General features: G+C 38.8%; 1 long non-coding RNA gene across 1 annotated transcript in view; it reads left to right on the forward strand.

The window, feature by feature from the left end:
- Positions 1-138,410: 138,410 nt before the first annotated feature.
- LOC149238425 (uncharacterized) overlaps positions 138,411-144,179 on the forward strand; it is a 23,345-nt gene continuing 17,576 nt past the window's right edge. The window contains exon 1 of the long non-coding RNA XR_016245379.1: positions 138,411-138,734. This is a non-coding gene — a long non-coding RNA (uncharacterized LOC149238425). The remainder of the gene's footprint in view (positions 138,735-144,179) is intronic.

Raw genomic sequence — 144,179 nt, forward strand, 5'->3', positions numbered from 1 at the left:
TCACTGCCTGTAGCACACCTAAAGGTGTCCTTAGAACACTAATTTCTTCATCACTGTCAGATGCTCCTAACAAAGGATTGTATTCAGCACTTGAATCTAGGTCTCTTTTGAATGCTTTTCCACTTCATGTAGCTCCTATTAGATCGCTTCTAAACATTAATTTAATGGCATAACCCTTTTCTCGCACAATAGAATTTTAATCCAAGTCTTCAGGGATTTCAAATACTTACCTCTAGGCCCTTTGAATAATCGTCATTCATCTTCACTATAACTTACAGATGTATCAATCGTGAACTCGGTGATGAATCCACCCAAAATGCTATCGATCCAGTAATCAACAACCCTTGAGATCTTGTTTTCTGAAGCTTCCAGGTGCCTTCCTAACTCTGCAGTCCACACGATAGGGTTGTCTATCTTCCACATACCATGGCTATCCGCTAATTTAGATAACCACTGGTGTAATTTTCATGGAAAGGAGCAAAAGAAAATTTCATGCTCGTATGTATACAAATATCTATTCAACCACTCTTCCTTTGACAGACGTGGATTCCTATTTTCCTCAGTTACGAATTCATGCAGCTTCTGATCTATCCACTTCTTGATTTCTTTCTTAGTTTGGAACCATTTATTTGACATCACACATTCCTTAAATAGATCCTGGTCTCGGTAATGGAACCATTCGTTGGCTTGAGGGGTCCTAACCCAGGTTCAAAGTTAGTTGCACCAACCAAAAAAACCTTAAATTGTTGGCCCTTTTGGTAATAGCCCATGTAGTGCAGGCTGCAGTCTCACCCAAAGTAGTATTGGAGGATTACAGAACTAGGTTTTTGCATCCAGAGGTCTGTGTGATGGGTTTTTGTTACTTCTAGGGCTTTATCCCGACCTTCATGAACACTAACCCTATAAAAGCGAGAATCGTAGTAACTCACAGAAACAATATATAATCCTTTGCAGAACACTTAAAACATTCATAACATCATATAAACCATTAGATCTACTACTTTTGTGTGCCAATTAAGTATTTCTTCAGATAATTGCTGAAAAAACAGAGTGAATACACATAAAATTGCATAAGTAAAGATAAAAGCACAGATACTCAAGTATGGCTTCAAAAACAGTCTTTATTGATATAATCTTTCTGTTACAGACTCTTCTTTCCTGTGCACACAACTGAAAAGGCCTGTGCACACAACTGAAAAGGCCTATGCACTCATCTTGCGAACTTACCAAGGTCTTTGCGCACACAGCAGCAGCATCCTTCCCCTTCACCTAAGTACAGGAAACAGACTTTCTGGCCTCAGCATATTTTCCATACAATGATCTTTAATTACTCACTGACTTCCTATAACTTGCTAAGACTTCTTTATATAGCTCCTTCTTTTACAATACCATGGTTCGCGAACCATGGGCGGGTCACAAAACATCCTATCTTCTAACAAACTAAGGGACTAAAGTCCCTTTGACTCCTATGACCTTCGCACTTCACTCCCTCAGAATGCGGAGACTTTACATATTTAGGAAAATTGATTACAAAATTTACCGTAGGGGACCCTATCCCAATAGAAACATCATTGTTAGTGATAATATTATGTGGACATCCAAACCTAGACAAAATGTTACCTTCTAAAAATTGAATGATTACAGTTTCTATGGCCTGTCTTATTAGAATAGCCTCAATCCACTTAGTAAAGTAGTCAGTGGATGTCAAGATCCATCTATGTTGACCTAAGGAGCTTGGATGGATTTCACCAATGAAATCTACACCCCACTGTTGAAAAGGAACTTGAACTAAAATGGGTTTCAATGGTAAAGGAAAAATCTTTCTCTTGCCTTCAAAAATTTGGCATTGGTGGCAAGTGGTAATCTTCTTATGCACATCTACAAACAAGATAGGCTAATAAAAACCAACCGTCGGGATTTTGTTGGTTGTGTTCTTCCAATAGAAATGGCCCCCACAGTCCCCTTGATGAAACCCTTCCATGACCCTGTCTGCTTCATCTTTCAACAAACAATTTAGAAAAATACCTCCAACATTTTTCTAATATACAATCTGATTTAAAATATAGAATTTCATAGCTTTCATTTTTAGAAACCTAGATTTTGTCTTTATTAAACCAAGAGGAGCTTGTAAATTTTATAACACAAAGATAATGTATGCACACCATGGAGAGGTAGCAACGGCCTATGATACCTGTGGAGTCACCAACTCTTTTTGTTCATCAAGTGCAACTATAAAATTAATATCTAGTGCATGAATATTGTTCTTAGCCATTAGCTTAACCAATCCCTGACCTTTGATGAGCTTGGTAGGTCTGCTCCCAATGTCATATTATAGGATGACTACAATCCATTTTCCTCTCCTTCCATCTGGGTTAGTTTGTGTCAGAATATCCTTTACCACAACACTTGGGACAAATGCAATGATATGAGAATGTAGGATGTAAACTATAAACTCTTTCAATTCCTTCGCCAAATAAAAGGCTTCTTTCCCCATGATGTTATAGTTTAATGAGGAGTCCCTTAAAGCTCCACTAAAAAAATCTATGGGTTGTTCATATCCTTCACTATTTTTGTGCGACAAAACAACTGCAATAGTATGCTCAGATGCAAAAGAAGAAATCATAAAATCCTTTGTAAAGTCAGGGCTTATCAAAATAGGAGCAATGGTTAAAGCTAATTTCACTTCACTAAAATATTTCTTGGCTTCAGTATTCCATTTTATTCCAATATCTTTCTTTAACATGTCTGTAATGGATCTTAAGATTTCAACAAAGTTAGGAATAAATCTTCTGAGTAAATTTATCCTACCAATGAAGGATTGAACTTCTTTCTTGTTTCTGGGAGGGTCAAATTTTAGTATGGCTTTGACTTTGCTGGGGTCTATTCTAATACCTTATTTTTAAATGATATGACCTAGAAGTTTTTCCCTCCCCTAAACCAAAAAGAGTTTTCTTAGGGTTTAAGGAAATACCATATTTTCTGCATTTTCAAAAACCTTTATTAAATGCAATAGGTGTTCTTCATCTGTTTTTGAAAATACAGTTATATCATCTACGTAAATCACAATGAATCTATCTATTTCATAGGTAAATTCTATGTCCATTGCTCTTTAGAAAGTTCCCCCAGCATTCATAAGGCCAAATGGAATTTTTACATAAATAAAAGTCCCCCAAGGTGTAAATGTTGTTTTGTATTGATCATCAAGATGAACCAGAACCTAGTTGTATCCTGAGAAACCATCCAACAAAGAGATTCTACTGGAACCAACTACCTTTTGTAGGATATGATCCATTTTGGGCAGAGGGTAGTTGTCCTTAAGAGAAACCTTGTCTAGATTCCTAAAATCCACACAGAGCCTGATTTCACTTGTTTTCTTTCTAGTAGGTACTAGATTAGAGACCCATTTTGAAAATATAAGGGGTACAACCATCATTATATCAAAAAAAATTGACTTCATTTTATATCAAAGGTAATAAGACTGGATTCACTCTCCTCAATTTTTGTTTGAAGGTATTTTTATCTTCTATGATGGGAATGGTGTGTTGTATAATACTAGTATCATATGATTTTAAATATTCGTAGCTCCAAGCAAACACATCAGAGAATTCCATAAGTAGCTCAATGTATTTTTGTTTTTCTTTAGGATGTAAGGATTTGGATAGTTTCACAATTTTAGGATTCTCTATAGTTCCTATGTTACAATCCTCTACCTTGGCTCCTACTAGTTCCTTTTTTGGATTTTTGGCTACATCATTGAAGTTAAAATTCTCTTCCAATGGTACCAATCCTCTTGGAAAAATATTGTATTTTAGTTGCAGAACCTCAAGTTCTTCTTGATTGTCATCAGTTTCATTTAACACTTTATTTTTTATTTTCATCTACATCATTATCTGTATCAATATTTACAGACTCAAAATCATCTTTTAATTGTAAAAAATTCTCTACTTGTTTATCACTTCCAAAAACTTGCCAATATCTTACATTATCTGGGGTAGTTGGTCTATGTTTTATCTCATCCCTGTATTTTCTGTTAGGATGGAATGGCACCTTACAAGTACTGGCTGAAGTAGCTAAAGCATCTGCAAAAATATTCCGGCCTCTAGGAATAAGAGACAATTGATATTTAGGGAAACATTAAAGAAAATATGAAATTTAATTTCTATAGGTTTTTAATATAGGGTGCTTGGTTGAATACTCACCTTTAATCTAGTTAATGATGAGTTCTGAATCTCCGTACACATAAATTATTTTTTCCCCTAACCTCTTTAAAAGTTGCAATCCTAAGATTAATGCTTCATATTCAGCTATATTGTTTGTACATTGAAAGTTTATTATGTAAGAGTTTCCTTTAACTATCCATATTTGTGAGCTTATAATACAGACACTTGCCCTTGCTCCTTCCTTGCTTACAGCCCCATCAAATTCCATGTTCCATAGGGCTGTACTCTCTTCCTCTAATTTCCTAGGTTCAAATTTCATTTCCTCTGTTTTTCTTAGCTCAACTTCTAAATGTGAAACTTCCTCCTCTACAGAATCATCATTGTATAAAATAAAGGAATCTAAATTTGAATGCATAGAGTACAAGACTAATTGTTTGGTTTTTCTTGGCTACTAACCATGTATTTCATGAGAGTCTCCCTATATAGTCTTCTTTGCTAACTAAAAATGAGAATGGTAACATAGGTCATATCCGTTTGCAAAGTACCTTGTAACTTTTCTCCCCAAGACCTTGATAGTAACATCCCATACTTAGGGGATATGTCTGCTACTACAATGTCGAAGACTACACATTTGACTGGGATTTGGGCTAAAGTGACACACAGGTCTTTGATGAGACCTAGGCATCTGACCTTGTTGGAATCAAAGGAATACAAATCTTTGTAAGGTCTTCTGATGTCTAAACCCAGTTTTTCCATGATGGCTTTGGGCATTAGATTGTGAGAAGCACCAGAGTCAAGCATTGTGTTATGCAGAATCATGAAATGAATATTCAAACTAATATAGAAAGGAGCCGTAGTTCCATCCTGAGATTTTCCTTCAACTTCAGGTCTAAATAATAACTCAGGTTGGTCATCAGTGAGGTTTACTATGTTTGTGTCTTCCCCTATTTTCAGGGCTTTCATAACTTTGGACATATATACATTTTTATTGATTAATTCTGTTAAGGGAATCAAAATTTAACTTTGGCCAACTCAGTCTCAATGTTGAAAGAGGTTTGAGGTTTTTCTATCTTTGGTATTCTGATCTTGTTTTTTAGGAACCTCTTTTTGAGAGTCATCCTTTATTTGGCTAGTGGAAGGGACATCATTCTGAGTTTTTTTGGGAGGATTTCCAGCTGTCTTTTTTCTTCTTAGATTATATTCCTTATTCACTTCCATTATATCATTTTGGTATCTTTGTTTATACTTATCTGATTCTGAAATGGGGGCTTCTGGTTGGTTAAAAAAATATAATCTATCTCACTTGTTTCCAATAAATTTATCTTGTTTACTTCAGGATCTTATGTCAACTCAACTTCTTCATCGGCATAGTTTTCTTGGAAGGGAGGCATGATCTGTTGTTGATCATTTGGGTCTCTTTGGTCTCTTTGCTTGATTAGGGGTGGATTCCTCCTAAGATTTTGGTTTATGCTTTGAGGGCCACCCTGATTATCTCTTGGAGGAGCTCTACCAGTTAAGCTTATTCTCTCTACCGTTCTTTCCATAGACCTAACTAAGCTATCCAATTGTTGTAGTGGCTACAACAACCCTCCAAAATTTTGGCTCGCATGCAAATTTTGGAGCCTACTTTGGATCCTGTGATGATAATCCTTGGTCATTTGTTGGTAAGTTGATGATTTCAAGCTCCCCTCCTTTATCCTAATGATTTTTCCACGTTCACATATTTTTGTAGCATATGTCATTTTTGAGCATAGCAGTTGTTGTCCATCATGCAAAGGAAATGTTGTCTTGCATCAAGGGAATTGTGTGCATATGAGGGCTTGTCATCACATAGACATGTTTCAAACTCACCTCACACACTCACATCACAAAGGTTTTTGCATCAAGAAAAGGATGTATTACATATTCTATATGGTCTACGTGTCCGTGTGCGATCACATTCGAGTCCTATCAATGTTTGCATATGTTTCAATGATCTCACACTTAGCCATTTTCCCAAGAAACCTAGCCTCATCCAACTTCCTAAAACTATGCGCTTTGTTTTTGCAACCATCTAGCTTCCTCCCTCACCTACTGAAACCCCATAGTGTGTAGAGACACCAACCTCCCCTGCTTGCTGAAACCCTGCAGTGCGCAGAGGCCCCAGCCAGCACTACTCTCTAAAAATGTGCAAAGCAGTCCAGCAACACTGCACTCAGAAATTGAGTAGAGGTGACCTCCGGGGACCCCTGTCTCGCAGCAGCGCTTTGAGCCTCAAAACTACGCAGTGTTTTCCAAGTTGTCTTGTAAGCATTGAATGTATAAATTACGCAGATAGACCTCCCAGGGCCTCATCTCGACAACAGCCATTATCTGCTAAAATTGCACAGACCTACCTCTCAATGGCTACGCGAAAAGGTGACATGATAAAATCGCTTCCAAGGAGTTTAGGAGAAGGACCAAGGAACCAAATGATGCAAAAGATCAACATCACATGAAAACTTCAACGAATGCATGATCATCTTGAGGGTAAGTATGGTAAGTATGGAACATCTATCGATGTACACCTCTTAGTTGAGTTTGCAAGACTGCTTGTCATTATCATATCATCATGTCCTTAGAAACATGCATGTGCGCAAACGTGAAAAGTAATTTTATGTGTTACTTCTACATGTCGTGCTTCTTTTTCACTTGTTCGACCAACTATCGTCTTCTGCATGTTGATTTCTATGTCATGCTTGCAACCATGTTTTGGTCGTGCACAAGGTCTTCACTTCATGTGTACATGTTCTGTTCAATATCAAAGCATCTGTTGTGCTCACACACAAAGTTGTATGCACTATCGTGCAAGCATCATCACAGTCATCCAATGATCAATCACAAGCATCGCACTTGTCGACTCGCACCGTCGATTAGTCATGTTGATCATGTATGTTTGGATGGTTTGAGTCATCTCATCATCAAGTCATGTAAGTGTGTGTTTGTAAGATCGCGTATGCACCTTTTCACTCACTCACACACTTAGTCATTTTATTGAAGTTCTAACAACTGGATCTCCCTTTGACAGCTAGACCTTCACCCCACCATCAACTTGATTGACTGTCACCTAGAACAGCGCAGAAGCACCAAGCAATCCATTTCAAGTTGCACTGCCCGTAGGTTGATCAATCAACCTTCCTGCTAGTCAATTGGAGAATCTGACTCGGTAGTCACCCCAGGACTAACTCCCCACAAAAATTGTGTAGAGGCTGCAAACCTTGCCCGCTTCGCCGACTGAGAAAATTACATATAAAGGTTAGACAGACACCAGTTCCCGTCCCCATCTCCCTCAGAAAATTCCGCAGTTTTTCCAGCCAGCCCACTAGTCATTTGGTTGGCTACTCACCTGTAAAACTGTGCAGATTTCATGAGCAAGCCCTTTGCTTCCCAGCAGTTTGCTCAGCTTAGAAACTACGTAGAGGTGATCAACAGTGCAACCTCCCAACATTAGCACATTTTTTCTTACCAACAACTCCCAGCAGCCCACTGCCAGTGCCCTCTAGGAATTGTGTAGTTTTGGCTACCAAGGTCCTAGCAACCAACTGCCAGTTCCCTCCAAGAATTGCGTAATTTTGGCTTCGAGGCTCCCGCTGCCCACTCCTTCCAAAAATTGTACATATTTTGTCTGCCCAGCCTTCCCACAGCCCGAATTGTTCCTCCCAAAAATTGTGCAGTTTTGTCCTCCAACTGAGCTAGACCTCGAGGACAGTCACTGTCGATCTGGATTGACCATCACCATCTCCCAGTGACTTCTACGTAGTTTTCACCAGCAGTTCCTAGAGCCTCCATCCGAACTCGAAGCTCAGAACCTTGTCTTCTCTCCCAGTGACCTGCATCTGAAAAAATCATGCATCATGGTAGACTAATATGTTTATGGATTTGATGTCATCTCATCATGAGTGACTATAGATACAGGTACACAAACAAACATGGCGCGATGATAGATGGGATGAACAAAGGGAGTACATGCAGAAGGACATGTTCACCAACAAATGAACAAATGATGCATGCAAAGAGATGTGCTCATGAATGGACGATCATGAAAAGATGTGTTCGCGGATGGACGGACGAGAAAACATGCAAGGATGTGTTCGCACATGGATGGACAGACGAACATCTACTTTTCGCGAACAGACAAACCTGTCAAACATGTCAACATACAAAAAAGGAGCAACATGTGAATGCAACATCAATCGAACCCAACGACCATTGAAGACTTCATGCACTTTTCCATGCTGAGGTGAAGTTGTGACACACTATGAGGACATCCATCACCCAACAACACTGCAGCTCAACATGCACACCAGCAGTAACACGAATGTACCAGCATTGTCATGTCGATTCTTGTCATGAGTCATGTCGTCCACATCTCCATTGTGGGCCATATTGTCAATCAATGTAATGTAACATGGAAGTCCAAGAGACCCACTTGTTATATGAAGAGTCATGTAAAGTTGAAAGGTCATGGAATTCAAATAGTCATGAGGGAAGTCGAACAACCACAAGTGTCAGTTTCACCCTTGGCTATAAATACCCCTAATTTGTACATGTAAAGGACTTTTCACCTCATTTCCTCCCACATAGACATGAGAGTCTATAATATTTTCTTTAAGGAGTAAGTAGTGGCTCCAATGCCCCGCCCATGGGGTTAGTGATGTATGGTGTAATGATGTGTCTTAGAACTTTTTCTTAATTCAAAAGCTTGCTAACAGGCCAGTACATTTTCACACATGTTGTAATTGTTGTAAGACTAATCTTGAATACTTGTAATGCATGTTACTTTAACCTGTGTTTAACACTTGAAATCATTCAATTGTTGTAATAAATATATATTAATGAAAATGTGTTGTATGAGTTGTTAACATTGTCCTACCCATGTCAGTTACCTCCCCGGAAATCAGACAAATCTTTCACATAAGCTTTTTATAACGGTCGTCACACTTGCGCGAACTCCTCCGCTATGTGTTGTACGTGTTATCTTTCCTTGTGTGTTGTGACTATCACATCCATGTGGAATACTCCTCCAGAATCTATGCACATCCTGTTGTGTTGTGTGTTCCTAACATAGGACTTCCTCCCATCGAACTTGGGACTCACTCTAACCCTCTCCCTCTGTAGTGAAATAACCATTGACTCAAGTAACAATAGCAATCACCAGGCACGCGAACCTCACTACTCGAAGACAAAGAAAACCACTCTCTTGTGCTGACAAGCAAGAGTTGAGGCAAACATTTAAGATAATAGGAACCAGGCCATCGTACCGGATGGGATTCCTACACCAAACGGTGTGAGTCGAGGTCTAGTTAGGACTCATACCTGGGAGATCCCCTAATGTTGGCGGGTCTAACACCGTCAAAATTTTGGCGCTAGAAGGAGGGCCAGATGATAGGCTTAGCCCATACATCTGGGTTGAATCTCTTGCCCAATGAATCATACACAATTCATGCTCCCAGGGTGTTCCTCTCATTTCTCCCTTAATCATATATCAATCCCTGATGAGCTTCTGGATCACTTGTCCTTGTTAAATTTTGACGATGAGGACAGAACATCCCTAACCGAGCACATTTCTGATTTTCTTTATTTCTGAAAATCTCATGAAATTGTTAGTGATGAGCTTGTTTGTGTACTCTTCTTCCTCACCCTTGAAGTTCATTCTAATTAGTGGTGTCATACCCTGCCACCTGCTTCTATCCATTCCCTTCTCACTTTCCTCAAGGAGCTCCATCAAGCCTTTGATGAGTGTGACCACCAAGATGTCTATGAAAGAATCTCTCATTTAAGAATGAAGCCTGGTGAAATATTTGAGGACTTTGCTACCCACTTCCTTCACCTATGTCATGAAATTCCTAAATGGTTTATGGACCTTGACTTCATGATCCAAGAGCTGAAATGCTTGGTTCATGTCTCCCGAAATGGTGAACCTCCTGATTTCCCTTCTTCCTCGACTCTTTCAGATCATGAGACACCTCATGTCTCGAAGAGGGTGCCCCCTCATAGCAACCGCAAATCTAAGAAATCTGCGCAGTAGGTACCCCTTCACAATGGTTACAAAGCTAAGAAATCTATGCAGCATGTTCCCAACCCATCTGCTTGGTTGTCTCCCACCCCAACAGAGGAAATTACAGAATGGTTCAAAAAGCCTATGGCGAAAAATCATCCCTCCATTCCGCAACAGGACATCACCGTTCATAACCCAAGTCTTAAGTCTAATTTGTATCTCTGCCATCCTCCATCATATACAAGACATGACTCACTTGAGTGATTTTCTTCACAAGCTAGATGCACGCACTCTCTTGATTCTCGATTTGCTGGCTCAAGTTGTAGTCATGTGAAAGGAAATCTCATCATGCAAATAGAGGAGCAGGACGGTGAAGATATAATCAATTCCTCTCAAAACATTGAGTTTCCATTCTTGATCGATTCTCGATCTATGAATCTTGGTGAAACATCATGCATAATCAATTCTTTCAATCAACCTCCAGTCTTGGGCTATCATCACTCCCACACTTCTGTATGTTGTGATTAACTCCCAAACACATCATATGATCTACTGTCATCTCATGTAAACTCTAACTCATATATGGAATGTGCACTGATCAAAGCAGACATCCATATTGAAGCTTCCTATGGACCTCACTTGCCCGTGTGTCCTATCATTCATAGTGCATCAACATGCATCGAATATATTCCACGTTCTCTTGCTCCTTCACCTTATGAGTTATCTCCTTGATCAACACAAGGCGATGAGATTTTCCATGATGAAAATAGTCTCAACACATAGGTCTATTCCCACTCGTCATCATCTTGTGTGTTGCATGAAGACAACTTGTCAAGTTAGCTTGTTGAAAATTTTGATGAAGCATGTGTCAAAGATGCATGTCATCCTAAGAGCAGTTTTGAAATTAGTAATAATAGCCATCCTCAAGCCATGCATGATCTGGTTCACATCTCAAAATGAAATTTTTCAATTCTAAAAAGTTTCGAGACGTGTTAGGGAGTTGAGGAACTTCAACGTCTGTTGATGGTTATGTTAGGACCTCGCGACTCTGGTAAGCCCACCAAACCAAATCAGATCTCGTTTCTCATGCACAATCTGTCTATTTGCATGGTTTCACTCGACGTGGATCCTCGTGTAAAGAATATTTACTATTTTGGGTGTGATATTTCAAAATTTCAGATTTTTGCTAATGATCGAATCCATGAGTCCATTACAACATGTCCATCTTCATGCACCTCTCTTACATCCAATTCGGGTTGGGAGTGTCCGTCCCTCATTCAATCATGGGACAACGAAGTTGATCATCTCAAAGACTATCTTTATCTGGAATCATACTTATCAGATGTTCTCTCTCGTAATCAGCTCCTTGGTCTTTTTGCAAATTTCGCATGTCAAATTTTCCCACTCATCACACCAGCAATCTCCCTGTGTGATGATGAGTGCACAACCTATCACGTGAATCAAGTTACTCTCATTTCACCACACCCCAAATGATTTCATACAGTCACAGTGCTGGCATCATTTCTACATTTATGTGATGATCATGATGCCTGCGAACTTTTTCACCAGTTACAGGTGGGTGTTCTATCATGTTTAGCAAACAACGAACTTGGTTCCCTCATTCAGAGTGATCGCATGATTCTTCAAAAAAATTCTCTGTTCATGTCAAACATGGAATCTAGCATCTCGACTGACTGGTCTGATTTTCTTCTACCTTGGATGGTTGTCATGCAGTTTATCATTTTCCTAAAATTATATCCAATGACAGTAGCTTCACACACTATGATATTCACCGTGTAACATATTTATTCTTAGACTTCTATCAAGCAAGTGAGTCACTTTGGCCTATGCTAATGGCTATGGAAAGCCCTCACTGTCTTGACATGACCAACGAGAATGACCATATCTATCTATCCATATCATATTCCCATCATGATCCCCTCTCTCGAATTAGGAATCCATCTTCTCAAATATCATGAATCTTTCAAAACAACCATCATGAATTTTATGATCCAATCGTTGAATGGCTCGAACAATCTTACTTAGAGATTCGTTTTGTAGGAAACAAGCTTCAGCCCTTCCTCACACTCGCTAAGAAACTTGGTGCAGAAAAACACACACTCACAAGAGCCCTCCAAGGTTTGTTGAAAAATGGTACTCACATAAGAGGTAAACATCTATGTTGGGTGCTTGTGACACATTCTTCCACCCACAGGTGAGACCTTCTCTCTCGTGTGCAAGTTTGTCAAGTTTTTTCATTTTTTGTTGCACACTATTTTTTATCTATTTTAATCACTTGTATCTTTGTGATTGTAGGTCGGGTACGCCTATGATGGCTTCACTGGAAATTTCATTTAACATAACCTCAACTATTTAGCATAGAAGTAAGAGTAGTGTTTGCTTTCTTGCTTGTCTTTTCTTTCGGTTTCATGGTTGTTTTCTTGCTGACTTGGTTTAGTTTGTTTGCTTGTTTGATTTACTTTCTTTTGTTGTGTTGCCTTTGCTTACTACTTTTGTTTTGTTTTATTTTGTTTGATTGATACCTCTCTATTTTTGTTTTCCGGAAATAAGTGCTGGCATCTACTGAGTTATGGCTTTTGAATGAGTATGTATCTGAAATCTAAGAGACTTGTGACATTGCAGCACTTGGCCAGTATTGCATCCGTCTTCTCTGTGCTTGGTTGTAACCTTCGACCAATGAAGTCTTGATAGAAAATAAAAGCTTTCTGCAAGGGGAACTTTGTTCCAACCATGAAATTTTGTCCACACTAGGAAACCCCATGCCTGTACTTATCCTTCTACTCTGTGTGTTAAAGCTCATCCAACTAGTAGAAATGGAGAAGGGGAAAATCTAAACAAGCAAACCTATGTCAGAGGTCTTACATGCTTCTCTGAAGGAACAACCTCTTATGCTCTCAATAAGTCAGGATCCCTCTTTCCCCCTGAAAAAAATAAGTTCCAATGCACAGTCCTCTTAAAACAAAATACAACATTGAAAGAAGAGAAAGGCTTCCTGTGCAAAGAGGTGAAGCATGCAACTCCACCGGGGCACTGACCAGGCTCGTTGCCAGTGAAACAATGGACGTGTTCCTGCGGGACTCTGTCGGGGTACTTTCCAGGCCTGCTGGCAGCAGAGAAACATTAGATATGAAAACTTATACTCTGAAAATCTTCAACTTGTGATCCAAACTACCCTTCCTGATTTCGAAACACTATGATCAAGCTAAACTTTTGTTGTGTTTTGATTGAGTTGGTAAAAGGTGAGCCGTTCTATCCATGGGGTAAGTGGGGAAGCCAAAGTAACCTGCACAGTGATGCAATACTCCTCGAAATATCAATGCCATGTTCTATCACTGAACCAAAACAGAGAAGTTGGAGTTCTACCAGTGTGTCGCCAAGTGTTGTAGCAACTACAACCACCCTCCAAAATTTTGGCACATGCAAATTTCGGAGACCACTTTGGATCCTGCGATCGACCATCCTTGGTCATTTGTTGGTAATTTGATGATTTCAAGCTACCATCCTTGATCCTAAAGAGTTGTTCACGTTCTCATATTTTTGTAGCATATGTCATTTTCGGGCATAGCAGTTGTTTTCTGTCATGCAAAGGGAATATTGTCTTGTCTCAAGGGAACTATGTGTGAATGAGTGGTTGTCATCACATAAACATGTTTCACACTCACCTCGCACTCATGTCACGAAGGTTGTTGCATCAAGAAAATTATGTATTACGTATTCTGGAGGGTCTACATGTCCATGTGCAATCACAGTCGAGTCCTATCAATGTTTTCATATGTTTCACTAAACTCACAATTAGCCATTTTCCCAAGCAACCTAGCCTCACCCAGCTTCCTGGAACTATGCGTTTTGTTTTTTCAACCATCAAGCTTCCTCCCTTGCCTACTAAAATCATTCAGTGAGCAAAGACCCAAGCCTGCACTTCTCTCCAGAAATGCGCAGAACATTCCAGCAGCACTGCACTCAAAAATTGCACAGAGGTGTCCTCCTGGGACCCCTGTCCCGCAACAGTGATTTGAGCCTCAAAACTGCGTAGTGTTGTCCAAGTTTTCTTGTTGGCCTTGCATGCAGAAATTGCGTAGATGGACCTCCTAGGGCCTCATCCTAGAAGCATCCATTGTTTGTTGAAATTTCACAGACCTACCTCCTAGTGGCTACACAAAAAGGTGACATGCTAAAATCACTTCCAAGGAGTTGAGGAGAAGGACCAAGGAACCAAGTAATGGAAAATATCAGGACCACATGAAAGCTCTGTTGGATGCATGATCATCTTGAGGGTAAGTATGGTAAGTATGAAACATCTTTTGAAGTACACCTCTTAGTTGAGTTTGCGAGACTGCTTGTCATTATCATATCATCGTATCCTCAGTAACATGCGTGTGCTCAAATGTGAAAATTCACTTTATGTGTTGCTTCTACATGTCGTGCTTCATGTTCACTCATTCAACCAATTTTTTTCTTCTGCATGTGGATTTCTATGTCATGCTTGCAACCATGTTCTGGCCATGCACAAGGTCTTCGCTTCATGTGTACATATTCTGTTCACTATGAAATCATCCATTGTGCTCACACATGAAGTCATATGCACTGTCGTGCAAGCGTCGTCGTGGTCATCCAAAAATCGATCACAAGCGTCGCGCTTGTCAACTCGCATAGTTGGTCAGTCATGTTTATCATGTATGTTTGGATGGTTTGGGTCATCCTGTCGTCAAGTCATGTAAGTGTGTGTTTGCAAGATCATGTATGCACCTTTTCACTTGCTCACAAACTTAGTCATTTTGCTAAAGTTCTGATGACGGAATATCCCTCTAACATTCGGATCTTCACCCGCCATCGACTCGATCGACTATCACCTAGAACAACGCAAAAGCACCAAGCAAGCCATTTCAAGTTGCGTTGCCCGCAGGCTGATCAATCAACCTTCATACTAGTCAATCAGAGAATTTGACCCAATAATCACCCCGGCATTGGCTCCCCTCAAAATTTATGCATAGGCTGTAGAACTTGCCCGCTTCTCTGCCTAAGAAAATTACGCAGAAAGGCTAGACAGAAACTAGTGCCCTTCCCTGTCTCCCTCAGAAAATTGTGCAGTTTTTCTAGCCATCTCACTAGTCAGTTGGCGGCTGCTCACCTGGAAAACTGCGCAAATTTCATGAGCAAGCCCTTTACTACCCAACAGTCCACTCAACTCAGAAACTTCACAGAGGTGATCAAAAGTGCAGCCTCCCAACATCAGTGTAGTTTTTCCCACTAGTAACCCGCTGCCAGTTACCTCCAAGAATTGCGCAGTTTTGGCTACCAAGGTCCCAGCAACCAACTGCTAGTTCCCTCCAGGAATTGTGCAGTTTTGGCTGTCAGGCTCCCACTGCCCACTCCTTCCAAAAATTGCATAGATTTTTTCTACCCAGCCTTCTCGCAGCTCAGACTGCTCCTCCCAAAAATTGCACAATTTTTTCCTCCAGTTGCGCTAGACCTCAGGGACAATTAATGTCGATCCGGATTTCCCATTACCATCTCTAAGTAACTTTTGCATAGTTTTCACCAGCAGTGCCCGGAGCCTCCATCCCAACTCAAAGATCACAACCTTGTCTTCTCTCCCAGTCACCTACATTTGAAACGATCATGCATCATGGTAGACTAGGAGGTTTATGGATTTGATGTCATCTTGTCATGAGTGACTGCAGATATAGGTACACAAACAAACATGGTGCAACGATGGATGGGATGAACAAAGGGTGTACATGCATAAGGACATGTTCACCAGAAAATGAACAAACGATGCATGCAAAGAGATGTGCTCATGAACAAAATGATCATGTAAATATGTTTTTGCAGATGGACGGACGGATGAGCGAACATGCGAGGATGTGTTTGCACACGGACGGACAGACAAACATGCACTTTTCGCGAACGGATGAACCTGTCAAACATGACAACATGCAAGAAAGGAGAAATGTGTGAATGCAACATCAAGTGAACTCAACAACCATCGAAGACTCCACACACTTTTCCATGTGGAGGTGAAGCTGTGACACACCATGAGGGCATCTATCACCCAACAACATTGCAGCTCGACATGCACACCAACAGCAGCACAAATGTACTAGCACTGTCACGTCGAGTCTTGTCATGAGTCATGTTGTCCAAATCTCCATTGTAGGCCATATTGTCAATCAATGTAATGTAACATGGAAGTCTAAGAGACCCACTTTTCATATGAAGAGTCATGTAAAGTTGAAAGGTCATGCAATTCAAATAGTCATGAGGGAAGTCAAACAGCCACAAGGGTCAGTTTCACCCTTGCCTAAAAATACCCCCTCATTTGTACATGCAAAGGAGATTTCACCTCAAGTCCTCCCACATAGCCTTGAGAGCATGTAATATTTTCTTTGAGGAGTAACTAGTGGCTCCAACGCCCCGCCCACAGGGTTAGTGATGTATGGTGTAACGATGTGTCTTGGAACTTTCGCTTAATTCAGAAACCTGCTAACAAGCCAGCATGTTTTCACATGTGTTGTAATTGTTGTAATACTAATCTTGAACACTTGTAATGCATGTTGCTTTAACCTGTGTTTAACACTTGAACTCATTCAATTGTTGTAATACATATATATTAATGAAAATGTGTTGTATGAGTTGTGAACATTGTCTTGCCCGTGTTGGTTACCTCCCTGGACATCAGATAAACTTTTCATGTAAACTTTCTATAATGACCATCACACTTGTGCGGACTCCTCCGCTGTGTGTTGTACATTTTATCTTTCCTTGTGTGTTGTGACTGCTGCATCCGTGTGGACTACTCCTCCAGAAGTTGTGCATGTCATGTTGTATTGTGTATTCCTAATAGAAGTTGGGACTTCCTCCCATCCGACTTGGGACTCACTCTGACCCTCTCCCTATGTGGTGAAAGAACCATTGACACAAGTAACACTAGAAATCACCAGGCACGTAAACCTCACTAGTCAAAGACAAAGTAGAGCACTCACATGTGCTAAAAAGCAAGAGCTGAGGCAAACATTTAAGGTAATGGCAGTCGGCCCATCGTACCAGATGTGACTCCTACACCAAACGATGTGAGGTCTAGTTGGGACTTCATACTGGGGAGATCCCCTGATGTTGGCGGGTCCAGTACCGTCAACACCAACTTAGCATTGGATGAGGAAAAAGCATGTTCCTCTTTAATAGATACTCTCCTTTCAGCTTTTAGCCTAGCTCTTTTGTCTAATAGATTAACTTCTACACTAACTGCATTTCTCTCATTTCCTCAAAGGTAGCAGTATTTATTTCTCTAAGTTGGTAAGACATGTCTGGATCAAATCCATCAGGGAATTTGATGAGGGCCAGTCCCGATGGGGTTTGTATGGAAGTTGGGATAGAGTTGTAAATTTTGTTAAATCTAGCACAATAGTCTTGTATTGTTTCACCAGGGGCTCTTTTTATACTTTCATACTTTCAAAAATATCTTGACTGAAATTATCAAAGATTAATAGTCTTGTAAAATTATCTTGATATTATATTTTTAGTCAAAAATGATCAAAAATATCTTGATTGAAAATATCAAGACTTTTTACAAAATATCCTAAATCGAATACAGAAATAGTACAAAAAAGTAGGCAGTTCAAAATGTTGTAGTGTTATGGCACCATCTTCGAGGATTGCTAGTGATGACTCGTCCTGAAGAAGTGTTTCCTTGTTGTTGAAGGTGAAAAAGTGTTTTACCCAAGTAACTCACACAATTTGTCCCATCTATCTTCACTTGGAGTAGAGAATTTGACTAGTTTCTTGTAGGTTTCATCCACCTTAGTATACTTTTGAAACGTAGGCTTGATAATGAACAAGTGCTTTATCTCATGTTTGATAAGCAAATCAAAATGCAAATCTTCCATGAAGGTGTTCCCTATGATACTTCCTTTGATGGTAGAAACTTTGACTTATCCCTGGCTATGGTATATAATTTTTGGTGATAATCTTCTAAATTGATCAACTTATCTCCAATCCCTATCAAACCTAGCAATCCCTTCTAATTTAGCATATTAAATTTTCTCTGGAAATTCTAATTGTTGGATTCCATATAGTGACATTTCTTCTCCAATTGCAACATAAGGTTCCTTTTTGTAAGAACCCTCCTCACCTCCATAATTATCTTTTTCCTATCTGCAATTTCCAATTCTTCCTTGGTCTTCGAATTTAAAACTCTAATCAAAGAAATGGCTTCACCTGGCTTCTACCCTAAATCTACTTTTACCTCTTCAATTACATCTTTAGACCTTTGTATTAACTCCTCTTGTTAAAAACCAATCTGAATTGAGGGCCATATTTCAATCATGGCCTCATTTATTTCTACCCATATACTTTCTTTTGTCGGTGCCAATGTTTGTGCCATTGTTGATTCATTTTGCAATTGTTCAATCTTCTGTGTTAATTTATGAGTTTTTTGCAGCTCAGCTAAGTATACATTTTCAATCTTCAACTTCTTCTCCTGAAGGTTATTCAACTGAGTTTTCAGCTTCTCAATTTCCTGTCCTCTAATTGACAAGTCATCCATTTCTCTAATTAGTTCCTCTAAAGAATATGTAGATTGCCCCTCAGTGATAGTTGTTGAAGTGGATGCCCCTGTTGCTAATGTAGATGAAATGAGAACTGCTTTCAGTGGAATGGTTTCCAATTGTGTGGATTGTTCTCTTTCCTTGAACAATTTCTCCATTTCAACCTCCATTGCTTTGATCTGTCCACTTTGTTCAATAATTATTCTGAACATGTTTTCTTTTTTCTTCTCTAATTCTCCAACTTCCCTAGTCTGTGGATCTTATGTGGAGGGAAGCTTGAGTTTCTTCTAGAGGGCTGTAATGTTAGCATTTTTCCTTATGATAATCTCTTCTATTGCTTTCACATTGTTGGGATCATATCCCAGTTTAATTACAAGGACTTCTAATGATTTGATTTTTGTATCTTTGGCTAGAGAAGAGACTTTCTCAAATTTAAGCTAAGACTAGATGTTATTTACAGAGGCTTGTAGCCTAGAAGCTGCCATTGCTGAAGTTGTCAAAGTGGAGTACAACATCTCCCCTGTTTGCTTATGCAGGTCTATTTGATCAATTGGATGAATTTTATCAGTATTGAAGGAAAAAATGGATTTTTTATAATCTTCGGGATTCTTTGGGAAAGGGATCTCAACATGTAGGAAGGTTATTTTAATTTTCACTTTCTCTGTGTCAAAGGCCGAAAGTAGCCTATGTTGTGAAAAGGTTGTCTGCTTCCAAAACTATGTATATGTTGTAGCTTTTAGTTGTTCATTTTTCTTCTTGATCTCTCTGTACTTAGAAGATATGTTTGGTTTAGCTTGTTCATGAACCAATTCCCCTGACTGAGAGGTGTCTAATGGCTCCTAGGAGGATGAAAGGATGGAGACCCTACAAAAATATCTTCAATTCCCCTTGAATCATGAGGGTATGTCAAAATAATAGTGGACTATGTATTTTCCTCTTGAAAATATTGCTCTATTGGATTGGCTCTTTGCCTCTTCTTGTATATCTTAAATTATTTTTTCTGTAATTTTTGTGACTATGGGAGAAACCTCTCCCCTTGGCCTCTTATCCTGCTTCTCTTGTGGTGTAGGAGTCTATGTTGTTGTATTTTATATTACCTGCTCCTTTGTCTCCTTCGAAGTGTTATCTAGCCATTGGTCCTGGTTCATGTATTTCTCAATCTCTGACCTGGGAGTGTGAATGTATGGAGTAGTCTTCTATTCTACTCTTAGCTTTGAAATCACTCCCAAGGGGTCATATGACTAGGTAAAGCTGAGTTAGAAATTCATTTGTTGTAGGAGGATGTCTGCTTCTTTAGCTACTGCTCTTTTGTTGCAGATGAAAGGGTCGACCTGTGCTTTAATTTTAAACTATGATTTTCTCTTTGCTGTTACAAAATGGAGATCATCCATATGAATCATCTGCCTAATGTATTCTAATGAGAAAATTCTTATTGGGACAAACTTTGGAAACGTGTAAGGTGGAAATTCACACACATATACCCTAATTTCTATGTAATTTTGGTACGAGTACCATTCACCTGTTTTGGTCTGATCACTAAGGTGTAAAATCCCTCTTATTTCAGGTCCTATCCTAGGTTCAATTTCATTGTTCAATAGGCAAGAGATTGTATATAAAAATTGGTCAACAAAGTCACTGAAAGTAAACTCATTTGGATGCTTCCTCACTAAGGGATTCCAATGAATTATAGATTGGGCATTGTCTTTTTCATCCATTCTCTGCAATGGAAACTGAAATATGTCTAATTGATGATATAAAAATAAATAAATCAGAACTAATGCATATTTGAAGGTTCCTTATATAGGAAATTTTAGGAAATTCTCATGGATGGCATCTGCTAGAAATTCACTATAGTCGAAGACAATTGGGGGCTTTTCATATGTTGATAATATTGACAAAAACCCTATGATGACCTCATCAACCCATTGATCTAATTGTTAGTACAGTAAACAAGAAACAATGGAGATGGTTTGTTTAGTCATCTCAAGGAACATGGAGGATGAATTGGGGGGATTCTTCTTTGGTAATTGGGCATCCTCACGGAGAAATGTTTCAAAAATCTTTGCTATGTAAGGAAAGGTTAGGTTCTTGTAGAGTTCCATGATGGAATCTACTGTAAAATTTTTCAAAGGTGCAGAGTTTTGAATTTCGAGCATCTGGGAGATGGATTCAGAGGTGATGGTGAAAAGGATGTCATTATTTTGGGCCACAATTTCCCTCTGACTAGGGAAAATATCGAAATTGGCACCGTGAGATAAATTTAGGGTAGGGGTAGGTCTAAGGGAAAATGAATTGCGGTAGGGAGGAATCCCACAGGCCCAATTCATCACTAAGGTCTATGAATTTATGCTTTAACCATTTGTGGAGTTCATAAAGGTCGAACTCACAACTCGTTTCACTGATTTTGTACTCTTGGTCTACTAGAGGTTGATGGTCCAGATCCATGACAAGGGGTGGGAGAGGGTTCTCTTATGTAATATTAAATTTTCCTTAGGAGACATAGTAGACAAAAAAGAACTATGAATTTAGATTTTACCTGGGAAAATCAGACGAAAATAGGTGGTTCGGCATGCAAAGGTTCTTTGATTGTTGACTAGTCACAATGGTGGGTCGCTTCGGTGACTGGACGCTATGTATATAGACTTTGTATGCTGACTAGGTGCTGGAGAAAATTTTGGTTACAAATGCTTTGGAACAACGAAAGGAGGGTGAATGAATGGGTTTTGGTTTGTTTTATTAGTGAAAGTATGATTAGTGTTGTAATTTAGTTGTTTAACGGAGCGAGTTTGTTATCACAAGAGTGGTTACGTAACAGCTCTAGAATAGTGTCATGTGTTAGAACGGTTGTGGAGTGAGGGAGGGAGGTGACCATGATGGGATGGTAATGAAGTGGAAAGTGCCATGTGGCAGAATTGCATTAAGGCGAAGTGGGGACCAGGATGTGTCACATGGTAGAATAACAGTTGAGCAGGAGTGTGGGGTGAGTCAATGGCCATAAAGGCGGGAGTCGAAAGGTGGATTTCGGAGGGGGATGATGGTATATGGTTTTAGGTAGGTGGGTGGTCCACAATTAGCCTAGAGGTGAAACGTTGCACGAGCGGTAAATGGGGACACCGCTTTTCGTACCCCCTCCCCTTAGTTAACCGTTGGAGGTGTAGGGGGGGGTGTTCCAAAATCCTCACCTACTGTTGATCCAGCTGGGTGAGATCTCTGCCGTTCAGATCTATGCTGTCATTACTTACAAAATGACAACATGTCGTATTGAATCACACTTTATTCCATAACTATAGTCATGTTTATACAATGTGATAACACTATTGTACTAATTTCATTTTAATCTAATTTAACAACGTTTAAACAATGTGGTTAATTAATCAAACCTTAACTAACCTAATTAAACCAAATTTTACCACAATTAAACTGTGTGGTCAAACAATTTTTATTCTGACTAATCTAATTTTATTCAACAAGTTTAATCACGCTTAAACAATGTGATTAAACTAACTAATCCTACTTATCTAACTCTAATGTGGCATTTTAACTAGTTGCACATTATTCAAACTTTCTAAAGGCATTTCTCATGCTTTTTTTTTTTTGAAATGCAGTGGCATTTAGACTTGCTCACTTATTTTGGGGTATTTTCATTTTTTCTTTTTTTTTATTTCTTTTTTTTTTCACATATATATTTTTTCTTTCTTTTGTATCCCCTTTCTTTTCTTTTTCTTTTGTTTTTTCTATTTTTTCTTTGGAAATCATTTGCAGAATGAAACATTATTTACAGTAATCACAATCTTGAAAATCCACAGATAATCAACTTATGATCCTATAATTTATAGGAACCTAACACACTAACAGTTATGTGTTGATGGCAGTATGATGCAAGTGATGGCATGGCAAAGAAGCTACCATGAAAGCTCGAAGAAGGCTCGGGTTGAGATTTCTCTTGGAAGCACTAAGAACCATGGAGATTGAGTCATGGTGTTTGTTGTTGTATTGTGATTTTGGTCTTTTGGTGATTTGTTATGCTTGATTTCAGTTTTGCTTGCATCTTGTGCATGACCATGCCACTTTTTTATGGTGTCGTATTATTATTAGTTTTCGTGGTTTTCTTCTTGTTTGCTTCTCAGTTTTTCCTTTATTGTTTTGAGAGCCTTGGGAAATCGTTGGGGAAGGAGGAATTTAGTAGAGCTCGAGGAGAGCTGTGTGGTACCCAGCATGTAAGGTAAGACCTAGATGAAGCTCAATGCATGTATAAGAGTAATTGAAGGTAGGAGTATGACAGCCAGTTGAACTAGTTGAGTCCATTCGTGTAAATGGACGATGGAAAGATAGTCATGGGAAAGGTAATAGGAAAGGTGAGGTAAATGGATCTGGGGAACCAAATGCCTTGGTTATGATGGAAACGATTGTTCCCAATGTTGTGCATGATGTGCACAGATAAAGGGAGTTCTCTTAACCTTGACCTTATGTTATCTGGTAATTATGTTATGATCACGATTATGTTGATATTTATATATGTCTACATGTATGTATGTATGTATGTCATTTCTAATAGGGTTGTCATGGATCATGGTTGTTTAATGCTAATATTTTTATGTATATATATATATATATATATATATATATATATATATATATATATATATATATATATAGATATGTATGTATGTATGTATGTATGTATGTATGTATGTATGTATGTCATTGTGTGACAGGATCATGATTGTTTAATGCTAATATTTATATGCATATATATGTATGTATGTATGTATGTTGTTATCTGACAGGGTCATTAGGAATCATCCTTGTGAAGGAATGATTGCTTACACAGGTGAATGGCATGAAGAAGTTCATGGTTTATGAGGATTCAAGTGGGAAGAGTAGTCATGACAAATATATGAGGTAAGTATCATGTGGATAGGAATTGATATTGTATAATTGTATTATGTTTATGTTATGACAGGTAATGTTGAAGGATACATCAGCGGAATGAAAACAATGTGCTTTATGACATGCTAGGATAAGCATGGATGGCAGAAAGACACTAGAAGCAAGGTTGCTTGGTAGAGACAGTGTGGTTTTGGATGCGTGGTACTATTGTTGTGGGTATTTTGTATATGTTGTACATGTTGCATCTATGATTTTGTGCACATGCGGTGTTGTGCATATATAGTGTGTGTACATGTTGTTTATGTAATGTTATGTACTGGGTGGTATAGATAGTGTTGTGTGAATTTTGTATACGCAGTGCTATGTACATATGGTGTTGTGTGCATGTTGTACATATGGTTCTATGTACATATGGCATTGTGAGCATGATTGTAAAGTGGTGTTGTGGCAATGTGGTGCCATGTACATGTTGTACATATGGTGTTATGTGTAGGTGGTGTTATGTGCAGGTGGTGTTGTGTGCATGTCATGTATATGGTATTGTGTACATGTGGTGTCATGTACGTGTCATGCATGTGGTGTTGTGTATGTCTAACATTGTGTAGATGTTGCACAGGTGGTACAATGTACATGTGGTGTCATGTAGATGTGATGATGTGTACACGTTATACAGGTGGTGTTGTGTATAGGTGGTACTTTGTACATGTTGTACATTGGGTGTAGGTGTATGTGTTGTGTGTCATGTGTAGATGCATGTATTGCATGGTGTTGTATGTCGTGTGTGGTTGTATGTGTGTGATGCACACTTTGTGTATGTGCACATGGTTGAGGAGAAGGCATTGGGTGTTTGTCGGGTGTAGCAACAGATCTAGTGTGCATGCAGAATAAGGAAAAAGGTAGAAGCTAAGGATTGATCAAAGGATAAGTATCATTATTTTATTTCAGTTTTATTATGCATGTGATTTATGATTCTAGTCTATGATGATTACATGTGATCTATGATTATGGTGTATGATGGTTACATGTGATTTATGATTTTGATCTATGATGGTTGTGTTTTGAGCTAACCTCATTTGATATGTCTATTCATGATGATTTAGCCAAGGATGCTATTTTGACTTATTATGACAGGAAATTAACAAAATTGCAAGTGTACCTTGTTGACGGACCACCAACGAGGTATGATTTGAAGTTATTTCAATTTATTTTGAATCTAATGGAAATTATGTGCTCAGTACAGGAAAGCATGAAATGCTCGGTTGGGTTGTTGAAATTGGCTGCAAGAATTTACAACAGTAAAAATGAATTGGAAAATGCAACAGTATGTTGGTAAAGTATTCAAGAGTAGGGCCATTATGGGACACTGGTACCCAGTAGTGTCCATTGATTTCCATGAGCATGATATGACCGGTATGATGGTTTTGAGGTAGGGATATGCCTTAGTTTTTGTATCTTTCGATGCGAGGAAGCCTTGTGAAGGGATGGACTGCCTGGGATGGGGGTGTTAGTGGAACTTGGAAGGTGTGTGACTGCACGAAAGGGGGTGAACGGATTTCCTGAGGGACTATGTAGAAGTGAAAGAAAGGACGAGGATATATTTGTTTTGGTTATTAGCATTTCCAAATGGAATCAGAGGGACATAGGAAGTGCGCCCTGGAATAATGAGCCAGTAACTGTTCACTGAGAAGATAAGTGGCGCTAGATTGTAGCGTTGGAAATTAGACACAGTTTGATTTTGCAATGGATTTTGGACTTCCTAGAAAGGAGGTGAATCCTGGTAGTACTTTGAGGATGGATGTGTGAGCCTCTATATTCCCTTGTTGTGGATGCAAGCATCGTATCCTTTTATTTGTTGGTTGAGAAAATGTGCATATGTGTATTATTGTAAATATTGTATCAAGATGGATTTATAAAGCTCAATAGGAAGTATGATTATTTGTTGGGTCAAGAAAATGTGTATGTGTGGATATTTTGTTGTTATTGTAAATACCGTAATGAGTTGTGTTATAAAGCTCTAGTAAATGGTATGTTTGTCATGTTTTAGCATATGGTCATTGTAAATATTGCAACAGGTTGTGTTATAAGGCTCCATGGACAATATGTTTTGTTTTCAAAAATCTTGTTAGTTATAGGTGTCATTGAACACTGAGGATGGTGTTTCCCCAAGGGGGAGGGTTCTGTAACAACCCTGGTTAAAAATCCATGTAAAAATATATAAGACCACGGTCATGGGACACGTATTCCAAGATTAATTGTTATGAAACCAGCTCACAAAAAGATAGAAAAGATAGATCAACGCCTTAAAATTCAACCTCTTCGAGGGGGAAACCTCCTTTACATTACACAAATGAAGAATTCTTGGATGATACAAATGACAAAACCTCCTTTCTATATATAGGAGTCTAAGGGGTCACAATATAACCAAGCCAAACTAACAATAATAATATAAAGGCACAAAAATAACAATAGTGGGATTCTATGGGGCACAATAATAATAAGGGATACAATGACAATAGTAATGGGGGAATCACTAGTATTATAGGGACCTAACATGCCCCTCTCTTTCAAAAAAGTGTTGTCCTCAGCTCTTGAGTAGTTCTGGATGCTTCTGTATAAAATTCTCATCCTCCCATGTGGAATCTTCAATGGGTAAGTTCTTCCACTTGATGAAATACTCTAAAATTGATCGATTTTGTAGCTATCGAGTTCTTGTTTCCTTGACTGCTTCAGGTTCCAATATGATTTTTCCTTCCTCATCAAGTTTTGGCAATATTGTTTGAATTGGAATCTTGTCACCTATAACCTTCTTTAAGCATGAAACATAGAAAACTGGGTGCACTCAGGAAGTTGCAGGAAGCTCCAATTTGTATTCCATAGTACCTACCTTTTGCAACACCTTGTATGGACCATAATACTTTGGTGATAATTTACTATCCTTCTTAGCTTGCTTGAGGGACATTTATTTATATGGTTTTAGCCGTAGGAATACCCAATCACCTACATCAAAACTTCTTTCGCTACGATGTTGATCTGCCTACTGTTTCATTCTATTCTGTGTCAAGGTGAGGTTATCCTTTAAGAGTTGGAGAACTTGTCGTTAATGCTCAATTTGATCTTCCACTGCTTGAACCTTAGAATTTTCTATTAAATATGATGTGATGGATGGTCGATGATATCCATAAAGTGCCATAAATGGGGTCATTTTTGTTGTAGTATGGAAGGAAGTGTTATACCACCATTCAGCCAGAGGCAACCATTTGACCCATTGTGTCTGTTTATCAGATACAAAGTAACAAAGATATCCTTCCAAACATTTTTTTACTATTTCAGTTTTCCCATCAGATTGAGGATGATAAGATGAGTTATGAGCTAACTGAGTACCAAGACAAGAAAATAATTTTGTCCAAAAATTTCCAGTGAAAATTGGATCTTTTTTGCTTACAATAATCTTTGGGTTTCCATGTAGCTTTTGAATTATTTCCATAAATGCAGTAGAAACTATACTCGCTTTAAATGGATGAGATAATGCACAAAAGTGTGCATACTTGGTAAGTTTGTCAACTACCACCATGATAACACTCTTTCCTTCGGACTTGGGTACACCTGTGATAAAATCCATTGAAACCTCCTCCCAACATTGGCTTGGAATTGATAAAGGTTGTAATAGTCATTGGGTCTTAATTGTTTCAACTTTATTTTTTTGGAAAACCAAACATTCAGCCACAAACTTTTGAATATCTGATTTAAGGAAATCCCAAAAAAAATCCTTCTTAACCCTATGGTAGGCTTTTATAAATCTTGAGTTCCCTCCTAAGGGAGAGGTGTGCAATTCCCTAGGAATGTTTTGTTTGAGTTGGGAATTCTTACATAGGTACAACTGATCCTTGTACCATAACGAATCATTTTTCCAGCTACTTGTATCAGATGTACTGGGATCTTGTTGTATATTTTGAATGAGTGCCCACACTTCCTCTTCATTCTTCAATTCATTCTTTCCTTCATTTATCCAATCTGGTTGGATAATAGAAATGGCACAAAGAAATACTTCCACATCCTCATCCTTTCTTGAGAGTGAATGTGCCACAACATTTTTCTTCCCTTTTTTGTAGATGATTTCAAAGTCATAGCCCGACATCTTTGTGACCCATTTTTGCTACTCTTCTGAAGATAATCTTTGTTCTAAAAAGTATTTAAGACTATCATGATCTATTTTTACCTTGAAGTGTCTTCCCATTAGGTAGGGTCGCCATTTCTTAAGTGCATGTAGTATTGCCAACATTTCCATCTCATAAATAGCTTTGTGTAAATACTTTCCTTTTCTTGGATGACTTTCGAAAGAAATGGGTCTTTCTTCTTGCATTAAAACAACACCAATTCCATTTCCTGAGGCATCACATTCCATAATAAAGGTTTTTATGAATTCCAGTGTAGCTAAGACTGGTGCATGAAACATTGCCTCTTTAAGATGTTCAAAGGCCTTTGTTGCTTCTAGAGTCCATGAGAATGCATCTTTCTTCATTAATATTGTTAGAGGTGCTGCTATTCTCCCATAATTCTTAACAAAGTTGCGATAATACCTTGTCAACCCAATAAATCCTCGTAGATGCTTTATGGATGTGGGAATTTTCATTCCTTAATGGTTTTAACTTTGCTAGGGTCTGCTTTAACACCTTCATGAGATACAATATGACCCAAATATTCTACCTCTTGTACTCCAAAGAAACATTTGGAGATTTTTGCATATAATTGTTTCTCCTCCAATAGTTTAAGCACCATGTCATCATGTTGGGCATGATCCTTCCAAGACTTGTTGTAGATTAGTATATCATCAAAAAATACTAACACAAATTTTCTAAGGAAGGGTTTGAAAATGGAATTCATCAAACCTTGAAATGTAGAAGGTGCATTAGTAAGGCGAAAAGGCATGACCAAAAATTCATAATGACCCTCATGAGTTCTAAATGTTGTTTTTGTAATGTCTTCAGTCTTCATTCTGATTTGATGATATCCTAAATGAAGATCCAAATTGGTGAAGTAAATTGATCCATGCAGTTCATCCAATAATTCATCAATGACAGGAATGGGAAATTTATCTTTAATAGTGAGCTTGTTGAGCTCCCTATAATCTGGACACATGCGCCATGATCCATCCTTTTTGTGAACCAATACTATTGGAGTAGAGAAAGAACTTTGACTAGGTTGAATTATACTAGCCTCTAGCATTTCTACAACCATACATTCAATTTCACTCTTTTGGACATAGGGATATCTGTAAGGCTTGATGTTTGGAGGAACACTTCCTAGAATCAAATTGATAGCATGATCATGATCACGAATAGGTGGGAGGCCTTTGGGAGTCTCAAATACCTTGGAATGATTGTCGAAGACTTTTTGGATATCTGGAGAAATGGATGATTTCGATGTGGGAACCTCTAGTGAACATAATTGTGCAATTATGCCTCGTTGTTATTTCTTTAGAAGCATTGTCATTCCACTCGAGCTGATTATCTTTCCCGATTTCCCAGCGGTACCCCTTAATTCAACTTCCTTTCCTTCTGCAGAGAATTTCATGAAAAGCTCTTGCAAATTAAAAGTTATTGTACCAAAGGATTGTAGCCATTAGACTCCTAGTACAACATCAGCACCGCCCATTGGAATGGAAAGCATTGGGATATTCAATACATATTCTCCCATGGATAGCTTGATATTATGGCACTTTCCTGAGAAATTTATGGTTCCTCCACTTGCAACCATCACTTGACACTTTGGTTTTGGATATAAGAAGCAATTCAATTCCTTGGCTATCTTACAATGAATAAAATTATGGGTACTTTCTGAATCAATCAACACTATTACCTTTTTCTTCTTGATATGCCCTTTTATCTTGATAGTTTAAGGAGTGGTAATTCCAGCCAATGCATTACAAGATATGGTCGAATTCATTTCTTCTTTTTCTATGGTTTGTTCCTGGTTTATATCCTCTTCTTTTGACATTTCTTATTCCTTTTCTTCATCCTATTCACAATCTATGTAAAATAATTTCTTCTCGACACACTTATGACCTTTCGTGTATTTGCTATTACAACTGTAACAAAGCCGTTTTGCTCCTTTTTCTTCCAATTTTTGTGGTGTTAACCTTGTAGGTTGTGGATAGCTAGGGGCAACAACACTTCCATATTTATGATTTTGAGTGGTAGGCTTCCTTGTTGCCATAATTTTTCTTTCCATTTTTCTTGCCAACCTTAATCCATTCTCCAATGAATTTGGTTCCCAAAGGTGAACCTCATGTTGGACGTTATCTTTTAAAGTCCCTATGAACACATCAATCCTATGCTCCTCTGGAATATCTTTTACCCTTATATTCAATTTTTGGAATTCCTCAATGTGCTCCATCATTGAACCCTTTTGTTTGAGATTTATCAATTGGCTAAAAAAAGTGTTGCTTTTTGTATCATCATAATGCGCTATCATTTCATCTGTAAAAATAACCCAAGTGACAATTTGTTTAGGAGAGCAAAGCCATCGATACCATACAAACTCATTTGGTTCCAAATATAAAGTTACAATGCGTACCTTTTGTGTGTTTTGCACATTATGGAGATAATTAAATGACAAACATGTATATAACCCTAATGCATGTAACAATCCATTAACTAACATAACTGCATGCAAAAAATACAATAGATGTATGACTATATTCTCTTACCCCAAAGTCTAGTGCTACAACCTCACTCTGATGGTCTGCATCTCCTACTCTATCTCAACCAACACATTAGCATCATAACAACCAATAGCATTATGATGATGCAAGACCACAAAAATGACCATCACAATGCATATCTGACCTACTATACATGCATAACCATAACCATGAAAATACATGCACAACAACCTATAAACACTGTCATTCATAGAAAAATCATATACAACCGACATGCATTCATGTTCTTCCATCCAACTTTAGAGTCTATGAAATCATGATTAACATTTATTTTGTTCTCATCATGAGTTTCCTTTCTACCCTTTCTCCATTATTTAGCATTTCTTGTAGAAACTTTGTCAAATATGTCTTCAAATCTTCCATGCTTGTCTTCAAATCTGTCTTCAAATCATCCAACTTAGCTTCCATGTCATCCATCTTAGCTTCCACGTCGTCCATCTTAGCTTCCACGTCAATCATATTAGCTTCTACGCCTTTCTTTAAACCATCCATCTTAGCTTCCATGCATTTCTTTAAACCATCCATCTTAGCTTCTACGTCTTTATTTAAACCATCCATCTTATTTTATGTTACTTTTTGTGCGAGTGAAATTTTTTTCACTTGGTCTCATAATTTTAATATATCATGTTGCATTTCTTCCTCTTCTTCATGAGTCATGCTAGATCTTTCAGGTTTCTTACTAGGTGTTTCCATTTTCTTTCTTCGGGGCATCAATTACCGATAATAATGCTTCACTATGCCCTTTGAATTCCTTCAAACTAATTTTTAAAACCAAGTTTATGAAAAAATTTAAAAATCCTACACACTTTTTTTCACTTTGTGAGCTTGATATTGAATATGATGTATCTCTATCATTTTGCATCTCCCAGGTCTGACATTGCTTCCTGCGGTAACCCTCTGAGTAATCTTTCTAACCCCGCAAGTCTGATCAAGATTAGATTCTCCAATGAAGAGTTATGCCAAATCGTCCAAGATGACCTGAGTATAGACTTGTTCAGTAGAGAAAACTTGTATGACTTGCCGCGGGTCACTGTTTCAACCTTAGGTTCTGAAAATGGTACCCAAAAAACCTACAGTCTCTCCTCTTTCGATAACTTTTTACAAAAATTCAATCTGATGCTCAGAGAGAAAGGTATGACGATTTTCCCAAGGTGGCCTGTTTGGAATGAAATTTGGGGGTCTGCAAAAACCCTAACTTCCTCGACTTATATCTCTGAAAATATAGTGAGACGGGATCTGAAATTCGAAGCCAAGGTTCAGACCAATTTCTTCACAAATGTGTTTTTTTTTAGCTTATGAAACTTCATAGAGAAAGTTTTATAGTGAACATTCCACGATGGTTTGTTTTAGATGATATTGTGGAGCTTGCAAAAAACCTAAATTCCACAGATCATATCTCCGAAAGTATAGCGAGAAAAGATATGAAATTCAAACCCAAGGTTCATCAAGATTTCATCTCAAATGGGTTTTTTTTTCGCTTCTGAAACGTCGCAGAAAAAAAGTTATAGCGAAAATTCCACGATGACCTATTTGGAGCAGCGAAACCCTAGAATCCGAAGCTCTGATACCAAATGTTATGAAACCAGCTCACAAAAAGATAGAAAAGATAGATCAACGCCTTAGAATTTAGCCTCTTCGAGGGGGAAACCTCATTTACATTACACAAATGAGAAATTCTTGGATGATACAAATGAGAAAACCTCCTTTCTATATATAGGAGTCTAAGGGGTCACAATATAACCAAGTCGACCTAACAATAATAATATAAAGGCACAAAAATAACAATAGTGGGATTCTATGGGGCACAATAATAGCAATAGGGGATACAATGACAATAGTAATGGGGGAATCACTAGTATTATAGGGACCTAACATTAATGGTGGGGAAAACATCCTACTGGGTGTTCATTGGGTTTATTATGGCTAAGGAAATTGGCAAAGGCGATGGCAAAGACTTTGGAAAGGCATGAGGCATTTATTGGCATTTTATTTATGACAATAATGGAAATTAGGAGAAAATGGAGGTGAAAGGTCAAAAGTTTCATGTGATGAGGAAAATGAAGGAAAATAATGGAAAATGAAGAAAATAGAGGCCTCATTAATAAAAGGCTTTCAAGGATCAGTGGGTAAGCTTTTGACAGGTATTGGTGGAGCTCTCTTCTATTCTCTCTCTCTCTCTCTCATACTCTTGGACACTTAGAGTTTTCTTGGAACACTCTTGGACATTGTGGCATACTTGAAGTTTTGGAGCAATAAGGCAAAGGAAGAGCAGGAAAACACAAGATGACATCGGGATCAACAACTACAATGGGTTTTGCTTCCTGGTACCGAGTTGCATGTATGTTTTCCTCACTAGTTTCAGCATGCATGGCACATGCATGTGGTTTCTTTGTTATGATATGTCATTGGCATGGAGTATTGCCTGGATTGACAGTGGATTTGTCCAACCTTGCCATTTCTTGCATAGTCATGGTGTTGTGGGTTCATTTCTTTTTTTTTCTGGTTGGTTCTCATGTTTCCTTTAGCTTGGGTTGAGTTATTATTTCTTGGAGCCTTGATTGGACAAACACTCGAGAGCCCTGTAATAGCTTAGGTTGAGTTACAAGTCCTAGAGCCTTGGTTGGAAAAATGCTTTGGAGCCCTAGGTGGGTTGAGTTACTAGTCCTGGAGCCTTGGTTGGAAAAATGCTCTAGAGCCTGGTATAAGTTATGGGTTGAGTTACTAGTCCTGGAGCCTTGGTTGGACAAACGCTCTAGAGCCTAGTATAAGTTGTGGGTTGAGTTACTAGTCTTGGAGCTCTGGTTGTAACAAATGCTCTAGAGCCTTGGAAGGCTTGGATAGAGACCAATCTGATGATGGTGTTGTGATGTCCGACCGTGAGGTGGCATCACTGTTTGATGGGTTGAGGTCTTTGGCCTCTGGAAGCCCTTGATGGTTTTGGATTGATATGTTTTATGAGATCCCACATTCATGCTTGGAATATGACATGAGGGTGAATGGATGAAGAGATAATTAGCTCAGCCATTCTACAGTCGAGTGGAAAGTGGTATTCCCATACCTGGTTGGCTTTTGCATCATCAATATGAGGTTATTTCTCCTTGTGTTTCTATGAGTATTATATTGGCTTATATGTGGATTATATGGCTGTGATTTCCTTGGCATTTATGTTTCTATTATGTTGGTTATGTATATGTTTTATGACGTTATTGGTGTATGGCTCTCATCATGTTTTTACTAGTAAATAAATGAACATTGTATCCATGAATTGATGTATGAAATGGCAGTTGATGTGTTGAGGCATCAATGCTTCTTAGTGATTCTCATCTAAGTATGAGACCCCTATGCTCATATATGTTATTTACACCTATAGACTACATATTCATTATATATTTGACAAAATGCCTGGCATGGCTAGTAGGGGTCTAGTCAAGGTCGTATTCAAGTAATTGCATGTGTACTATCATTTCCCTATTATCTTACTGTTTTGAAGGTGGAATTCAATTATGGGCAGTGACCTGGGCTTTGGGCCTGAAAAAGTGGCTCAAACCTTAAGGATGCTAACACAACATTAAGCAAAATAGTTCCTGGACGCTAGCATGCCAATAGCATGGGAGCGTCCAAAGCCTCTTAGATGTTGGCATGCCTATAGCATGGGAGTGTCTGGGGCTCAACTGGTCCAAAATATTAGTGGGAACTAGGGGTTGGTTAGAAGAAAGATTTGGATGGTTCCTAGGGGTCTTATTTTTTATGTTGAAGGTTTGTATGGTGTGTTTCCATTGATTTCGCTTCCTTAATGTGATTTAGGAGGTCAAATCATATCATAATAATTTCTCATCACATGTTTACCCTGGTTGGTCGGTTGCTTGGGTAGATGTGGGAGGAGGTCGTTAAAACCATGGGGATGATTCACCATTTTTGGCTTGAAAAGGTAAAAAGATAAAATAAAAAATTCCACATCAAACAAGTGTTCCTGCTCGAAATTTGAGTAAAATCATAGGGAGATAAGTTGAAAATGTGAGTTGAAAAAGTAGTTTTTCATTTTTCACTCCAAAACTTAATGAGCTAATCAAATATTATTTTATTATTTCCACTTTTGTTTTATAAATTCCTTAGGAGGCCCATTTTAGACCTGAAAATGTCTCCTATAACCGAAATAACCGAAATACATCATGTTTTGTTGTTCCTAATGATGAGTCTTTCAGACCACTTGAGAGAGAGAGAGAAACGTGTTGTGGAGATGATTAGGGGAAAATACCTTGCTTGAGAAGTGAAAGGAATCCATGCTTGGAAGAAATAATCATACAAAATTGTTTATACGAGGTGTGCATGTCCCATGATTGTTATAATGACTTCCACTGAAATATTACAAATACATAGGAAAATATTCTCAAATCAGCAGTGAAGTGACTAATGTGTTATTAAATGAAGAAGATAACTACTTTCACCCTCAGGGGCATCTTCAACAAATAGATTGAGGTGAGTGCTCCCATGCATCAGATACAAAGCACTGTTGAAGGAAGTGTGATCTGAACACACAGGTCTTCGATGAAATTATAGAACTACATTGGTAATAGAGTAGGGTACACCACTGATGTGAAAACTTAGGTTGGTGTTGAACATAAAGGGATTGATGAAATCAGTGGGAAATGAGGGCTCCCAATGTTTCACTCGAAATTATCCCAAAATAAGAGGGGAGCAACCAAGGTACTATTTCAATTCTAGAAGATGAGTGTTGAAGTTGAAAAAATAAGAAGAATTAACTTTCCAGAAATGGTTTTGAGAAATCCATATGAAGGCGAGGTATGTATTGCAACATGGCATGTCAAAGGCGTGATAATGGAGGTTGATAGTATAGGAGGGATACAAAAAATTGCCCAAGGTTAATGGAGCTATAATACGAGTGGCGATAATGAAAACAAAAACTTTAAGGGATAGGCCACTAGGGTTAGGAGTACGTCCAAGGGAGGTACATGCATGTTCTAACTATCATCGTGGTGATTAATAATGTAGGTGTGAAGTGAGAAAAAAGAAAGCTCCAACCAAAGGTGACTAGGGACTGTTGTCAGGTAAAAGACACAAAAAGATAAGTGAGAAACCTTTTCCAAAAGAATATTTGTACACTTTCCAAAATATTTGCAAAAGTGGTTTAGGATATACAAACACAACTATGGGTGCCCCAAGAGTACGAAGGCCTACTAAATTAGGCAGGTTGGTTCTGCAGAGGGTGGGGGCCCCATTGGTTGGTCTCGGTGTTAGGTGGATAAAATAGATGTGGTAGCGTAGATGGTCTAATGTGATGTGGGTGGATGGTAGGCCAAGTGAGGTATGTGGTGGTGCATTCATGATGATCTAAAAGGAATGGTGACCCGGGAGGGGGTGGTAAGCAAGAAGTTGAAGAAGAAAGATGAGGCTTATCTTCACAATTATGCAGATGAAAGATTGCTGGATTGGAGAAAATTAGCATGGATACTAATAGTGTAATGGGAACTATGAAATGAGTTAATTCATTTAGTTGATAGTTCTATCAATCAATGTGAACATTTACCAAGTGCAAGTGGAAAGCGAAAATAAACGTGGCCGAAATGGTGGACCCTATGGTTTATTTTAGAGAAACGATGTCAATATACGAAAAGTTTCTAAGGAAACCTATCATGTCAGTGAAGAATGATACCTTGACTGTTAGTTGGTGCACTAGGGGTTTGAGTACAACATGAAAGCTACCAATGAATTACAACATAGAAACCAATTCCCTAGATGAAAGCATCTTAATAAAATAAAATGTATGCTAGAAAAAACTAAAGAGGATGTATCGAAAAATATAGGAAGGCGCACTTCAGCACTCTGAGTGTGAAATGGGCCCAAAATGAAAACTTTTGATGAATTGAAAGGAGGATGTCATGATGTGGAGAATAATGCATTGATCCCAATGCGAATGACATTTTGGTGAATGGAGCTTGTGGTCTCCCATATGGGCCTCCAGAAAAATGGTAAAAAGGGTGCATATAAGAGCGGTGGGGCCCACATTGCCATCTCATTTATACCTACTAATATGGCAATTCATGTGAAGCCTAGTTGTTGTCTATGAGTTTACAGTCAGTCAGAGTAACTTTTCTTTGTGTGAGGAGATCCAGGTTAACCAACATTAAACCCCCTTTTTCAATTCAATAGTTTTAGGCTAGATAGTTCGTACAAGATGGCCTATACAGACCTTTTAGGAGATATGGCCCTAACCCTCACATGATATTATCTCACAGTGGTGCAAGTTATCATGGGTTAGGGTGACTTAGTCGCAATGGTATCATGACTGCAAAAGATACATCTACAATTGTATCATGACTGCATGAGATATAGGCATGTGTTACAGATCCATTAGGGCACATCAAATCCCAAAATTCAGATCAGTGTTTTAGGGCTCATAAAACCCTAAATTTATTTGTTTCATGCCCTAAACAAGTCAACCATTTGAATGCTTCCTTCCCAGACAGTTTCATGGCTTGAAGACATCCATAAATTGCCTAGAGGGACCAGCACATGTAAGCCCTTATGAAGGTGCGCTGCAGAGTAGTTAAGTCCACTGCCAGGGTGCTTTGTAGAGCACTTAGGCTTCCTTTCACCTACGTTGGGTGATAATGAGTGAAATTCACATAGGGTTTGGGGAATATCCTTATCTTTTGGAGTCATATAGAAGTTTCCATGTCTTATCAACTCCTATGAGCTCGAAAATGGATGAGGAATGAGTTAAGGATCATCGTATCCTCTCATCCCTTCCTCCATGGAACTAATTCTAAGTATGGGAGGCCATTCAATGTCACAATTAATGACAAAACCTCCTTCATCTTCCTATAAATTGACCACTCATCTAAGTGATCAGGGGTTGGATTATGTTGAATTGTAATGAGATAATGCTGCTATGAGACTTGACTTTGGAGCAAACGATGTGATGCCACAAGCTTGTCTTGCTTTTGATGTGATGTGGATGGGATCCAAGCTGGAGGAATGACTTTGAATCAAACACTAATGGTTGTAATTCCTTCTTCTATCTAATAAAGTGTTTGAATATTTTTCCATATGATGTGTTATTTCATAATGCTTATATGTATGAATTGCTTCTGATTCCTTTCATTTATATTCAATGGGTCGTAAGCTTTGATTGGTTTCCATCTTCCATTGTGTTGACAGGGTACTTTTCAAGCGGTTTAAGTATGGGAAGGAGAAACGGAATCAATACAAGGGAGACAAGAGGAAAGCAAAACTATAGGTAGGCCTTCTATCCTCTTTTCTTATATATTGCTTATAGGGAAAGTCTAAAATACTTTAAACTATTGTTCTAGGCACAACTACTAGCCTAGTGAATTAGTATTTATCTGTAGATGCTAAATTATCCAAAGCAAATTGGCGACTCTGCTAGGGAATAATCCTCTTTCCTAGTAGCTTGTCCACCTCCTAAGACATCCTTGTAGACTCTATTTGTGTTCATAGATTGTATTTCAACTGTTTACATTGAAAAGTTGGTCAAAAATGTGTCAAATTGCCTTTTGAAATGGCTTACTGTCACCAACGTAGGCTTTTGAGGGACACAGTGCACTGCAGAGCACCCCTGGCTTAGGGACAGTGCTTTGAAGCACATTGTCTCCCACTCTGGGCTGCGTTGATCCTCCTAGGATCAGTTTCCCACTTTTGGAAAGAGTTTTTGCCAAGTTTTCTCTGTTTGATTGTTTGTTGATTAATTAATTAATGTTATGTCTTAGAGAAAGAGTGTTTATCTCCTGGTGTAGCCCAGATTTGATTGGATTGATTAATGTTTCTTCATGTTTTCTTTGTCATTATCAATCAATAGTCAAAGTTAGGATATAATTGATTAATCTTCATTCGAAAGAAAGTGTCATAAAGTCTTCTCTTCCTTCGAATTTGAACTGTCGTAAAAGTCTTCGTTCATATGAAAGATTGATTGATTGTATGTGCATATTTCCTTTTTGTTCATATTCACATTAAGGGAATCGAAAATAAATACATGCATGTTGCATTGAAAAATTTTGTGTGTGTTGATAGGAATAGTGTAGGGAAATTGCATTTAGATTGTGCTCTTTGCTCTTTGATCAAAAGAAATCTGATTGCTCTATCCCTAAGTAGCTAGGATTTTCATCGTTAAATTGAATGGAAAGAATGCTTATCATGATAGTTGCATTCCTAGGAATTTCAGAATACATCACGTGGTGAAATTGAAAGGCAAATTCGTAAGCAATATCAACTTAAAATAAACATCAATTTACCTAATGGAGCATTATTATTAATGAGAACATTTAGTGGTTCTAGGCTAGACACGTATTATGGCGTCATAAAACAAAGCACGTGTTGCTAACTTGTCTACAATACATCCCGAGTGTGATACCTACTTCCACATACGTGAGTGTATCATAGCTCGTCCATGTACCTTTGGGTATATAGGGTGGTGTTACAGTACGTAAATTATATGGGAATTCTCTCACTATGCGGTTTTGCATTAGACAACACTTATACAGACTAGGCCTCCACGTACCTTCGGGTATATATGGGGGGACAACTCTAGGTTGCTATCCATCCTTAGGTAACCGAGTTGTCTTCCTTGTAAACTATGATACATTGAACACAACATTTGGGGAGATTGCCTGCCCGTACTTCTTGGTTCGCCAGGAGGTATTTTGCAGTTCATAGTTGCTTGGTAAACCTTTTGCCTAGTATACCCCTTTTTGTTATTTCTTTTTGATAATAAAATTAATCAGCAATCATGGAGGAACATCAACCCATACCCTATTGTTCGCGGAGAACATCGAACAAACTGCCTTTGCCTCTCGAAGCGACACCAATTCAGGAAAAGCGATCTCACTTAACTGAGTCTAGTACATCAAGAACTCCTAGTTCTTCATCTGAATTACCTGAATCATCTATTTCAGTAAGTACTGAGACTCCAGTTACTCCAACTATTTCTAGCCCATCTGTTTCTAAAGAAGAAGTTTCACAATTACCTGAGGACATTAGCACTAATCCTAGTGAAACAGTAACTGAGGTTTTTCAACAAGTTGATCCTCAACTTGAAATTGCTCAACAAGAAAGTACTTCTGAACTTGAATCAGTTCAACCAGAAGTTAATCCAGAATCTATCCCAGTTCAAATAGAAGTTACATCTGAACCTGAAGTTGTTCAGGAACCTCTTTCTGAAACTGTTGTTCATTTACCTGAACATCTGGACTTCGAGTTTGAACATTTAGAAGTTGTTACTTTATCAGAAGACAATCAACTGGCTACCCCTCAGACATCAGTAACTATTGAAACTTCAACTTCATCAACACCAGAAATCTTTTACAGACCTAACGGTGAAGTTCTTCCACCAAGTTTAATTACTATAGAGGAGGAATTAGAAGAAGATTACACACCTAGAACCTTGTTTCACTTTGGAACTAGGCTTTATATTTACCCTAATACTCTTGATTTTTTCCCTCCATTTGATCCTACTTCTTTTCAAGTACCCATTGATTCTTTAGGACAACCTTTGGGTCAGTTAAATATGGCTGAACAACCATCAAAATATCAAATTGTATCATCTCATGTAGTTGCAGCAAAATCTTCTGTTGTAACTTTTTCGATGTTTTCTACCACACCGGAGTCGCACCTGTATGGTGAATCGTCCATCCCGGTTGGTTACCAATCATTTTTAGGAACCCACTCAGGGGTTTCTTCTACACAATGGTCATCACCCATGTCCTCAACTGGAATTTTACCTAGTTCTTCTCTAATGGGAACTCAACAGTTTGATCCTGCATATCAGTACAAGCTGGGCAATCTGGTCAACAAAGGCCTATGTATCCATTAAATACCATATTGCCACCATATGGAGATAAATATGCTTATTCACCGTATCCTCCTTATTCTGGAGGACTACCATATGGTAATATCTCGCAGTATTCAGGTCAATCTAGAATTAGAGTTTGTCAATGGCAACCAACAATGCCTGTTCAACCGAGCCTTGTGTATCCAACACAACCAATGCAAACTATGTCATCTATTCCTACTACACCTGTTGTTACTAATGTACCACAGTCACAAGTTCAAACTATTGTATCTCAACCGGTACAAACTGATCCTTATACCTTGCAACCACAAGTTTCAGGTCTAGAAGTTCAAATTCCTCGAGTTGTTGTACAACAACCACTTGTTCTAAAGTTCAGCAACAACCTCATGTTAGTATAACATTATCTGGATTGACCCAAGCTTACACTGGTAAAGTTTATTCACGACCTGGCCAACCTTTCATTACTGGACAACAACAACCGTTAAATCAACAACAGATGTACCAACAACAACAATAGTTGATTCAACAACTGTGGCAGCCTCAATTTCAACAACCCCAATTCCAACCCCAATTTGGACTTGTTCCACAGGGTCAACCTGGTTTTGGTCAATCTCAAGCTTACCAAGGTCCTGGTTAACCAGGCTTTGCGGGTTATGGACAACCACACATTCAACCTGGTTATCAACAACCACCTTATATTGGTTTTGTTCAACAACCATACCAAGTTTAACAAATGCAAATGCCCTATGTTGGTATGCAAAGACCTATTTCTCAGGAAATTCCATCATATCCTAGGTATGCTCAAATTGGCTTGAATCAACAATTGCTGTTTGTAGCAACTTTAGAATTACCAGATTTAAATCGAATCACTAATGATCCAATCTTATATGCACCATGGTGGTCGATAATTCCCCATAAGTTACCATATGACATTCCGAAATTTAACATAAATCCTGGAGAAGACCTATCAAATCATGTCTTGACCTATCATTTGTGGTGTTCATCAAACTCTTTAAATGATGATTTGGTCAGACTTCGTCCTTTCTAAGAACACTTACTGTTCCAACTGCTAAATGGTACATTGAATTACTAAGAGCTTCTTTCGATAATTTCACCACTTTAGCCACTACATTTTTGACCCACTTCCAGTAACCCATCAGATACAAGACTGGAATAGAACTCCTAACCAACTTTAAATAGACTTCTATTACCCATATATCAGATCATATTCATGAGTGGCAGCGTCGTCATCGAATGGTTAAGACATATGTTCCCAATCAGCGTTTAGCTAAGTGGTTCATAAAAACCTTATTTCCATCAATCACCGAGGATGTGGCAAAAGGTGGAGTTGTCATAGAAGATCAAGTTATTTCTCATGCCTAATACTTGGATTTGATTTACACACAATCTGGCATGCTTTATGAAAAAATTCCCAATGCACCTCGACCAACTTTCACAGTTCCCCATCCCCCACAATCGAGTATGGACTCTCATACCGGAGATGGTGTGATCGGTTCTTCAAGCACGCAAACAGTAGGAAGACCATCTGGTCAAACTCTTTTTATTTCCAATCAAGCTACTAATGCATTAGAAAATACTCTTGCCTCCAAGGTTAATGCCATGTCATCTGACAAAGGAAAAAATCCAAAGTAACCAGGGAGCAAGAAAAAGGGGAAAATCAAAAAGAAATAATAAAATTCCCCTCCAAATAAATCATCTGATTCCTCTACTTCGGCAAGGAAATCTCGTTATCCATGTCTGATATGTAATAATGAGCATTTTACAAGAGTTTGTCCACACTGCTTTGAGGTCTCTAAACTTTTAAAGACTTCAAACACATCAGAAATGTTGACTGATCTGTTTCCAACCCTAGAGACACATTTGGTTGCAACAAACCATGCTTCCACATCCTAAGTACTCATGTTATCCATCACAAAGCCACAAAACGAAGTTTTGGTGTCAACAAGAAACAAAGATTATGGAAATCTGTCGTCATCGTTGAATAATCAAGCCACTAATCAACCTAATCCTTTGACTTCGACTTCATATGAAGTTATTCCACCCATTGCACCTAAATTGACAATAAAACCACCAAATGGAGTTGTGCACAAATCGACATTCAACCCTTGGGTTCGAGCAGCTCAAAATTATAACATAGTAGAAGATCTTGCTCAATCACCTTCTACTATGTCGACATTCGAGGTGTTGCAATACTGTCCCTCCTAGAAGCAGGCTTTAATGTCAGCAATAGGTGGAACAGATCCTACGGATTCAAATCTTGTGGTTTTTAACCATGTGGGATATACACCATAGTTACCGACACAATTAGCTTTCCTAATCCAAGTAAAAGCTCTCAATAAGAATGTTCACCGAACTATTATTGATGAGGGGGCATCTACTTGCATTATGTCCATGAGCTGCTGGAAAACACTTGGTTCACTGTCGTTGTCATGATCACCAACCACGTCGAAAGCTTTTGATGGAAGAACATATACTCCATGTGGGATTTTGAGTAACCTGCAAATCGAACTAGGGGGAAAAACAGTTACTGTTAAAGTTGAGGTATTTGACAAAACCCTTGATTACAACATTTTACTAGGAAGGCCTAGGGTATATGCTATGGCTGCTATGGTTTCCAAGTACTTCCATACTATTGCATTCCATTTTAAGGGTGGAATCATAGTCATTGATCAGCTAGCCTTCTTTGCCAATAGTTCACAGGCTACGAGAACCATTCCGTTGGTACAAAAAATCATGTTGTCACTTCAAAGTGTTGGAGTAGGTCTCTTTAAAGATCCTTCCCTAATGGGTACTTTTACCCTACTGTCACCATCTGATTTGACGGAAGTGGTAAGAGTAGAGACTTGCAATATGATTTCATCCACCTCATCTGATTTAAGGAGGATTACCAACAAAGTTGAAGTTGATAGTAATATTGAGGTGATGCCATTAAGCCCCATTGAATCATCATAGCAATCAATATTTTGAGCTTATGTGGAAAACCCAAATCCGCAGTCAACAATTGTATGGGTAGCTAGGTCATTAGAATATGGTACCTCTTTAGATCCTTTTTCATGTATACATTCTACAGATGAAGGAATCATCCAACCAATGATGATAGGAGAGGAACTATGGGAAGATTATCATCATCATTCCCATCTTCCAAATGGCACTGAATATTATTCAAATGAACTAAACCACCCATCAGTCATTGATTTCCTACTGAATTCAGCTTTCATAGACACAATCGAATCTGAGCGAAACCTGTCAAATATTGAAGAAATGATTTCTATTAATATTTCGACAGAACCTAATGTTGTAGAGAACAATCATGTCGGCAAATCATTTTCTCCATTGGAACTCGATAATTAGCGTGCTCTTTTTCATGAATTTAGAGATATTTTTGCATGGTTTTACAAGGAGATGCCAAGCATTGACTCTAGTATTGTTGAACATGAAATCAAAATGTACCCTGATGTCAAGCCATTTCGACAGCGGCTTCGACCTGTCCATCCGAAGAAAGCTACTACAATTAAAGCAGAAGTTGAAAAAATTGGTTGGTTTCATTTACCCTATTCCTCTTACTGACTGGGTTTCCAACATTGTTCCTGTCATGAAGAAACAAGGAACAATACGAGTGTGCATCGATTATAGGGATGTAAATCAAGCATGTCCAAAAGACAATTATCCTACTCCTTTTATCGACCAAATTATTGACGAATGTGCCGGATGCAAAATATTCTCATTTATGGATGGATTTTCCGGCTACAACCAAATCAATATACGCCCACAGGACCAATCGAAAACAGCTTTTATTTGTCCATGGGGCACATTCCATATAGGAAACTCCTATTCGGTTTGAAGAATGTTGGGGCCACATTTCAGAGGGTAATGAATTATGCCTTCCATGACATCAAGCACATTGTTCAACCTTACCTTGACAATTTACCTACTCATTCACGAAAGTGGACTGATCACCTGTAGCATTTTAGAGCAATATTTTTATGATGCTGAAACTACAAGATTCGATTCAATCCACACAAATGTGCGTTTTGCACTGTTACTAGTCGCTTGCTTGGATTTGTAGTGTCTCGAGAAGGGATTTGATTGGATCCATTAAAGGTTCAGGCAATTCTGGATTTGCCTCCACCTTCAAATCTTTTACAATTGTAGAGACTTCAAGGGAAAGCCAAATTTCTGAGGAGATTCATTCCTAATTACACTGAAATGGCTAAAGGTTTTACACATCTTTTGAAAAAGGAGATACCCTTTCATTGGGATTGGGTCACGCAAGCTTCCTTTGATGCTCTTAAAGATACCCTAATTAGAGCTTCATTAATGTATTCTCCAAATTACCAAAATGACTATTACTTGTATCTCGTCGCTGCAGATACAATCATTGGCATGGTTTTAGTCCAAGAAGAAAATGGGATTGAACATCCTATTTATTACTTGAGTCATAATATTAACGATACAAGAAGTAAGTACTCTTATGTCGAAAAGCTAGCTTTGGTCGTTGTGCAAGCTATTCAAAGATTTCATCACTATATCCTGTTATGAAAAACAACTGTCATTTCAGATTACAACCCTATGACATACATTTTGTCACGTCTATTGCTGGGGGGAAAATATTCAAAATGGATATTATTTTACAGGAATTTGATTTAGATTCATCAAGTCTAAATCAAAGAAATCTCTAGTTTTCACTGAGTTACTATGTGACGTTCCCTCGACCTCCATCAATTCAACATCCAAACCATCAATTTTAGATGAGTCTCTGTTTCTAATTTTGTCATCTAACGCTTGGTATGGAGATATACTGATCTATCTCCAGACCCAAACTTTCCAGCAAGATACCTCTCACTCGCAACAACGACGTATTCGTTACCAAGCTAAAGATTATCTAATCATTGATGACACACTTTACCATCGTGGTATCGATATGCTTTTACGATGGTGCCTCACGCATGAGGAGGCTGAGAAAGCATTGAATGACTGCCATTCAGGTGCTTGTGGTGGACACTTATCTGGATATGAAACCGCACAAAGGATTCTTCATGTTGGTTACTTCTGGCCAACTATATTTAAAGATTGTATTATTGTTGTCAAAAGTTGTCATGCATGCCAGATATATGACTGAAAAACCAGATTACCACCTGCACCATTGCATCCAGTCATTGTTGTTAGCCCATTCGCCAAATGGTCCATTGAATTTATGACATGTAACCCCACCTCGGCTAGGGGGCATGGGTATATTATAGTCGTTGTTGACTATTTTACCAAATGGGCCGAGGTGATGCCAACATTGAACAATAGTAGCGAAATGACTGCTCTTTTCTTTTTTAACCATGTGGTTTCCTGGTTTGGTGTACCACAAGCCATAGTTATAGATCATGGGTCACATTTTCGCAATCACATGATGGCTGAGTTGACTGCTATGTTAGGACTGTCACATGATAGTTCTACCCCGTATTACCCACAAGTGAATGGACAAGTTGAGGCCATCAACAAGGTCCTGAAGCGGATGTTACCAAGAATGATAGGGGTTCATAAAATAAACTCGAACTTAATCTTGTACTCTGCCTTGTGGGCATATCGAACCTTAGTGAGAAAAGCAACTGGATTTACACCCTTTCAGTTGGTGTATGGTTTGGAAGCAATCTTACTGATACAATGTGAAATTTCATCGCTCAAACTCGCGATTGACCTGTTACCCGACACTTCTGAAGAAGAAGCGCATTTCTTGGAATTAATCCATCTGGATGAAACCCATCATGATGCCGCATTGGTTAACGAAGCGCATAAGAAACGTTTTAAGGTGCAATATGATAGGAATGTCAAGCCTCGTATCTTCTCAGAAGAAGACCTGGTCTTGCTTTACGATCAGGAAGTTTATAAGCTTGGAGCAGGGAAATTCGAACCAATGTGGATGGGTCCTTATGTTGTCAAGAGTGTTCTGGAAAAAGGAGCCTACGAGTTAGTAGATTATGATGGGATTCCATTGTTGCAGCCCTGAAACAGGTTGTACCTCAAACATTACTATGCTTGATTAAGTGTAGTAAAACTCACTATATATATGATTTCATTGCATATGTGTGTGTGTGTGTGTGTCTGTGTCTTTTAGATATTTTTATCTGGTTAGTAATCCTCTCTGCATTTGTTGCAGATTTTGAAGTCTTCGGAACCTTTTTTTGGTTACGTCAATGGTTCTATTCGTAGTACGCAGAATTTGTCTTCTGCAACATGGGCCATTTTCACTCCAAGTGGCGAGTTAGTGAGTTTCAAAGGGATTTGTATTGGTCGATCAACAAACAATATTGTTGAGTATAGCGGGTTGATTGAACTACTCTCTGATGCCATTTCAATTAGCATTCGCCGAATCATCGTTAGGCTAGACTCGCAACTCATTATACTACAACTAACAAACATTTATACTGTTCGAAATCCAACAATTTTTCGTTTGTTCCTTAGAGTTCATATTTTGGAAAGACGTTTTGAACACATTCAATATCAACATATTTCCAGAAATCTTAACACATTAACTAATTCTCTAGTGAATTATGTGTTAAATAGACATTTGCAACATATGTAAAAGTAATATTTTCAATTCACATCATTAGTTGAATAGGATTGCATATAACCACAAAAAAAACTCTTAAATAAAATAGATAGGTGTTTTAAAAGTTTTTACAAAATGTGTGCCCAACATGGAAAATTTTAGGGGCGAATGTTCGCCCTTTGGCGAAATTAAGGGGTTTTAAATTTTTAGTGGGCACATATTTTGTATCATAGTACATTTTTACAAATAGCCTCAAATAGCCCACCTTATTTTAAGGGAGAGGGTAAAAAAGGTAAATTTAGCCCTTGAAATTAGGAGTTACAACCTTCCATTCGCCTAATTTTCAAGAATACATTTTATTTAAGTGAACCCTATGGGCTAAATACCATATTTATAAAAGAGGTATGGTAAATTAATAAAAATATAAATAAATGAGAAGTATGGTAAATAAATAAAACATTTTTTATATTTACTCCATAAGTCACCTTATATACATGCAAGGGTGTAAACAGATAAAAATATAAATAAAGTGGAGGTATGGTAAATAAATAAAACCTCTTTTTATACTTACTCAAAAGGTATGGTAAATAAATAAAAATATAAATAAACTACACATATGGTAAATAAATAAAACCTCTTTTTATATTTAGTCCATAATCCTCTTTTTATTTATGAAGGCTCAAAAAAGAGGTTTTATTTAAGTGAATCCTATGGGCCAAATACCATATTTGTAAAAGAGGTATGGTAAATTAATAAAAATATAAATAAACGAGAAGTATGGTAAACAAATAAAACATTTTTTTATATTTACTCCATAAGTCACCTTATATTTACGAACATTAAAAAAATGCATTATATTTAGGTGAAACCTATAGGCAAAATATTATGGGCCAAATACCATGGGCTAGATTATTATTAATACCATGCAAAAAAACATTATTAATCCTAATATTAGTATTAATAAAAATAAAAATGGCACATGGTATTGACCCATGGTATTCATGTGTAATGTAGCCTATTTAAATGGGGGAATTAAACCTGCATAGATCCATCTTTACTCTGGATCTACTAAGCCCCGAGAGGTATCAAATATCGTGATACGCAAACTAGCATAGAGTGAAAAAATATTTGATCCCTCTCGGGGCTTGGTGGATCAAGAGTAAAAATGGATGTTGTAATTTAATGTATGTTAAACATTTTAACTTGGTTAAAATAAAAAATAAAATATCAATTATTAATTTTATTATTGTAAATTACTAATAGTAATTTTTAAGCTCCAGTTTTATGATAACCTGTGGTATTGACCCATGGTAATACCATGGTATTCGCATAGAATATTTAAATGGGAAATTCTATCATCTTAGATCCATCTTAATTCTGGGTCTACCAAGTGCTGAGAGGGATAAATAGATTTCATCCCCCTAAGAGTGGTAGATGTGGAGTTAATATGGATATAGGTTGGTTTTTATGATAATGAAGATATTAAATAGACTTAGGAAATTATATTGTAAAAACATCTTAAGGTGAATGGTTAAAGCTACATTTAGTCACTTCACAAAATTTACTAAAAAAATACCAATATCTCCATTAATATTGGTCTTTAACTTTTTTGATTTAACAAAAAAAATTCAAAACAATCGAACCTTATCACTCTTTCCACATCACACTTGCAGAAGATTTCTCACCATTTTTCAAACATTCTCAATATGATATCTTCATGAAAAAGTTTAGGTACTGATGTTGGATTAGTTGTTTGAAAAATAAGTTGTTTTGTACAACCTTTCATCTTCTGAGATATTCTTAGTTTGTCCTAATGATCTGTAGGGGTTGGAGCCACTGCACCATATTTTCCTAAAAGTTGGAGATTGTTCACCAAAAAGGAAATTAATCTACATGTTACAACGTTGTTAAAAAATGCGAGACCTATGAGGGTAGTGAATTATGCTAATAAGCAATTTAGATTGAGAGAGACGTAATTAAATTTTATTATTTAATTGAAGATTTCCAATTAAAATAATAATAAATCTACATTTATATTTTCATGTATTGATTGGAAGGATTCTCACAATGGTCACTTCTTTCAATTAGATCCCCTTCAAACCCTTGGGATACCTAATACTTTCTTATATAATATAGTTGGGGCTTGCTACTTGTTGGCATGTTGGGGTAAACAAACTTGATTTGTTTTTGTTATCTCACAGTTGGAGTCCATGGAATAAGAAATAAATTTGACAACTTGAAAAAATTGGTAGCTTGACAAAAGTTGTAGAGAAAAGATTAATCTCTCCTACCTTGACAGAACTCGTTGTCAATAACAACACCTACAAGAACTTTGTTGTGGAATATTATCAAAACTAATAGAAGGATATGAAAGAGTATATTGTAAGAACCTTGACAAACATGCCCACTGAAACTTGCAACATTGTTTGTAGGAAGAGAAAATTATGTTTATTTTTCCAAACATGTATGTTAGTATATTACAGTTTATTGAATATGTTTTCTTATTATCATATATGGTTTCATACCTTAACAAAACATTTGCCAAGACTTCACAATGTTTTATTATTCAGTAAAAGATTTGCCAATATCTTACAAGATTTTATAATTCAGAGAAAGATTCTCCATCACTATACAAGATACTATAATCTGGTGAGAGATTCGCCAAAAAAATTATATACACATATTATATTATTGATAAAATCGCCTCCCATTTTTCCTATGTATCATGGGGATTAGCCCATTTGTTATACATATAAATTTAGGGTGGTTCTTAAAATTTTCCCTGTTTCCCAAGACACATTTGGTCATCTGACCCAAAAACTTAAAAATGCATAAAAATATCCTAAGTAGATCTAGTGGTGCTCATGGTAACAGGTCACACCCTGTTCTATCATGCGCAAAAGCCTAGCCCAATGGTTAGGAACACCAATAGTGTGGCGCTGCAGCCTCATAGGTAACTCCTCGATCTAGATATCTGGAATACCAAGGGTTAATCCCTCTATGTGATCCTGCAACTCTACTAAAGTCTTGGCCAAATCCAAGTCCAGGAGAACTGATGTCTCGATGTTTCTCTGTGCTGGCCCACCTGCAACCTATTGGCGTACCGCAGATCAAAAAGTACCCACATCTGTATGCATAAGAGTAATTTTATTTTAGTCTTGGAAACATTAAAAACACAAAAAACATGTAGAAACTTGAAAAATCAAAAAACACTTTGGTCAAACAACTTACCCATAGCACCCCATTATGCTCCAACTAGTAGAATCAAATCTAGATCTCCACAATAATTCATCCCTGAGTATGGATGCTTCTCGATAATGACATGTTTTCGCTCAAGGCAGCTAAAAAATGTAGGGGAAAAATGATTGTTGATTGACCAGCATGTCAGGCCATCAATTCAACCCACCTCTTCATACATGGTCTCTAGGGCCAGCCACACCTAGTGATACATGTTGTGGTTGCATCAATGGGATTTTCTCTAAGGCAAAAGAAATCAAGATCGAACCATAGCAAAAATTATTTGTCTTACTACTTTTTACCTTAGTCAGTTGTTCTTTCAGCAATGAAAGTACAACCTCACACTAGTTGAAAATTTTTGGCTCTAGACACTGCAGTGCATACTACATATAAGATATATTCGCCAGATGTAGTGTCACACTCCCGGCTAATTTTGTGATCGTAAAGAGGATCATTCTTAAACTAAAATCACTTACATCCTAGATGTTTATTTTCCCATCCCTGCTAGGCTGTGTACCTGGCCGAAAAAACTGTCTGATGTAATCTCTCACTGATTCACCTCCATAGGAAAATCCAGAAAGTGAGATGGGGGCACCTCGCCTCGATAGTCTTGTAAGAAAGTAAATATCCTCAATAGTAATAGGGACCATCTTGTCCCTAATGTGAAATGTCTGATCTGTCGGATCCCATGCACGAACAAGGAACTGCAATAGTTCTATTTGTTGCCTCATTCCGGACAACTTAAAGTATTTGAGTAACCCGCAATTCCTGAGGGCCTCAACTGTACCTAGGTTATTTAGGGCAACCATGTCTTGTTATTCATACTCTCTTTCTTGCCATGTAATCAACATTTTGATCTGGTGAAAGCCTGAAACACAATCATAAGCTAAATTAGGATCCTTTCCATGCAAAAAATAGGGCAAATTTTGGAGCAAACAGCTAAAACCAACTTGGAAAATGTGCTTAGCGTAGCCTATACATAGAGACAGTGCGCTGCAGAGCATCTAGCCTTCTATCTAGGTGCTCTTCAGCACAGTTTTTGATGTGAAAGCCTTTGTTGATCCCAAGGAAAAGATATGAAACCCTAGGGGCCCCAAAAAACCCTAAAACTTGCATGAAATGACAAAAGAATGGATTGAAAATAAAGTAGGGAGGTTCAGTTCCAACCTGGTCCAAACAGCTCGAGAAATGGTCCATAGAATCTTTCGTAATCGGCCGGTGAAGTTTGAGGTAAAAACTGAGCTCAGAGCACAAAACTAGATGGTAAGTTCCAAATGGTAAAAATGATATGGTAAAAACTTATTTTATGTTTATTTCATGTTAATTAATCGATTAAACATTAGTATTTGCCTATTTTTTCCTATGAAACAAATATTTTTAATCCATTTGGTGATGTTTTGAGTAGGTTTACAACTGATTTTAAAAATTCAACGTGCTCGATTGTAAGTTGTACTTTTGACCACAGAGCACATTTTTATCTCTTTTTTGAGCTTTGTTAAAAACGAAAAGGGAACCCCCTTGGAGTCCTCTTCAAGCTCTTTTCAGACTCTCTAAACATGGAAAGGTTGTCGAGCGCTTGTTCTTTCCAGCTCGTTAATGGATTGGAAATGATATAATCTCTCTTGTCTTATTTTACGCTTTTTCCGACTTGAGAGATTAACTTACGAAAAAGAACTTGTGGAGTTTTCTTTTTGTACCTTTTCAAACTCTCTAAACATGAAAAGGACCCGGTTATCTTTGTCATTACACTTGTTAAAAACATCAAATAGTGACAAACTTGTCCATCTAGACAAGACCGAGTTTCACCTTCGCTAGACTCATTAAAACATCAAATAGTGATGGATTCACATGAAGGGTGAAATTATACAACAAGCATATGTTATCCTCCTCAGCTTGATAAAAATAAAGAGGTACTGGTCTTCAATGACTGGGGAAAACGGAAAAAGGGTAAAACCACTTTATGTAGCAAGTCACTCTTTAACATGACACTTTCACTCCATCACCGTGACTATTTGGGTTGGGTTATTAGCTTGATGGTTATCATACCATTGGTCTATCATACCATCCATCGCTTTGTTTTGGGTCAATGCTACCAATTCACTTTAGTGTTGTTGACATGTTCAAGAGAAGTCATCCAGTCAAAATCCATCTTTTGCAATACCATAAACCTTCATTTTCATGACCGCCATTCCTGAACCTTGTGTTGTTAGTCAAATTCCATCTCTAAAATCACTACACTCGTTTCATGTCGTTGATGTGGGATACATCAAGGCCCTCCTGCGACAAGTCGCTTCTTGTCAACATCAACTCATTATCCAAGAATTTAACTTAGAAACACCTATTCAGTACCTTGAGGCTTGCATGCATCAATGGTAGGTTTCTTGCTTTTGGAAATAGGCATACATCAATGGCCTTCGACCAAAAGACTTTTTATGGTGTTCAACATCAAATCATCCATTCACACCATGTAGAATTTAATGTAGTACCTTGAGGATCATTATCATTATCGGTGATTTCTCTCGCATCTGTTAACAGCTTACATCATGAGCTAGTAATCAGATGGTGTATTCCCATGTTCGACTTTAGATCACATATTCACATGGTTAGACTCGTACTTGAGCAAGTGGTTGAACGAGATTGAAGACCCTGGATCTAGTTTCATTCATCTAGGGCTACGATATCAGGAGTACTAAATCATATGTATAATGGCTTTACATTGATAATCATTCCAATCATGGGTCTATATCTGTACATGATTGTTTATGTACATGTAATGAAATTTTATAAGTTGAGCATGGGTATGCCTTCCCTCAGAAATTCATGAAAAATAAAATATCATGATATATGTATTGTAATTGATGCAGGTCACCTTCCACTTTGATACCTCCTCATCACATCTTAAAGCATTTCATTCGACATTGGAATTTTTCCGACTTCATGCTTTAGGGGGAAACTATTACAGATCCATTTGGGCACATCAAATCCCAACATTTAGATCAATGTTTTAGGGCTCATCAAACCCTAAATTTAATTGTTTCAAGCCCTAAACAAGTCAACCCTTTGAATGCTTCTTTCCTAAACAATTTCATGACTTGAAGACATCCAGAAACTGCCTCTAGAGGGACCAACGTAGGTAAGACCTTATGAAGGTGTGTTGCAGAGCAATTAAGTCCATGGCCAAGGTGCTCTATAGACCACTTAGGCTTCCTTTCAGCTGTGCTAGGCGAGAATGAGCGAAATTCACATAAGGTTTGGGGAATATTCTTATCTTTTGGAGTCATCTAGAAGTTTCCTTGTCTTATCAACTCCTATGAGCTCGAAAATGGATGAGGAATGAGTTAAGGATCATCCTATCCTCTCATCCCTTCCTCCATGGAACTAATTCTAAGTATGGAAGGCCATTCAATGTCACCATTAATGACAAAACCTCCTTCGTCTTCCTATTATTGACCACTCATCTACATGATCAGGGGTTGGATTATGTTGAATTGTAAGGAGATAATGCTGTTATGAGACTTGACTTTGGAGCAAATGATGTGATGCCACAAGCTTTTCTTGCTTTTGATGTGATGTGGATGGAATCCAAGCTGGAGGAATGACTTTGAATCAGACACTGATGGTTGTAATTCCTTCTTCTATCTAATAAAGTGTTTGAACCTTTTTCCATATGATGTGTTCTTTCATAATGCTTATATGTATGAATTGCTTCTAATTCCTTTCATTTATATTCAATGCATCGTATGCTTTGATCAGTTTTCATCTTCTATTGTGTTGACAGGGTACTTTTCAAGTGGTTTAAGTATGGTAAGGAGCGATGGAATTGATACAAGGGAGATGAGAGGAAATTGGAACTACATGTAGGCCTTCTATCCTCTCTTCTTATCTATTGCTTATAGGGAAAGTCTAAAACACTTTAAACTATTGTTCTAGGCACAACTACTTGTCTAGTGAATTAGTATTTATCCATGGATGCTAAATTCTCCAAAATAGCATGAGACCCCCTCAAAGAGACCTTATGGGATAGGTGAATACAATCATGACTTTAGGGAAAACAAGCACGAGACCTACATGCGACTATGGTAGAAATAGTCATGCACCCATCATGACCATTTTGAAAATAGGCATAAGGGTCACTTTTGGCTTTTTGTTTGATTTCCCCCCCTCCTTTTTCTTTTGGAGACTACCATAATGAAGCCCACACTCACATGATGGTGTTGTGGAGATAGTGGGACTAGGGGAAGCTACAAGATTATGTGACTCTTGATTCCCAGGCCCAGGCAACATTGGTCAGGTGGGGGTTGCTGAAATTTATTCATAACCCTTTATTGAGATCGCAGGAGGAGTTCTCGGCTCGTGATCAGGAGATGGTTGCTCAACCACCACATTTTTGACATCCAAGGGTTCAACCTCCCCACATCAGTGAAGGTAGATATCTAATTAATTATAGGATTGGTTCCTCTAGGGGAGGTACTACCTAAAGAGCCCCCTTGCAACGAAATTTGATTGGTTAACTGGGACAATCAGTGGTGTGGGGTTGATCCAAATGATGCCATGGGCATCAGTATCAAGTCTATATTAGATCTAGATACATGAGCAACAACGATGATTATCATCCACATCTATGGGACCTCATCCCCTCACCAGATTATAAGTGTTATTATTGGAGTGCTGGAGCAGATGCATGCCAGTACATTTTTTTATTGTGCTAGAGTGGTACATCATGGGATGATCGATTAGCTTATGCAAGCAGTGTAGCAAGAGATACTTGGATTCCACTACGAGAACAATTTGTGTATCTTCTTGTATGAGTGGGTGATCCTGCTACAACTGATCATCCAAGTGGACCCGATGCCCCCACAAGACCCACGAATCAAGTACTGGGCACTTGATGCTCCTGGAAAGTAGTGGCAAGGTGGGTTGAGATTGGATTGACATGACTGAGGGTTGGCTCCTATCCAACCATAAGTTGATCTTAGAGTTCTTGTATGTGAGAATGGACTTCAAGGGCAATCCTGACATGGGGTTGCCCCTAGGCAACGCTTGGGGCCTAATAGGTACATAAGTGCATGCTTTTTGATATATGTAGTTATGTTTTTACATGTACATTTTATGATGAAATTCATACTAATATTTGATATGTTACTTGCAGATGTGGGACCTCATGGGCTTCCTTAAGGTAACCTACTGGAGTCAGGGAGGTAGGGCGGAGACAACCTTAGGAGGGGTCTACAATGGTAGGACAACAGCGGCCTCGAGAGGTAGCCGTAGAGGAGTGACTGTGAAATGAGTTAATCCACTTAGGTGAGAGTTCTATCTATCAATGTGAACATTTACCGAGTGCAAGTGGAAGGAAACAATCAACATGGAAAAAATGGTGGACCTTATGGTTAATTTCAGAGAAATGATGTCAATGTATGAAATGTTTCTAAGGAAACCTATCATGCCATTGAAGAATGATACCTTAACTATCGATTAGTGCACCATGGGTTTGAGTTCAACTTTAAGGCTACCAATGAATTGCAACTTATAAACCAACACCCCATGTGAAATCATATTCATAGAATAAACTATATGTTAGAAAAAACTAAAGAGGTTGTATCAATCTCAGTCAAATGCACCCATAACTGCATCCAATGGTAGAAATAAGCGAAACCTAGGTGGAAATACAGGAACAAAGCTAGCTAGAGTGGAGGAAAATATAGGAAGGTGCACTTGATGAGCACTTTGAGTGCGAAATGGGCCCAAAATTAAAACTTCGATGAATTGAAAGAAGGATGTCATGATGTAGATAATAATGCACTGATCCTAATGTCGTTGACATTTTAGTGAATGGAGCTCATGGGTTCCCATAAGGGCTTCTAGAAAAATGGTAAAAAGGGTACATATAAAGGCGATGGGGCCCACATTGCCACCTCATTTATACCTACTAATGTGGCGATTCATGTGGAGTCTAGTTGTTGTTTCTAAGTTTACAGTTAGCTAGAGTAAATTTTCATTGTGCAAGAAGAGCCAGGTTAGCCAACATTAAACACCCTTTGTTAATTCAGTAGTTTTAAGCTAGATAGATTGTACATGGTGGCTTGTACATACCTTTTAGGAGATATGGACCTAACCCTCATAGGTGATTATCTCATAGTTGTGTGAGTTATTTTGTGTTATGGTGATGCAACCGCGATAGTATCATGGTTGTAAAAGATACAACCACAATGGTATTACAACTACATGAAATATAGGCGTGAGACACCCTCACAAAGGCCTTGTGGGATAGGTGAATACAATCACAACCATGGCCACAACTGTAAGTAAAACATGTGCGAGATTCCTCACACCTATTAATAGAATAGGTGTGAGGCTATATGTGACTATGGAAGAAATATCCATGCACCTATTAGGACCGTTTTGAAAATAGGCATGAGGGTCAATTTTGGTGTTTCTATGTGTTTTTCCCCCTCCTTATTTTGGAGACTGAAAGAATGAATCCCATACTCACAGGATGGTTTTATGGAGAGAGGAGGACTAGGGGAAACTACAGAATGATGTGGCTATTGATTCCCAGGCCTGAGAAATATTGGTCGGGTGGGGGTTGTTGAAGTTTCTTTAGAACCTTTTGTTGAGATAATAGGAGGAGTTATCATGGCTCATGATCATGAGATGGTAGATGAATTGCCAGGTGTTCGACATCCAAGGGTCCAACCTCCCCACATCAGTAGAGGTAGATACCTGCTTCATTATAGGATTGGTTTCTCAAGGGGAGGTACTACCTGTAGAGCCCCCTTACAATGAGGTTTGATTGGTTGATTGGACCAACCAATGATGCAGGGTTGATCCATATGATGCCATGGGAGTCAGTATTAATTCTATATTATATCTCGATACATGAGCAGCGACCACGATGATCATCTATATATATGAGACCTCAACCCCTCACCAAATTACAGGGGTTATGATTGGAGTGTTGGATTAGATGCATGCCAGGACATTTTTTATTGTGCTCAAGTGTTACATCATGGGATGATCACTCAGCTGACGCAGGTGGTGCAACAAGAGATACGTGGATTCAGATATGAGAGAATTTTGTGTAGCTTCCTATATGAGCTAGTGATCCTGCTACAAATGATCATCCAAGTGGACCCGATGCCCCCACAAGACCCACAGATCTGGTAGTGGTCACCATTGACGCCCCTGGCAAGGAGTTGCAAGGTGGGTCAGTGTTGGACTGACACGGTTGAGGGTTGGCTCCTATACAACCCTCATTTTATCCTAGAGTTATTGTATGTGGGAATTGACTTGAGGGGTAATCTTGACATGGGGTTTCACCTAGGCAACGCTTGAGGCCTGATAGGTATGTGAGTGAATGTTTTTTTATATACGTAGTTATGTTTTTATGTGAACATTTTATGATGTAAGTCCTACTCATATTTGATATGTTTCTTGTAGATTTGGGACCTCATGGGATTCCCCAAGGTAGACTAATTGGAGTTAGGGAGGTAGGAAGAGACAACCTTAGGAGGGGCCTACAAATCTAGGACAATGATGGCCTCAGGAGGTAGCCATAGAGGAGTAACTCGAAAAAAGGGTGTGTCTTGAGTTAGGTGGCCCTCATGAGTGGGGAGAGGTGGTAGGTCTCTAGGAGGAGATTCATAGGATGTGGTCATATGTGAGGGACATAGAGCAGAGAGATGTTGACACACGAAGGAGGTTTTCAAACCTCCTCCTAGGCTTACCAAAGGTTGATTGGGCCATGCTCAAGGAGGATGTCATCAAGAGGATGATGGCACTAGACAGAGAATGGTGATTGATCCTTTGAAGAGTAGCGTTTGTTGCAACCACAACATGACTAATTTTAGCTCCTAGATAGGGGAAGCAAGCAAGACTTCGATGGGTGGTGAGCAGGGCGATAAGCCCTGACCTTAGGTATTGATATTGGATCAGGGGATGTCCCAATTATGAGGATGCTTCCCTCCTTTGTAGATGACATATTTTTTCTGGCGAAAACCAGTTGATGTTATGTGATGTGATGTTTTACTATTTTATTTTTAAATTACATGTTTATTATAATGTGATGGATCATTTATCTTATGTTTTATGTGTCTCGATGATGACTTGTATGCAACACTTTCCAGTCTAGGATTAGATTAGCTATGCGGTCAAAAACATGATTTTGATTTCTTAGTATATGTGAAAATGTGATATGATAAAAACCATGTGCTAAAAATTGTGCATGAAAGTATTTCCAAAAATGATAAGGGTCACAAACATGGAAAGTTCGATTCAACTATGATATGAAGAACTGGGAATCAAGTAACATATGAAAATGGAAAATACCTAACTGGAAGGCATCGACCAAAAGGCCTATGATTGTATTCGACTTTATTATTAGTGACTAACCCGATGTAGAAACCATTCTAATGGATAATAGTTTGATCAGGAGAATAAATGGCCCATGTTGCCGCACCAAGGTTCTGTGACATTCGAGAAGCACCATCAACAAACCTGTGTTAGTGATCTAGTTGATGATCCATCTATGACACACAATAAGAGTACAATTCAAAGTACAACAATGATGAGGAAATCATAAAATTAAATCATGGTATATATCAACATCATAAGGTCAACAATGTGTGGTTGAGGATGGAATTTTTTAAGGTAGAGCCCGTTGACAAGATCTTTAAGGTAGGTCTTGTCGAGTTTTGCTAATAGATAGGAACCTTTCAAAAGTAAATGTTTAAAAATGTATCACCCTTTCCACGATGTTTCAAAATTCCCTAGTCCTAGGGCTTCATTAGCAACATTGTACCAAAGTACTATATCCCCCCTGAATAAATGAACAAGGGATTACATGGCGATCAAAGGAGGCTTTGGTTCACTTCTTGTGGACTTCATTATGATTGAGAGGTTCTCACTGACTTTCATCAATGTGTCTAGTTGTATGATCCTTTGTTCTGAGGGAGAAGCATCTGGGAGAAGCTCGATGGCCATGTGTATGGTAGAGATTTCACACTCGATAGGGGCTACAACCTCGATCCCATATACTAAGTGAAATGGAGTAAATCTAGTGGACATTTTGCCTGAGATATGATACACCCATAAGGCAAAGAAAAGAAAGTGGTGCCAATTGGTTTTATGTTTGTTCATCATATGCTGCAACATTGTTTTGAAGACTTTGTTTACAACTTCTACCTGGCCATTGGACTAGGGGTAGTATGGGGAAGCAAACTCATGAGTAAACCACAAGGAGTTGAGATAATTCCTAAAATATATCATTCTTGAAATGCTTTCTGTGGTCATAGACAAGTTCCTTGGGGTCGTCGAACTATGTGAGGACATGCTTAAAGAAAAACTGAGTAGCGATATCAATAGCGTTATTAAATGTGGGCATAGCTTCGACCCATTTGGTGAAGTAGTTGACTGCAAATACTATGTACTTGTTTCGATTTTTGGATGGCAGATTACAAGTCATGGAATTAATGCCCCATTTGCGGAAGGGGTCGAAAGCAATGACATGATGTAAAGGAGTAGGAGGGGATCTAACTTTATGGGCATATTGTTGGTAGTGTTCACATTATTTAACTTCTTGGGTACAATGTTAGAAGAGGGTGGGCCAAAGATAACTAGCGCAGAGGATATTTTGGGTGGTGGCCATCCCTGAGAGGTGGTCACCATAGGCCCCACTATGGTAGTAATTTAATACTTTTTCATCTTTGTCAACTATAGGCCATTGATGTTGAATGGTGTACCTACCTTGACGATAGAGAACGTCTCGAATGAGGAGGTAGTGTGGTGCTTGATTGTGAATGCATCGTCGATCATCATGTGTGAGTTGAGGATTGAAATCATGGGTTAGTAATTAGAGGAGGATTTTTCCATACCAAGGATCATCTGTCAATATAACAAATAGGCGTTCATTCGGGATAGAATCATAATCATTTCTTCTTTTACCTTTGACTTATCATAATCATTTCTTCCTTCTGGGGGTGAGTATTTTCTAATGGATTTTTTTATGAGCATGGCTTTTCAAATTCTATTATAATTCAAATTAAACTCTTTGATGAGGGTTTATGACCTTGTAGATCGAATTATTTTTGAATTAGATAAGGGATTGAAGTGTAGGCTACTAGAACAAGAATCGAAAATGCATTCCCTCATCTCCATAATTTTAGTACTCATTGGTAAGGAAAACTACCATTAATAGTCTAGAAAGATCAGACAAACCCTTATCTTCAATGACTTATGGAAAGGTGTTTGTGAAGGAGAAGGTGAAAATTGGCTTGTTAATCCCACATTAGATAAAGAGATAGTCATTTGGGAGAATAAGGACAACAAAGCTTATGTGCTGATTTTTGTTTTTGTAAGTGAAGAGGTGAGTTTTCATATTATTCCAGTTACAAATTCTTATGATTCATTAAAGAAGTTGAAATATTTATATGACTCGTACTTGGAATTGGAATTAGTTCAATTGATGATTAAGCTCTTTAACCTAGAGTTGAAGGACGATGGACCCTTGGCCCTAGCCTAAAATATTAGAGCTATCATGCATGATGTAGAAGCCATTGGAATTAAAATGGGTATCCCTCTCACAACTTTTTTTAAGGTCCTCTATCATACATATTCTCACTATCTTGAATTTGTACAAGCTAACACCCAACTCAATGACATTACTTTTGACACTCTTATGGAAAACTTAGAAAGATGGGAAAAATGTTTACTTTTGACACTCTTGTGGAAAACTTAGAAAGATGGGAAAAATTTTTGGGAAGAGGAAGACAACTTCTTAATCCCCTGAAGAAGTATTGTGCCATGCACGAAAGGGGAATAATTACTCACAAGATTCTTCTGGTGGAAGATGTGGCAGAAGAGGATGTGGAACGAAGAACAATAAAGGCAAGGGGTAAACATCACCAAGGAGGAAGACATAATATCCATTGTATTCATTGTAATAGAGATGGACATGATGCATCCACATGTGAAATCCCATGGGAAAGAATCAAGCAAGAAGGAAAAGAAGGCAAAGGTAAAACACTAGATCTAGGGAAAGGTAAAGAATCTAAATTTGTTCATTATATTGTCATCCATTACAATATTGGAGTAACTGAAGATATGTTTCATACTTCATTTGATTCTTAGAAAGATGCATGGATATATGATACAGGTGAAACTTTCCATATGACCTTCCAAAAATACTTCTTTGAAGACCTTAATGACAATGTAGATGGAGCAGTTTTGTTTGCAAAGAAATTAAGTATCAAGCCATTTGGACTTGGAAACATTAGGCATAAATTTCTTGGACTTCTTGAATTTCTTTTGCATGATGTACTCTACCTTCCAAAGTTGTGGAGAAACCTGTTGTCCTTTGTCCACTTTTGCCAGCAAGGACACTCCATTTATATGTTTGATGGAAAAGTAGAGATAATGAAAGCATTAGACAACACAAGTGTCATGACTAGAATAGAGGAAGAAAGACTATTAAAGTTGCAAAGAACATTTTCTCATGCACATAACTCAGCATACAATTCTTAATACAATGCAGGCATATTGCCATCTAGTCTTCTTTGGCATGCAATATTTGAACATCTTAATTATGATAGCCTTCATTTGTTGAAATAAATGGTGTTTCTCATTTGTTGACTATTCTAAGGAAATTGAAGCAATGTGATGCTTGTATCCTAGGAAAACATAGCAAACAACTATTTCAATATTCTGTTTCAGGAGCACATAGAAATCTTGTGCTGATTCATTATTATTTATGTATCTCTATGCATATTCTTTATACAAATGGAAATAAATATATGATGACCTTTATTGTTTATTACACTAGAATGTGTTGGGTATACTTGTTAAAAACTAAATCATATGCTTTTGAAACTTTCATAAACTTTCATGCATGGAATGAAAATGATGTGCAATCACATATTCGCTCTCTTATTATAGATAATGGAAAATAATATACTTCTAATGAGTGTGAAAACTACCTTTGTTAACATTTGATTCAACATCAAACAATTGTGCCATACAATTCTCAACAAAATGGTGTAGTTGAAAGAATGAACATGACTATCTTAAATATGATTTGCTCAATGATGTTTTTCAAAAATATAAAGCTATTTTTTTGCGCAGCTGCAACTCTATTTGTAGTATATATCAAAAAAAATTTCTATATCATGCTCTCAAATAAAGACTCCTTATGAAATGTGATATGGCCACATTCCTTCAGTAATACATATTAGGATCTTTGGTTCCACTTGATAGGCCTTGATTCCCAAGGAATAAATGAGCAAGCTTGATGTGATTAGTCAAAAGTGCATCTTCTCAGGGTACTCAGACACTGCCAAAGCATATCATCTCTACGATGATGCAAATAAGAAGTTTATATTGTCTAGAGATGTGATTTTTCTTGAATATTCTATGACTAACAATACTTAAGTATTGAGGGGTTTTCATAGTGCATTATATTATATATCATTTTTTGGGATTCAAATGTGTTAAGTCATTCATCTATGACCATTTCCATGAGAGGTAGTCATAACTGACTAATTTCTCATGATTTTTAATAGTCCACTTAGCACTCATTGTACCGGTGATGCTCACAAGGGTGAAGTGGGATTGAAACTAGTGAAATGAATCACATGGTGTCAATCATCACTTCTAAGGCTTGCACCAACTAACCGAGAATTCTCGGGAGGTCACCCAACCCAGATCGCCTCTCACTCAAGTGCGCTTAACTATGGGTTTTTCCCCACAATCAAGCCCACTTAGCTTGTTAAGCAGTAGCTAGATCATTTGGATAGATTCAGTCATGTAAAAGCATATTATGGATTTGATAATGAGACTCCACATCTTGAAAGGGGGATCCTTATCTTGGATTAATCTATGGAATATCATTTTGAATCAATCTCTCCCCCTCATGAAGTTCTAGCCACTTCTTTAGATCAGGAAGACCCATCGATGGATGTGATTGAGAGGATTGGAATGCTAAATATTGATGCAACCCCATCTCAATAAAAATAATAGCCTAGACCATCTCAAAAAGGTCCTCAAAAATGGCTCATTAAAACACTTGAAAGTTTTCATCGTGATGAGATTGTAAAGACAGGAATTAGAAATCCCACCAAACAAAATGGAGGTGATGTAGATGATTCTAATTTAGTTGATGATATGGAATTTTTTATTATTGTGATTTAAATTTGTCTATTAACTTTGAACCAACTTCCTTTTAACAAGTTTCTTCTCATGATGAATGGAAATAAGCAAGGTAGAAGGAGTATGATTCTCTCATAAAGAATAGAACATGGAATCTAGTGGACCCTCCATTTGGAACCAAACCAATTGGCTGCAAGTGGGTCTTCAAGAACAATTATAAATCACATGGGTCACTTGAGAATCACAAAGCAAGGGTCGTGGCAAAAGGATTTGTACAGAAAGTAAGTGTCAATTATGAAGAGACATTTGCCCCCACAACAAAATGGGCCACCATCTAGAATCTCTTTGCATTGGTGGCTCATAATGGATGGAATGTCCATCAAATGGATGTAAGTACTTGAAAAAAAAAATCAGACTTCAAAAAATGTTTGTATGTCTAAATTAGAATGTTTTGTTGAGAAGGGATAAGAACAAGAAGTATGCAAACTCATTAAACCCTTGTATGGTCTAAAACAAGCACCATGAGCCCATTATGAAAAAGTGATTGAGCATCTTCTAAAATTAAATTTCAAACACTTTGATCTTGATGATGCGACTTTATTTGTCAAGAAAGTTGACAAACGTTTTGTTTATATTGTGGTATATGTAGATGATTTGTTTATAACATGGAATAATGAAAACTATATTGCATCCATAAAGAAAGAATTGGAGAAATAATTTGAGGTGACATATTTGGGACACCTTGATTAGGTGCTCAGTATTTAGCTCAGAAATAAAAGTTCTTAGATTGACTCGAAACATATATGATTGCGTTTGTCTCATCAAGATGATCGAAATGCAATTTGTTTCACTAAAAACTGAGTCTAGATGAAGGAGAAAAGGCCTATTGTTCATTTTCCTAAATAGCTAAAAAAATCACAGAACATGATAAAATGATGACATGGAAGTACAGTCAGCATGATGGGAATATTATTCAGTTTTTTCCTAATGAGGCTATGACAAGTGTCACTTCAGGATTCACCAGTTTGGTTGTGTGAAGGTGAAATTACCTAATGTCCTCCAAGGTGGAATTATTGGTTCATGGTGAATATTGTGTGGAAATAAATAAATAAATAAATAAATAAATATATATATATATATATATATATATATATATATATATATATATATATATATATATAATTTTATATGTTTTTATTATCATATATTATATTATATATTAAATATTAAATATTACAAATCCACATATGTATTGATCCAAAGTCCAAATGTATATGGTGGTTCCAAAGTCCACATATATAATATATATTTTGTATTTACAAAATGTGTAAGGCACGGGCAGAGGGCGAGTCGAACCCGTGACCTCCCCCTCCCAAAATCTATTGCTTTACAAATAGACCAAGCAGTGGGACTTATAAACCATAGCCTCAAACAACATATTTAATGGGACAGTGTATGCTGACAGTGGGAGAGGAGGGAGCCAGCACTGCGGGCTAGCCCCCTCTCCATACGACCACCCAATAGAACCCATGGCCAGCGCTAATGGGTAAGTGCGATTAGTGCGCCACTAATCCCATTTAAATTTAATTAATCTATGATTAAGGTTGGAGGAAGTTTTGGAGGCACTCCAAATTTGGTGGGACTGCCAGTTTTGGCGGCATTAACTAGAGTCTTCTCCAGTTTTAGCAAGGTTTCCTAGGGAAAAATTGAATGAAGCGTATCTTGAGCAATTTTTTACCAAATTGAGCTCAGAAAGAGGTGTACTTGGCCAATTTGGACATTCTTAACTCATTGGTATAGGTTTTAGAGGCAATAGAAGACTTCTACAAGTGATTTTGCCACAGGGAATTTCAGGGAAGCCTAGGGCCACCAAGGAAGGAGGTCATGCGTAGATCAGCCAGAGTCAGTGTTCAGTGATCTAACAGTCATTTTTTTGCTAATTTGAACATTATAAACACATTGGTGTAGGTATCAGGAGCCATAGAGCTTTGCAAACAATATTTTTTCCACATTGAGCTAATACAGAAGCCCAAGCCATGGATGTTGAACCAAGGAGATGTAGCCCAGGAGTGGTGAACTCCTTCATCAAAACATTGTGTTAATGTGTCTCTTTGATGGTTTGTTGCACTGTACATGTTTTTTGTTCAGTATTTATTTCTAAAGATATTTTTCTCATGAATGTATTTTAAAACTTAAGGAAATTTAACTGATTGTATGCACAAATAGCTAATGAAACCTCAACACAAGGAGCAATATGCGAGCACATATTTATAAATTTGTAATTGTTATTAGCACAGAAAAAATAATCATACAAAAATAGATCAAGTTGGTATCAGAGAAAAGGTTGAATTGCTTGATTTCTTGAGTTTGTACAATTAGGGTTTCAATTGTTGCAAAATTGTGATGCTTACAAGGTTAAAGTTGTAGAAAGGAGAAGGGAAGCTATTGGTTGCAACTCCTGAGGTAATGCCCAAAAGAAGGAGAGCCACAAGGCCACAATCTCCACCACCCAAAGTTCCAATTCCAGCTGCACTTGAAACTCCTTAAGATTTGTCTTCAGCTGAGATTGAAGAGGTACAAGTAGTACCAATTTCTGAGCTTGAATCCATAGCCATTATGTTTAGAGAAAGAGAGCCCAAAGGTCCCTCTTTAGAAGAAGAAGAATTCAAGAAATCTATCTATACATTGAGTGAGATGGTTAAAGTCTTCTATGAAGAGAGGAACACTAGAATGGTTGGAGAGAGTTCTAAACCTCCACATGGAGAAGGAAGCTTAGAGGACAAAAAAGATGAGAAGAAGGATTCCAAAGGGAATGGTGGAAATCCACCTCCACCTCCACCATCCTCATCATCTCCTCATCATCTCCATCATCTCACATAGCATCATCTTCCACTACCACTATTGAAACTACCCACACTCATTCCAAAAACCCAATAGGAAAGACTCCATTACTGAAATTGGACATAAAATTTGAACTTCCCATGTACAATGGAGAGGTGAATGCAGAAAAGTTGGACAATTGGATTCGACAGTTGGAGGTATACTGCAGAATTCAGAACCTTCAAGAAGATGACATAAAGATCCATTTGGCTTCACTGAGGCTAGAAGAAGCTACACTAGTTTGGTGGGAAGCAAAGACTCAAGAGGAAATGAGAACCCATGGTAAGATATACATCACTTGGGGTTAATTTGTTTCTGCAATTAAAAGACAGTTTTAACCTTTAGCCTATATGCAAAAATCCATTATGAGTTGGTAGAATTTTAGGTAGCTTAAAGCCCAAATAGTCCAAGATTATACACAAGAGTTTAGGAAAAGGGCTTTGTTATTAGGATTGAATTTGAATTCCCAAGATACAATGTTGAAATATATTGGGGGTTTACATTCCTATCTTAAACACACTATTCTTATGTTCAATCCAACTAATTTGGATGAAGTATGTGTGCAAGCCACACATCTTGAATCTAGAGGAAAGAACACTTATGAAGAGAGTAGTAATAAAAAGCCACCTAAGGGTAAGGAGAAAGAGAAAGGAGGAAAATGGAAAGGGAATAAAAATGCAAGTGTGAAGAAAGAAGGGGAGAAAGTTATCTGTAAAAATTGTTCAAAAGAGGGACATAATGAGGATCATTGCTGGAAACTCCATCCAAAAATGAGACCAAATAAGTTCAACAATAAAGGGAAACAGAAAACCACTGCTATCACTCAAGAAGATTTAGTTTCTGAATCAGGTGGCGAAAACAAAATCGTTGTCATGGGAATCAAAGGAAAACAAGATATTGCAAGCACTATTTCACAAAATTGTAACACTACTACTACTCCAGATGAAAAGAGACAAATTGAGTTATTTCATGTTAGGGTCATATCTAAACACACCAATATTGACACACTCTTCGATAGTGGGTCGGAAGTGAATCTAATCTCTGAAGACTTAGTCAATAGATTGAATCTTGAAACTGTACCTCACCATAAACCATACCCTTTGGGATGGATAACAAGAAACACCGATTTACAGGATACAAGAAAATGTTTGTTTAAGTTTGAAATCATTGCAAATTTTGTCGACGAAGTAGAGTTAGATGTGGTACCGCTTTCAGGTGTGGTGTTGGGTAGTCCATATTTGTATGATCGGAAAGCAATCTTTTACCACCATGAAAACAAGTATCACTTGTTCAAGGATGGTGTGGAGTATATAGTGAGAGCCCATCGCAAAAATCTAAACATTTATTTAGTTAATGTAGGGCAGATGAAGAGACTAGTGAATTCAAGTAAAAGTTTAGTACTTCTCATGTTCAAGCCAAATGATGATATTGTTTATGAAAATGTTGTTTCATGTAATGCAAGTTTCAATTCTGATTTCGTTGGTTCAGTTCATCAAAGTGATGAAGTATTTCAGGTTGTGAAAGAATTGTACTTCAGGAAAAAGTAACTTCACATGAAATATCTTTGCAGCAAGAGGTTTCTCTTTGTGATGTTAGCATGCAAGGGTTGACAAAATTGCAAAGTGTAGAGACACCAATGCAATGCAAACGTTTGTTGAACAATGGGCTCATTCAATCATCCCTTATGCCATGTTGTGCACCAATGGTTACGGTGCCAAAGAGGAATGGTAAGCATTTCAAGAAAGAGGACAAAAAGAGTAGTTTTTGCCAAAGAAAAGTTGTAAAAAGAGGTAAGTGCAAGAATATACATAACACAAAACAAGAATGGTTTTTATGGATTTTAATGTTTTATGTTCTTTGTAGCACTTCTATTACATACATGTATTTGAATTATGGCAAAAAGAGTCCATTCTTGAAGAAATTGTCCACTTGGGTGACATAAACATGTTTAGAAAGTTTTCATATGCACATGTCATCTATGAAGGAAAATTTTTTGATGTTTTGAATATATAAAAGTACAAGTTGGGTTTCACTTATTTGATGCAATTGGGCCATCATATTGGAGGAGGTAAGTTGAACGAAAACCCTCAAAGTTGGATGCCATTGTTGATCGGTCAATGCCCAAGATCATCATTTTGATAAGAGGTTTCTTGGGAGCAACCCAATGTTGGAGGAGAGTTGTTGTTGACATTTCTTCTTTCGAAGCTCCTTGGCATGCATTTTCATGTATGTGCAAAGTCTTCCAGTGGGGAGGCAAACAGCAAGAGGCATATGTTGCTTCAAACCAAAAGATCAGTTCAATTCTTTTTTATTCTCTTTCAAACTTGAAAGGTTCATTTGAGTTTCAGGTTTTTGCAAGCAACTTCACCATCTTATTTCATTAAGAAGATTTCAGTGGTGTAAAGATTAAGTTGCAATGATCCATGCACTTTCATTATATGGATACTTATCAAAAATTTCACTTGGTTCGAAGGTACAAAAGAGGTATAAGCAGCAAGTTCATTGTTATGCCTTTTAGGCCTATTGGTTATGTAATTTTTGTATTCAGACGTCATTATGTTTTACATGAAAGTTATGTTCAGAAAATTTCATACTTCAAGATGTATAATCGGGCTTGAGTCATGTAAACCAAGTAGTGAAATTTTTCATCCATTTGCATTATATTTTGTTATGTCATCTTCATAAGAAGGATGTTGCTTTTGATGGTGACATGGACAAAACCATGAGTTTCTATGAACGACTGAAAATGGTGTAACAAACAATGCAAGATCAGCTTGAAAAGGGCAAGGACATGTACAGGTATTATGTTAATCACAGGTTTCAAGTTGACAATGCAAGCTGGTGTCAATTTTGCAAAAAGAGGCTTCAAGTTGTTGAACAAGGAGAGAATGTTCAGGTTTCACATTCTGAATGCATTTTTATAAAAATTTTGAATCAATTTCAACTAGACGCCATCTGTGATAGAAGAATGGGATCCTCAAGGCAAGTAAATGTTGATTTCCTTAGAGAGGATCTCAAGGAAGCAAATTCGTCAAAATCCAATTGGATCAAACTTGGAAAGGTGAGGGGGTTGTACCCTCATCTACTTGTCAGATAATAGTATATTTTGGGGTGTAAAAGGCATCTAGTGGAGAGGAATGATCAAGTGCTCAATATTTAGCTCAAAAATCAAAGTTCTTAGATTGGCTCGAAACTTGTACAATTGCGTCCATCTCGTCAAGACGATCGCAACACAATTCCTTTCACTGAAAACCAAGTCCGGATGAAGGAGAAAAGACATGTTGTTCGTTTTCCTAAACTGCTAAAAAAAATGCAGAACATGACAAAATGATGACATGGAAATACAGTCAACATGATGGGAATCTTCTTCAGTTTTTTCCCAATGAGGCTATGATAAATGTCACTTCAGTATTCGCCAGTTTGGTTGTGTGAAGGTGAAATTTCCCAATGTCCTCTAAGGTGGAATTATTGGTTCATGGTGAATATTATGTGGAAATTGTTTTTTAATATATATATATATATATATATATACATATATATATATATATATATATATATATATATTTATTTATTTATTATATTATTTTATATGATTTTATTATCATATATTATATTATATATTAAATATTAAATATTACAAATCTGCATATGTATTTATCCAAAGTCCGAATGTATATGGTGGTTTCAAAGTTTGCATATATAATATATATTTTGTATTGCAAAATGTGTAAGGTAGGCAGAGGGCGAGTCGAACCTGTGACCTCCCTCCCAAACTCTATTGCTTTACCAATAGACCAAGCAGCAGGACTTGTAAACCGTATCCTCAAACACCATATTTAATGTGACAGTGTATTCTGATGGCAGGAGAGGAGGGAGCCAAACCTGTGGATCAGCCCCCTCTCCATATAACCACCCAATAGAACCCATGGCCAGCGCTAAAGGGAAAGCGTGATTAGTGCGCCACTAATCCCATTTAAATTTAATTAATTCATGTTTAAGGTTTGCAACATTTTTGGAGGCGTGCCAAATTCAGCAGGACTTCTAGTTTTTGTGATGCTAACTAGAGTCTTCTCCAGTTTTAGTGGGGTTTCCTAGGGAAAAATTGAATGAAGCATATCTTGAACAATTTTCGACCAAATTGAGCTGAGAAAGAGGTGTACTTTGCTAATTTTGACATTTTGAACTCATTTTTATAGGTTTTAGAGACAATAGAAGACTTCTACGGGTGATTTTTCAATAGGGAAGTTCATGGAAGCCCAGGGCCACCAGGGAAGGAGGTCATGCGTAGATCAGCCAGAGTTAGTTTTCAGAGATCTAATAGTCATTTTTGGCTAATTTGGACATTCTAAACACATGGTTGTAGGTATCAGGAGCCATAGAGCTTTGTAAACAGCATGTTTTCCACATTGAGATAATACAAAGGCCTAAGCCATGGAAGCTAGACCAAGGAGATGTAGCCTAGGAGGGGTGAACTCCTTCATCAAAACATTGTGTTAATGTGTCTCTTTGATGGTTCGCTACACTGTACATGTTTTTTGTTTATTATTTGTTTGTGAAGCTATTTTTCTCATGAATGTCTTTTAAAACTTAAGGAAATTTAATTGATTGTATGCACAAATAGCTAATGAAACCTCAGCACAAGGAGCAATAAGCAAGCACATATTTATAAATTTGTAATCATACAAAAAAAATAATCATACAAAAACAGATCACACCTTAATTGATCAATAAACTATCATGGATATTCCATTAGACAATTCGTCACAACAGTTATGATAAAATTATATTTAAAAAAATTGAATTCTACACTATTACAATTTTATTTCCCTTTAGAATTCTCGATATGTAGATTATTGTTACTAATGTATGCATGTGATGTTATCTAAAAAATAGACAATAAAAAAATAAAATCTCACAAGCACATTTGACACAATATATAACTTGGGAAACCATTTCTGGAGAAAAATCCAGCTAGAAAGTGAGGCCACTCTACTCTCTTTCTTTGAAGAGAAAATGGTTGTGAGTAAAAAGAAGTATGAAATGTGGCCTATGGACTACTACAGTGCACAAATCCTCTCTATGTGCTCTATCTCCTATCCCTCTTAGTGATTTTTTCTCATTTATGGGACAAATGCACTTGAAAGCCATGGAACCCCTCTTCCTCCCAGTGGCGCAATTATAACACAACCTAATAACCTACTAGTAGTTAGGTTTGACTACCTTAACTCTTAACTAGAGTTACAATATAGACTTTTCTAGAGAATTATTCATCATAAGCATGTAGCTAGCCCCATGTTCATGATAATGGGGGTTGACGTGGCATCCTCTCAAAATTATGGTGGTGAAAACAAGAACGTCAACTTTTGAGTCATGTTGCTTTGACAAGAATATAATTGACATGATTCTTACACGTTGGAAAGGTATTTGTGTGTAGAATATGAAAGAAAGGTGTGGCGGTAAAGCGGAAAAGTTTCACCCCCAAAAAAATTCATGTGATGTCTCAAAACACTCCCGGAAGGTTTCAGACTCCAATTTGCCAATTTGGGTCCCACCAATAAAAATGCTCTTGAGAGATGATTACTCCACTTTTTCCATTATAAATGCATCGAGATGGATGAAAAAAATATAATGATCCAATCCAAATCATTGATTAATAGTTGGGCATTAAAGTGGCCCAATATCTAAGATATATAGTCCTTTCTCAAAATAATTACATTGGAGAATTGTTGAACAAGTTTGGCATGGTTGAATGCAATCAGTTATCCACTCTAATGGAACAAAATATGAAGCTCACATCTAAAGAAGGAAATGAATTTGAGGATGCAACTAAGTATAAACAACTTGTGGGAAGTCTTATCTACCTCGCAACCACCAAACAAATATTTCATTTGTTGTCATAATCATTTCTAGGTTTATTCAAAAGCCTTGTCAAGGACATTGGTCTATTGCAAAAAGAGTTATAAAGTACTTGAAAGGAACTTAAGACTTTGGACTCAAATATTCACAGGTGGATAACTTCAGCTTGATTGGACATTTGGTTCAAAATTTGATAGAGAAAAGGAAAATAGAATGTTTACTTCAGTCTATGTTATGAGTCTTATATTAGGAGCTATCTTCTAGAGGTCACACAAACAATTCGTTCCAGCGAATTCCACAACATTGGAAGAATATGTGGCAATTTCAAAATCAACCAAGGAGATTGTGTAGCTTAGGAAAATTCTTGAAGATTTGAAGGAAAAACAAGTGAATCGTACTCCTCTTCTGATTGGCAATACTTTTGCAATTAAATTGGCCAAGGATCCTAATTTTCATGATTGAACCAAACATATCAACACAAAGTATCATTTGATTTGACATCATGTAAAGGCCAATACTATTCACCTATGACATTGTTCCATAAATGATAAAATTGCAAGTGTCTTCACCAAAGAACTAGGAAGAGAAAACCTTGAAAGATTCATAATGATTCTTGGACTCAAAAACACCCCTTCAGATTGGGAGGGGCAATGTTAAACACCTAATCCTCAGGGATAGGGAAAAATATGTAAATATAGAAATAAAAATTGTTAGAATTGGAAAAGACCTTGCAATTTGGGATCCCAAATGTCACCACTCTTCTTCTATATAATGATGTTGACATTAATGGAAATCATACAATTGGGAGTTCTCTTATGCCTAACACTTTTACTCGTCGATAAAAGAATAAGTCAATGTTTGCATTTATTCTTGATGTTCAAAGCTTTTCACATCACAAGGGAGTTGAACTCCATGATAGGTGCTCTCAAAAATCAAGCTACAAGAAGACCCTTTCGAACCTTGTGGATCAATGGAACCTCCCTCCTCCATCTAGTTCCATAAGAACACTTAGAACCCCACAACAACTCAAACTTGTACCTCATTGACCCAAAGCCAAAGGAAATAACAAGGAAATAAATTATGAAAGAAAAAATCACAATGAAATTTCATTTTAAAGGTAGGTGGATGGTGTGTTCTATCAGTGGAGTGATTGCATATGCATCCATTTCCATTAAACCATCAATCATGAGGTTACCCTTCATATGTGTGAGCATAATTGGGCAGTACACACAAGGCCTCAACATTGTAGGATAATTAAATTACTTGTGGGAATTGGGGATTCGTAGGCTATATGACACTAGAATTTTACAGCTTGAAATCATAAATGGAATTTGGAGGATGTGTCTCATCCATACAAAATTAGAGCCACTCCTTCTTAGCTCACATGGTTTGATGGAAAATTTAATTCAGGCCCAAATCAAGGTTCTTAACATTGGTCTCTCCTCAATTTTGATCAAATAACTTGTACTTTCGAATAATATTTAATATCTAAATTTTGTGATGATAAACGTATTGTTGTAGACCAAAAATAAAAGTCTACATATTTTTGAGGAATTGAGAATAATGAGTGAAAATAGGGATGGAGATTTAATGAGATATCCATGGAAATATCTAAGGATGTAGTTATGGGAACACATTTTTCTAATTTGATGTATTTGTTATGGTCCCCGTAATTATAATTGATGACCATCTCATACAATAGAATACACATGAGAATATTTTCTTTCGCATAAGGAAAGGTGCCAAGATTTAATATTTTAAGGAAAAGGTGATGGTTATATCAATAAAGTGAGAACTAAAGATAAAAAGGGCATGATTGAAAGGATTGCGTTTGATGTAATTACTTGAGAAATGGAATGATGTGATTGAGATGATGTTTTCTAGCTTATAAGCAGACAATATTAATTCCAACACGATTTAAACGGTGGTTGAAAAAAAAAGAGATCACACTTTCTTCAGTGTCTTTAAAGTGCATTTTTCAAGTTTCTAGAGTGTTTTTGAGTTTCTAAAATGTCATTAAGGCTAAATTTAGGAGGTTGAGAGTTTTGAATGTAAAGAGATGTATCAAATGTCACAAGTAAGCTAATTTGTAAATAGAGAAAGAGTCACAAAACTATTGCTTATGTAATTAAGCAAAGTAAATTCTAGGAGTCAAAAGTCTCAATTAAAGTTGAGTTTGAATTAGGGTCAAGTTAAAGTTTAAAGCCATGAATAAATCATTGCCGCATTGTATGAAAATGGGTGCATTTTTTATTGTACCAACGCCCAAGATATGTTGATATAAAGACTTAAAGTCAAGTTGATAGTTTGGAGTCAAAAGAAACACAAAGTTATAGTCAAGTCAATGTCATAAGTCAAGTTATGTAACTTTAGATGAATGAATAATATTGCAAGTATGTTGTTGGATGGAGGCACCCCTCCTACAAGAAACTATTTATGCAGGTACAATGAATAATTATGCATGAAGATGATAAAAGCAGATAACGAAAGAAGCTGAAGAGAAAATGAAAAGAGAAGAAGACTCCATTACTGAAGTAGACAAATGAAGATAGAAGCAGAATCCATGATAGAAAAGGACAAGAGAGAAGAGTACAAGATGTAGAAAGAAGAATATGAAAGAAGTTGATGGACTCCTGGACATGAGTAAGGAAAGAAAAATGTATGAAGTAGAATGCAACAGTGAAAGGCTAAGGAAAAATGATGAAAGTTGATGTAGTAGGAATGAAGCAGTAAAAGCATCCAAAGGATAAGAAGAAAAAAGAGTGAATTAACTTAAGAGAAGCAACTTAAGAGAAGCAACAATAAAAGGAGGCAAGATAAGTGAAAGAAGAAGGAGAAGGAAGATAAAGATATAGGCAGAAAAACATGAATCAAGGTAACTAATAGTACCACGTGCTCAAAATTTAAATGGAGATGTAGTGAATCGATGAATATGATATCCCTAAAAGGTCTCTAATGTTTCTAATGTAAAAATGAAATGTTTGTATTGATATGGAAAGGAAAGGTTAGATAGGCCTAAATTGAAATTAAATGTTAATTGAATGTACCTGAGTTGATGCAATGTAAGATCGATGAGGCAAGTATACCCCTATTAATGAGGCTATGGTGTTGAATAACAAATTATCATGAAGGAAAAAGTGGTGTTGAATAACCACTTGTGATTTTTGTGAGAAAGGAAGGTTTGGGGTGGCGAGAATAAGCCACTTGAAGTTTGTAAGTTCACAGGTAATCCATAAAACCTAAGTTGGTGATGATGTTGACGATGTAGGGGGGCTTGAATGTACATATGTGTTGTTGAACCATGTACGAGAAAAGGTTTCCTAGGAAACTAACGGATACAACTGTTGGGGACCCATGTATTTTGACAGATGGTAACCTTTTTATATGGACTTCAACAAGTACATCTTGAGAAATGGCAACAAGAAATTCTAGTTTAAAGTTTTCCTTGAATTTAAACTGTAAATTAAAATCGAATTCCATTCTCATAGCAACTTGTAAATAGTTAATTAAGTTTAATTAACTTAATTAGCTTAGGAATTTCGAGTTGGAAGTCTTTTGAAGTCATGTATATGTTCTCCCTAAGTTTTAGGGGTCCAGGATGAGTTTAAATTGAGTTGTAAATTAGATAACTCGGTTTAGTTATGTTCAATTAATTTAGTTCCAAACAGTTTGAGGAACTAATAGAGAGTTAACAGTTAGTTGGTGCACTAGTGCATCCAAAAGTGTCACTCTTGTTAACTAAATATTCCCTCATCAAAAGCTCATGCATGTTGATTCTAAGAAAGACCTAGTTGAGACTAGAGTGCAGAGACAATCTACTATCAGTTGTATGATTTATTGAGTTGTATAGATCATCTATGCAATCATAGAAGAACCTATGTTTGGATTGCGCAGTTTTGGAAGCATGAATTCCCTTTAAATACAGGCTATTCATCCTAGGAGGTACACAAGAGATTAGGGGTTTGGAAAGCTACAAAATTGGCTAAGTGTTGGCCAAAACCTTGCTTGTGATCTAATAGAGTTGAGCATACTTGTGTAGAATTGTTCTAGTGAGAAAAATCTTTGTATCTTCACTCATATTTATGATGTGTACAATACACATAGCTTGGTTTTGAGTAGTGGATTGCCCTAGATATATCTTGTGATATGTGCCATTGATTTATCTTCTTCTTGTTAATATTGTTTTCATCGATCTATTGGTTTCTGCTGGTTGAAAGTAGATTCTTGTTCAGTGCCTTAGTAAATTGCATGAGCTTGTGAATCTATAGGATTTTGTACATGATATCGGAGTTGAATTCAATATACTAGAAGAGATTTCGAAGTTTTGATTTTTGGATTACAAGTGAAACTCGAATTTGCAATGCATACTTCAGGATCGGCAAATGATGTTCTATGTTTTGTGACTCGAGTATACCTTAGAAGGCAGCTCAAATTTTATAGCCTGAAGGGACATAATGGAGGTTGTGCTTGAGGATAATTGCTTGAAGGAATTCATTGATCAAGACATTGCTAAGCCAGCAACATCGGATGCACAGAATCTGGTTGAATGAAATAAGTGTGTGGCGAAGGTGAGGTGGATAATCCTTGAGGGAGTTAGAGACCACATTGTCTCAAGTATCCATGGCAAGGAAACTCTATATGCTATGTGGAAAGTATTTACAGACTTGTATCAGAACAATAGTGACCAAAGGAAATTGGCACTGAAGGACAAACTTCGAAAAATCAAGATGGAGAAAGGTAAGGCTATTCCAAAATACTTGACCAAATTCACTCAATGTCGTGATGAACTTGGAAGTGTTGGAATCATTGTTTCCGAGGATGATATGGTGAGTCTTTCTCTTCTAGGATTTCCAAAGAGTTAGCATATTTATCAGGACTCTGTCAATGGTCAGGAGAAGCTGCCAGATTGGGAATTATTGTAGTTGGATTTGATGTAGGAGGATATCAGGAGGAACACTAGGGATGGCTCTTCACCAAATATTGATGATGAAGAGAATTGTGCCTTAGCGATTAAGGCGAAGAAGGGGAAAGGGAAATATTCCCTTTCCAAATCAGATTCTTATCATGGAGGTAAGAAGAAAGACATGACAAAAGTTAAGTGCTTTCATTGTCATGAGCTGGGCCATTTTGTTACAAATTGTCCACTCAAGAAGTCCAAGAAGTCCTCAAGAGGAGCAGAGCGTAAGGCTTTGGCCTCTCAATTCGAATTGGATTTTTCCCTCATTGCATGCATGATGTCATCAATGTTAGGAATTGTATGGTACTTAGGCAGTGGAGCTTCATTCCACATGATTGGCAAGAAAGAGTTATTCAGTGACCTGGAGGAGAAAGATCTCCAGATGCATATTGAGATGGGTGACGACGGGAAGTATATTGTTACTGGATTAGGCACGATTACTTTTCAGAGGGAGAATGGGGCTCCATTCACCTTGAAGAATGTTATGTATGTGCCCAGGCTGAAGAAGAAATTAGTATCCTTTTCCATGCTTGAGGATAGATGCTATGATGTGATCTTCTCGAAAGGAAAGGTGTTAATTCGACACATAGCCATGGGTCAAATAAAGAATATAGGGATTCGAGTTAAGAATCTCTATAAGCTAGAGGTAGAGGAGTGTGCTTCTTTGAGCACAAAAACAGAAAGGTTGGAAAGCTGAGACATTGGTGAGTTATGGAATAGGTAATTGGGCCACTTGCATCATGGGGCTTTGAAGATATTGTAGCAAATCTCTACCGGTCTTCCCAAAGGTATGCTTGAGCAAGTTGATATATGCAAGGGGTGTACTTTGCGAAAATACACCAAGTCTTCCTTTCACAACAGAGACAGTTGAGCAGAGGCTATTCTAGAGCGAATCCATTCAGATGTGTGTGAACCATTCTTGACATAATCCATGACCAAGCACAGGTATTATGTTATATTTGTTGATAACTTTTCTCAAAAATGTTGGATATTTTTCATGCAGAAAAAGGATAAAACTTTCACAAAGTTTTGTGAGTTTAAAGCATTGGTGGTGTTGTTGATTTTAATGGCACCTTCAGCACGAGTGCTTTAGGGAACATAGAAAGCCTCCTAAAGACAACCTTTGGGTTGATTGTAGACCAGTTCCTAGGACATCTTAAATAGAGGAGTGTGCAGAATATTATGGGTGGGGTTTCAGTCACACTCCAATTGTCACGTAAGTAAAAAGAGAATAAAGGGGGGCTTGGTTCAATAGGCCTTCATTAAGGTAGACTCAAGCCAACACATGGATCCAAATGCGAAGGGCTTATTAGGGAAATCTCAAGGAGAAATGTCTTCTTCTGGTGGTTGACACACAACTATGAGACAACTTAATACTGAATTTGTAGAGATGGTGGAGAGGAGTAGAGGAAGGAGGGAAATAGATGCGTAGGGTTGTAGACAAACAGAATCCTCAGCAACAATGTTCCAACAAAAATATGGAAGGTGAAGGAGGTGAAATGGTAGAAACAACGGTATGCTAATTAAGTTTTTCATGCCAGATATAACATAGGTATCATTAGTGCCAAACAACATGAGTAAATCTGGGTTCACACAGGTACTATAGGTTAATCTAATAACACAAATAAAACTGCAATTACAATAGGTATTGTAGCTATTGAATAACACAAGTAAGTATGTAATATAATGCAGGTATTGTTCTATATTTAGTAGCCTAGATAAATCCATGAATCATAGAGAAACCAACAGCTTCATTACATGAAGGGGAAACACAAATAAAATGAGATTACAAAAGGGAAAACATAATGTGCATTGATATGCTTGGAATCACCAAGGAGTTTCATTAATCCAATATGATTCCAACATACCAGTCCATTTACATTCAGCCAAGTTATCACTCAAATCACTCATGGATAGGCAAGTAGAACCAAAGTGGAATCGCAAAAATCCTGACCCGTAGGTGCAGAATTCAGAACCTTTTCTTAGTGTTTCTTCCCCCTATTTATAAGAAGAGGGCGAGCTTGGACTTTTAGTTTACAAAATATCTTCTCTTGCACTCCAGCTGTCTCATAGACTAGCTATCTAGGCATGACAGACTATGCTGCCCAGAATGATTACAATCGGGATTTGATCCCTTCTGGGAAATAAGCAAAAATTGCAAAAATAAAAGGAAAACTAGAGGACGATGGAGGAAAAAGTCCTTTTTCCATTCCTATGAAAATCTATGGCTAGACCACATCTCTATCATCGTGTGTCCCTTTAGCTACTCACCCATTTCCTATCACTTCCGCCTTAACTGCCTGAATAGCTCGTCCTCTGGATTAGGGATTGGGTCGACTGTAAGTGTCTGTCGCAGAGTAGAGATGGAGCCCCTCTCGATAGTCCTTTGTTGTGTATAAGAGTGGAGCACCATGTCATGCCATTAAGTCTTCCTGAGTCCCCCTTACCAGTTTACCACTGCGTCACTACTTCATTCAACACTTTCAGCTGTCAACCCATCCATCTTTAAATATTTGTACCACGTTATCAAGGCATTGCTACATTGAGACCCTTACGCTAAGAGGCATCATAGAACAACGAGTCCCAATCTCTTTTGACCCCCCTTGGTTTAGCCCCTTTCTTCCTTTCTTCTCATCTAACCAGGGGCTATGACCAGGTGCTTAGTCCTTGGGCACTAGGGCCTTTGGACTCCACTCTGGGGGTATTTTTCCTTTGTTGCATAGAATCCCGCATATCAGTGGTTTCTAGCAGTCGTCTTTGGTATCTCCCCATGACACCTGCGATCGTCGATCTGTGGGAATGGGCCCACCTGAGATATCACAATTGAAATATAAGGAGAGGACCTTCCTACCATACTTCATAAAGCTTTCTGATTGTCCGAACGTGAAAATTCCATAAGGCATATCACATAAAATATTGCGTCCAGGAGACTTCCCACATATCACAATTACAAGTCGGAAGGGACTTCGTTGGAGGAGAAACTTTGACCTGTGCGATCGCCGATCTATGGGATTGGCCCATTTTGTTCTTATCCCTTGGTCTTTCGGCCCTGCATGTGATCACGGGCCAACCCCTTTACCACAAATCGCAATCAGAGACTTTTAACTGGAGTTGCGACCTTTTACCTTCATCTATTACCGATCTGCGGGATTGATGACATCATCAGTGCCACATGTCACTTTGTGAGTGGTGACATGTGTCACCCTGTTTTGGCCCCTTTTGACCCCTTAAAACATTGAATCTGCATGCCATGTGTCCTCCGTACTGCCATGTCATGCATGACATCATTTTCCCCATGTCATTATCAAATCCAATGGTGCTTTGCCACTTGGGCCCCTGGAGGAAAGAGAAAAGGGCCCATCTGCCCTTGGTTTTTCTTTGAATTTCTTTGTTAAATGAAATTAGCCTCTCCCAATGCTTTAACACTATATCAAGAATTTTCCATTTCACAACTTTTCGGACTTTGTCCCATCTCGAATTTTCAATCGCTGATATTCCATGACCTCCAATATTGCGGGATCTTTGATATGCAAGAAGTCTGGTATGCAAAACCTCCGATATACGGGATTGTCGATTTCTTGGATTGCCTCTTTAGTGCTTAGCCCCTGGTTCTTCAATCCTCCATGTGATCATGGGCCATCCCCCTTATCGAAGCCTCCTTTACCACAAATCACAATCAGAGACTTTTAATTGGAGTTTCACCTTTTAACTTTGTTGATCGTCGATCTACAGGAATGATGGGACCTCCGATCTGCAATACATTATGGGCTAAGGACCTTTGACATTTCGATCATCGATATCGATGATCATTGATCGCAAGTTTCTTTGTTCTTTTCCCTGTCGCTGCTCTTAGGAAACTGCAATTGCGATTAGACTCCCCTTGGTGTTTTCCTCTTTGTTTTCTAGCTTTCAAAGGGTATCTTCAATTTTCTCTAACTTCTGATCCAAAGATCCATTTTTGGACTTCCACCAACCATTGGAAAGCTCAATCTAAGCACTATGCAATGGAAAGGGACCTATTTAGCTTTGGGTGATTCTATGGCTTGAGAGATGGGTTTAAACTTCACTGCTCTTTTCACTTTGGACAAGTGAAAACTCATAATGCAATGAGTGACAAGATTGGCTCTAATTGGGGACAATGCCTTACTAGAAAGGTGTTGAGAACCTGTAGATGAGTAGCCTTCACCATTGGGCATGGAGTCAAAAATATAATGAAACTTCCTTTACTCATCAAACTAAAATGCAGAAATAAAAATTCTAACAACTAGAAAGTAAATGCTCATCTAGTGAGCTTATTTATATACACTCCAAATTATATACAAGGCTCGATTCACCTAAGTGAGTTCAACCCTCTAATGGAACCACACCAAAATTTGGGTACTGGACCTAATGCCTCCCTATTGTTGCAATTTAAAGATTAAAATAAGCATGCACCATGAAAAATCTTCAAACAAAGAACTTGATGCATACTATAGGAATAACCCCTGATGCTGACGTAAGAATTTGGTCATGTAATCAACTACAAGGTCATATAACTAACAAGAAAAATTTGCAGATTCCTCTTTTTCATAGAAAGTCCACTGACCAATATATTCTTGGTTAGGGCAACTACAAGTGTTGTTCAGCTCCTCAGCCTTAGATTTTTTAAGAAAAACTTGTTGCTGGAAGCTTTCTCCCCACTTGTTGGTAAACAAATCCATTTGAAACTCTACAACCATCTCATCCTCCAGAGATTCATACACATCATAAATAGGAGGAGGTTCTTGAACTTGTGCTCCAGGTGAAGGATGTGCATTCTAAACTAGAGCCTCTTCTTTCTTTGCATCTTCCCATGATTGGGACTGTTGTAGTTATGCACTGCTCGACTTCCAATCGGATTCATACTCATCATAAGAAGGATGATCATCAAATTCGGATGAATAGGATCTCTGAGGTTTTATTTGTAGCTTGATGATGTTTCCTTCTTTGCTTTCTTGACCACTAGGTAATGCTTCCTAATGTGAGTGTATATCTTCTTGGAATGGAGTCTCACAAACATCTTCAACATGATTATTACCCTCAAGGATATTTTTCGACATTAAAATGTGTGCAACAATCTTAAAACAGAGCATTTGGTGGATATGATATTTTGCAATAAAGATGGAATGCCTTATGAAAACATTTTAGGGAGGATATGTTTCCATGAGCTATTGTTTTGTACCAAACTCTAAAATCTTCTTCTAAAGAGTACATGAACAATTTTATTTGCGCATCTTCAAAAATAATACCTTGTTGCTCCATGCATTCATGAAAATACTTAAGGTGCTGGTCCAACCTTCTATTTGTGTTTCCATTGAATCTAGGCAAATAAGTATTCTATTCATGAAATGAAGGGACATGATTGGGATAACAACCAATAGAATAAAAATTCAGTGGGGCAAATTGGTTGGCCAGAAATGCAGGGATAGCCATTTTGAAGACCCCCTAGGTGAGTGATCTCAATTTTAAAGGTAGGGAGACCTTTTGGTTGTTTTAGCATCAGAGTGAGTAAGAGGTTGCTTGAAAGAAAAAGTGATCAAATAGATAAATGAACAATGGAGTCGGCAGGATGTTTACCATAAAATTGAAATAGTGGAGTCGCCAAGGTGAGAGATCTTCAACCCACACTTCCCTTGCTCACCTAACAAAGGGAATGTAAAAATTTGTCGTACGTAGGGAAAAATATTCTAATCTGTTCCCCGGCAATGGCGCCAGAAATATATTGTAGCTTTTAATGGCACCTTCAGCATGAGTGCTTCAGGGGACATAGAAAGCCTCTTAGAGACAGCCTCTGGGTTGATTGTAGACTAGTGCCTAGGACATCTTAAATAGAGGAGTGCATGGAAGATTATGAGTGGGGTTTCAGTCGCACTAGAATAAAGGGGGGCTTGGTTCAATAGGCCTTCATTAAGGTAGACTCAAGCCAACACATCGATCCAAATGCAAGGGGTATATTGGGGCAATCTCAAAGATACATGTCTTCTTCTGGTGGCTGACACACAGCAATGAGACAACTTAATATTGAAGTTGCAGAGATGGTGTAGAGGAGGAGAGGAAGGAGGGAAATAGATGCATTGGCCTGTAGACAAACATAATCCTCAAAAACAATGTTCTAGCAGAAATATGGAAGAGGAAGGAGGTGAAATGGTAGAAACAATGGTATGCTAATTAAGGTTTCATGCCAAATATAACATAGGTATCATTAGCGCCAAACAACATGAGTAAATCTGGGTTCACACAGGTATTGTAGGTTAATCCAATAACACAAATAAATCTAAAATTACTACAGGTATTGTAGGCTATTGAATAACACAAGTAAATCTGTAATATAACGCAGGTATGTTCTCTGTTTAGCAACCTAGATAAATCCAAGAATCATAGAGAAACCAAAAGCTTCATTACACTATTTCAGAGAAGGGGAAACACAAATAAAATGAGATTACAAAAGGGAAAACATACTGTGCATTGATATGCTTGGAATCACCAAGGAGTTTCATTAATCCAATATGAGTCCAACATACCAGTCCATTTACATTCAGCCAAGTTATCACTCAAGTTCCTCATGGATAGGAAAGTATAACCAAAGTGGAATCGTAGAAATCTTGACCCATAGGTGCAGAATTCAAAACCTTTTCTTGGTGTTTCTTCCTCCTATTTATAAGAAGAGGGGGATCTTGGATTTTCAATTTAAAAAATATATTCGCCTGAGCTCCAACTTTCTCATAGACTAGCTATCTAGGCGTGCCAAGCTATGCTACCCAGAATGATTACAATCGAGATTTGATCCCTTCTTGGAAATAAACAGAAATTACATAAATAAAATGGAAACTAGAGGATGATGGAGGAATAATTCCTTCTGTCATTCCTATGAAAATCTCTGGTTAGGATGCATCTCTATCATCATGCGTCCCTCTAGCTACTCAACTATTTCCTATCACTTCCGCCTTAACTGCCTGAATAGCTCGTTCTCTAGAGTAGGGAGTGGGTCAACTGTGAGTGTTTATCGCAGAGTAGAAATGGAGCCCCTCCCGACAATCCTTTTCTATGTATAGGAGTGGAGCACCATGTTGTGCCATTAAGTCTTCCTGAGCCCCCCTTATTGGTTTACCATTGCGCCACTACTTCATTCAATGCTTTCAGTTGCCAACCCATCCTTCTTTAAATCTTTGTACCATGTTGTTGGGGAATCGCTGCATCGGGACCCTTAAGCTAAGAGGCATCACAGAACAATGAGTCTCGATCTCTTTTGGGCCCCCTTGATTTAGCCCCTTTCTACCTTTCTTCTCATCTAACCGAGGGCTATGACTAGGTGCTTATTCCTCAAGCTCTAGGGTCTTTGGACTCCCCTCTGGGGGTCTTTTTCCTCTGTTTCATAGAATCCCACATATTGGTGGTTTCTAGTGGTCACCTTTGGTATCTCCCCTTGACACCTACAATTGTCGATCTGTGGGAATGGGCCCACCTGGGATATCAAAATCGCAATATAGGAGAGGGCCCTCCTACCATACTTTGTAGAGCTTGTCGTTTGTCCGAACGTGAAAATTACATAAGGCATATCACATAAAATATTGCATCCAAGAGAGTTCCGAATATCACAATTGCAAGTCGAAAGGGACTTCGGTGGAGAAGAAACTTTGACCTGTGCGATCACCAATCTGCGGGATTGACCCCTTTTGTGCTTAGCCCTTAGTCCTTCATCGCTCCATGTGATTGTGGGCCAACCCCCTTATCAGAACCCCATTTACCTCAAATTAAAATTAAAGAATTTTAATAGGAGTTGTGACCTTTTACCTTTGTCAGTCTCTGATCTGTGGGATTGATGACGTCATTAGTGCCAGGTGTCACTTTGTGAGTGGTGAGATGTGTCACCCTGTTTTGGCCCCTTTTGACCCCTTAAAATGATGAATTTGCATACCACATGTCCTCTGTACTACCACATCATGCATGGTGTCAGCTTCCCCATGTCGTTATCGGATCCAATGGTGCTCAGCCACATGGCCTCCCCTAGAGGAGAGAGAAAAAGGCCCATCCACCCTTGGTTTTTCTTTGAATTTCTTTGTTAAATGAAATCAGCCCCTCCCAGTGCTCTAACAATATATCGGGAATTTTCCATTTCACAACTTTTCAGACTCTGTCCTATCCCGAATCGTCGATCGTCGATATTCCATGACCTCCAATATTGTGGGATCTCTGATATGTGGGAAGTCCGATATGCGGGACCTCCAATATGTGGGAATGTTGATTTTTCAGATTGCCTCTTTAGCGCTTAGCCCCTAGTTCCTTAGTCCTCCATGTGATCATGGGCCAGGCCCCTTATCAGAGCCCCCTTTACCACAAATCGCAATCAAAGACTTTTAACTGGAGTTGCAACCTTTTAACTTCGTCGATCACCGATATGTCGGAATGTCAGGACCTCTGATCTGCTATACACTATGGGCTAAGGACCTTCGATGTTTGTGATCATTGATCACTGATAGTAAGTTTCTTTTTTCTTTCCCCTGCCACTTCTCTTAGGAAACAACGATTGTGATTAGCCTCCCCTTGGTGTTTTCCTCTCTTTTTCTGGCTTTCAAAGGGTATCTTCAATTTGCTCTAACTTCTGATCCGGAGATCCATTTTTGTACTTCCACCTACCGTTGGAAAGCTCGTTTTGAGAACTATGAAATGGATAGGGATTGATTTAGATTTGGGTGATTCTGTGGCTTGGGAGATGGATTCAAACTTCATTGCTTTTTTTCACTTTGGACAACTGAAAACTCATAATGTAATGAGTGACAACAGGTGGAGAAAGAGTCAGGCAAGAAGGTTAAAGATCTACAAAGTTATAACGATGGTTAGTATGTCTCAAACGAGTTTAAGAACTTCTAAGCAGCGGAAGGGATTAAACAGGAGTTGATGACACCCCATAACCCTCAGCAAAATGGGGTGGTCGGGAGGAAGAAAAAAATCATAGTAGGGGCAGCGAGGGTGATGTTGCATGATCAGGGCCTACCACTACATTTATGGGCTGAGGCATGCAAGACAATGGTTTATGTTCAAAACCATAGCCCACATCGGATACTTGAGATGAAGACACCAGAGGAGGCTTATTCCAGTAAGAGGCTAGATGTTGGTTGCTTTAGGATTTTTGGGTCATCGGTATATTTCCATGTGACCAAAGATGAATGGAAGAAGCTTGAGCCAATAATAGAGTTGGGGATATTTGTGGGGTACACTAATACACCTCATAACTATTTGGTGTACTTGCCGACCAGCAGGATGACATTGGTTCGTAGAGATGTCAAATTCAATGAGGAGAAGGCCATGCCAGTTTCCCTTGAGAGAGAGCTTGAGCTACATACAGGAGCTTTTAGCTCCTTGAGGAGCCTCAGATTTATGTGGAGAAGCCACATGCAGAGGATCCAGGAATGGAGACATCCATTCAGGAAAAGTCCTCTAGAGAGGGAATAAAGCACACCAAAGAAGCTGACATATTTTTGGATGATGCAGAGTAGAATGTGGGAGCACCCACTTCTAAGCATAGGAAGAGAAGGTCACCTGAGAGGTACATTGGATACATGGCTCTTATGGGCGAATTTGAGTGATAGAGCCATCTTCCTTTAAGGAAGCAGCGCAACAACTAGTTTGGGTTGATCCCATGGTGGAGGAGTATGACTCCATAGTTTGTAACAGAGTTTGGGATGTGGTCCCGAGACCGGAGGACAAGTCAGTGGTGAGCTTCCATTAGATTTACAAGTTAAAGCAAGCTACAGATGATAGTGTGGAGAAGCATAAGGCTAGATTTATGGCCCGTGGCTTTTCACAAGTAGAGGGGATTGGCTATGATGAGACCTTTGCTCATGATGCAAGGTACTCATCAATCAGATCTATATTGGCACTATCATTACAAATGGTTTGGAAGGTACATCAGATGGATGTGAAGGCAACCCTCCTTAATGGAATGATTAAGGAATAGGTGTACATAAAGAATCCTTAAGGTTTTGAGATCTTTGACCATGTGTTGCATGTGTGCCAACTCAAGAGAGTGTTGTATGGGTTGAAGCAAGCACCTGTGCTTGGTACACTAGGAGAGATAGCTACTTCACTAGGTTGGGCTTCACGAAGAGTGAAGCGGATGCGAACTTGTACCACATAGTGGTGGAAGGTAAGTTGTTGATCATTGTACTTTATTTTGATAATCTCATATTGACAGGTGATGATCAATTGATAAAATCTTGCAAGGAGAACCTTGCAAGAGAGTTTGAGATGAAGGACATGGGGCTCATGCATTACTTTCTTGGCATGGAGGTATGGCAGGAGATGGGGAGTTGTTTGTGTCTCAGGACAAGTATGCCAACGAGATACTTAGGATATTTCGCATGGAGAGTAGAAAACCCATTAAGTCTCCTCTAGCAGGTAACTGGAGGAAGGAGGATGCTACTTCAGGGGAAATAGTGGAAGCAATTGTTTACAGGTAGCTTGTGGGTTCACTCATGTACTTGGTGAACACACGACCAGATATGTGTTATGCAGTTAACTAACTTAGTCAAGTGATGGTTAGGCCTACCAATATGTATTGGAAGGTGACAAAGCATGTGTTGAGATACCTCAAGGGCACTTCTCAGTATGGATTATGGTACAAATGGATAAAGGGAGTGAAGTTTCAAGGCTTCACTAACATAGATTGAGTAGGAAGTCCATCTGACCAAAAGAGCACATCAAGAGGGATCTGCAGTATTGGGTCAACGACAGTTTCTTGGTATAGTAGGAAACAGAGATCAGTTGCACTGCGTTCGGCAGAGGCAGAGTACATGGCTGTGAGTGAGGCAACATGTGAGGCCATATGGATGAGGAAGATCTTGGTTGGTTTGTTTGGTCAATAGATGGATCCAACTGTGATTTACTGTGATAATAAGAGTTGTATGAAACTCTCTAAAAATCCAGTTTTTCTTGATCGGTCCAAGCATATTGATATCTCATCTCATCATCTCAGAGGTTTTGCATTGAGTTGGATTATGTTGTTAGAGTACATTCGCACAGAGGAGCAAGATTCTCACATTTTGAAAAAGGCATTGTCAAAATGTAAATTCGAGTTTCAAAGATATAGGATCGGGGTAGTTGATAATCCCTTTCTTGTTGAGAGGGAGTGTTGAGAAATGGCAACAAGAAATTCCAGTTCAAATTTGTCCTTGAATTTAAACTATGAATTGAATCGAATTCTATTCTCATAGCAACTTGTAAATAGTTAATTAAGTTTAATTAAATTAATTAGATTAGGAATTTCGAGTTGGAAGCCTTTATGAAGTCATGTATATGTTCTCCCTAAGTTTTAGGGATCTAGGATGAGTTTAAATTCAGTTGTAAATTAGATAACTCATTTTACTGAGTTATGTTCAATTAAATTAGTTCCAAACTATTTGAGGAGCTAATAGAGAGTTAACAGTCAGTTGGTGCATTAGTGCATCCACAAGTGTCACTCTAGTTAGCTGAAGATTCCCTCATCAGAAACTCATGTACGTTGATTCTGAGAAAGACCCAGCTGATACTAGAGTGCGGGGACAATGTACTACCAGTTGTATGATTTACTGAGTTGTATAGATCATCCGTGCAATTAGAGAAGAACCTATGTTTGGATTGCGCAGTTTTGGAAGCATGAATTCCCTTTAAATACGGGTTATTCATCCTAGGAATTACGTAAGATATTAGGGGCTTGGAGAGCTATAGAATTGGCTAAGTGTTGGCTAAGAGCTTTCTTGTGAGCTAAAAGAGTTGAGCATACTTGTGCGGAATTGTTCTAGTGAGAACAAACTTTATATATTCACTCATATTTATGATAAATGCCATATAAATAACGGGGGTTTTAGCAGTGTATTTCCCCAAATACATATTGTGTTATGTGCCATTGATTTATCTTCTTCTTATTCATATTGTTTTCATCAATCTATTGGCTTCTGTTGGTTGAAAGTAGAAGCATATTCTTGTCCTGTGCTTTAGTAAATTGCATGGGCTTGTGAATCTAAGGATTTTCTACAATAAATTAGTTATGTTGTTGTAGGTACAAGATGAAGGGTTAATATAAATGGAGATGAAAGGAAAAGGCAAAAGAAGAAGAATGTAAAAGATTGAAGATGAAGATGAGACTAATTCAAATGACAATTGAATATAGTGAATTCACAAGTACTCATTAAGGGGGAGTATGATGGAATAGCTCCTTCTTATGAATAATATTTAATATCTAAATTATGTGGTGATAAATGTAACGTTGTATACCAAGCATAAAAGTCTAGGTATTGTTGAGAGATTCAGAGTAACGAGCGAAAATAGGGATGGAGGTTTAATGAGAGATTCAAGGAAAGATTTGAGGAGATAGTTTTCGTGATGGTTCGAACAAATTTTTCTAATTTGATATATTTTTTATGGTCACCGTAATTGCAAGTAATGTCTAAGTTGTACAAAAAAATACACATAGGAATATAGTTTTATAATATATTCCCCCCTTTGGGGTTTTCTTGATTTCTTGAATATTATTTCATGTGTCTATTACTTCATGAATGATTATTAAAATCAAGAAATTTATTTTTGGATGTTGATGTATGGTGACATAATTTTGGCTCACTACGGATTGTGGGTGTTGAGGCTTCCAAACCTAGTCCAGAGTAGGAAAAGACCAGTGATCACAGGGATGTTTTGGTGTAAGGCAATGGAAACTGAGGAAGATCTTCGGGAACCCTAAGAAAAATACATGGCTCTCAATTTATGTATCGACCAATTGGTTCTTGGATTATGTATTGAAGAATTAATAGTCTACAAAGGAAACCAGAAAATATGAAATTGAGAGAAGCATGGTCCTCTATGCTAGTAGCCCCCTTAGCAACTCCAATGAACCCGTTGTGTCCACCACCCCTAGTTCAACTCGATTTGAACATTCCAACCCCCTGGTAAATCTGGATATGGAGGAAGTAATGTTTGGTAATAATGTATGCTAAATCTATTTAATGGTTAAGTTTTGTAAAATTGGAGATGTATTTTACAGAATTTACTCATACATACCTCCATGGATATTTGGTTATTGGTGGAGAAAAAAGGTCAATAACAAGCCACCTATATGGAAGAATATAAAAATATTGGCCAAATATGCACTACTATGTACTATCTATGTGAGCATATATAACTTTTGCTAATATAATTTACCACTCATTGTTTTAAAAAGAAAAATTGTCTTATCATTGAGAGTGTATGGGGGATAGGGAGACATTACACTTAGTGCTTAAAAGGCTTAAGATAAAATAAATATATGATAATTTACTTATTAATTTAAATTGGATGTCAATTTTTTCCATTTTATTTTATTGTCGTGACTTACATATACATGTTGTGTATCTCATTCCACTATGTCTTAAACCATTGTATTTGGAATGACCATTTTTTATTGATCTTTTGTTCTAAACGAGTCATATGTCACCAAATGAGCCTTTCCTTAAAAATCCAAAATTCAATATAGTAATTATTATGTCAATTGGGTCTAGCTTGGGTGGTTGGGAGAAATGATTGTTATCCTCCCCATTTTAGTTCAATTCCCACAAGTAACATGTTGATTTATTCAACCCATTGGGGTGGGCCAAACAATGGACGTCCCACATTGAAATGTGTTTGCTAAACAATATAAGGGCCTCACACAAGTTCAAAATATGGTTTAGTCTTCTGGTGAGGATTCTGGGTGGTTGCACTAGTCTTAGGAATATAGTGGTAGTCCCACTGACTCGATCTCAGGTCTCCCCAGTGATAAATTCTCATGGTTAAAAGAGGAAGAAGAAGAAAAAAAAGATGATATATTTAGGCTTTTTCTGTCAGTAACGTAATTTTGGAGAAAAACTATTTTAAATTTTAAGTATATTTGAAAAAAGAAAAAAATCATTAATTATTATTATTAAATTTGAGAGAGTTTCTCCTAGGAAAAAAATATATTAAACATTAAATGTTCTTAGCAAAAAAAATCAATAATTATTATGATTTAATTTTAAAAAAACCATCATATCAATTTTGGGATTTTTTATTTAATTTTAAATGTATTAAATAATGGAAAAGAAACTTGATAATTATTATTATTTAATTTGAGAGAGATTTTCATCAGTAATGTAACTTGGGAAAAAAATGTTTAAACTTTAAATATTCATAACATGAAAATAATGATAATTATTATGATTTAATTTGAGAGAAAGAAAACTCATATTAACTCAGGGATGGGGAGGGAAAGGTAAATTAAATTACTAATTTTAGAATAATTATAAAGATAACTTTTAAAATTTGAAAACTGAGTATATAGAGAGGTAAAACATGATATCTCTGCACTAAAGGATAGAGGACTATCTTGGATATGATCTGAGAAAAAAAATTAGATAGACCTTTAGGTCAAGATCCGCATCTCAATATTCCTAAATGAACAAGGTATGCAAATTTATTGAGAACAAGAGACCATACTAAGCAGACTTTATTAATATCTTCTTGTTCTCCATATAAATGGTTACTCACATTGATCAATTGGTTGCATTTTTGGGTTGAATAATAGTTTGTGCATTTTGTAATTCACCCACAAAAACACCAGTATGCATTGTTATTAATTTGTTGAATCTATTTCAATAATGTGTTAGTAGAGCACTGTGCACATGCTTTATATAGTCACAACCCAATTTCCTCTTTAATTAAGTTGTTGGGTAGATCCTAGAGCCCAATCAACCTCTTGTTTGATCCATGGTATAAGAATTACAGCTGGAACATTATAGAAACATATGCTACAATGTTAATTTCTCCATTCCTAGAACCATTGGTTTCCAAATACAGTACCATTTATTAATTTCTAAATCATTGCTTGATGGGATTACATTGTATGCTTTGTACATAACATTGGGAGTCACCTACAACACAATTATTAATGTTTGGGTTTGCTAATATGAAATATAGTTTTGAATGATGTAATAGCATGCTACAACCATATATTCCCAAGTCCAAGCCTACAACGGGTTTGCTAATATGAAATATAGTTCTGAATGATGTAATAACAGGCTAAAACCATATATTCCCAAGTCCAAGCCTACAACCATAAATTCCCTATCAATGACCTTCATGAATTGTGAGTAACGGAACTGTATGGTTTAATCCCAACCTTATTCTTTGCAATTTCTAAAACTACCAAAACTGTGTGTCATGATAGTATGAATTACACAATCCAATGAAAATCATGGTAACAATGCCACATAATATTTTGATGGTGCTGAAGATATCATTGTTTTCTGCGTAGATGGGCACTATTTTTATCATAACTTAGTTGTTAGCCTCATTGAAAAAGGTAGCCCATATCCAAAGGAGCATAAATTTGACAAAGAACATTGCTTTGCTACTCAAAAGCAACAAGAATAATAGCCCCAATCCTTATGTCATAGAAGATGGTCATTTAAACAAGGATGGGGCCATAGCTAACATTCCATATCAATATTTTAATTTGATTCCTTATAGGGAAACTAAATTTATGACAAACCCAAAGTTCAATAGAATTCAAAGAAAGTTCTACTAAAAATAATGAAAATTATACATTGACATAGTATCAATGTGACCCAACCAACCTATATTTGCAATTATAGTTGGAATGAAAAGGTCATGTGCTATAGTTTGATGGTGATGAAAAGGTTAATATGGGGTGGATACATTAGTAAAAAGAAATAAAATAATCAAATGATTAGATTTTTGATGCAACTGGAAATGTTTTCTCTTTTTCTCCTAAAATTGAGAATGAGGAGATGGGTAATATCGGTAATGTTTAAGCAGCTACTTAGGATACAATTTTAAGTGAAAAGGAGACCAAGGCTCTTGCAAAAAATCAATTCAACAATGTCCAAAGTACTCTTCAAGAATATAATGAGACTATGCGTTATATATTTAGCATCCCTAATTTGCATTCATATGTTGACCATAATAGTTAAAGGCCTATAGGATTGCATGATGATCGTAGGGATATACTAGGAATCATATATGGGAAAGGAGATAAGTCACTCATGGATACACCCGATTAGGGTCATTGCATTTATAAAATCGTGTTTGAAATATTTATTAGAAATGGGGCATTCTATAGCATTATACAGGGTGTAATGAAACTAATGAAGTTTTTTCTTGGATACCAAAAATCATGTTGAGAATGGTTTGTTTCTATAATTTGCATCCAGTTTGTAATAAGGTGATGCAACCCTTAATGATGATAAGGGAGTAGGTTTTTCAAACTTCATAGACGAGACATATTAGGTTGAGTATTGTATTGGTGATGCAAACAAGAATATTTGCATCCATGATCCCTCTAAATTCATTTGAATTGGTATTGATGTGCTTCCCATACCTGAACACAATGATTGTGCATCACATATGATACAATTTGAAGACTAGTATGATGATGTAATGATCCTAAATAGGAATACAAGTGATATAAAACAAACAATCTGTGAAACATAATATAAAAACGAAATACACATTAAACACCCATGGAAATGCTACAAATAAGGAACTGTTGAGCCATTTTTTTACTTTTCTAAAGGCAAGATACAATGGATAATAAGATGGTGCACCTAGGATTGTCTTAATGGACAAGCATGACCAAACCCAGGTGAGAAAATGGTTGAACTGAAGGTTGCCCAACTGTTGCACCAATTTACACTGCGTTACCGATAAAACTCCCTTTCTACTGAAGTTTGAATGGCTCAAAGGTCCACTTCCTATGCCCAAAAAATTATATGCTTTTAACCTCAAACTCCTTAGCCTAAACCCAAAAAAACTCACAAAGGATTTTGGTTGGTTCGGACTTCTAAAATTCGACCCCCTTGGAGCCCAACTTTAGTTGCAACTACAAAACTCAGCCTGCTAGAATTTGCCTATAAATCCTCCCAGAAATGGTCCCAAAGTGCTAGGTTGATCTCTGCGATCAATCCTCTGACTTCTCGGATGGGCTCCCAGCCTATGGCACCTTCTCCTTAGCTCCACGAAAGTGTTGGACTAGCCTTCTTCGTTGTCCCGAAGCCTGGCAATTCGAACTGTGGTGATGTTGGCTCTACGGGATCCAAAATTCAATAGAAATGCTGGCCTTTTTCTGCTATTCCAATCCTCTGACTCACCTGGAAGATGCTTGATCATTGATAGCTCCAAACTCCCCCTGTGTATTCTCCAGCTAGCCAAAAATATGCACTTCCTGTTATCGTTGAATGTTAGTGTTGTAACACACTCTCGAAACTCCTGAAATACTTATGGAACTACCTATCTAGGGTAGGCACGAAAGGTCCCCCGAAGTAGAGGTTGAATCTCATGCTTGAGGGATTCGTGGCTAAACAACCGATTGACTCAGCTAAACAGTAGAGTGAACAATTCCGACTGTAGATTAACAGATTATGCAATAGACTAAAGCAAAATACAAGATCTACTTCTACAACACTTTACAAAATCTTAATCGAATTCAGCAAGATCAAGAGAACACATATAATTGAGAATGAGAAATCAATCAAACATAACACAGAAGAAATAACTCAGGGAAAGCCTCAGCCTAAAACCCCAATCTATGTATTATCATACAAGCGGAAATCTTGTTCAAGTTAGAGAAAGAATCAGCTCTCAAGCTATCCTACTCCCTCTGCAATCAAACAATACAGCTCACAGACTGAATAAACATAGTATATGTCCTCCTCAAGCTCTCCAAGCCTCCTATTTCCTTGGGCAGTTTTTCTTGGGGTCTAATGATGTCACATGTGTGAATTGGCCTCATCAAACTCACTAAACCTAAATAAGTAACTATGCAATCCTCAAGGAAAGAATTCCTTCTGCATGCAAGGAATATTCACAATGGAATATTCTAGCAACTGATAGTACACTTCCCCTCCATCTGATCTCAACTGGGTCTCTGTCTGAACTGACATGCATGAGTTATTTATGAGAGAATACTGAGTTATCTGAAGTGTAGTAGTTACATGCATGCAAGCATTAACTAATTGAACTTACATTAATTCAACAAATTGTTTGAATTAATCTAATTGGACTTGACTCAGTTAGCTAAGCCAACTAATTACAACTCATCCTTATCTCTCTAACTGATGGATAAATTCCTCAATTAATGGAGAAACTGTTGCATGTCCCCACATAGACTTCATGTTTGATTTTACTTAACTAATTAACTCAAGATGAATTAATTAATTATTTTACAAACAACTACTAAGATCAAATTCGAATTTTACTTCACTATTTTAGTTTAGGGACTGACTAAAATAGGAAGGTATCCCGAAATTCTATTTATAGAATGATATTTTTAGCACTTCCATTTTTCCATCCACTATTGCTAAGATTAACGCTGGTTGAACTGCTATTTATAGCAATGCTATTTATAGCAATTGTATTTTTAACATTCCTTGTTGCTATTTTCAACACTCCCTCTCAATAAGAAAGGGATTATCAGTAACCCCAATCCTATCTTGTGGAACTCGAACTTGCATTTTGACAATGCCTTAGTCAAAATATTTGCATCCTTTTCCTCGGTCGAAACATACAACAACAACATGATCCTCTTAACCACACAGTCTCAAAGATGGTGATACGGATACCAATGTACTTGGACCTATCATGAGAAACTGGATTCTTGGAGAGTTTGATACAACTCTGGTTATCACAATAGATCATTGTAGGATCCATCATCTGACCAAACAATCCCACTAGAATCTTCCGTATCCAAATGGCCTCACATGCAGCTTGACTAGCACCCATGTATTCAGCCTCTGCTAAGTTAAGTGCACCTGATCTATGTTTCCTACTGTGCCAAAGACTGCAGTTGAACCAAGGTTGAAGATTCCTCCAGAAGTTCTCTTCCAGTCTTATGGACTCCCTGCCCAATCCGCATCTGTGAAGCCCTGAAGCTTCACTCCCTCTATCCATCTGTACCATAATCCGAACTGAGATGTGCCTCTAAGGTATCTCAGCACATGCTTCGCTGCCTTCCAAAACAACTTGGTAGGCTAAACCATAGCTTGACTCAGCTGGTTCACTACAAAGCATAAGTCGGGTCATGTGTTCACCATATACATAAGTGAACCCACCAACTACCAATAAACAGTATCAGCTGCTACCTCACCTAAAGTAGCATCCTCCTTCCTCCAGTTCCCAACTAGAGGAGTCTACATGGGCTTGCACTTCTCCATGTGAAAGCACCTGAGTATCTCATTAGCGTACTTGCCTTGAGACACAAATACTTCCCCATCTTTCTGTCGCACCTCCATGCCTAGAAAGTAGTGCATAAGGCCCATGTCCTTCATCTCAAAATCTCTTACAAGGTCCTCTTTGTAAGACTGTATCAGCTGATCATCACCTGTCAAAATCAGATCATCGACATAAAGAATAATGATCAATGGTTTACCTTCTACCATGATGTGGTAAAGTTTCACATCTGCTTCACTCTTGGTGAAGCCCAAACTGGTGAAATAGTTGTCGATCTTGGTGTACCAAGCACGGGGTGCTTGCTTCAACTCATACAGAGCCCCTTGAGTCTGCACACATGCAACTCATGATCGAAGGTTTCGAAACCTTCTGGCTGCTCAATGTACACCTCCTCCTCAATCTTCCCATTGAGTAATGTTGTCTTCACATCCATCTGGTGGATCCTCCACCCCATCTGAACTGATAGTGCCAACATCGATCTAATCGATGAGTGCCTTGCTACAGGAGAAAAATTCTCATCATAGTCAATCGCCTCGACCTATGAGAAACCTCAGGAAACAAATATTTCCTTATGTTTCTCAACACTGCCATCGACTACCTACTTTACCTTGTAAATCCATCTGGAACTCACTACTGACTTGCCCTGAGGCCTTGGGAAAACATACCACACATTGTTCCGAATCTAGAGTTGTAATCCTCTACCATTTCATCAACCCAGACGGGTTGCTGCATTGCCTCCTTGAATGAAGAATGTTCAGTATCTACACACTCCCCAACTAGGGCCATGTACCCAGTGTACCGCTTGGGTGACCTCCTCTGTCTGCGCTGAGAAGATGGTTGTCCCACATTCTCCGACGCATCAAGCATCAACCTGTCAACTTCCTTTGAGCGTTTCCACCCATCTCTGGAAGTCTCAGAATGAGTGGATGTGTCCACTCCCAGATCCTCTACATGTGGCTACTTCACATCAATCTGAGGCTCCTCCCCCTTAGGAACTAAAGGTTTCTCATCTGCATGCAACTCAATCTCCCTCTCAAGTGATAAGCACATGGCTTTCTGCTCATCGAACTTCAAATCCCTGCATACCACTATCCTCTGAGTGGAAGGCAGGTACACCTGATAGTTGTGGAGTGTATCCGTGTACCGCACAAGTATTCCAAACTTAGCTGTTGGGTCCAGCTTCCTCCTAGCATCTATGGTCACATGACAGTAAACTGATGATCCAAATATTTGGAAGTGGCTTACATCAGGTCGCTTCTCGGAATAGGCCTCCATACTTGTCTTCATTCCTAGTATATGGTGCGGGCTTCTATTCTGCAAGTATACTATTGTATTGCATGCCTCAGCCCACAAATGCAATGGTAGGCTTTGGTCATGCAACATCGCTCAAGCTGCTCCCACTATTGATCTGTTCTTCATTTCGACCACCCCATTCTACTGTGGGTTATGGGGTGTCGTCAATTCCCGTTTAATATCTTCTGCAGTGTAGAAGCCTTTAAACTATTGGGAGACATACTCTCCACCATTGTTGCTACACAAGGATTTTATTTTCTTTCCAGATTCTTTCTCTACCAAGGCTTTAAACTCACAAAACTTCAAGAAGGTCTAATCCTTCTTTTTCATAAAGTAGATCCAGTATCTACGAGAAAAATCATCAATAAAAATAACATAGTGACTTTGTTTAGTGGTGGAGGCTATAGAGAAAGGTCCACAAACATCTAAGTGAACTCGCTTCAGGATTTCTCCAGCTCTACTGTCTCGATCTGGAAAAGAAGATTTCACATACTTACCCAAGGTACAACCATTGCATGTAGTTTTCTGCTCAAGTTTTCCCTTGGGTAATCCGGCAGAAATCTGTTGCATGATCTTCAAGGCTCCATGGTGCAAGTGGCCCAGTCCTCTATGCCATAGCTCACCAATATCTTTGCTTTGCACCATCTCAGCTTTGGAACTCAAAGAATCACAATTGTCTACGTCCAACTTGTAGATATTTTCGACTCAAATCCCTATTCGCTTTGCTTGTCTAGTACCGATATGCCTCAGGAATACCTTTCCTTTACTAAATACTACATCATAGTCTTTATCTTCTAGCATAGCGACAGACACAAGATTCTTCTTCAGACCAGGTACATACATTACATCAGCTAGGGTGAGGGGAGCTCCATGCTCCCTCTGAAACACAACCGTACCTTCACCTGAAACATGGTACTTTCCATCATCGCCCATCTTGATCTACATCTGGCAATCCTTCTCCTCCAAGGTACTGAAAAGATTCTTGTCACCTGACATGTGGAATGAAGCTCCACTATCCAGGTACGACACACTTCCCACCATGGATGAAACCATTCATGCAATAAGCGAGAAATCTAGCTCAAACTGTGAGGCCAGTGCCTCACCATCAGATCCCTTTGAGGAACCCTTCTTGGATTTCTTTTGTGGAAAATTCATAGCATAATGGACCACTTCATGACAATGAAAGCATCGTACTTTCGATTTGTCAATCTTCTTCCCACCATGGTAAGAACCGGATTTGGAATGGGATGCGTTCCCTTTCCCTTTCCTTGCCTTACTCGCTAAGGCTAGATTTTCCTCATCATCTTGCTTCGATGAGGATCCATCTCTAGTGCTTCTTCTTATTTTCTCCTGCATTAGATCCGACCAATGTTGTTCCCAATCTGGCAGTTTTTCTCTTCCATTAACCGAGTCTTGGTAGCTAGGACAACTCTTAGAAAGACCGAAGAGTGCAAGACTCACCATGTCATCATTAGTGGTCGTGATCCCTACACTTCCAAGCTCATCACTGCAGGTGGTGAGCTTGTTCAGATGTGTAGAGATCGTGTCGCCATTTTCACACTTGATCTTACGAAGCTTGTCTTTCAACGCCAGCTTCCTCCAATCGATGTTTTTCTGATATAAATCTTTCAATGTTTTAAACATCAAAAACAGTGTTTCCTTCCCATGGGGGCTCGAGACAATGTTGTCTTGAACTCCCTCCAGGAGGATTCTCCTTGCTCTAGCCACATATTTCTTCCATTCTGCCAGTTGAGTAGCATCAGTTGGCTTGGGAACTTCTTGATCACTGAAGTCCTTTAGACCGTTATCCTCTAACACTACCTCCATGTGATCCTTCCAGGCTATATAATTTGAGCTGCCATCAAGGGCATACTCGAGTCTTAAACCACTAAATGCCATCGATGAAATTGAGATGTGATAAGAACTGAATTTCTATATTTAGGAACCACAAACTTTGAACTTCTCCTTCTTGTATACCATTCTTCACCTTGATCACCTTTGCTCTAATACCATGTAGAAATTCCCATTGTAGATCAACATATTATGCAATAGAATAAAGCAAAATACAAGATCTACTTCTACAACACTTTGCAAAAGCTTAATCAAATTGAGCAAGATCAAGAGAACACATATAACTGAGAATGAGAAATTAATCACACATAACATAGAAGAAATAACCCAAGGAAAGCCTCAGCCTAAAACTCCAATCTCTGTATTATCATACAAGTGGAAATCTTGTTCAAGTTACAAAAAGAATCAGCTCTCAAGCTATCCTGCTCTCTTTGCAATCAAACAATACAACTCATAGACTGAATAGACATAGTATATGTCCTCCTCAAGCCCTCCAAGCCTCTTATTTCCTTGCGCAGTTTTTCTTGGGGTCTAATGATGTCACATGTGTGAATTGGCCTCATCACACTCACTAAACCTGAAGAAGTAACTGCACAATCCTCAAGGAAAGAACTCCTTCTACATGGAAGGAATATTCACAATGGAATATTCTAGCAACTGATGGTACACTTCCCCTCCATCTGATCTCAACTGGGTCTCTGTCTGAACTGACATGCATGAGTTATTTATGAGAGAATACTCAGTTATCTGAAGTGCAGTAGTTACATGCATGCAAGCATTAACTAACTGAACTTACATTAATTCAACAAACTGTTTGAATTAATCTAACTGGACTTGACTCAGTTAACTAATCCAACTAATTACAACTCAATATTACACCTCATCCTTATCTCTTTAACTGATGGATAAATGCCTCAATTAATGGAGAAATGGTTGCATGTCCCCACATAGACTTCATGTTTGATTTTCCTTAACTAATTAACTCAAGATGAATTAATTAATTATTTTACAAATAGCTGCTAAGATCCAATTCGAATTTTACTTCACTATTTTAGTTCAGGGACTGACTAAAATAGGAAGGTATCCTGAAATGCTATTTATAGAATTCTATTTTTAGCACTTCCATTTTTCCATCCATTGTTGCTAAGATCAACACTGGCTGAATTGCTATTTATAGTAGTGCTATTTTTAGCATTTCTTGTTGCTATTTTCAACAATGCTGGCCTTTTATGCTCTCCCAATCCTCTGACTCTCCTGGCAAATGCTTGATCATTGATAGCTCCAAACTCCCCCTGTGTATTCTCTAGCTAGCCAGAAATATGCACTTCCTGTTATGGTTGAATGTTAGTGCTGTAACACACTCCTAGAACTCCTGAAATACTTATGGGACTAGCTATCTAGGGTAGGCACGGAAGGTCCCCCGAAGTAGAGGTTGAATCTCACGCTTGAGAGATTCGTGGCTAAACCACTGATTGACTTAGCTAAACAACGGAGCGAACAGTCAAGTGGTTTTGATTGCAAGGTGTAAGAATGAATCCAAAATAAGAGTTACTTCCTCCTTATAACTCCTTGGGCCTCCCTTGCCTCATTTGGGCCCCTTCATCCACCTATTCGACTTCCCTCCAAGCCATTCGAATGGCCCTATCCGAATTCTCATGTGGGTGGCCCCCACATTCCACTAGCAGCCAAATAAAATCGAATTTCCTCCTAAGTCCCTAAGTCGAAAATGATGAGTTCACTTCCTTAGCCAAAATTGTGCAAAATTGTGTAGCAGAACCCTGTTACAAATTTATTTGAGAAGGGACATGACAGTCCTCCCCTCCCAAATGTTGCTTAACCTCAAGGAACCTCAAAGTTGGGTGCTCCAAGATGTAATTACCCTCCCAGGTGGCATCCTCATCTGGCAAGTTCTTCCAATGCACCAAGAACTCCCTAATGGTCCTACTCCTCAGTTTCCTTTGCTTTCTCTCTAAGATGGCCTCAGGTTCCAAAACCAAGTGGCCCTCATCATCGAGTGGGGGTAAATCAACTGTTGCTATCACCTGTTGTCTCAACACCCTTTTAAGGCATGAGACATGAAAGACATAGTGGATCCTACTCCCCTGAGGCAACTCTAGCTCATAGGCCACCTCTCCAACTCGTCTAATCACCTGGTAGGGCCCATAGAAGTGTGCTTGTAGCTTCTTGGCCCCCTTCTGCTTCAACGTGGACTACATGTAAGGTTGTAGCCATAGGTATAATAAGTCCCCCTCCTCGAAATGCCTCTCCATCCTATATCGGTCTGTATATACCTTTTGTTGATTTTGGGTTGTCACCAAGTTATCCTTGAGACCCTTGAGGATGTCTTAGCTTTCTTGGACCCATTCTTTGGCCTTTGGGGCCCGAATGTCTCCAAAATCAATGTCAGCAAAAGATAATGCATCATATCCATATAAAGCATGAAAATGAGTCATACTAATTGACAGGTGATGGGTGGTGTTGTAGCAGTACTCGCCCAGATGCAACCACCGAATCCAAGCCCTTTATTTATCGGCCACATAGTTCCTCGGGTACCCCTCCAGCCACTGATTAACCCTCTCAGTTTCACCATCTATCTAAGGATGGTAGCTGGTGCTAGGAGTGAGCTCGGTCCTAACCAATTTGAAAAGTTCTTGCCAGAAGCCTCCCATGAACGTGTTGTCCCTATCACTCACAATGCTCTTGGGGATCCCATGCAACCTAAAAATATCCTGAAAGAACAGTTCTGCAAAATGTGCAGTTGTGTATTTGGTGGGTATGGTGAAAAAGTGGGCATATTTGGTCAATTTGTTGACCACTACGTAGATGCAGTTCTTCACCTTTACTATGGGGAGCCCTGTGATGAAATCCATAGATATACTTTCCCATTTTCCCTCGGGGATGGGAAGTGGTTGTAACAATCCTACAGGGTGGATCATCTCCCCCTTGTTCCTCTAACATGCCTCACACTCCTATATGTGCTTCAACACATCCCCCTTAAGACCCTTCCACGTGAATCTCTCCCTGATTGCCATATATGTTTTCTGGAACCCCTGGTGCCTGGATAATGGTGAGTCATGTGTTGTCTGGAGCACCCTCTCTCTCAATTTTGAGATGGGTACTAAGAAAATGCACCCCTTGTAATAGATGACTTCATCCATCACTCTGTAATGCTTATCTGCCTGGGTACCCTCCAATACTTCACACACCCTCCTGTCCTTGGAGTACTCCACCAATAATTGAGCCTTCCAATCATGGCACATGCTCATGAGGGATAATCCATCTGGTCTTCGAGATAGAGCATCGGCCATCACATTATGCTTTCCTCACACATACTTTATGTCGAAGTCATATGCATGGACCTTGCTGACCCATCTCTGTCACCTGCCATTGAGGCCATGATGGCCATCATCTCTTTGTCATATATGGAATATGAAAGCTCATGTGGTATGAGCTTCCGACTCTCGAAAGCAATGGGATGCCTCTCCTGTGACAATACTACTCCAACTCCCACCCCGGATGCATCACACTCCATCGTGAAGGGCTAGGAAAAATCCAGAAGTGCCAAGACCGGGAAACTGCTCAACACCTCCTTGATGCAGTGGAAGGCAACATGTCCTCCATCAGTCCATGCGAAAGCCCCTCTCTTTGTCAAATCAGTCAAGGGTGCTGCTAGCTATGAGAACCCCTTGACAAACTTCCTGTAGTAGGTGCAAATTCCCAAGAAGCCCCTCAGTGCAGTCACATCTCAGGGTACTGGCTATCTCGGATGGCCCGTATCTTCTCCTCAAGGACCTTCACGCCATTAGCACTAATGATATGCAATAGGAAGAGCATCTCTATCAAACCAAACTTGCACTTGGATAGCTTGGCATAAAACTACTACTCCTCCATAATTCGTAGTACCTCCTCCAAGTGTTGGAGGTGCTCCTCCCACATCCGATAGTAAATCAAAATGTCATCGAAGAAAACTAGCATGAACCTCCTCAACTCTCCCTGTAAGACACGGTTCATGCATGACTGGAAGGTGGTTGGAGCATTGGTCAGCCCAAATGGCATGACCAGGAACTCGAAGTGCCCATAGTGGCACCGAAAAGTTGTCTTAGGGATATCTTGATCCATCACCCTGATCTGGTGGTACCCTGAACGCAGATCGATCTTAGAGAAGTAATTGGCTCCTCTAAGCTCATCCATCAGCTCGTCTATGTGAGGAATGGGGTACCAGTTCCTCAGTGTCTTCCGGTCGAGGGCCCAGTAGTCAATGCACATATGAAGGGTTCCATCCTTCTTCTTCAACAGTGCTACTGAAGAAGTGAAGGGACTAGAACTTGGCCTAATATGGCCCAATGCTAATAGCTCCTGAATGGCCTTCTTTATCTCATCCTTATAGGCCTTGGGATGCCTATAATGGGTGGTGATCACTGCCTACACACACACTTCCAACTCAACAGTCCCCTGTATAGTGGTTTCCCTGGTGGAATGTCCCGAAACACCACTGCGTATCTATCTAGCAAAGCCTGTATGTCTGGTGGTGGTGGTTGAGCCTGTCCCCTAGCCTCTGAAATCATCAACTCAACTGCGCATGCAATGTCCCCATGTCACAAATTTGCCTCCATCCCGTGCGCTGAGACTATCTGAGGTGAATAAGACTGCATGCCTTTCAAAACATCTAGTTTGCCATCCGACCCAATGAACTCCATCTCTGGCTTCCTCTAATCTATCGTGACTCACCCAAGGAAATGAAACCATTGGACACCCATCACCACTTTGGTGTCTAGCACAATGACCATAAAGAAATGGTTTCGTCATCGAGTAGTTCCCCATAACTACTGTTAACGAAGGCACATATTGAGTGCACTATATGGTACGACCACCTGGTACTAGGACTGAAAAGCCCTCAAACTCAGCCATGGTGAGGCCCCTCCTCTGAACCAACTAGGCATCTATGAAACTGTGGGCAGTCCCAATATCAACTAGGACTGACACCCTCTACTGCTGTACAGTGCCTCTGATCCTCAGTGTCAAAAATTTGGGAATCCCACATAAGAAAGCAAGGACTCCCCCAGCTAGGGTAAGGGATGCCCCACCCTATGGAGGTGGTGGTGGTGGCCCTCTATATGCTAGACTCTCACCATATTCCACACCACAATCCTGCTCCACCTCGTCCTCCTTGTCACTATCAGAAAAAACCTCAATATAGTGTGCTCTACTGGTATTGTACCGATGACCTAGTGCCCAAGGATCCTTGCATGTGAAGCACAACTTACTCCTCCTAATGTCCTTTTGTGTCTCATCATCTAGTTCCCCCCTCCCTTGTGTGGTCCTCTGAGGTGGAGGTCTAGTCTCATGCCCCTTTTGTGGAAAAGGGGTCCGTGCAGGAAAAGGTGCTCTAGTCTTAGGGATGGCCCCCTGTAGATCTCTAGTGCACAAAATTGCTTCCTGTAGCATGAAGGGTCTGCATGACTTCACCATTCCACGCAAGGGCTAAAGTAAGCCCTCAATGAAGGTGTACACCCTCCTAGCATCTGATAGCTAGGGAACCATCCCTGATGCTTGCAGAAACTCTAAGATGTACTACTCAGAGTTGCATGTTTGGTGCAATTGGGTCAGATCTTTGAAATGGGCCTCTGGATCTCTCTATTCAAAACGCTCCATCACCCCCTGGTGAAGTCCTCATAAGAAGCCACATTGGCATGCCCTAGGGTGGCCAAGCCATGAAACCACCAGTCATGGTTTCCCCCTCAATGTGCAGTGTGGCCCTCTTGATCGATTCCTATTCCATCATCCGATTGACTTGGAAGTAGGTGTTCATCTTCTCAACCCAAGCCCTAGTCGTGCACTTGGTAGTGTCATCGAAAGTAGGGAAGTACATCCTTCCTATGGTCCTCTACAGCTCGTAGCTATGGGTTCCCTGTCCTCCATAACCCTTGTTCTTCTCACTCTGCTTGAGCTTGTAGAAATCTCTGAAAGAGAGGGCTACCTTAAAGTCTGCATCCATAGACTGTCACTCTCTGAAATAGTCTGCCATCTAAATGTGGCCTTCACCCCTTGCAGGTTTGATTTCTGCCACTGACCTACAAAAGAAGATAGTGTAGCACGAGTTGGCACACTCGTTGATGGGTGTCGTGCTGCTGGTGAGGGACGATCAAATGGATGACAGGCCCCAGAAGTTTCCCCAAACAGAAACCCTCTAGGAGTGGTCCTCTCTCTACTCTACAACTTGATCTCTTCTAGCATATCTTTCTGACACTTGGCTAAGTCATTCAGGGCCCTTAGGAGGCTGTTGAAACCCATCTCTTCCCTGCTCTTCAGTTCCACCATGTCCTCCTATTCTACTGTTTCTTTCCCTCTGTCCTCTATGTTTGGAGTAATCTCCAGCTCTCTTTCTCTGCTCCGGTACCTCTGCCTTCAGTAAGTGATGTTCTGATGGTCCCCTTCTCTCATAGGAGACAATCCCAACAACTGAGCCAAGAACAAGGCTCTGATACCACTGTAATGATCCTAAATAGGAATACAAGTGATATAAAGAAAATAATCTGTGCAGCAGAGTATAAAAACGAAATACACATTAAACACCCATGGAAATGCTGCAAATAAGGAACTGTTGAGCCATTTTATTACATTCCTGAAGGAAAAATACAATGGATAATAAGATGATGCACTCAGGCTTGTCTCAATGGACAAGCATGACCAAACCCAGGTGAGAAAATGGTTGAACTGAAATTTGTCAAACTGCTACACCAATCTTCACTGCACTACCGAGAAAATTGCCTTTCTATTGAAGTTCGAATGGCTCAAAGGTCCACTTCTTATGCCCATAAAATTGTATGCTTTAACCTCAGACTCCTTGGCCTAAACCCAGAAAAACCCACGAAGGGTTTTGGCTAGGTTAGACTTCTGAAATTCGACCCCCTTGGAGCCCAACTTCAACTGCAACTACAAACCTCGGCCTACTGGAATCTGCTTGTAAATCCTCCCGGAAATGGTCCCAAAGTGCTAGGCTAATCTCTGTTATCAATCCCATGACTTCTCGGATGGGCTCCCGACCCATGCCACCTGCTCCTTAGCTCCACGAAAGTGTTGGATTGGCCCTCTGCACTGTCCGCAAGCCCAATAATTCGAACTTCTAGGATGTTGGCTCTACTAGATCCAAAACTCACTACAAATGCTAGCCTTGTGCTGCTCTCCCAATCCTTGACTCTTCTAGCAAATGCTTGATCACTCATAGCTCCAAACTCCTCCTGTGTATTCTCCAGCTAGCCAGAAATATGCACTTCATTTTATGGTTGAATGGTAGTGATGTAACACACTCCCGGAACTCCTGAAATACTTATGTAACTGCCTCTCTAGGGTGGGCACAGAAGGTCCCCCAAAGTAGAGGTTGAATCTCCCGCTTGAGAGATTCGTGGCTAAACAGCCGATTGACTCGGCTAAACAACATAGCGATAGTCAAGTGATTTTGACTGCAAGGTGTAAGAATGAATCCAAAATGAGAGTTGCGTCTTCCTTATAACTCAATGGGCCTCCCTTTCCTCATGTCGACCCCTCCATCCACCTATTTGACCTCCCTCCAAGCCATTCGAATGGCCTAGTCTGAATTCTCATGTGGGTGGCCCCCACAATGCACTAGCAGCCAAATAAAGTAGAATTGCCTCCTAAGTCCCTAAGTCGAAAATGATGGGTTCTCTTCCTTAGCCAAAATTGTGCAAAATTGTGTAGCAACACCTTGTTACAAATGTGTTTGAGAAGGGACACAACAGATGAAATTCATGGATTATTTTTAGATGTTGATGTAATTTTTTTTGAACATGAACTATTTTTTTTGGCTTGAGGTTATGATAGGAATAAAGAATTTAATACATCATTGATTGAAATTTCAGCATATCGACATTCATGCCTTGATGTTTCCTTTTTCATATGATAATTAGGCATAGAAGAAGGTGGTGTTGTTTTGGATGAAAAAGATGTAGGGAACATCTTTGAGATTTTCGGATCCTCATGCATTACTAGAGAAGCACATCTCCCCAAGTAGAAACCATATGCTTTTTTTTAACCATGATGAAAATATTCTATTAAATTACATCAAAATCCATGATGAAAATACTTTCAGGCCATTTATACCTATAACCTCACAACGATCTTTATTCTCAACATCTATTAGATTTTTTACTATCCTAAAGGATACAAAGTCTTTGGAGGAATAAATTCTTCAAGAGACCTATAAATATAGACAAAATTTTGCATCGCATATCAAATCCACTATTAAGGAATAATTGTGAAGGAAGGAATACCATTTCTCATTAGGACTTCAATGTCTAATTAGAAACCAGATGTTGTCCACAACCCATGGATGAATTCTTGTTCAAAATATGGGTGGGGAAGGAAGAGGAATTGAATTTGGTTCCAAATGGAGGACTTATATATTACATTTGGAGGATTAACTATTAGAACAATTCTAGGATTATTTAGTTGATGACTATCTTTTTTACAGTTACCCAATTTCTATTAGACATAACAAACTATATAAGCCCTTGTATAACATCTACAATGATGCAACCTAAACTAAACCATGTAGAAATTTTCACTTAAGACTCATCATTTTACAAAATGGAAAGAAATCAAGAAGTTTCTTTACCCAGATACAAGATTATTGATAGCATATTTGAATGAGAAAATGACTACATTGTTCACAAAATTAAACAAACCATTGGTAGGATGCGTGATCGATATACTAGGGTCAAATTCTTTCCTTTGAGTATCATAAGAGAAACCAACACATGACATATTTTTCCTATATCAACAATAATATTTAGTTGAAGAAGTTGATGTTGAGGAATTTGACTCTAAAGCTAGAGATAGTGAGCAAAAGCTTTGTATGAAACTGTGACTGATACAAAATTGCTCATTGAAATCACGGAGGTTTTAAAATATGTATAGGATGCCAATATAATCTGGATGCTCTCAAAACATTATGAAATGAAATATAGGCCAAACTTAAATAATGCCAAACATTTGTTGCAACTTCATATGAAAGAAAAAAAAAATTCCTTTATAGTGTCATATATTCTAATGTCATATTATGAATGTGTAAATGACCATTAAAAAGGTGATTGGAGAAGATATTCGTATTGCTTTACTTCAACAATGGCTACATTAGTATTTGCAAATCTTGCTATCTTGTGCTCATATGATGAGGTCATTTCAAGGAATGAGGAATAATGACAAAAAGATAGATGCCTAAGTTTGCTAAAATGAAAAACTATAGATGTTGTAAGATAATATCCTTTGTTTATTCCATTGATCAAAGTTGGAGATAGGTCATGACATGGAAGGAATGTAATGGAAAGTGAGGAAGATCTTTGGGAACCCAAAGAAAAATACATGGCTCTCAATTTATGTATTGACCAATTGGTTCTTGGATTATGTATTGACCAATTAATAGTCTACAAGGGAAACCAGAAAAGATGAAATTGCGAGAAGCATGGTCCTCTATGCTAGTAGCCCCCTTGGCAACTTCAATGAACTTGTTGTGTCCACCACCCCTAGTTCAACTCGATTTGAACATTCCAACCCCCTGGTAAATCTGGATATGGAGGAAGTAATGTTTGGTAATAATGTATGCTAAATCTATTTGATGGTTAAGTTTTGTAAAATTGGAGATGTATTTTACAGAGTTTACTCATACATACCTCCATGGATATTTAGTTATTGGTGGAGAAAAAAGGTCACTAACAAGCCACCTGTATGGAAGAATATAAAATATTGGCCAAATATGCACTACTATGTACTATCTATGTGAGCATATAAAACTTTTGCTAATATAATTTACCACTCATTGTTTTAAAAAAGAAAAATTGTCTTATCATTGAGTGTGTATGGGGGAGGGGGGGACATTACACTTAGTGCTTAAAAGGCTTAAGATAAAATAAATATATGATAATTTAATTATTAATTTAAATTGGATGTCAATTTTTTCCATTTTATTTTATTGGCATGACTTACATATACATGTTGTATATCTCATTCCACTATGTCTTAAACCATTGTATTTGGAATGACCATTTTTTATTTATCTTTTGTTCTAAACGATTCATATGTCACCAAATGAGCCTTTCCTTAAAAATCCAAAATTCAATATAGTAATTATTATGTCAATTGTGTCTAGCTTGGGTGGTTGGGAGAAATGATTGTTATCCTCCCCATTTTAGTTCAATTCCCACAAGTAACATGTTGATTTATTCAACCCATTGGGGTGGGCCAAATAATGGACGTCCCACATTGAAATGTGTTTGCTAAACAATATAAGGGCCTCACCCAAGTTCAAAATTTGGTTTAGTCTTCTAGTGAGGCTTCTAGGTGGTTGCACTAGTCTTAGGAATATAGTGGTAGTCCCACTGACTCGATCTCAGGTCTCCCCAGTGATAAATTCTCATGGTTAAAAGAGGAAGAAGAAGAAAAAAAAGATGATATATTTAGGCTTTTTCCCTCAGTAAGGTAATTTTGGAGAAAAACTATTTTAACTTTTAAGTATATTTGAAAAAAGAAAAAAATCATTAATTATTATTATTAAATTTGAGAGAGTTTCTCCTAGGAAAAAAATATTTTTAAACATTAAATGTTCTTAGTAAAAAAAATCAATAATTATTATGATTTAATTTTTAAAAAACCATCATATCAATTTTGGGATTTTTTTTTTTAATTTTAAATGTATTAAATAATGGAAAAGAAACTTGATAATTATTATTATTTAATTTGAGAGAGATTTTCATCAGTAATGTAACTTGGGAAAAAAATGTTTCAAACTTTAAATATTCATAACATGAAAAAAAATGATAATTATTATGATTTAATTTGAGAGAAATAAAACTCATATTAACTCAGAGATGGGGAGGGAAAGGTAAATTAAATTACTAATTTTAGAATAATTATAAAGATAACTTTTAAAATTTGAAAACAGAGTATATAGAGAGGTAAAACATGATATCTCTGCACTGAAAAATAGAGGACTATCTTCGATATGATCTTAGAACAAAAATTAGATGGACCTTTAGGTCAAGATCCACATCTCAATATTCCTAAATGAACAAGGTATGCAAATTTATTGAGAACAAGAGACCATACTAAGCAGACTTTATTAATATCTTCTTGTTCTCCATATAAATGGTTACTCACATTGATCAATTGGTTGCATTTTTGGGTTGAATAATAGTTTGTGCATTGTGTAATTCACCCATAACAACACCACTATCCATTGTTATTAATTTGTTGAATCTATTTCAATAATGTGTTAGTAGAGCACTGTGCACATGCTTTATATAGTCACAACCCAATTTCCTCTTTAATTAAGTTGTTGGGTTGATCCTAGAGCCCAATCAACCTCTTGTTTGATCCCTGATATAAGAATTACAGCTGGAACATTATAGAAACATATGCTACAATGTTAATTTCTCCATTCCTAGAATCATTGGTTTCCAAATACACTACAATTTATTAATTTCTAAACCATCGCTTGATGGGATTACATTGTATGCTTTGTACATAATGTTGGGAGTCACCTACAACACAATTACTCATGTATGGGTTTGCTAATATGACATATAGTTTTGAATGATGTAATAGCATGCTACAACCATATATTCCCAAGTCCAAGCCTACAACGGGTTTGCTAATATGAAATATAGTTCTGAATGATGTAATAACATGCTAAAACCATATATTCCCAAGTCCAAGCCTACAACCATAAATTCCCTATCAATGACCTTCATGAATTGCGAGTAATGGAACTGTATGGTTTAATCCAAACCTTATTCTTTGCAATTTCTAAAACTACCAAAATTGTGTCACGATAGTATGAATTATAGAATCCAATGAAAATCATGGTAACAATGCCACATAATATTTTGATGGTGCTGAAGATATCATTGTTTTTTGGGTAGATGGGCACTATTTTTATCATAACTTAGTTGCTAGCCTCATTGAAAAAGGTAGCCCATATCCAAAGGAGCATAAATTTGACAAAGAACATTGCTTTGCTACTCAAAAGCAACCAGAATAATAGCCCCAATCCTTATGTCATAGAAGATGGTCATTTAAACAAGGATGAGGCCATAGCTAACATTCCATATCAATATTTTAATTTTATTCCTTATAGGGAAACTAAATTTATGACAAACCCAAAGTTCAATAGAATTCAAAGAAAGTTCTACTAAAAATAATGAAAATTATACATTGATATAGTATCAATGTGACCCAACCAACCTATATTTGCAATTATAGTTGGAATGAAAAGGTCATGTGCTATAGTTTGATGGTGATGAAGAGGTTAATATGGGGTGGCTACATTATTAAAAAGAAATCAAATAATCAAATAATTAGATTTTGGATGCAACTGGAAATTTTTTCTCTTTTTCTCCTAGAATTGAGAATGAGGAGATGGGTAATATCGGTAATGTTTAAGCACCTAAGTAGCATACAATTTTAAGTGAAAAGGAGACCAAGGCTCTTGCAAATAATCAATTCAACAATGTCCAAAGTACTCTTCAAGAATATAATGAGACTATGGGTTATATATTTAGCATCCCTAATTTGCATTCATATGTTGACCATAATAGTTAAAGGCCTATAGGATTGCATGATGATTGTAGGGATATACTAGGAATCATATATGGGAAAGGAGATAAGTCACTCATGGATACACCCGATTAGGGTCATTGCATTTATAAAATCGTGTTTGAAATATTCATTGGAAATGGGGCATTCTATAGCATTATACAAGGTGTAATGAAACTAATGAAGTTTTTTCTTGGATACCAAAAATCATGTTGAGAATGTTTTGTTTCTATAATTTGCATCCAGTTTGTAATAAGGTGATGGAACCCTTAATGATGATAAGAGAGTAGGTTTTTCAAAACTCATAGACGAGACATATTAGGTTGAGTATTGTATTGGTGATGCAAACAAGAATATTTGCATCCATGATCCCTCTAAATTCATTTGAATTGGTATTGATGTGCTTCCCATACCTGAACACAATGATTGTGCGTCACATATGATACAATTTGAAGACTAGTATGATGATGTAATGATCCTAAATAGGAATACAAGTGATATAAAACAAACAATCTGTGTAGCATAATATAAAAACGAAATACACATTAAACACCCATGGAAATGCTGCAAATAAGGAACTGTTGAGCCATTTTTTTGCGTTTCTGAAGGCAAAATACAATGGATAATAAGATAGTGCACCTGGGATTGTCTCAATGGACAAGCATGACCAAACCCAGGTGATAAAATGGTTACACTGCGCTACCGAGAAAACTGCCTTTCTACTGAAGTTCGAATGGCTCAAAGGTCCATTTCCTATGCCCAAAAAATTATATGCTTTTAACCTCAAACACCTTAGCCTAAACCCAGAAAAACGCACGAAGGATTTTGGTTGGCTTGGACTTCTGAAATTCGACCCCCTTGGAGCTCAACTTTAGTTGCAACTACAAAACTCAGCCTGTTGGAATCTGCTTGTGAATCCTCCCAGAAATGGTCCCAAAGTGCCAGGTTGATCTCTATGATCAATCCTCTGACTTCTCGGATGGGCTCCCAACCTATGGCACCTGCTCCTTAGCTCCACGAAAGTGTTGGACTAGCCTTCTTCATTGCCCCCAAGCCCAGCAATTCGAACTGCGATGATGTTGGCTTTGCAGGCTCCAAAATTCACTAGAAATGCTGGCATTTTTCTACTCTTCCAATCCTCTGACTCTCCTGGCAAATACTTGATCATTGATAGCTCCAAACGCCCCCTGTGTATTCTCCAGCTAGCCAAAAATATGCACTTCCTGTTATGGTTGAATGTTAGTGCTGTAACACACTCCCAGAACTCCTAAAATACTTATGGAACTACCTATCTAGGGCAGGCATGGAAGGTTCCCCGAAGTAGAGGTTGAAACTCACGCTTGAGGGATTCATGGCTAAACAACCGATTGACTCAGCTAAACAGCAGAGCGAACAATTCCCATTGTAGATCAACAGATTATGCAATAGACTAAAGAAAAATACAAGATCTACTTCTACAACACTTTATGAAAGCTTAATCGAATTGAGTAATATCAAGAGAACACATATAACTGAGAATGAGAAATCAATCACACATAACACAAATGAAATAACCTAGGGAAAGCCTCAGCCTAAACCCCTAATCTATGTATTATCATACAATTGGAAATCTTGTTCAAGTTATAAAAAGAATCAGCTCTCAAGCTATCCTACTCCCTCTGCAATCAAACAATACAGGTCACAAACTGAATAGACATAGTATATGTCCTCCTCAAGCCCTCCAAGCCTCCTATGTCCTTGTGCAATTTTTCTTGGGGTCCAATGATGTCACATGTGTGAATTGGCCTCATCACACTCACTAAACCTGAAGAAGTAACTACACAATCCTCAAGGAAATAATTCCTTCTGTATGCAAGGAATATTCACAATGGAATATTCTAGCAACTGATAGTACACTTCCCCTCCATCTGATCTCAACTAGGTCTCTGTCTGAACTGACATGCATGAGTTATTTATGAGAGAATACTGAGTTATCTGAAGTGCAGTAGTTACATGCATGCAAGCATTAACTAACTAAACTTACGTTAATTCAAAAAATTGTTTGAATTAATCTAACTGGACTTGACTCGATTAATTGAGCCAACTAATTACAACCCAATATTACAAGTCATCCTTATTTCTTTAACTGATGGATAAATTCCTCAATTAATGGAGAAACTATTGCATGTCCCCACATAGACTTCATGTTTGATTTTACTTAACTAATTAACTCAAGATGAATTAATTAATTTTTTTACAAACAACTACTAAGATCAAATTCAAATTTTACTTCACTATTTTAGTTTAGGGACTTACTAAAATAGGAAGGTATCCCGAAATGCTATTTATAGAATTCTATTTTTAGCACTTCCATTTTTCCATCCATTGTTGCTAAGATCAACACTGGTTGAACTGCTATTTATAGTAGTGCTATTTTTAGCGATTCTATTTTTAGCATTTCTTGTTGCTATTTTCAACACTCCCTCTCAATAAGAAAGGGATTATCAATAACCCCAATCTTATCTCTGTGGAACTCGAACTTGCATTTTCATAATGCCTTAGTCAAAATATCTACATCATGTTCGTCAGTCGAAACATACAGCAACAACATGATCCTCTTGACCACACAGTCTTGAAGATGGCGATACCAGATATCAATGTACTTGGGCCTGTCATGAAAAACTGGATTCTCAGAGAGTTTGATACAACTTTGGTTATCACAGTAGATCATTGTAGGATCCATCATCTGACCAAACAATCCCACTAGAATCTTCGACATCCAAATGGCCTCACATGCAGCTTGACTAGCAGCCATGTATTCAGCCTCTGCTGAGTTAAGTGCAATTGATCTCTATTTCCTGTTGTACCAAAGACTGCAGTTGAACCAAGGTTGAAGATTCCTCCAGAAGTGTTCTTCCGGTCTGATGGAATCCCTTCCCAATCCACATCTTTGAAGCCTTAAAGCTTCACTCCCTCTATCCATTTGTACCACAATCTGAACTGAGATGTGCCTCTAAGGTATCTCAGCACATGCTTCGCTGCCTTCCAAAACTACTTGGTAGGCTGAACCATAGCTTGACTTAGCTGGTTCACTACAAAGAATAAGTCAGGTCGTGTGTTCACCAGATACATAAGTGAACCCACCAGCTACCGATAAACAGTAGCAGCTACTACCTCACCTAAACCAACATCCTCCTTCCTCCAATTCCCAACTAGAGGAGTCAACATGGGCTTGCACTTCTCCATGTGAAAGCACCCGAGTATCTCATTGGCATACTTGCCTTGAGACACAAATACTTCCCCATCTTTGTGCCACACCTCCATGCCTAGAAAGTAATGCATAAGGCCCATGTCCTTCATCTCAAACTCTCTTACAAGGTCCTCCTTGCAAGACTATATCAGCTGATTATCACCTGTCAAAATCAGATCATCGACATAAGGAATAATGATCAATGGTTTACCTTCTACCATGATGTGGTAAAGGTTCGCATCTGCTTCACTCTTGCTGAAGCCCAAACCGGTGAAATAGTTGTCGATCCTGGTGTACCAAGCACGGGGTGCTTGCTTCAACCCATACAGAGACCTCTTGAGTCTGCACACATGCGACTCACGATCGAAGGTTTCGAAACCTTCAGCTGCTCAATGTACACCTCCTCCTCAATCTTCCCATTGAGTAATGTTGTCTTCACATCCATCTGGTGGATCTTCCACCCCATCTAAGCTGATAGTGCAAACATTGATCTAATCGATGAGTACCTTGCTACGAGAGAAAAAGTCTCATCGTATTCAATCCCCTCGACCTGTGAGAAACCTCAGGAAACAAACCTTACCTTATGTTTCTCAACACTTCCATCGGCTGCCAGTTTTACCTTGTAAATCCATCTGGAACTCACTACTGACTTGCCCTGAGGCCTTGGGACAACATCCCACACACTGTTCCGAATGATAGAGTCGTACTCCTATACCATTGCATCAACCCAGACTGGTTGCTGCATTGCCTCCTCGAATGAAGAAGGTTCAGTATCTACACACTCCCTAACCAGGGCCATGTACCCAGTGTACCGCTTGGGTGACCGCCTCTGTCTACACTGAGAAGATGGCTGTCCCACATTCTCCCATGCATCCAGCATCAACCTATCAGCTTCCCTTGAGCATTTATGCCCATCTCTAGAAGTCTCAGCATGAGTGGATGTGTCCACTCCAAGATCCTTTACATGTGGCTGCTTCACATCAATCTAAGGCTCCTCCTCCTTAGGAACTGAAGGTTCTCCATCTGCATGCAACTCAATCTACCTCTCAAGTGATAAGCGCATGGCTTTTTACTCATCAAACTTCAGATCCCTGCGTACCACTGTCCTTTAAGTGGAAGGCAGGTACACCTGATAGTTGTGGGGTGTATCCGTGTACCCCACAAGTATTCCCAACTCAGCTGTTGGTTCCAGCTTCTTCCTAGCATCTGTGATCACATGACAATAAACTGATGATCCAAATATTTGGAGGTGACTTACATTAGGTTGCTTCCCGGAATAGGCCTCCATACGTGTCTTCATTCCCAGTCTACTGTGTGGGCTTATGTTCTGCAAGTATACTACTGCATTGCATGCCTCAACCCATAAATGCAATGGTAGGCTTTGGTCATGCAACATTGCTTGAGCTGCTCCCATAATCGATCTGTTCTTTCTTTCAGCCACCCCGTTCTGCTATGTGTTATGGGGTGTCGTCAATTCCCATTTAATACCTTCTGCAGTGCAGAAGCCTTTAAACTGTTGGGAGACATACTCTCCACCATTGTTGCTATGCAAGGCTTTTATTTTCTTTCCAGATTATCTCTCTACCAAGGCTTTAAACTCACAAAACTTCAAGAAGGTCTAATCCTTCTTTTGCATAAAGTAGATCCAGCATCTACGAGAAAAATCATCAATAAAAATAACATAGTACCTTTGTTTAGTAGTGGAGGCTGTAGAGAAAGGTCCACAAACATCTGAGTGAACTTGCTCCAGGATTTCTCCAGCTCTACTGTCTCGATCTGGAAAGGAAGATTTTGCATACTTACCCAAGGTACAACCTTTTCATGTAGTCGTCTGCTCAAGTTTTCCCTTGGGTAATCTGGTAGAAATCTGTTGCATGATCTTCAGGGCTCCATGGTGCAAATGGCCCAGTCTTCTATGCCATAGCTCACCAATATCTTGGCTCTACACCATCTCAGCTTTGGAACTCAAAGAAGCACAGTTGTCTACCTCCAACTTGTAGAGATTCTTGACTCGAATCCCTATTTTCTTTGTCTGTTCAGTACCGATATGCCTCAGGAATACCTTTCCTTTACTAAAGACTACATCATAGCCTTTATCTTCTAGGATAGCGGCAAACACAAGATTCTTCTTCAGACCTAGTACACACATTACATCAGCTAGGATGAGGGGAGCTCCATGCTCCCTCTGAAACACAACTGTACCTTCACCTGAAACACAGTACTTTCCATCATCACCCATCTCGATCCGCATCTGGCGATCCTTCTCCTCCAAGATACTGAAAAGATTCTTGTCACGTGACATGTGGAATGAAGCTCCACTGTCCAGGTGCCACACACATCCCACCATGGATGAAACCATTCATGCGATAAGCGAGAAATCTAGCTCAAACTGTGAGGCCAGTGCCTCACCATCAAATCCCTTTGAGGAACCCTTCTTAGATTTCTTCTGTGGACAATTTGTAGCATAATGCCCCACTTCATGACAATGAAAGTATCGCACTTTCGATTTGTCAATCTTCTTCCCACCATGGTAAGAACCGGATTTGGAATGGGACGCCTTCCCTTTCCCTTTCCTCGCCTTACTCGCTAAGGCTAGATTTTCCTCATCATCTTGCTTCGATGAGGATCCATCTCTGGTGCTTCTTCTTATTTCCTCCTACATTAGATTTGACCAAAGTCGTTCCCAAGCTAGCAGTTTTTCTCTTCCATTAACCGAGTCTTGGTAGTTATGACAACTCTTAGGAATACCAAGGAGTGCAAGACTCACCATGTCATCATTAGCGGTCATGATCCCTACACTTCCAAGCTCATCCCTGCAAGTGGTGAGCTTGTTCAGATATGTAGGGATCGTGTCACCCTTTCCACACTTGATCTTACGAAGCTTGTCTTTCAACGCCAGCTTCCTCTGATCAATGTTGTTCTAGTATAAATCTTTCAATGTTTTCCACATCGAAAACGGTGTTTCCTTCCCATGGAGGCTCGAGACAATGTCTTCTCGAACTACCTCTAGGAGGATTCTCCTTGCTCTAGCCACACATTTCTTCCATTCCACCAGTTGAGTAGCATCAGTCAGCTTAGGGACTTCTTGATCAATGAAGTCCTTTAGACCGTTATCCTCTAACACTGCCTCTGTGTGATCCTTCTAGGATATATAATTCAAGCTACCATCAAGGTCATACTCGAGTCTTAAACCACTGAACGCCATCGGTGAAATTGAGATGTGATAAAAAATCAATTTCTATATTTAGGAACCACAAACTTCGAAATTCTCCTTCTTGTATACTGTTCTTCGCCTTGATCACCTTTGCTCTGATACCATGTAGAAATTCCCACTGTAGATCAACAGATTATGCAATAGACTAAAGCAAAATACAAGATCTACTTCTACAACACTTTGTGAAAGCTTAATCGAATTGAGCAAGATCAAGAGAACACATATAACTGAGAATGAGAAATTAATCACATATAACATAGAAGAAATAACCTTGGGAAAGCCTCAACCTAAAATTCCAATCTCTGTATTATCATACAAGTGGAAATCTTGTTCAAGTTACAAAAAGAATCAGCTCTCAAGCTATCTTGCTCTCTCTGCAATCAAACAATACGGCTCACAGACTAAATAGGCATAGTATATGTCCTCCTCAAGCCCTCCAAGCCTCCTATTTCCTTGCACAGTTTTTCTTGGGGTCCAATGATGTCACATGTGTGAATTGGCCTCATCACACTCACTAAACATGAAGAAGTAACTACGCAATCCTCAAGAAAATAATTCCTTCTGCTTGCAAGGAATATTCACAATGGAATAATCTAGCAACTGATAATACACTTCACCTCCATCTAATCTCAACTAGGTATCTATTTGAACTGACATGCATGAGTTATTTATGAGAGAATACTCAGTTATTTGAAGTGTAGTAGTTACATGCATGCAAGCATTAACTAACTGAACTTACATTAATTCAACAAACTGTTTGAATTAATCTAACTAGACTTGACTCAGTTAACTAAGCCAACTAATTACAACTCATCCTTATCTCTTTAATTGATAGATAAATTCCTCAATTAATAGAGAAACTATTGCATGTCCCCACATAGACTTCATGTTTGATTTTCCTTAACTAATTAACTCAAGATGAATTAATTAATTATTTTACAAATAGCTGCTAAGATCCAATTCGAATTTTACTTCACTATTTTAGTTTAGGGACTGACTAAAATAGGAAGGTATCCCGAAATGCTATTTTTAGAATGCTATTTTTAGCACTTCCATTTTTCCATCCATTGTTGCTAAGATCAACACTGGCTGAACTGCTATTTATAGCAGTGCTATTTTTAGCATTTCTTGTTGCTATTTTCAACAATGCTGGCCTTTTTCTGCTCTCCCAATCCTCTGACTCTCCTTGCAAATGCTTAATCATTGATAGCTCCAAACTCCCCCTGTGTATTCTCCAGCTAGCCAGAAATATGCACTTCCTGTTATGGTTGAGTGTTAGTACTGTAACGCACTCCTGGAACTCCTGAAATACTTATGGAACTAGCTATCTAGGGTAGGCACGGAAGGTCCCCCGAAGTAGAGGTTGAATCTCATGCTTGAGAGATTCGTGGCTAAACAACTGATTGACTCAGCTAAACAGTAGAGCGAACAGTCAAGTGGTTTTGATTGCAAGGTGTAAGAATGAATCCAAAATGAGAGTTTCTTCCTCCTTATAACTCCTTGGGCCTCCCTTGCCTCATTTGGGCCCCTCCATCCACCTATTCGACTTCCCTCCAAGCCATTCGAATGGCCCTATCCGAATTCTCATGTGGGTGGCCCCCACATTCCACTAGCAGCCAAATAAATTTGAATTGCCTCCTAAGTCCCTAAGTCGAAAATGATGAGTTCTTTCATTAGCCAAAATTGTGCAAAATTGTATAGCAGAACCCTGTTACAAATGTATTTGAGAAGGGACATGACAATACTCCCCTCCCAAAAGTTGCTTACCCTCAAGGAACCTCAAAGCCTGGTGCTCCAAGATGTGATCACCCTCCCAGGTGGCATCCTTGTTATAAACATTTTTGTGCCTTGCAGATATAAGCATGAAATGTCCATAATTCAAGGGATCCAAAGTCCCTAAAGATGTTGTTACATCTCCTAAAGGAACAAGGTCAACCAATGACAGCTTCTCCCAGAAATTCTCCACCAAAAACCACTCAAAAATAGTCAATTCAGGATCAATTCAGAGGCTCCACTAGATGCCTGCGTTGAAATGCAGAGACTACACTGGCTAGGTGCACTGCAACGCAGGTGGAAGCACTACCAGGGTGCGCTGAGCGGGAAATGACAAATGGAAAGCTCATTCAACGAGGTGGAAAGACCATGGAAGCTTCCAGAATCTTCTCCAATGACACTTGCCTCAATGAATTCGACTAGGGATGAGTAAGAGGTTCTCAACCTCCAAGTGGAAGCAAGAACTGACAAAGAGAAGCCACAAGTCAAATCATAAGCTAACTCATCCTCTCTGCTTACATCTATATATGGATCTCTCACCCAGAGGTTCAGGAGGCTGGAATTTTGTACTTTGCAGAGAATTGTTGTTGGTTTGAGATTGAGATTAGCACATTGGGTGATTTATGCTTTGTTGGAGGAGAGGAAGGGATTCCTTTGCTGGGAGGTAGATGCTGGATTGGAACTCACTTGGTTGTATCTCCTCTTGGACTTTCTTATTCTATCAATAAACTATTTGAGTTTCTCCTACATGCAGTATACCAATGATGTTTTGTTATGCTTACATGTTTAGCTTAATCTGATCTTGAGATTTTTATGAATGTATATCTGTATCTTCGTGTAGTTTCTCTCTCTTGTGATCTTGCAGGAATTCGGTGAAGCTGGGCTGGTGAAGGAGCAAGGAGCTGAGAGCCACTGAAGAGAGGAGTGATTGGATCAACAAACTAGCGGAAGACACAGGTTAGTTACATCCTTTCCCCTCATCTACATTTCATAAAGAAGAAATACTCAAATAAGTTTCCTTGTTTGTTGCTAAGGCACTATCACACCTTAGAGTGGGATAGGGGCATTCCGAATTGGATACTTTTCCCAACAACAAATTGGCGACTCCGCTGGGGAACGTATCTTGTTAGTCTATTTGTGTTTCTATTGTTGTTCTTCTCATAAACTCAGAAGTGTCGAATCGAAATGCATTTTCCATTTTCAAATGCAAAGTAGAGATTTGCCACTCTAGTCCACTCACTGGGCCTGTTTTTATGATCTGAACAAACTGATCCACAAGTGCTCTAACAGCCCTTTGTGATAGATCTTAGTCCTCCTGTAAATCATCCTCCTAATTGTACCTAATTGATAGCTTTTATCCGGCCAAAAACTGTAGATTAAACTGCAAACCGTGACCCAGAACCCAGAGACAATTCTCGTTTCTGCTTCAGTGCAGACTCTGTGAAGAGGTTCTGCATTTCAACGCAGGTCCCGTGAAGGATACCTGCGCTGAAGTTCAGTTTCTCTGTGTTGAGGGTGCGCTGATCAGCCTTTGCCTTGTCCAGCTGTGGTTCCCTGCTTCCTTTTGCTCAGTTTTGTCTCTGTTTTTTGCAGCCTGTTATCAGTCAGTGTACCTATCTGAAACCCCTTTTCTTTGCCTCAATTCCGCCTCAGTTGTATAAAGAAATTGTACTTGTTATTTTTGTATTTGTTACATCATTTGCAGTTTCCCATTACAAAAGTAAACTAGTCATATTGTCGCCCTTAGATCTAGACCTGTCGTAAGTGTCGTTTTGATCTTAGGAGTGAGTTTGTTTGTTGTTCACAGTTGATTAAGCTTTTACTTTTGTCTTTTGGTTTGAATTTATGCATTTCTAGTGTCGAAACAAGTGTTTACTTCAAAATCATAAAGTGTCGTAATCGTCTTTTTGTTTTCAAAAAGAAACTTGTTTATGTTTTCACTTGAAATCGAATTCAAATTTGTACAACAACTTTCTTTTTAGGCATCAATATTAAGAAAGCGAAAACAAATACATGCATATGTGCATTTGCATTTTGATAGTTTGCATGCCTTGATTTAGGAAAAGTGCATTTACAGTGTGCTCTATGCTCTTTGAGAAAAGATTGTGTCTTTCTTTTCCCCTCGTAGCTAGGATTTTCATTGTTGAAAAGATATAAAAGCTTGCTTATCATCTTTAGACTGCATTTAGGAATTGTATCATACATCTCGTGGTGATCCAAAAAGGCAAACTTCTAAGAAAGATCAACCTAAAATAAATTGAATGAACTTAACAACGCTTTGTAACTTAACGCACAACATAGAGGTCTAGGCTAGAGACGTGTTCCGGCGTCGTAAAACCTGGTGACTGTCGATCTCGCGGATGGTTGGGTGATTCCTCCTGAGAGACGATAGCGCCAGTACGGATTGTGCTCCCACGTACCATCGAGTATATATTGGGAGACCCCTATAGGAATAAAACCTTTATCCTTAGGAAGCCGTGTCGGCCGCCCTACTGATCGCAATGCACTGAACACAGCATTCGGGAAGATTGATCGCCCGTACCTTAAAAAGTATTCTGCGGTTTTGCGAAAAGTTTGGCACACCCTCTACCTAGAACTCCAGAGCAGTTCCTTTTGGCCTTTTTCAGACTCTATAACGGAAAAAGTCCATCCGAGCATTTGTCACTTCGGGCTCGTTAAAACATCGAAGGCGACTAGAGTCATCTTTTGCTTTTTCTCGACTCTTTAAAATTGAAAAAGCAAGTTGTGTCTAAGCGTCGTTAAAATTTATTTTAAATGGAACAATCACCCCTTTTTCTTGCGTTGATCTTTAGGTTGAGAAAATGGAGCCCACCAACCAAGGAATTCCCCTTGGTGGAAATCCTAGTCCCTTCTCCTCTTGGGGAGATGTTGGTGCGCCCCATATGGCCACATTGTCGCTTCCAGGACTGACAATTGGCTTGCCGGTCTGGCTCTTCTCAACCAATGTCATTCAGAACACCACTATTCCTGAACAGTCGAATCAACAGTTAGACCAGTCCAAAGTTGCCCACCAGCCTTCTACTTCCTCTAATTCTTCCTCTCCTCCTTCCTCTTCGCTTGAAGGAACTGGTAAAACAAAAAACCAAGTTCCTAAGGAGAAGAAGGAAAAGAAGAAGAAAGAGAAGAAGAAGAAGGAGCCAAAAGCGACTGGGGGCAAACAAGTGTCGTCTGACAAAAATCCACACACAGCACTGACTAGGCCTAAATCGCCATGTGTCATATGCAAGGGAGACCACTTCCACAGAGATTGTCCCTGCATCCCTCGGATACTAAGGGACTGGTCTCCCCGTTTGCACAATCCGGTGGCATCAACCTCTGATAGCCATGTTGAATGCATATCGTAAACTAGCGAAATTGAAGTCCTTGGACAAAAAGGGAGAGCTAGATCCCCCTGTAGACTGTGCGAAGGCAATCATGCCATCCACCGTTGTCCCTTCTTAGACGAAGCGAAAAGAGTTTTGGATGATCGTCCAGTTTCACCGTTACGACTTCCTCCTGGATATAAAAAACTCTTGCCGAGTCCTTCGTTAGTTGAAAATCCAGCTGGCCCGCTCAAGTGGTCATCTGAAACGCCGGTCATTGAAGATGAACCAGCTGAATCCATACCTGACGAAATTCAAAAGGTCGAGGCAGCAGTTGACCTGGTCTTGCCTTCAGAGGATTTATCTTCGAATGATACAGTCACTGAAGAGGATAAAGATGACACCATCCAAATTCTCTTCATCAACACAGACTCCGACGAGCACGGGGGAAATTCCCCCATTCCTTTATCGCAAGAAGGAAGTTCGTCAGAGCAATACCCGGCCGTTTACTCGGTCCCACCACCAACCAACCTAGTTGTTTCCTTTGACTGGAACCAACTAGGCAGACCCCGTTTGCCAGCAAGCATACCATTCAGAATTATCGTCCAAATATACAGAATGGTCATGAATGGCACCATCATTGATGAGGGGGCATCTGTGAGTATCCTTTCCTCTATTGCTTGGAAAGCGCTTGGTTCGCCAGCGCTTTTGCCTGAAATGAGAAATCTGACAGGCTTTGATAAAGGAACCAGTCGACCTTTAGGGATCCTCCCCAATGTGCCCATAACATTGAAAGGGAAGACCGTTCAAATGAACGTGATGGTCATTCAAGGACCCTTGGATTATAACCTACTCCTTGGACGAGACTATATATATTGCATGGGAGCCATCGTCTCCTCACTCTTTAGAGTAATGTGTTTTCCGCACGAAGGAAGAGTGGTCAAGCTCGTGGGCCAGCTTTCATTTCCCGGATCACGCATCGCAAATAGTCATATACCATCCCTAAACGGTCTCTTCACGCAAGAAATGTCTCAACCCACGGTCCGTCCTCCCGATGAGCGCGAGTGATTCAGAAGGATATGACTGGAACCCAGGGGGCATGCATCCTGGTCTGCTTCGGCAGGAAAACTTTGGGTATAAGGTAGGTTTCCGCGGGAGAATATGACTAGTCCGTACCCCGTCCATGGTTGGAAGAGGGGTTGTTCTAGAATAAGATTCTTTTGTCAAAGTTATGTGTTTGGCGCTCGTTGTCACTCACCTTTGTTTATCTCGGTAGACATCGCCGAAGAAATGTTTTGTTTGCTGTGCACATGAGACAATCTTTGGGTAACCTGAAAGAGGTAGGCCTCTCTCAGTAAAACAATTGTTTTGGCGAAAGTGAAGTAGAGGTAACCTTGAAACTCTGTTTTATACCTGGGGGCATGCAAACCTTTTGGAGTGCAAGCAAAGAGCGGTTATTTATCTGTTTTTTTTTGGGTTAATCGTTTCCTAACTTGCATAAAGAAAGGATGCGGAGCAAAGCTTTGTAAGGCGCAAGCTCCATAAAAAATGGAATCTTACGTGAGACATTCTTATCATATGACTGGATAATCGAGCAGTTTTAGCACATAGTTCATGCTCGTTAAAAAATAAACATAAGACCGAGCAGTGTTTTTCCGCGTTTAAGCTCGTTAAAAAATGAACTACCCTCCGGTAAATAACCACCGTGAATGTAACATTATCAGCCATTAAAACCTTGGTCGTGTTTTCACCGTCACCTCCACTTTTCCATTGGCCGATCATTCACCTCCATTTGATTGTTTACCCATTTTGAGGAACAGCTGCGAAGAGTGATTTCACTAGCCATCCTTGTGACACTACCGTGATTGGAAAATTCCAACCCTTACCTGGAATCAGTTGCTAACCCGTTTTATCACTCGTTCCTCAAAAGACGAGTCTTCTTTAAGCTCTTTTCATCTGACTCGTAAAATATGAAAATATTGCCGAGTTTTGGCCTTCCAGCTCGTTAAAGCGACCGAAAGTGCTATCCCTCCTTTAGATTTTAATCTTTTTGGACCTGAGGGATTATTGCACAAAAAGATCGAGCGCTTGTTTTGTTCAGCTCGTTAAAACTATCGAAAATTCATCCCTTCTGTATTGTTTTATACTTTTTCGAACTTAAGGGATTAGATGACGAAAAAGTACTTTCGGAGTTGACTTTACGTACCTTTTCAGACTCTCTAAAAATGAAAAGGACCGAGTTATCTTTGTCGTTAGACTCGTTAAAAACATTAAATAGCGACAAACTTGTCTTTAGACGAGAACGAGTTTCACTATCGCTAGGCTCGTTAAAACATAGCGATGGGTTTGCCCGAAGGGCAAATTATAGAACAAGCATATGTTATCCTCCTCAAGCTTGACAAAAATAAAGAGGTACTGGTCAGCAATGACTGGGGAAAAATTGGGAAGAAACTCAAAGAACTTTATTGGTAGCAAGTCGCTCTTGAACATGACACTTCCACTCCGTGCCTGAGTCGGGTTGGGTTGTTTCATTCACCGGCCACATCGCCATGGTCTCACCATACCATCCACCTTTGGGGTAAATGCTACCAATCCATCACACAAGTGTCACCGATATGTTCAAGAGAAGTCATCCAGAGAAGTCAACCGTGTCCCATCCACTACCATACATTATCCTTCATTCTTTCATGACCGCCACCCTGAACCATATATCATCAGATCGTTTTCACCTCCATCAAAATCATTTGCTCCGTTCGGTGTCACTGATGTGGGGTACATTAAGGCCCTCCTTTGACGGATCGCTTCTTGTCGACATCAGCTCATTATCCAAGAAGTTGATCTAGGGACACCCCCTTCAGTACTTTGAAGCTTGCATGCCTCAATGGCAAGTTTCTCACTTCTGGCGACAGGTATACATCAATGACCTTCGACCGAAAGATTTTGTGTGGTGTTCGACGCCAAGTCCTTTATTTACACCACGTGAATTGTACTGCAGTACCTTGAGGGTCATTATCATTATTGGTGATTTCTCTCGCGCTTGTTAACAGTTTACATCATTGACTGGTAATCAAGCGATGTCTTTCCATGTTCGACTTCAGAACATTTCTCACATGGATCGACTTGTACTTAGAGTGAAGATCGAATGAGTTTGAAGACCCCGGATCTAGTTTCATCCATCCGGGTTGCGATATATATTCAGGAAAAATAAAGACATTGACATGTACAGCATTGCAGCACAGACAATCATCCTACCAAAGGATGATGATTTCAGCAGGATCATCAGTCTATCATTAGACAATTGTCTGTCCTATGTACATAAAAATGAATTTATAAATTTGAGCATGGGAATGCCCGCCTCAGCTAGATCATGAAAACAGTATGAAAAATAATGTATTGTATTGTATCTTGTTACAGGTCTCCTCCCAGCATTGAAAGAACTTCATATCCTCCTAATAAAGCATTTCACCCGATAAACGACCTCATACTTTAGGGGGCAACTGTTATAGACATTTTTGTGCCTTGCAGCTATAAGCATGAAATGTCCATAATTCAAGGGATCCAAAGTCCCTAAAGATGTTGTTACAGCTCCTAAAGGAACAAGGTCAACCAATGACAGCTTCTCCCAGAAATTCTCCACCAAAAACCACTCAGAAATAGTCAATTCAGGATCAATTCAGAGGCTCCACTAGCTGCCTGCGTTGAAATGCAGAGACTACACTGGCTAGGTGCACTGCAACGCAGGTGGAAGCACTACCAGGGTGCACTGAGCGGGAAATGACAAATGGCAAGCTCATTCAACGAGGTGGAAAGACCATGGAAGCTTCCAGAATCTTCTCCAATGACACTTGCCTCAATGAATTCGACTAGTGATGAGTAAGAGGTTCTCAACCTCCAAGTGGAAGCAAGAACTGACAGAGAGAAGCCACAAGTCAAAACATAAGCTGACTCATCCTCTCTGCTTACATCTATATATGGATCTCGCACCCAGAGGTTCAGGAGGCTGGAATTTTGTACTTTGCAGAGAATTGCTGTTGGTTTGAGATTGAGATTAGCACATTGGGTGATTTATGCTTTGTTGGAGGAGAGGAAGGGATTCCTTTGCTGGGAGGTAGATGCTGGATCGGAACTCACTTGGTTGTATCTCCTCTTGGACTTTCTTATTCTATCAATAAACTATTTGAGTTTCTCCTACATGCAATATACCAATGATGTTTTGTTATGCTTACATGTTTAGCTTAATCTGATCTTGAGCTTTTTATGAATGTATATCTGTATCTTCGTGTAGTTTCTCTCTCTTCTGATCTTGCAGGAATTCGGTGAAGCTGGGCCGGTGAAGGAGCAAGGAGCTGAGAGCCACTGAAGAGAGGAGTGATTGGATCAACAAACTAGCAGAAGACACATGTTAGTTACATCCTTTCCCCTCATCTACATTTCATAAAGAAGAAATACTCAAATAAGTTTCCTTGTTTGTTGCTAAGGCACTATCACACCTTAGAGTGGGATAGGGGCATTCCGAATTGGATACTTTTCCCAACAACAATCCTCATCTGGCAAGTTCTTCCAATGCACCAAGAACTCCCTAATGGTCCTACTCCTTAGTTTCCTTTCCTTGCTCTCCAAGATGGCCTCAGGTTCCAAAACCAAGTGGCCCTCATCATCGAGTGGGGTTAAATAAGCTATTCCTGTCACCTGTTGTCTCAACACCTTTTTATGGCATGAGACATGAAAGGCATTGTGGATCCTGCTCCCTTGAGGCAAATCTAACTCATAGGCCACCTCTCCAACTCGTCTAATCACCTGGTAGGGCCCATAGAAGCGTGGTTGTAGCTTCTCGGCCCCCTTCTACTTGAACGTGGACTACTTGTAAGGCTATAGCCAGAGGTATACCAAGTCCCCCTCCTCGAAATGCCTCTCCATCCTCTATCGGTCTACATATACCTTTTGTTGATTTTGAGTTGCCACCATGTTATCCTTGAGAGCCTCGAGGATGTCTTGGCTTTCTTGGACCCGTTCTTTGGACTTTAGGGCCCGAATGTCTCCAAAAACATTGTTAGAAAAAGATAATGCATCATATCCATATAAAGCACGAAAACAAGTCATACCAATGGATAGGTGGTGGGTGGTGTTGTAGACGTACTCGCCCAGATGCAACCACCGAATCCAAGCCCTTTGCTGATCGGTCACATAGTCCCTTGGCTACCCCTCCAGCCACTAATTAACCCTCTCAGTTTGGCCATCTGTCTGAGGATGGTAGTTAGTGCTAGGAGTGAGCTCGGTCCCAACTAATATAAAATGTTCCTGCCAGAAGCCTCCCATGAACCTGTTGTCCCTATCACTCACATTGCTCTTGGGGAGCCCATGCAACCTGAAAATCTACCGAAAGAACAGTTTTGCAAAATGTGCAGTTGTGTATCTGGTGGGTATGGCGAAAAAGTGGGCATATTTGGTCAATCTGTTGACCACTACGTAGATGCAGTTCTTCCCCTTTACTATGGGGAGCCTTGTGATGAAATCCATAGAGATACTTTCCCATTTCCCCTCGAGGATGGGAAGTAGTTGTAGCAATCCTACAGGGTGGATCATCTCCCTCTTATTCCTCTGACATGCCTCACACTCCTATATGTGCTTCAACACATCCCCCTTGAGACCCTTCCACGTGAATCTCTCCCTGATTGCCATATATGTTTTCCGGAACCCCTGGTGCTCGAATAATGGTGAGTCATGTGTTGTCTGGAGCACCCTCTCTCTCAATTGTGAGCTAGGTGCTAAGAAAATCCACCCCTTGTAATAGATGATCTCATCCATCACTCTATAACGCTTATATGCCTGGGTACCCTCCAATACTTCACACGCTCTCCTGTCCTTGGAGTACTCCACCAATAATTGAGCCTTCCAATCATGGCAGATGCTCATGAGGGATAATCTAACTGGTCTTCGAAATAGAGCATCAACCACCACATTGTGATTTCCTTGCACATGCTCTATGTCGAAGTCATAGTCCTGCACCTTGCTCACCCATCTCTGTCACTCACCATTGAGGCCATGCTGCCCTATGAAGTGACGAACACTGTTGTGATCAGTCTTCACTCGAAACCTGTTGCCCAACAAGTATTATCGAAATTTGGCTAATGTGGCATGATGGCCATCGTCTCTTTGTCATATATGGAATATGAAAGCTCATGTGGTATGAGCTTTCGACTCTCGAAAGAAATGGGATGCCCCTCCTATGACAATACTACTCCAACTCCCACCCCGGATGCATCACACTCCACGGTGAAGGGCTGGGAAAAATCCGGAAGTGCCAAGACCGAGCAACTGCTCATCACCTCCTTAATGTAGTCGAAGGCAACCTGTGCTCCTTCAGTCCATGTGAAAGCCCCTTTCTTGGTCAAATCAGTCAAGGGTGCTGCCAGCTATGAGAACCCCTTGACAAACTTCCTGTAGTAGGTGCAAATTCCCAAGAAGCCCCTCAGCGCAATCACATCTTGGGGTACTGGCTATCTCGGATGCCCCATATCTTCTCCTCATGGACCTTCAACCCATTAGCACCAATGATATGCCCTAGGAAGAGCATCTCTATCAAACCAAACTCGCCTTTGGATAGCTTGGCATAAAACTACTACTCCTCCATAATGTGTAGTACCTCCTCCAAGTGTTGGAGGTGCTCCTCCCATGTCCGTTAGTAAATCAAAATGTCATCGAAGAAAACTAGCACGAACCTCCTCAACTATCCCTGTAAGACATGGTTCATGCATGAATGGAAGGTGGTTGGAGCATTGGTCAGCCCAAATGGCATGACCAAGAACTCGAAGTGCCCATAGTGGCACCGAAAAGTTGTCTCAGGGATATCTTGATCCATCACCCTGATCTGGTGGTACCTTGAACGCAGATCGATCTTAGAGAAGTACTTGGCTCCTCTAACCTCATCCATCAGCTCATCTATGTGAGGAATGGGGTATCGGTTCTTCAGTGTCTTCCAATTGAGGGCCCAGTAGTCAATGCGCATACGAAGGGTTCCATCCTTCTTCTTCAACCGTACTACTAAAGAAGTGAAGGGACCGAAAGTTGGCCTAATATGGCTCAATGCTAATAGCTCCTAAATGGCCTTCTCTATCTCATCCTTATAGGCCTTGGGATGCCTATAAGGGGTGGTGATCACTGCCTACACACCAGGTTCCAACTCAATAGTGCGCTCAAATCCCCTGTATAGTGGTTTCCCTGGTGGAATGTCCCCAAACAGCACTGCGTATCTATCTAGCAAAGCTTGTATGTCTGGTGGTGGTGGATGAGCCTGTCCCCTAGCCTCTGAAATCATCAACTCAATTGCCCATGCAATGTCCCCATGTCACAGATCCGCCTCCATCCTGTGGGTTGAGACTGTTTGAGGTGAATAAGACTGCATGCCTTTCAAAACAACTAGTTTTCCATCCAACCCAATGAACTCCTTCTCTGGCTACCTCTAATCTGTCGTGACTCTCCTAAGGGAATACAACCATTGGACACCCATCACCACTTTGGTGTCTAGCACATCGACCATAAAGAAATGGTTTGTCATCGAGTAGTTCCCCATAACTACTATCAAGGAAGGCACATATTGAGTGCACTATATGGTACGACCACCTGGTACTAGGACTGAAAAGCCCTCAAACTCAGCCATGGTGAGGCCCCTCCTTTGAACTAGCTAGGCATCTATGAAATTGTGGGAAGTCCCACTATCAACTAGAACTGACACACTCTACCCCTGTATAGTGCCTCTGATCCTCAGTGTCAAAAATTTGGGAATCCCACATAAGAAAGCAAGGACTCCCCCAGTGGTGGTGGCCCTCTATATGCTGGACTCTCACCATCTTCCACACCACAATCTTGCTCCACCTCGTCCTCCTGGTCACTATCAGAAAAAACCTCAATATAGTGTTCTCTACCGATAGTGTACCGATGACCTAGTTCCCAGGGCTCCTTGCATGTGAAGCACAACTTACTCCTCCTAAAGTCCTTTCGTGTCTCATCATCTAGTTTCCCACTCCCTTGTGTGGTCCTCTGAGGTGGAGGTCTAGTCTCATGCCCCTTTTGTGGAAAAGGGGTCCGTGCAGGAAAAGGTGCTCTAGTCTTAGGGATGGCCCCCTGTAGATCTCTAGTGCACAAAATTGCTTCCTGTAGTGTGAAGGGTCTGCATGACTTCACCAATCCACACAAGGGATAAAGTAATCCCTCAATGAAGGTGTACACCCTCCTAGCATCGATAAATCCATAACCATCACTGATGCTTGCAGAAACTCTGAGATGTACTACTTCGGGTTGCATGTTTGTCCCAATTGGGTCAGCTCTCTCAAATGGGCCTCTGGATCTCTCTAGTCAAAATGCTCCACGACCCTCCTGGTGAAGTCCTCATAAGAAGCCACATTGGCATGCCCTAGGGTGGCCAAGCCATGAAACCACCAGTCATGGGTTCCCCCTCCATGTGCAATGTGGCCCTCTTGATGGATTCATGTTCCATCATCCGATTGCGTTGGAAGTAGGTGTTCATCTTGTCAACCCAAGCCCTAGTCATGCACTTGGTAGTGCCATCGAAAGTAAGGAAGTACATCCTTCCTAAGGTCCTCTACACCCCGTAGTTATGGGTTCCTTGTCCTCCATAACCCTTGTTCTTCTCACTCTTCTTGAGCTTGTAGAAATCTCTGAAGGAGAGGGCTACCTTAAAGTCTGCATCTATAAACTATCACTCTCTGAAATAGTTCGCCATATGAATGTGGTCTTCACCCCTTGCAGGTTCGATTTGTGCCACTAGTACAAAAGAAGACAGTGTAGCACGAGTTGGCCCACTAGCTGATGGGTGTCGCACTACTAGTGAGGGGTGATCGAATGGATGAGAGGCCCCAGAAGTTTCCCCAAACAGAAACCCTCTAGGAGTGGTCCTCTCTCAGCTATACAACTTGATCTCTTCCAACATATCTTTCTGACCCTTGGCTAAGTCATTCAGGGCCCTTAGGAGGCTATTGAAACCCATCTCTTCCCTGCTCTTAGGTTCCACCATGTCCTCCTATTCTACTGTTGCTTTCCCTCTGTCCTCTATGTCTGGAGTAATCTCTAGCTCTCTTTCTCTGCTCCGGTACCTCTGCCTTCGGTAGGTGATGTTCTGCTGGTCCCCTTCTCTCATAGGAGACAATCCCAACAACTAAGCCAAGAACAAGGCTCTGATACCACTGTAATGATCCTAAATAGGAATACAAGTGATATAAAGCAAATAATCTGTGCAGCAGAATATAAAAACGAAATACACATTAAACACCCATGGAAATGCTGCAAATAAGGAACTGTTGAGCCATTTTATTACTTTTCTGAAGGCAAAATACAATGGATAATAAGATGGTACACCTGGGCTTGTGTCAATGGACAAGCATGACCAAACCCAGGTGAGAAAATGGTTGAACTAAAAGTTGTCTAACTACTACACCAATCTACACTGCGCTGCCAAGAAAACTGCCTTTCTACTGAAGTTCGAATGGCTCAAAGGTCCACTTCCTATGCCCATAAAATTATATGCTTTAACCTCAGACTCCTTGGCTTAAACACAGAAAAACCCACGAAGGGTTTTGGCTGGGTTAGACTTCTGAAATTCGACCCCCTTGGAGCCCAACTTCAATTGCAACTGCAAACCTCGGTTGGATGGAATCTGCCTGTAAATCCTCCCGGAAATGGTCCCAAAGTGCTAGGCTAATCTTCGCTATCAATCCCATGACTTCTTGGATGGGCTCCCAGCCCATGCCACCTGTTCCTTAGCTCCACGAAAGTGCTGGATTGGCCCTCTGTGTTGTCCCCAAGCCCAACAATTCGAACTTCTAGGATGTTGGCTCTGCTGGATCCAAAACTCACTAGAAATGTTGGCCTTTTTCTGCTCTCCCAATCCTTTGACTCTACTTGCAAATGCTTGATCACCCATAGCTCCAAACTCTGCCTATGTATTCTCCAGCTAGCCAGAAATATGCACTTCATGTTATGGCTGAATGGTAATGATGTAACACACTCCCAGAACTCCTGAAGTACTTATGGAACTACCTCTCTAGGGCGGGCACAGAAGGTCCCCCGAAGTAGAGGTTGAATCTCCCGCTTGAGAGATTCGTGGCTAAATAACCGATTGACTTGGCTAAACAACATAGCGAACAATGAAGTGATTTTGATTGCAAGGTGTAAGAATGAATTCAAAATGAGAGTTGCTTCTTCCTTATAACTCGTTGGGCCTCCCTTGCCTCATGTGGGCCCCTCCATCCACCTATTTGACCTCCCTCCAAGCCATTCGAATGGCCTAGTCTGAATTCTCTTGTGGGTGACCCCCACATTGCATTAGCAGCCAAATAAAGTAGAATTGCCTCCTAAGTCCCTAAGTCGAAAATGATGGGTTCTCTTCCTTAGCCAAAATTGTGCAAAATTGTGTAGCAACACCTTGTTACAAATGTGTTTGAGAAGGGACACGACAGATGAACTTCATGGATTATTTTTAGATGTTGATGTAATTTTATTTGAACATGAACTATTTTTTTTGGCTTGAGGTTATGATAGGAATAAAGAATTGAATACATCATTGATTGAAATTTCAGCTTATCAACATTCATGCCTTGATGTTTCCTTTTTCATATGATATCTAGGCATAGAAGAAGGTGGTGTTGTTTTGGATGAAAAAGATGTAGGGAACATCTTTGAGATTTTGGGATCCTCATGCATTGCTAGAGAAGCACATCTCCCCAAGTAGAAACCATATGCTTTTTTTTAACCATGATGAGAATATTCTATTAAATTAAATCAAAATCCATGATGAAAATACTTTCAGGCCATTTATACCTATAACCTCACAACGATCTTTATTCTCAACATCTAATAGCTTTTTTTACTATCCTAAAGGACACAGAGTCTTTGGAGGAATAAATTCTTCAAAATACCTGTAAATATAGACAAAATTTGCATCACATATCAAATCCACTATTAAGGAATAATTGTGAGGGAAGGAATGCCATTTCTCATTAGGACTTCAATGTCTAAGTACAAACCAGATGTTGTCCATGAGCCCGTGGATGAATTCTTGTTCAAAAGATGGGTGGGGAAGGAAGAGGAATTGAATTTGGTTCCAAATGGAGGACTTATATATTACATTTGGAGGATTAATTATTAGAACAATTCTAGGATTATTTAGTTGATGACTATCTTTTTTACAGTTACCCAATTTCCATTAGACATAACAAACTATATAAGCCCTTGTATGACAACTACAATGATGCAACCTAAGCTAAACCATGTAGAAATTTTCACTTAAGACTCATCATTTTACAAAATGGAAAGAAATCGAGAAGTTTCTTTACCCAGATACAAGATTATTGATAGCATATTTGAATGAGCGATGACTACATTGTTCACAAAATTAAACAAAGCATTGGTAGGATGCTTAATCGATATACTAGGGTCAAATTCTTTCCTTTGAGTATCATAAGAGAAACCAACACATGACATATTTGTCTTATATCAACAATAATATTTAGTTGAAGAAGTTGATGTTAAGGAATTTGACTCTAAAGATGCAGATAGTGAGCAAAAGCTTTCTATGAAAATGTGACTGATACAAAATTGCTCATCGAAATCATGGAGGTTTTATAATATGTATAAGATGCCAATATAATATAGATGCTCTCAAAACATTATGAAATGAAATATAGGCCAAACTTAAATAATGCCAAACATTTGTTGCAACTTCATATGAAAGACAAATTTTTTTTCCTCTATAGTGTCTTTTTTTTTCACGTGGAAAAAAGTCGTAATTTATATTCAAATTGAAATAAATTACATTTTGTAGATGCTTAGAGCATATGCAGATAGCTGTCCATGAATAGGACAAATATACTGAAAAAAATAAAAAAGTTTACAAATACATCAAAACCTATACTTTTCTGCCCTTCTTCTTCTCCACCCTACGCCAACCCTGCGAGTCAGAAGGGGGAACAATGATGGCCTGTGAGTATTCCTGCGTGTTCGCTGGTGGTTCTTTGTCGGATTCTGATCCTTCTGATCCATGGGTTCTTTTGTTGCCACTGGCTTCCGGCGGTGGCGTTTCCTGCTGCCGAACATGGTCCTCCATTTGTGGTTCTGGTGCTTTTTCTTCATGTGTACCATTCTGTTCCATATTTATATCCGATTCCTCTTGATTCACTTTATGCTCTGGCTGATTGTCTTCTTCTTCCAGCGGTTCTGTATTCTGCCACCCATTTGGCTTTTTTGGCTGTTTTTTGTTTCCTTTTGTATTCTTTCTGACCAGTGGGCAAGAATTTTGAAGGTGTCCTGTTTGTCGGCAGCTGCGGCATCTGAATGCTGTGTTTTCATAGTCTAGGGGCTGTATCCTCTCAGTGTTATTATAGATTAATGATATTTTATCAGGCAGCCCCTGACTCAAGTCCACTTCAACGCAAATTCTGGCAAATGTGTATATCCCTCTGCTATATCTGTCTTCATCAACTTTTAGGAGTTTCCCCAAGGTATTCCCAATGGCATATAATACTATGGGGTGCCAGAGGTGTAATGGGAGGTTGTGAAGCCTCACCCAAACAGGTGTTGTTGTGATTTTCATAGTATTTGGGTCGAAATCAGCAAACCAAGGGGTAACAAAGAGACCTGCACTGCCCCAAAACCAAGGCCCTTCATTGATGACGCTGTCCCTTTCCTCCTCTGTGTGGAAGTGTACAATGAAAAAACCTTTTGAACATAGGTATATATTACATTCTGGTGTCCAGCGGGAATGTATCCATTGATGTAAAGCATCAGATTTTGGCCAGAAACCATTAAATCTACATATTACAGCATGTTTTGTGAAGTCAGAGTGCATTGCAGTTACCTCTGGTATAGTTACTTGGAGCATTGCATGTTCCAGTTTTTGTTCTACTATATGTGGCCCAGGTTGTTCTGGTGGTAACATTGGTTTTTCCTGCATCTTTCCCTTCCCCTTAACTGCATCTCGGAAGGAGCCTGGGGTCTTTGAGCCAGATCCATTGTTGCCTCCACGCAGTCTTAGGTTAAGGTATATGGTTGTATCCTGACAGATCCCATATTCCTGTAGATTAAGATGGTTCTGTAAGCTACGCCCTGCACATATCAGGTTCTGGTGTCTTATGGGGATTCCAAGTTGGTTTTGTATTTTGTTTTTTAGTTCTTGTATGTTTGAATTCTTGCTGAGTCGCATGCAGCAGTGGCTGCCCCCTGTTTGTTTGATGAATATCTGGATCCAATCTTTACCCTGACAATCCCCTGTTTTTTTAATTTTTTCCATCCCATGGGGTTTCCAGATCTGGCTGTCCCTTGGTAATGGCTCCCAGGCAGAGCCCCATTGTATGTAGTTGCTCAGATCTACATCATATATTAATAGAGCAGCATTCTGATATTCTATAAGATGGGTTTTTCCTTCATACCTTGAATACATGCTGCGTTTTTCCATCCCGTAAGCGCCATTTTTGCTGAAGGACGCTCCTTTGCTCAAGAAACTGGTGCCGATCATAGGGTGCGGTATATCGGTTTGGGGCAGAAGTACAGGGTTCTGTTCCCCATTGTCGCAGACGCAGGGCAAAACATCCGCGTAGGAGGGCGCATCCATATGTAACAGTGTGGATCGGTTGTTTTGAGAAATATATCCCCGGACATTGAAGAGGGGCCAGGGCCATCCTGAGGATAACGATCCGAGACCAGTGTGGGGGGAAGCCCTCCAGTATCGTTTGCCTTGGTTCGAATCCGTATTCTTCTTTTCATCAGGTAATCCAGACCAGATCCCGTGGGTAGCCTCGAGCTCTGAGACTCCCGCTGCTGGGCTCAGAGCCGTTTCAGTATCCAGAAGTTGTTTGGGGGCGGCGGCGGCATCAAACCTGTCTTCTGAAACCCTAAATTCAAGAAATCCTGCCATCGCTCCAGCTCTCTTTTCCTCTATAGTGTCATATATTCTAATGTCATATTATGAATGTGTAAGTGACCATTAAAAAGGTGATTGGAGAAGATATTGGTATTGCTTTACTTCAACAATGGCTACATTAGTATTTGCAAACCTTGCTAGCTTGTGCTCATATGATGAGGTCATTTCAAGGAATGAGGAATAATGACAGAGAGATAGATGCCTAAGTTTGCTAAAACGAAAAACTGTAGATGTTGTAAGATAATATCCTTCGTTTATTGCATTGAACAAAGTTGGAGATAGGTCATGACATGGAAGGAATGTAATGACCCCACTCATTCTACAAATATGTTAATTGTCCCATTGTGCACTCATGTAGATATGGTAAATGTTGCCTGGGTTATTTTACATGGTCATTGTAAATACCTTTTTGGTCAATTTTGTAAATAGTGAAAATGGTACATGTACATATATGTCTGTTTGGTTATTTTTGTAAATATTGTCTCCATGTACATATATACATGGCTAGTGCCTCCTTGGTCATTTTATAATAATATGAATATTTGTTACACATGTTGAAATTGCATAAGTTTTGTAAAGTGTATATATGTGTGTGTGTAAATTTTAAGTAGTACAGAAAATCATTGTCTTGGAGGTAACACATAGATACATGCAGCCTATCGTCAACCTCATGAAAACATCAAACAAGAAAGGAGTTGTCTTTAGTGCAACTTTTTGGATTTTTGGTGTCCAAATCCCCGGAGGAAAAATTTGACGTGAAATCTTGATTTGTGATATTTAAACTGGTTTTTAAATTGTATATATAAATTCAGCACACTGAAAAACCCATAGGGCACTTGAATTTTGAAGAGGTTACCCATCAAACTTGTGATTTCAATAAATTTCTGACATATTTTAGAGAAATTAGACTGGAAAAAAGCTAACGAAAAACTCCAAAAAAATAGCACTAAAGATAACTCAAATAAGAAATAGCTGAAAGATGACCGGCCATGAAAAAAAATGTGGGCAACAGATGACAGGCCATGAAAAAAAAGTGGGCTAGCTGAAAGATGACCGGCCATGAAAAAAAAGTGGGCAACAGATGACAGGCCATGAAAAAAAAGTGGGCAATATCTGACCGATGACAGACCATGAAAAAGAAGTGGGCAAACTGGCATAAGGTGGATTGACTTTCCAGAATGATAGGGCCAATCAAACCAAGTACATAAGGACAATTTTGGTAGGTCGAGGGGAGCTGGCCAGGATGGAACCACAGACAGAGAGTTAACAGCAGAAAAGAGGGGGCATGGAGTTGGGAAAGGGCACCGAAAAATCAGAGGAGAAAACAGCGGAAAGTAAAGAATAGGGAAAGGAGAAGGCATACGAAATAAGGAAGAGAATCGAAGAACAGAACTGGGCAGCGACTGGGAGATGGAGGGCGAGACACGGCTCTTGAGCCCGGTGTAAAATCAAGGAGAACCAACACAAAGAGGACAACGCAATAGCCAGGTAATCAGCATTTAAATTCGTTGTTCCTGGTGTCACGTTTTCTTAAGGACAGCTGCATGAGATATCTGATAGCAGTCTGTCCATGGTTTGGTTGGGTGGTAAATTAGAGTCCCTGTTCCAATGCTGATTTGAGAATGCTGAATATAGATTGTGATGGCTTACTTATGATTACCATCTTGGTTGAGATGCTGGATACATGATCACTGTTATCCTTCTATAGTTATGTTCTTTTACATCAGATGAACTCTGTATATATGTTTATAAATTCCAGATGAAGTTATGACATGAATTCCATATGCCAAATGCTTGCTTGCTGCCCCCATTTATTGGAACAATTCCCTATATCCGAGTCACTTTTCTCCAAATGGATAGGAAAACATTCCATTACCAGTAGTGTACAAAGGAACTGGGTTATATGCTAACGGAGATAATTAACGAATAATGACACAACCCAACAATTGCAATACTATTTTGCAGGTACTGATTCTTATAACCATTCATTTATTCAGATTGATGACTGACCACAATATTTGTTTTATTTGTGGCACTCTAAATGGGTGTTTCCTATGCTGATTGAACAAAAGCATCTAATCAAATGCCAACTATGAAATGGACAGAACATTGTAACTTTATATGTTGTATAGTGGTACAATTGTCTTTTTTCTTCCATAGGCAATATGAATCTTGTGCAAGCAAATTTGAAAGAACTGCCTCTAATTTTGTTGAGTCGGTATCTATATGTGACTTCTCTAGTGTTGAATAAGTGCTTGCATCTAAGTTGTGGTTGGAATAGATAGTAAAGGCCTATAGAGGGCCTTGTATATTTTGCATGGTGAGTAGCTATTTGTTGAAGTGTTGAGCCTAACATTTCTTTGCAACAGCGTATATACAAGTGATTTCCCACAGACCTATTGGGTACTCATCTGAAACTGCACATACCAATAGAAGCTTTGGAACCAACGTACATGAAAGAACTCAAGCCAGCCATGTAGCCAATAAAGACACCATCTTCACATGCCTGATAGAAGTCATACGCTGTTTGGCAACTGTTTGTAGGATGAATATATATATGCAGTACGCATGAAATATGGTCATTACTTACCCTAGGAAAAAGGTAATAATAAATTGTTTGGAAGGCTGGGACTGAGTCCGATACTATGTCAATGCTTTGTGTTGTAGATAAAATATGCTGTAGACCCCATTTTTTTTTTTAATGAGAAGACTCGTGCTGTAGTTAATATACTTTCCCAAAACCAATTTGCTGATGCTGATTTATAAAAGCCCCCTACTGACTTACTTCAGGCTTACACATTATTTGCTATATCTTAGATACCTGTAGATGTGCTTTCCAGGGGTAATTTTTCAAAAATGACCTATACCCTTATAGCCTCATCTTTGCTAAATGATTATCTTGATGTTATCTTTACCTAAAGACCCTTTAAAAAAACCTCTATTGTAAATAAATTTGGGTGAGAACAAGGCTTGGATCTGATCTTTTGGTGATCGATCCCTAATATAACTAGGAGAAACAGAGCACTGTTTGTAGATGCATTGTGAGTAGGGCAAATTGCATATCTGGCACCATGAGGAGCTCCTCTTGGTTGAACAGCCAACTGTTGTTGTATGCATACTTACAGCTTACCATGTCTATTATGCCTCGCGGGGGTTCCCTATTTGAACTGGGTTTTAACTTTTGATAGATAGAGAAGATTTGGTGGATCTACTTATGGTCTAAATATGGTAGGCAGACCTCATGGAAGGGTGTGTAAGTTGTTCCACTCTCTCTCTTAACAAGGACTTCAAATTCTAGAATTGGGTCTCAATAGCAGAGGATGATACGGTAGGGTAGACCTTACGAAGTTACCTGGAAATGCAATCATGACCACTTTAGAGCAGTGAGTATTGCGCTTAGCACATTGACATTAGGAAATATATGTCAAGCATTCAGACATATGTGAAATTATTGTCTTAGCTCTTCAGCCTCAACGCTGCCCACAAAGGTCAGTACGTTAGGACGTTGTAAATTATAGAGGAAAAGCATTCTGAAATTGTTTGTCTGCACTCTGTATCATAAGAAAATCTATTTAAGTGTAATTTCCATTGAAATTCTTTCCCTTTATGATACACAAAAAGAGTCACCGTGACAGCATATTTGTAGGTTCAGGTATTGTATGTCTACTTCAGTTATCTCAAGTTAGGACCTAAGGGTCCAGCAACATAGTTCTAACTGGGTCCATGTGGCTTTTTCTGAATGCTGCTCCAATGAACAGAATACCTGGTGGTATCTAACCACTGAGGATTGGCTGTCTCCGACCATGTGGCTTGTATATGAATATTGGTTGCCTGAATTGCTAGTGGGGTCATGTATGGTCATGTAGAGGATTGATGCCATTCATTTAGTCAGGGTTAATGAGTCCATTGTTGTACATAATGCATTTATTCTTCACATAAGTCCTGAATGAGTCAAATTTTTATGTTCAGATTCTTAAAAGTTTATTCAGAATTTAGTTGATTTTTCAGTTTTATGTTGCTACTCAGCCAAGGGAGAATCAATCCATACTGAATTAATTGTAGTTGTCCATAAGCACTTAGCAATTAAGTGTCCTTATTGGTATTTACTATGTTGCTTGTTCAAGGTTTGACTGTTTAAATTGAATGGTTACATAAGTTGATGCTGCTTTTGGCTGTATTCCATATCCTACTACACAGTCTTAGAGGTGAAAGTCCAGCTTTTGATATTGGAGGCTGTAAAGAAACTATTTTTGCTGAGAAGAATCCAGCCAAGGGTCTCAGGGAGCATGTAACATTAGTTCACTGCATATCTTCTGATGGCCATATTCTTGATTCTGGGGCAGTAGTTTCAAAACTGAAGTGAAAAAAGTGTAGGCCCTGGTACACCATACCACTAACCAGCCACAATTACTCATTGCTTGAGATTGTATTCTTGGTTGGTTAGATTCTTTTGCAGTTTCTAACCCAACTCAAAAGTTTGAGGTGGAGAGGAATCAAGAAGATAAATATAATTTTAATAACGACTAACAAATAACGAAGAAATAGGTCAAGAATCCTAGGCAAGAATCTTCAGGAGGGATAATGTTCTGTCAATTTTTAGACCCCTTAACACCATCTATAGCTCCCTTAGATCGGTAAAAGACCCTCTTGACCCCAAGGACATGAAAGGTGTCTATGTTATTCCTTGTTCTTGTGGGACCCCCTATGTTGGTGAGACTAGGCGCTCTATTAATCAAAGGATTCATGAGCACTCAGCAGACATAAAACATGGGAGGACTTGGTCTTCCGCCCTGGCAAAACACGTGGAAAAGACTAAGCATCCCATATGTATTGAGGAGGCCCGTGTTATTGCCAAGATTGCGCCTTTTCATCACCGGAAGTTTAGGGAGGCCATAGAAATTGAAAAAAACCAAGCAATCTCAATAGGGATGACGACTGGAAAATTAGCAATTGTTGGATCCCTGCCCTTTCATCCTAGCCGCCCCGCTCACGCCCCCGCCCCTTGTGTTGTTCTTCTTAGTGTGGTCTTCTCTATTTTTTCCCCTCGTCTTCTGGATTGTTTGTCTCCCTTTTTATTCCTTCTCTGCTCTTTGATTTTTATTCAGTATTTTAGTTTATTATTTTATTATTAGTTGTTCACTTACATTTCTTCTAGATTAAAATTAATAATAAGATGTTTTTATTTGAATAGGTACTAAAAAAATTAAGCCTTAATTAATTGACATAATGTATAAATAAATAATTTTTATACCTAAACATAGATGAAGGAATTATAAAGATAGAAACTAATTATCCCATTATACCTTTAAATATAAATAAATAAAATTAATAATGGAATTAACAAACTAATTAAAAACATCTATATTTTCTCCTAATTCTTCAATGACTTTAATTTATTTTCCAAATGGTTTTTGCTACATATTCAATATAGTCAGATTCTTTAAATTTGGTATTAAGTCAAATATTTATCTAACTAATTAGGTTATCCATTTAATAAACATTTTTAAATTTTTCTTATTATTTCATATAATAATAATAATACAAGTCTTATATTATATTGAATGGAATTAATTTTATAGAAACTAATTATCACTTTATACTTTTAAATATAGATAAATAAAATTAATAAACTAATTGGAAACAACTATATTTTTTCTTAATTCTTCAATGACTTTAATTTATTTTCCAAATGGTTTTTGCTACATATTCAATATAGTTAGATTCCTTAAATAGTATTAAGTCAAATATTTATCTAACTAATTAGGTTATTTATTTAATAAACATTTATTAAATTTTCTTATTATTTCTTATAATAATAATAATAATATAAGTTTTTATATAGTTTTAAATAATAAAAAAGATCTATATACTCATTTTAGTTAAATACAAACGGTTACATTTTAATTAATTAACTAATTATTTTTATTGGTCCAGTCAGTTACCCAATCTAATATAGATGTTTTCTGGTCAAATATAGCACTTGAATGATCTGTTCTCTCTATTTAACCTGTAGCCATGATCTGGTTCTTCAACTTACCCTGACTATGAACCACACTTGTTGGTTTGAAGCGCATTGACAAATAAATTACGATATGATTTTCACCTAAAACTCTTCTCAATAAAAAAAAAAAAGACCTTTTATTAATAGACTATAGAACTATCTATAACACTTCTAAATACTAGAAATACTAGAGAACTAGCAGAAAAAGAAAATGTAAGACTGAAATATATATATATTTTAGTTTCCTTGAGAAAAACCGTAACTTCTATTCATGAGTAATGAAAGTTGTTACTTTCAGCTTCAAAGATTTTTTGCTTTTGTTAAGCAACGAAGGGGCTTTCATAAGAGACATCCTCGACTAAACTGCATGGACTCTTAAGAGTTCCCTGAACGTCTACTTTTTAAGGCAAAACAAACCTTTGCCGAGGAATCAGAATTACACAAAAATGTCAGTTTTCAGCACCATAGGGCCGTCTAGTGTGTGACCGCGAGCCATCAGCTAAAAATATTGTAATATGCCACAGACCTTGCTCCATTAGAATTGCATCTTTTGATAATCTGTCAGCCGCCTGGTTCCACTCCCAGTAAACGTGAGCTCAAAAGAAGGAAGTGAACACTAATTTTAGTTGCAAGATCTCATCAACTAAAGGCAGCAAGAAAATGTTCCTGCACTGTTGAGCTTGTCTGAGCCAATTGGCCACCAGGAGTGAGTCCCCGTACACCTGGATGCGAGAAATCCCCATTTCTAATGAGAAGGATAATAGACTTTTGTAAGCTGAAAGCTTGGCAGAATTGTTGGAACCATTCCCCAACCCAAGCTTGACTTGGAAAGAGTGGGTATCTGACAAGTGAAGAACGAAACCCCCCCCCCGCTTTTGCTCCCATTATCAATAGAAGCACCATCGAAATAAGCCCACAGAACACTGCGATCA

This window comes from Pinus tabuliformis, chromosome 8 (genome assembly GCF_031772625.1).
Source record: "Pinus tabuliformis cultivar Carrire ecotype Pingquan chromosome 8, CPIR1, whole genome shotgun sequence".
Classification (NCBI taxonomy): domain Eukaryota; kingdom Viridiplantae; phylum Streptophyta; class Pinopsida; order Pinales; family Pinaceae; genus Pinus; species Pinus tabuliformis.